Source organism: Moschus berezovskii, chromosome 1, assembly GCF_049115385.1.
Source record: "Moschus berezovskii isolate FMDL1 chromosome 1, NW_MosBer_1.0, whole genome shotgun sequence".
NCBI classification, from domain to species: Eukaryota; Metazoa; Chordata; class Mammalia; order Artiodactyla; family Moschidae; genus Moschus; species Moschus berezovskii.
Genome location: NC_142460.1, coordinates 66,888,741 through 67,032,919, shown reverse-complemented (window position 1 = coordinate 67,032,919; position 144,179 = coordinate 66,888,741). Strand labels below are relative to the sequence as shown.

Below are 144,179 nucleotides of genomic sequence, written 5' to 3'. Positions count from 1 at the left end.
TGAAGTGACTTAGCAGCAGCAGCAGCAGTATATGAGAGAGTTTGATTTATCATAGCAGCTTAAAATCTAATCTAACATTTTAAGATTACATTTTTTCAAAATGCAACTGATTTTATCTTTTTTCTGAATGTTAGGGTGATGCATTCTTGCCTGGAGAATCCAGTGGACAGGGAGGCCTGGCAGGCTACAGTTCATAGTGTCACAAAGAGTCGGACACGACTTAGCAACTACACAGATATTCATTTAAAACATTCATAAAATAAAGTATGAAGAGAAGAAAAAAAAAAAGAAATTTACCATGCAACTCTGCCAAAGTCTAATCTCTATGTTAAGATCAGCAAAGGAAATTATCCTTTTTCTACACATCCCCTAACTGCACTTGAGCTTAAAACCTTACTTTTAAAGCAAGTTGGAGAACGGTTGGAGTAACAACCACCACCACATGACTTGAGGGTTGTCCAGGCATCAGAAGGAACTGCTAGTACTGCCTGGGTGTTCTCTACCTTTGGAAAACACCCCCAGGGTAATAGCGGCGGGACCACTGTCACTAGAGTTGCCCAGAGCTATTCAGAGAAGGAAATGGCAAGCCACTCCAGTGTTCTTCCCTGGAGAATCCCAGGGACGGGGGAGCCTGATGGGCTGCCGTCTATGGGGTCACACAGAGTCAGACACGACTGAAGTGACTTAGCAGCAGCAGCAATTTAAATATTGCCACATCCTGACTGTGTGACCTGGCTGTTTCTAAGCATCTATTTCCTCTATAAAATGAGATATCACTGGACTTTTGTGAGAATGAGGTAAAATAACAAATGAATGGCATTTGACAATGCTGAGCACACAGTAGGTATTCAAGAAAAGGTTACTTCCTGCCCCACTCCTACCTGCATCTTTCCTGAGAGAGCTAAACTAAAAGTTAACTTCTGTGGCAACTACCCACGAGGTTTAAGAGAACAATTACTGACTCAAGACCTCTCCTCCTAAATAATTTTTTCCACTGGTCCCTTTCCATCCATCCTTTGTCCTGAAATCTGACAGATGATTGGTTCTAGTGCATAACAGAAACTCCTGAGGGTAGAGGGAGTGAAACAGAGTCTAGTCTGATTACAAAGCTACTGTACTGGTATCACCTGAAGCACCTCTCATCTTTCTAAGGGTGGGGATGAATCTAAGGGATATAGGGAAACAATTAGAACCAGACATCATTTATCTTTAGCCAGTGTGAGAACACATTATAATGTAACTCAGGGCCACAGAATCAGAGAATACTATGTTAGCAGTTAACCAGAGTTATTCATTTAAGAGAATATAAAGTCAGAGTCTCATGTTAAGCATTAACAATCAGTAATGCCTGAGGCTACAAAATTTGCAATTCATAAGAAAGAACTAAGAGACTAGAAATTTGACTATTTTAGTGAGAGTCCTAGGGAAAAATGTGTTGGCTTAGGTGAAAACTGGTCTTCCTAGGTGGAGCTAGTGGTAAAGAACCCCCCTGGCAATGCAGGAGACAAAAGAGACAGGGGTCAAACCCCTGGGTCAGGAATATCCCCTGGAGGAGGGCACAGCAATCCACTCCAGTATTCTTGCCTGGAAAATCCACGGACAGAGGAGCCTGGCAGGCTAAAGTCCATGGGGTCACAGTCGGATACACATGAAGCAACTTAGCCCATACAGATGAAAAATATCAACAGCAAAGGGGTTAAAGGAAAAAAAAATCATGGAAAGAAGAGAGAATTATTCAGTTCAGTTCAGTTCAGTCACTCAGTCATGTCCGACTCGTTGTGACCCCATGAATCACAGCACGCCGGGCCTCCCTGTCCATCACCAACTCCCAGAGTTCACTCAAACTCATGTCCATCGAGTCGGTGATGCCATCCAGCCATCTCATTCTCGGTCGTCCCCGTCTCCTCCCATCCCCAATCCCTCCTAGCATCAGACTCTTTTCCAGTGAGTTAACTCGTCATATGAGGTGGCCAAAGTATTGGAGTTTCAGCTTTAGCATCAGTCCTTCCAATGAACACCCAGGATTGATCTCCTATAGAATGGACTGGTAGGATCTACTTGCAGTACAAGGGACTCTCAAGAGTCTTCTCCAACACCACAGTTCAATAGCGTCAATTCTTCGGCGATCAGCTTTCTTCACAGTCCAACTCTCACATCCATACATGACCACGGGAAAAACCATAGCCTTGACTAGACGGACCTTGGTTGGCAAAGTAATGTCTCTGCTTTTTAATATGCTATCTAGGTTGGTCATAACTTTCCTTCCAAGGAGTAAACGTCTTTTAATTTCCTGGCTGCAATCAGCATCTGCAGTGATTTTGGAGCCCCCAAAAATAAAGTCTGACACTGTTTCCACTGTTTCCCCATCTATTTCCCATGAAGTGATGGGACCAGATGCCATGATCTTAGTTTTCTGAATGTTGAGCTTCAAGCCAAACTGAAAAACAAGAGATCTTTTCAAGAAAATTAGAGATATCAAGGGAACATTTCATGCAAAGATGGGCTCGATAAAGGACAGAAATGGTGTGGACCTAACAGATATTAAGCAAAAGATATTAAGAAGAGGTGGCAAGAATACACAGAAGAACTGTACAAAAAAAATCTTCACGACCAAGATAATCACGATGGTGTGATCACTCACCTGGAGCCAGACATCTTGGAATGTGAAGTCAGTGGACCTTAGAAAGCATCACTACAAACAAAGCTAGTGGAGGTGATGGAATTCCAGTTGAGCTATTTCAAATCCTGAAAGATGATGCTGTGAAAGTGCTGCACTCAGTATGCCAGCAAATTTGGAAAACTCAGCAGTGGCCACAGGACTGGAAAAGGTCAGTCTTCATTCCAATCCCAAAGAAAGGCAATGCCAAAGAATGCTCAAAGTACCGCACAGTTGCACTCATCTCACACGCTAGTAAAGTCATGCTCAAAATTCTCCAAGCCAGGCTTCAGCAATATGTGAACCGTGAACTTCCAGATGTTCAAGCTGGTTTTAGAAAAGGCAGAGGAACTAGAGATCAAATTGCCAACATCCGCTGGATCATGGAGATAGCAAGAGAGTTCCAGAAAAACATCTATTTCTGCTTCATTGACTATGCCAAAGCCTTTGACTGTGTGGATCACAACAAACTGTGAAACATTCTGAAAGAGATGGGAATACCAGACCACCTGACCTGCCTCTTGAGAAACCTGTATGCAGGTCAGGAAGCAACAGTCAGAACTGTACATGGAACAACAGACTGGTTCCAAATAGGAAAAGGAGTACGCCAAGGTTGTATATTGTCACCCTGCTTATTTATCTTCTATGCAGAGTACATCATGAGGAACGCTGAGCTGGAAGAAGCACAAGCTGGAATCAAGATTGCCGGGAGAAATATCAATAATCTCAGATATGCAGATGACACCACCCTTATGGCAGAAAGTGAAGAGGAACTAAAAAGCCTCTTGATGAAAGTGAAAGAGGAGAGTGAAAGAGAGAATTATTAAGAAAGGGTTATCCCTGTGGGACAGCCCTCCTGGTGCCCCAGGCCTAAGCAGAGAACCCTGGACCCTGTGGGAACAAGAGAACAGGAGAGCTATGGAGATAAACTATGGGCAAGACACCCCTTTCTTCCCCCTACCCACAGTCTCGTAGAAAATTACCTAAACTCTCCAGTAAAAAACCATGTGAGCTTTCACAAGGGCTTGGTGTGGTTTCAGTTGAGGGCAAGTGAGTCACTAACTCCCTCATCATGACCATGTGAGGGCATTAGCAACCCCTCACTGTGGACTGCTTGGCAGTGAGGAAAATCCATTCAGGCCCTTGCTTTCACAGTCCATTTCTTATTTGTCTCTACCTGGCAACCATTTTAGAGCTCTTTGACCAGTTCCTTGCCCTGGCCTAATAGATTAATTCCCCAAACATTGCATTTTTTCCTGCAAATTAATTTATCAACTAATCTAAATATAAGCTCCTTGAAGGTGGAGTGTTTGATCTGTCTTGTTCACTGCTGTACCCTGAGCATCTGGAATAGTGCCTGGCACCTAATAAGATATTAGCAAATATTTTCTGGGTTAATTAATAAATTTCATTAGAAATTAAACCTTTCTTCCCACAAATTCTCCCCTAGTGTCAGCAGCCATCCTTCAGCCAGAAGGTCCCCACCTCCTTGCTATGGTAAATCCAGAGCCACCTCAAGAACTCAAAGGTCATATTTATATTTTTAAAGAGAATCAACCCTAAGATGAGCAATTTTGTTTTCTTATATATTTTTAAATACCTAAAACTTCATATTTACATACCTTACAAACATATAATATCAGCTTCCTTTATTTAATCTTTTGGGGAGTTTCTTAGTCTCCAAATTTTGGGGGATAGAAAGGAATGTTTTGAGAGGGAAAAAAAAAAAAACATTCTTAGCTATCTGTGTAAACTCATAGAGCATGCTCCAGTGTATTTGATGGCACATATTTTGAAAGGTATCAAACAAGTCAATTCCAAAGGAAATCAACCCTGAATATTCAGTGGAATGATTGATAGTAAAACTGACGTTTCAACACTTTGGCCACCTAATGCAAAGAGCTGACTCATTGGAGATGATCCTGAACAACTACTAACGAAAAAAATCAGAAGGCTAACAGAAAAGATCTTCTATCACTAAAGAAGGAACCACAATGAAATGGTAGGAGGAACAGCCATGGTATAGTCAACACCTATAGACTCAGGTGGGGAACCCACAAGCAGGAGGATAATTATAATTGCAGAGGTTCTCCTCAAGAAGAGACTTAAGACTCACCTCAGACTTCCCAGCCCAGGGGTCCTGCATCAGGAAAATGAGGCCCCAAAACATCTGGCTTTGAAGGCCAGCAGGGCTTACTTTCAGGAAAACTAGAAGGCTCTTGTGGTAGAGGACTTGATATTGGTAGATGTGATTTTGGAATCCTTCTTCCAGCTTATTAGCACTGGGACCTGGCCCTGCCCCTCAGCCTTTCAGCACCAGTACTGAAAGGCCAAGCAACTAGCCAGGCAGAGGCACAGCCCCATCTACCAGCAGGCCTGCTGCCTTGGGACTCCACTGAGTCTACCGCCATCCTAAGTCCCAGTCCTGTCCACCAGAGGGCCCAGGACACAGCCCCACTCACCAGTGTGCAGCACTAGCCCTGGGCCACCCAGAGCCCTGCAGTCAGAGACCCTGGGAACTGTTTCTACCCACCAGTGGGCTAGCACTAGCCTTGGGACCAATCTCACTCCCCAGTGGGTAGCACCAGGACCCCCAGGGCACTGGCCCAGTCCACTAACAGGCCAAAACAACAATCTAAGACCCCAGGGCCCAGTATTCAAAGAATTTGGGACCCATATCTGTCCACCAGTGAGACATCCCCAGCCCTAGGACCCACTGGACCCCAGCCTCACCTGCCAGTGGGCAGGAACCAGCCCTGGGCTCCCCTGTGGCCCAGCCCTGACCAGCAACAGGTCAGCACAAGACTGGAGACTCCCTGGGCCCTGATCTTGCCCCCCAACAAAGCAACCCCAGCTCGAGGACACCCCAGGCCCTTCATCCATCTGACACAGGATCTAGCCCCACTCACCCACATGCCAACATCCATTTTGAGATACCCAAGACCCCATAGCTGGCCATGTGAGGAACTTACTTTGCCCATCAGCAGGCTGATACTAGACCTAAGTGACTGCACAGCTCTGCAAACACCCACTCCAAAACCCAGCTCTGCCCACCAATGGGCCAGCACTAGTCCTGGGACACACATCTCAGGGCCCTATAACCAGCAGACTCATGACTGAGCCCTGCCTATCAGAAGACAGCAGCCTTCACACAAGGCAGGGCCCAACAACCAACCAGACCAGGGGCCAGTCATGCCTACCAGACTGCCCAAAATAGTCAGCTCTCCACAACAGAATAACCCATGCAACCCAAATGGAGCAGACCACTAGAGCACAGAGCTCTGATGACCAGAAGACCACTGCTGGGATGCACAGCATATCTCCTACAAAGAGCCACGTCTCCAAGGTCAGGAAACATAACCAACCTACTGGATACATAGAAATAAAAAGGAAAAACTAGGCAAAATGAGGCAATAGAGTAGGTCCAAAACAAAGGAACAAGATAAAACACCAAAAGAATAACTAAATGAAGTGGGATAGGCAATCTACCCAAAAAAGTGTTCAAGGTAATGATCCGTAAAGATGCTCAGAGAACTCAGGAGAAGATTGGATGAACACAATGAGAAATTACGAGTTTTAAACAAAGAGAAAACATAAAGAAGAACCAAACAGAAATGAAGAATATCATAACTGAAATGAAAAATACACTAGAAGGATTTAATAGTGTGACAGAAATGATACAGAAATGATGATACAGAGAAACTGTCAGCTGGAAGACAGAGTTGGGGAAATCACTCAAGCCAAACGAAAAACAAATTTTTTTAATAAGAAGAAATGAGGACAGTATAAGAGACTTCCAGGACAACATCAAGCATATTAACATTCACACTATAAGAGTGCCCAGAAGGAGAAGAGAAAGAAAGGGGCAGGTAGCCTTTCTGAAGACGTAATAGCTGACAGTTTTCCTAACCTGGGAAAGGAAATAGGCATCCAAGTCCAGGAAGCAGAGAGAGTCACAAACAAGATCAGCCCAAAGAGGATCACACCAAGACATACTGTAATTAACACAGCAAAAATTAACAATAGAGAATATTAAGAGCAACAAGGGGAAAGCAGCAAGTTACATAGAGGGGAACTCCCATAAGGCTATCAGCTGACTTTTCAGCAGAAACTGTGCAGGCCAGAAGGGAGTGGCATGACATACTTGAAGTATGAAAGGGAAAAACCTACAATCAAGAATATTCTACCTGGAAAGACTTTCATTCAGATTTTACGGAGAGATCAAAAGTTTTACAGACAAGCAAAAGCTAAACCCCAGTTTTGCTTGCTATCTCCTTATCTTGAAATGATAAAGGGATTTCTCTAGTCAAAAAATAAAAGGCCACAACTAGAAACATGAAAATTATGAAAAGTCTCATTGGTAAAGGCAAATCTACAATAAACGTAGTAAATCAGTCATGTATATAGCTAAGGCAAAGGTAAAAAGACAAAAGAAGCAAAATCTATATCTGCAATAAGTAGTTAAGGGATATACAAAAGAACATAAAATATTATATCAGAAACAGTAAACTTGGGATGGGGAGTAAAAATGCAGACTTGTTAAAATGTGTTTGAACCTAACAGATCAGCAACTTTAAAATATCACATATATATACAGATTAACTATAACATCTTTGTACAGTGTAATATAAGTAATGGGACTTACCACAGTGACCATTTTTGAATGGACAGAAATATCAAATCACTATGTTGTACAACAGAAACTAACATAATGCTATAGTTCAATTATACTTTTAAAACAAACTCATAGAAAGAGAGATCAGATTTATGGTTACAAGAAGCAGGGAGTAGAAGGAGGAGAAATTAGGTGAAGGTTGTCAAAAGAGACAAGCTTACAGATATAAGATAAAGAAGTACCGGGGATAAAAATTAAAAAAAAAAAAGAAGTACCAGGGATGGATGAAATGTTCAGCATTGCTGTATATTATATATGAGAGTTGTTAGAGTAAATCTTAATTTTATTTCTATAATTTTGTATCTATGTGAGATAATGGTTGTTCACTAAACTCATTATGATAATCATTTCATGATGTATGTAAGTCAAGTCATTATGCTGTACACCTAAAGTTACAGTGTTATATGCCAATTATATCTCAATAAAACTGGAAGAAGGAAAAATCTGAAGTTCTAAATAAATAGTTTTTGCTGCTGTCATTCCACATTCTAGGTTTTAACAGTGACACAGAAATACATTGGCTTTGGAGCCCACAGTGGAGCCCACTGAGCTTAGTCACTAGGTGCTTGACCTTGAACACATCCTGGCAGGCTCCTGACCCCAGGGTACCAGAATGCAAAATGATGGCAACAATATGCACCTTACAAAGTGACTTGTGTGAAGATAAAAGATAATATATATGAAGCAGAGAGATGTCTGTTGTTAAAAAAAGAGTGGGGAGAACAAAAAGGTGGAGGAGTAGATAGACATGGAGTACCTCTCTCCACAGATACATCAGGAATACACCTTCAGACACAGAAGGGCATGCAAAACACCAGCTGAGAGCAGACAGGAGGACCTGACCAGTAGAAAAGACTATGTAGGACCACGCAAAACTCGGTAGGACAAAGGAACTAGGGGAAAAACAGGAGTATTAGTAGGACTGGACCTACCCTCAGTGGGTAGGAAGACTGAAGCAGAGGTCTGATCCCCACAGCGGGGCAATTGTCTGAGTCAGAGGAGAAACATTTAAGGCTGAGAGTGAAACAGCTGATCTGTGGCCGCCCGAATAGAATGAGAATCAGACAGTCCTTGCCACAGCCATACATATGCTGGGCAGGAACTCAGGTCTCCCAGAACAGGCAGAAGCTGGGAGCTGGAGTTCAGGGACTGTGGAGCAATCCCAGTGTGAGGGCTGCAGTTGACTGTAGAGAGATAGATCAAGGAGATGTGAGGAAGGAGATCATGGTGGGAAATGCCTGTGGAAGAAAGCCAGGCAGCCATGAAAGCAAGGCGATACCGCTGAGTCATGCGTATGGGCTGAAGCTATCACCATAGCCTCTCTGTCCCCACACACCAGTGTCAGCAGCTGAACAAAAGAGAGGCTGCCCCATCAAACGCCTGATGCACTGATCTACAGAGTAGGACCCCAGTCAGGGGGCTCCTCTATGTGACTAATATGTGCCAAACAACAGAGAAGGACCTCAGGCAAGGGAGCCCTCTAAGTGTTTGGATGGGCAGAGCTACAGAGAAAGACTGAACAAAGACGCCTCCTGATCCCCAGCTACAAGAGACTTGAAAAAAGACTCTGATAGGGCCATAACTCCTGCTGTGGAGGCAGTTTGTGTCCCTGAACACTTGGCACCACCAGGGACCCTTCAAGTCAAGCAGCTGCACCACCTTCATGCTCAATTCTCACTGGGGCAGAGCTGCCACAGCCAAAAAAATAAAAAACTGTCTTGTGTTTATACACGCAGGGTCGCTTCAGTCCTGTCCAACTCTTTGCAACCCTGTAGATTGTGGCCTGCCAGGCTTCTCTGTCAGAGAAGGGGTTCTCCAGGCAAGAATACTGGAGCATATTGGCCAGTACTGCCTGCCATACCCTTCTAGAGTACTGTATTTCCTGCTGCCCTAGCTGCCAACCACTCTGAGTACCTGGTGCTGCCAGAATTCCTGTGACCCAAGCAGCTGCACCACTTCCACACCTGGCCCTCACAGGGGCAAACCCAAGCCCTCCAGGGAAGGCTCAGGAGCTAAACCCCAGTGGATGATCCACGTATAGACGTGGAAATAAAACCACAACTGAAACACATGGGCAGTGTGGCTAAGGAAGAAGACCCAAAACCTTTCCACCAGCTGTACAAGTTGCAGATTAAATCCACATGATGAACTAAGCAGACTGTGTCTATGGAATATATAAAAGGCCATTGAGAGCTCCCACAAAAGAAAACGCACTAGCTCTGATAGCTGTGGACATTGGAGGCAAGAACACACAGGAGCAGGACCAGATTAGAATCTGAACTGCCCCCACAGCAGGCCCAGAGATCAGCACAGTGTTGGAGGGCATCCTAGGGAGGTAAGGTGGGCTGCGATTGCCAGCGCAGGAAAGGACTCTGACAGCAGAGACTCAAGAAAAATATTTATTATTCTTATTTTTTGACTTGTTCTGTAGATTTTTTTGGATTTTTTTCTTTTTTCTTTTTTCTCCTTCCCCCCCTCCCCGTTATAGTTGTTAATTTTATTAGCAGTAAGAAATCCAATTAAGCTTTTGAGTTTTTTGTTTTTTTCTTTTTCCTCAGTCACATTTTTTATTGTTGTCATAAATCTCTGCCTCTACACTGGGCTTTTGCAGTTCTGTGGAGTTTTCCTTTTTCCTTTCTTTTCTCTTTTTTGAATTTTAATTTTTAATTTTTTAAACCTATTATTATTTTTTCTACATTTATTCCTTTTTTTGCTTTCCTACTGTTCTTTTTCCCTTGCAGTTAATCTTTAATGTATATAAATCTTCTTTATCTACCTTTGTTTAACTTTGCATATCTATTCTTTCTTTTCTTTCTCTCCTTTCCTCTCAACATATTTGTTAGTTTTATTTTCATTGCTTTATTCCCCAATTGGCACCTTGCTTTAGTTTGGTTTTCCAGTTTGTGCTTTAATTAGTTTTGTTCTGGTAGATATAATTTTTGGTTTCCTTTGTTTGCCAGGTCAATCTATTGTACTTAATTTTTGTTGGACTGTTTTGATTTTGCTTATGGGTGTATATGTGTATATTCAGTCACACTTTCTATTGTTATAAACCTCTGCCTCTACATTGGGCTTTTGTAGTTCTGTGGAGTTTTTCTCTTTTTTCCCTTTTTTCTTTCTTCTTGCATTTTTTTCTCTTTTCTTCTTTTTTATATTTTTAATTTTTTAAACCTATTATATTTTTTCTACATTTATTCCTTTGTTTGCCTTTCCTGCTGTTGTTTTTTCCTTGCAGTTAATCTTTAATGTATATAAATCTTCTTCATATACCTCTATTTCACTTTGCATATCTATTCTTTCTTTCTTTTCTTTCTTTCCTTTCCTCTCAACATATTTGTTAGTTTTGTTTTCATTGCTTTATTCCTCACTTGGCACCTTGCTTTACTTTGGTTTTCCAGTTTGTGCTTGTTAGTTTTGTTCTTAACTGGTAAATATAATTTTTTATTTCCTTTGTTTGCTGGATCAATCTACTGTACTTAAATTTTGTTGGACTGTTTTGATTTTGCTCATGTGCATATATGTGTATATTCCATTATTTTAATTATTATTTGCCTGATCTTGTAACTGCCATTTGTCTGGGGTTCATCTTTGGTTTCTCATTTTTGGATATTTGTTTTACTCTCCTTTAATGCCATAGCAAAACCACTTGTGTAATTTTTGTTCCTGACCAGAGATCAAACCCTGAACCTTTGGTGTGGGACCACTGACTCCAAAACCCTAGACTACCAGAGAACTAACCCTAGGGAGTATCAAATAGTGAGAACTCACACAAAGGAAACCATTTGAATACAAGACCCAGCATCACCCAACAACCAGTAGTACCCTGTGCAGGATGCTTCATCTAAACAACAAACAAAACAAAAATACAAACCCAATCATGAGCAGACAGGAGTACCAGCTCACTCAGCCTTGCCCATCAGACAAAAAACAAACAAAAACTCAGCACATCTCACCCTACAGGAAGTTTATATAAACCACTGGACCAACCTTAGGCGGGCAGAAACCAAAAGGAAGAAAGAATTCAACCTTTTTCAAGGAAAGAATTCAACTTTCCTTGAAGCCTGGGAAAGGGAGACCTCAAACACAGTAACTTAAAGAAAAAAATAAATGAAAGGCAGAGAAATACTGCACAAATGAAGAAACAACTAAAAACACAGAAGTCCAAATAAATGAAATTGGAAAATTACCTGGAAAAGAATTCAGAATAATGATAGTAAAGATGATCAAAAACCTTGAAAACAAAATGAAGAAAAATGCAAGAATCAATTAACAAAGACCTACGGGAATTAAAGAATAAGCATAAAGAGACAAACAACACAATTACTGAAATCAAAAATACTCTGGAAGGAATCAATAGCAGAATATCTGAAGCAGAAGAACGAATCAGTGAGCTGGAAGATAAAATGGTGGAAATAACTTCTGAAGAGCAGAATAAAGTAAAAAGAATGAAAAGAGCTGAGGACAGTCTCAGACACCTCTGGGACCATATCAAACACACCAACATTTGAATTATAGAGGTCCCAGAAGAAGAGAAAAAGAAAGGATATGAGAAAATTTTTGAAGAGATTAGAGTTGAAAATTTCCCCAACATGGAAAAGGAAATAGCCAATCAAGTCCAAGAGACACAAAGAGTCCCAAGGAGAAACATGCCAAGACATATACTAATCAAACTAACAAAGACAAAACACAAAGAAAATAATATTAAAAGCAGCAAGGGAGAAAAAACAAGTAACATAAAAGGGAAACCCCATACACTTAACAGCTGATCTTTCAGCAGAAGCTGTGCAGGCCAAAAGGGAATGGCAGGATATATTTAAAGTACTGAAAGGGAAAAATCTACAACCAAGATTACTGTACCCAGCAAGGATCTCATTCAAAATTGATGGAGAAATAAAAAGCTTTTCAGGCAAGCAAAAGTTAAGAGAATTCAGTACCACCAAACCAGCTTTACAACAAATGTTAAAAGGACTTGTATAGTCAAGAAATAAAACAGAAGAAAAAATATCTACAAAATCAAACCTTAAAACAATTAGAAAATGGCAATATGAACATATATATCAATAATTACTTTAAATGTAAATGGATTAAATGCTCCAACCAAAAGACACAGACTGGCTGAAAAGATCCAAAAACAAGACCCATATATATGCTGTCAGCCACTGTTTCCCCATCTATCTGCCATGAAGTGATGAGACTGGATGCCATGATCTTAGTTTTCTGAATGTTGAGCTTTAAGCCAACTTTTTCACTCTCCTCTTTCACTTTCATCAAGAGACTCTTTAGTTCTTCTTCACTTTCTACCATAAGAATGGTGTCATCTGCATATCTGAGGTTATGGATATTTCTCCCAGCAATCTTGATTCCAGCTTGTGCTCCATCCAGCCCAGAATTTCTCATGATGTACTCTGCACATAAGTTAAATAAGCAGGGTGACAATATACAGCCTTGACGTACTCCTTTTCCTATTTGGAACCAGTCTGTTGTTCCATGTCCAGTTCTAATTGTTGCTACCTGACTTGCATACAAGTTTCTCAAGAGGCAGGTTAAGTGGTCTGGTATTCACATCTCTTTCAGAATTTTCCACAGTGTATTGTGATCCACACAGTCAAAGGCTTTGGCATAGTCAATAAAGCAGAAATAGATGTTTTTCTGGAATGCTCTTGCTTTTATGATGATCCAACGGATGTTGGCAATTTGATCTCTGGTTCCTCTGCCTTTTCTAAAACCAACTTGAGCATCTGGAAGTTCACGGTTCATGTATTGCTGAAGTCTAGTTGGAGAATTTTGAGCATGACTTTACTAGCATGTGAGATGAGTGCAACTGTGTGGTAGTTTGAGCATTCTTTGGCATTGCCTTTCTTTGGGATTGGAATGAAAACTGACCTTTTCCAGTTCTGTGGCCACTGCTGACTTTTCCAAATTTGCTGACATATTGAGTGCAACACTTTCACAGCATCATCTTTCAGGATTTGAAATAGCTGAACTGGAATTCCATCACCTCCACTAGCTTTGTTCATAGTGATGCTTCTTAAGCCTGCAGGAATAGATTTTTTTCTAGCTCAATGTCTATCACATAATAATCCATCAAGAAACACTTGATAACTGATTAGTGACTCACCAATTAAAATCTTCCTTTTATTAACAGCTATGTGGATCCCATTGGACATCACTGTAAAAAAATATGAAATGCTTTGAACAGTTTGATTTTTTTGTTTGTTTATGTTCTCCATGGTTTACTATTTTATTGAAAAACCTATCAAATAACTGTATCTGGTCCCTGTACTTATGCCAAATCATATGTACTATGAATTCCTCAGTTTATAGGTATTTCTCATACCACATATTCTTTTAGTAGTTCTAAATTTCAAGATATTTTATCAGGTGACATGGACTTTATAACCTAATAAAAAAGGTATACAGTTTAAAAATGCTCATATTTTACAATTCATTCAAACCAAAATTCTAAATGTTCTTTAAACAGAAAAGGGCAATACATTTACAAACTCCCAACCTTTGTTATCTCTTGCACATAATTTCTCTATTCTTGTTCCTAGGTTACATAGCACTGCTGGAAAAATTTTTATAAACCCATACTCAAAAGTATCCTGAAGTAAGAAAATAAAGGACAAATATAAAGAGGATGTTAACCTGCAATTCAAACAATGATGGCTCATACATGCTTAAATGTAAAGCACAAGGTAAAAATGAACAGTTTGAAAATTCTGTTTCCTTACTTTGTTATAGCTAGCTTTCAACTCTTATGATTAAAGGCAATGATTTCCCTTGAACATTAAAGACAGCAGACACACACTATAAAGTGTATAAGAAAAATCTTGTTTTCTGTTTATTGACAAAATTGCGTAGATACCTCAAAAGGAGAAATAAAGACAAAGTGTGAGAGTTCCAGACTCATCTATGCTTGTCACCAACTTGAGGTGTGTTTTGGGTTCCTTATTGAAATCACCAGTGTCCCTCGTTATTATCTTTTACTTTCCTACATTCAACACTATCCCTTTTATTCTGGCCAACTCATTTAACCTGTCTGGTGAAGTCTTTCTTGTCACTCATCATAACAATGTAATGAAAATTTGGGAAACTTTAAAGACTTGAATATTAAATGAAAAGGGTGTTTAATGGTGATATAGTGGAGGTACTGTAAAGATAGAGATTGGAAATAGATATGGATACAAGACTCCCTGTAGACATTCAGATATGTAAGACAATGCTCAACATTGTGCTCTGTGAAAATGAATTGATTGTGAACTAGCTCACCTACATCCTCAGACTTTTCTTGGATTATTCCTCCCACGACCCTGACCAACGTCAAAACTCCCCAGCAGTGTCTCCATCCACCACTCCTCAGAATTACATTAATTTAGGAAGCAATATAACCTGACCTCCTCCAGCCACTGCCACACCATCCCTCTACCACCAGCTCTCAGCAATGCCTCCCCTGTTGATTCCTTGTTCCCTCCTTGCTGCTGCTTTCCACCAACCTCTAGACCCACCAGTAACTCTCTTGATAGTTCAGCCTTTGGCTTGCAGTTTTCTCAACTGATTCATGGCAATACCTTGTTCATCTCAATGCCCATATGAATGGTGCGTTCCACACATCAGCCTCAGAGTTTTTAAACCACCTCTGCACCTTCACTCAAGCACCCACCCACATTTACCTTTGGATCTGTTTTTCAGCTTACAAGATTTTAAGTCGAGATTTCCCGTCTTTGATTGTTATGTATCCTTCCTCTCTTTCCATATCTACTGAAATTGCTGCTCAATCACTCTCATCACAGCTTTCAACCTGCTCATTCCTCCCTTACCTCAGTTCTTTCTTTATTTGCCTTTGAGCCATCTGTGGCTCTTATAATGAACAAGTTAACATAATCCCCATTAGTACTCCAGAATCCTTTGTTTCCTTTTTCCATAACACTGACCTTGGCAAATTCCAGTTCTGAGCAAACTGTCATCCACTTTCTCTACACTCCTATCAGTGAATATTACTGAAGAATTACTCCTGCTGAATATTACTGAAGAAAATTTCAAATTTGAGTCACTTCTTTTCATTCCCAAATCTGGCCTCGACTGGGACTGCACTTCTATTCACAATTTTGGAATTTATCTCTGAATAAGCCAACTTGATGGAGGTGAGTTTGAGTGAACTCCAGGAGTTGGTGATGGACAGGGAGGCCTGGCGTGCTGTGATTCATGGGGTTGCAAAGAGTTGGACACGACTGAGCGACTGAACTGAACTGAACTGAAGCCTCTATTACTTACTTTGAATCAAATTGTTATCAGTAATCTCAAAGTCTACCTACCTCATCATCTTCTATTTTCCTAATAACACTCTATATGATGTAAATGTAATAGCTTTCTCTTCTCCATACTTCAAAATTTCAGCTTGTATAATCCATCCTATTCTTTTTTAGAGGAAGGCATTTTTGTATTGCTGTTTCCATTACATGTGTCCATTCCTTTCCCAACTCCTCCATGAATGTATTCTATTCATCGTCACACCCACCTCTGGCATCCTTTCTCAGCAAACAAGTACATCCAGGTCTCAAACACTCATGCAAAGTTCCCTCAACCATCCTATTTCCATGAGGTACCATTCTTCCTGTGTCTTCTTGCAACCATCAAGTGGGAAAGTACCTATGCTTGATGCCTCCAACTTCAACTTCCATTTATTCCTCATGTATGTGCATCCAACCTCACCAAGGTCAACAGTGACCAGCTTAGTAACATAATCTTTTTTATTAATAATCATTTTATCAAAGAACATTCAAAGACATGAGAAGATTCCAATGATAGAACGTTAAAAATTTTTAAGTAACAAAATTATAGAATATGGTCTCAGTCTGTGTTATTTAAAGTGTTGACATGGGTCAGGAAGATCTTCTGGAGCAGGAACTGGCAACCCACTCCAGTATTCTTGCCCGGAGAATTTCATGGACAGAGGAGCCTGGCGGGCTACAGTCCACGGGGTTGCAAAGAGTCAGACATGACTGAATGACTAACACTAACAAGCATGTTAATGTGTATGTCTGTTCAGAAAGTAAGTGGGAAAAACACTACCAAAGTGTTAGAAGTTATCAGATTAAAGGTTACTGATAAATAAGTCAAATTATAGATACTTTTTACATATTTTTATGCTTTTACAAATATGCTTTAATGAGTATTACTTTCAAAATCAAAGAGGCAAAAGAGGATTTAAATTTTTTTTCCCCTCATTCATCTTTCTCAATACCCTAATGTGTTTCACCATATTGATTCCAAGTCCCAAGAGCTTTTACCAGGACTGTCCTCTGAGACATGCAATCTGTGCAGTCACACAGTGTCCCATACTTAGAAAGACTCTGCGTGCAGTTTAGGACTCTTTTTTCTCTGTTTTTAAATTCTTAACACTTTTTAACAGGGGCCCCATATTTTCATTTTCCGCTAAGCCCTTCTAATTATGTAGCTTGTCTTGACTCTTCCTTTAGCTTCAGACACAACATTCTCTTTTTCCTACATCTCTAACCTGCCTTTTTTATTTCATTTTCCACTCACTAAATTCAGTTTTTTATAATCATCAACCTTACCCTCTCCTTTGTTATTCTCACTAATGGATTCAGCTTTCATTTCATCAACTGCCACCTAAACACGCTACCTGAATCTTGAGCTTCAGTCTGTGTTTCCACCCATAATCTGGATATTTTCACCAGGACCTTCAATCAGCACTTCACATTTAACCTGTCCAAAAAGGAATGCAGCCTCTACTTATGTGTTTTTCCATGACCTTCTTCTTGCCCTCAACTTTATGTTTTGGAGGTTTACTCATATTGATTCATGCGACTATGGTTCACTTATTTTCACTGCTGTGTAGTCTGCTGTTTGAACATGCTTCAATTTATTTCTCTATTTTTCTTAAGATGAATTTTTGGATTCTTTCAGTGGGGGAGTTTGTTATTTCTCATTACATCCTGGTACACACATGAAAAAAAATAGTTTCCCTGCATTAGGAAGCTAGGAATGATAGGCTATGTCACTGAGTACACACAAATTCAACTTTACTCAACAATACCAAGCTGTTTTTAAAGTGGTTCCTGCAAACTCCTAAATTATCCCTCTGCCCCCCAATAGCCCTTTACCATAAGTTTGTGTTCTATGTCTGTGGATCTATTTCAGTTTTGTATGTAAGTTCATTTGTATCTTTTTTTTTAGATTCTACATATTAACAATATCATATATTTATCTTACTCTGTCTGACTTCACTTAGTATGATACTCTCGAGGTCCACTTGCAGTTCAGTTCAGTTCAGTCGCTCAGTCGTGTTCGACTCTTTGCGACCCCATGAACCACAGCATGCCAGGCCTCCCTGTCCATCACCAACTCCCGGAGTTCACCCAAACTCATGTCCACAGAGTCGGTGATGCCATCCAGCCATCTCATTCTCTGTCGTCCCCGTCTCCTCCTACCTCCGATCCCTCCGAGCATCAGACTCTTTTCCAGTGAGTCAACTCTTCGCATGAGGTGGCCAAAGTATTGGAGTTTCAGCTTTAGCATCAGTCCTTCCAATGAACACCCAGGATTGATCTCCTTTAGAATGGACTGGTTGGATCTCCTTGCGGTGCAAGGAACTCTCAAGAGTCTTCTCCAGCACCACAGTTCAAAAGCATCAACTCTTCGGCGATCAGCTTTCTTCACAGTCCAACTCTCACATCCATACATGACCACGGGAAAAACCATAGCCTTGACTAGATGGACCTTTGTTGGCAAAGTAATGTCTCTGCTTTTTAATACGCTATCTAGACTGGTCATAACTTTCCTTCCAAGGAGTAAGCATCTTTTAATTTCATGGCTGCAATCAGCATCTGCAGTGATTTTGGAGCCCAAAAAAATAAAGTCTAACACTGTTTCCACTGTTTCCCCATCTATTTCCCATGAAGTGATGGAACCAGATGCCATGATCTTCGTTTTCTGAATGTTGAGCTTCAAGCCAAACTTTTCACTCTCCTCTTTCACTTTCATCAAGAGGCTTTTGAGTTCCTCTTCACTTTCTGCCATAAGGGTGGTGTCATCTGCATATCTGAGGTTATTGATATTCTCCCGGCAATCTTGATTCCAGCTTGTGCTTCTTCCAGCCCAGCGTTCCTCATGATGTACTCAGCATATAAGTTAAATAAGCAGGGTGACAATATACAACTTTGACGTACTCCTTTTCCTATTTGGAACCAGTCTGTTGTTCCATGTCCAGTTCTAACAGTTGCTTCCTGACCTGCATACAGGTTTCTCAAGAGATCCACTTAGGTTGCTGCAAATGGCTCTGTTTCATTCTCTTTTACTACTGAGCAATATTCCATTGTATATGTACCACATCTCCCTTATCCATTCACCTGTCAATTTTGCTTCTATGTCTTGGTTATTATAAATAGTGCTGCACTGAACATTGGGGTACACATATCTTTACACTACTATATATTTATTGTATATAGATACCAACAAGGAACTACTCTATAGCACAGGGAACTATACTCAATATTTTGTAATAACCTGTAAGAAAAAATTTGGAAAAAGAATATGCATATGTGTGTGTGTATATATCACATTGCTATACACCTGAAACTAACACAACATTGTAAATTAACTATGTTAGTTTAGTCACTCAGTCATTTCCAACTCTTAGCAACCCCATGGACTATAGTCCACCAGGCTCCTCTGTCTATGGAATTCTCCAGGCAAGAATACTGGAGTGGGGTGCCATTCTCTTCTCCAGAGGATCTTCCCAACCCAGGGATCAAACCTGGGTCTCCTGAATAGCAGACAGTTAGAAAAAGAGAGAGAGAGATTGCCATCAGTTTACATACACTCCTACCTGCAGGGTGTGAAAGTTCTTGCTGTTCTATACCCTCACTGACACTTGAAATTGTTGGATTGAAATTTGTAAATGCTATGGTATCTCACTGTGATTTTTACTTTAATTTCCCTGATTATTAATGATAATGGACATCTTTCATATGCTAATTATATGAAAAGTATCCTGTTCTTGTAGTACCTTTATAATCAGAAAATTGCCTTTTTTAAAAATTATACTCTATACCATAGCCAGCTGTTGTCAGTATAGAAAAGGTTTTCACTCAACCCTAAAAAAGACTAAAATCTAAATTCCTATCCTCACTTAGATGTTAAACTTGACCAGTGTCAAAAAGTCTTCTACTTTGGGACTTGACTAAGTAATATACTCTCATGACTAGGATGATTTATAAAAATAGTTCTGTATGGAATCTATACGTGTAACCAGCTCACTGCCATATTTAGACACAGATTAACTTCAGGGATAGACATAATATAGAAGAAAGAATTCTCTTGCCACCCAGAACTCAGCTCTTAACCCGCAAGAACTAGGGAAGAAAACACAAGGATCTATTTTTTGAAGAGTCTTCTCTACTCAGGAAAGGACATGTAGAAAACATAGGAAATGAAAGTACACTGTCAGCCCTGGCCCAGCCCGGCTCCACCTCTCCTAGACACTTCCCCTGACACTTTCTGGAGTTCCCCAGACATGCTCTCCTCTTAAGTCACTGCTTCCTGTCTATGTCACCTAAATATTTCACATCAGGGAAGACTAAGTACCCTGAGGCAAGGAATCCCCCAAATTGAGTTAAGGTTAATTAACTTACAAAGTACACATGGCCATGAATTTCAAGTTCCTGAATTACAGAGATGAGATGAAGATTAATTCAGTTCAATCTGACAGATATTTGTTAAGCAACTATAACCCTCATAAAACAAGACAATAGAACCCTTTGTCAGTTAGTAAGCAAAGTTTATAAGTCAAGAATAAGAAAGGATTCCACAGCTCTTACTTGAAAATAGAAAGACTGCTATCAAGCCACATCCTGATTTCATCATAATTTTGTGCAGGATATTTAATAAAATGCTATACTTAATAAGTAACAAATATGAGAAAGTCAGCCTTGATATTTATTTCAAAAGAGTCTTGTTAATTCACAATCAATTATTGCTCTACCATTCCATTCTCTAAAGTAAAAAAATAATAATGGCCAAAATTTATTGAGTTCTTACTAGGTGCCAGGAGTTACAGCAAGTGATATGCATAGCTTCTCATTTAAGCTTCACAACAACCCTCTGAGATGTATTTTTTTGATGCTGAGGCTGCTCTGATTTAGGTGTAATTCCCACGCAATAATGAGCTATATTTAAAGAACAATTTGATATGTTTTAATGATATATATTCTTCTGAAACTATCACCATAACCAAGGCAATGAAAATATCCATCGGTCCAAAATTTCCTCATGACCTTTTACAATCTCTCCCTTTCACTCCTCCCTGTTTTCTCCCTCCTTCCCATTCAAGCAAATACTGATTATTATATATGAGCTTGAGCTTTCCAGAATTTTTGAAAATGGCATCTTATCGTATGTACACTATTTTTCTGGCTTTTTTACTCATCATAATTATTCTGAGATTCATCCATTTGGGATATTTGTCAACAGTTGTTTGTTTGTTTGTTTTTATCTTTATTGCTTAGCTCCACATTCCATTATCTGGATATACCATGATCAGTTTGTTCATTCACCTTTGATATTTGACCTTTTTCCAGGTTTTGTCTATCATATATAAAGCAGTTTAAACACTCACATATAGGTTTTTGGATGAGCATGTGCTTTCATTTCTCTTGCATAAATATCTAGGGGAGGAAAGACTAGGTTACCTCTAGGTTAGATATATGCTTAACATTAAAGGATCTGCACATCTTATTGCTGCTGTAACAAATTACAAAAAAAAAGAAAATGAGTGGCTTAAAAACAACACAAATTTATCTCATAGCTCTAGAGGTCAAAATTTTGAAGTTAAAGTTTTAGCCAGACTGTTCCTTCTGGAAGATAGATTCAGGGGAAAATTTATTTGCCTTCCTTTGTTAATAGCTGGTCTGCCTGTATTCCCCAAGTTCTTGGCCTCTTTCTCAGGACACTAACTTCTACTTCTGTGATCACACATCCTACTACTGACTTATTCTCCTGCTTCTCTCTTATAAGGACACCTTTGTGATTATATTATACTCATGTGGATATGATAATCTCCTGGATCTCTAAGATCTTTCGTTTAGTCATATCTACAAAGTTTCTTTAAGATGAAATCTACTCACATGTTCTGGACATTACGATATGAACATCTCTGAGTAGCCATTATTCAACCTACCAATCTGTCTTCCAAAGAGGTTGTATCATTTTACATCCCCAACAGTGGGATAAGGGATTACAGCCCCTACACATCCTATCAACACTTGTTAGACATTTTAATGTTAACCATTCTAACAGGTTCACATTAAAATCTCATTGTTCTTTTAATTTGCACTTCTTAAATAATGGGCTTCCCTGGTGGTTCAGACAGTAAAGAATCTGCTTACAAAGCCGGAGACCTGGGTTGGATCCCTAGGTTGGAAAGATCCCCTGGAGCAGCACATGGCAACCCACTCCAGTATTCTTGCCTGGAGAATCCCATGGACAGAGGAGACTGGCGGGAACAGTCCATGGGGTCACCGGGTTGGACACAACTAAGCAACTAAGAACAAACACACATCTTGAATAACAGATGATGTTGAACATCTTTTCATGTATTTCTTTGCCATTAGTAAATTTTCTTAGATGAAGTGTTTTTTCAAGTTTTTTCCATTTTTTTAAATTGGGTTTGTGTTTTTATTGTTGGATTTTAAGAGTAGTTTATATATTCTGAATATGAAACTGTTATTAGATATGATTTGCAAATATTTTATGCCAGTCTGTGGCTTCTCTATTTGTTCTCTTAACAGAGTCTTTCAAAATGCTGAAGTTTTTCATTTTGATTAGGTTCAATTTATAGTTTTTTTCTTTTATAAACTGGGCCTTGGTGCCATGTCTAAAAAAATCTTTGCCTAATCTAAGGTCAAAAAGATTTTCTCTTTGTGTTTTCTTCTAGATATCTTATAGTTTTAGTTCTTAAATTTAAGTCTATGGTCCATTTTGAGTTAAGCTTTGTATCTAGTGTAAGATATTAAAGTCCTTTGTTTTGCATATAAATATCCAATTGTTCTAGCACCACTGGTTGAAAAGCCCAGCCTTTCTCCACTGAATTGCCTTGTGCCCTTAGTTGTCCATATATGTGTGAATCTATCTTCACAATATCTGGTCTATTTTATTTACCTATTTGTCCATCTGTGTACCATTACCACACTGTCTTGATTATATTAGTTTATAAGACTTGGAAGCAGATAATGTTAATCCTCCAATTTTATTCTTTTCTAACTTGTCTTGGTTATTTTGAGTCTTATTTTTTTCATTTGAATTTTATAATTATATTGCAATGTATATGTATAAGTCTGTGGGGATTTTGATTGGGATTATATTGAATTTCTAGCTTATTCTGAGGAGAAATGACATCATGGCAACATTGATTCTCCTGTCCTATGAACACTGTATATCTCTCCATTATTAAGATCTTCTCAATGATGTTTTGCAGATTTCAATGTATATAGGTCTTATCTTTTGTCAAATATAACTCTAAGTATTTTCATATTTTTGATGCTATTTTAATTTTTTTTTCAATTTCTGATTGTTCATTGCTAGCTTATACAATTTTTTCTATGTGCTAGGTCACTTCAGTCATGTCTGACTCTTTGTGACCCTATGGACTGTACTCCACCAGACTCCTCTGTCCTTGGGTTTCGCCAGGCAAGAATACTGGAGTGATTTGCCATTTCCTTTTCCAGAAGATCTTCCTGATCCAAAGTCAAACCCACATCTCTTATGTCTTCTGCCTTGGCAGACAAGTTCTTTATAATTAGCACCTCGTGGGAAGCATCTTGCAACCTTGCTAACTCATTTATTAGATCTAATAGCTTTTTTAAGACATTGAATTCTCTAAGTAGTTGTCTGCAAATAAAGACAGTTTTATTTCTTCTTTTCCAAGCTGAATGTCTTTTTTCTCCTTTGGTTTGTGCTGTAAATTTCGTTACAACTACTAATTTAGTAGCATCCAACAGATAGATTTTCATATGTTGTGATTTCATTTTCATCCGTTCACAGTACTTTCTAATTTCCCTTTTGATTTCTCCTTTGACTCATGAGTAATTTAGAAATGTGTCGTTTGGTTTCCAACTATGTGGTCATTTTCCAGAGATCCTTCTGTTACTGATTTCTAACTTAGTGGCCAGAGAACACACATTGGATGACTACTATCTTTTTAAAGATACTAAGACTTCCGGGGCCCAGAATATGATCTTTGTAAATATTCAACATGCACTTGAAAATAAATGTCTGCATCTGAAAATAAACTGCTAGAATTGATGAAGTATTCTATAAATGCCAGTTAGTTAAATGCTGGTTAATTGTTTTTCAAGTTACACACCTTAACTAATTTTCTATCTACTTGTTTTATCAACTATTGAGAGAATTATATTAAAATATCTGATTATAATTGTGGATTTGTCTACATCTCCTTTCAGTGCTGTTTTTGTTCCATGTATTTTGAAGCGAGGCTCTCTGCTCCTTTACTGAAAGCATGAGCCCTCAGGAATGTTATTTCTTCCTGATAAATTAACACCTCTATTATTATGTAATGACCTCCTTTATCCCAAGTAATTGTCTTTGCTCTGAAATCTGCTTTAAGTTATTAATATACCCTATAGCCACTTCACTTTTCTTTTGACTAATGTTAACATATTATTTTTCAACCTTTCATTTTTTATTTTCTTGTGTCTTTGTATTTAAAGTGCATTTCTTGTAGACAACATATAGTTAGAGCTTCCTTTTAATCAAATGCAATAATTTCTACCTTTTAATTGGGGTGTTTAGTCTATTTACAATTAATGTAACTATAGATATGGTTAGATTTAAGCCTATCATCTCACTTCTTTTTTCTGTCTCATGATATTTGTTTTTTTTTTATTTTCTGTCTTTCTAAATTAACTGAATATCTTTGATAATTGAAATTTATCTCCTTTGTTGACAATATTAACTAAAACTTCTGTTTCAACAGTATACATTCATTTGCCCATTTCAGTTTCTGTGTTTTGTCACATAGTTTATTTCTACATATGTATATTAGTTTCTACATATGTATATTGATTTTCTAGTTTTCTGCATAACAAATTACTATGATCTCCCAGGTGATGAGTGCGACTACTGGTAAAAAGCCTGCCTGCCAATACAGGAGATATAAGAGACACAGGTTTGATCCTTGGGTGGGGAAGATCCCCTGGAGGACAGCATGGCAAACCACTTCAGTATCCTTGCCTAGAAAATCCCAGGGACAGAGGAGCCTGGCAGGCTAGGGTCCATAGGGTCGCAAAGAGTCAAACACAACTGAAGTGACTTCACACACTAGAGGCTTAACACTATACCCATTTATTATCTCACAATTCTATAAGAAGTCTGGGATGACCTGGCTAGATTTTCAACTTGAGGTCTCACAGGCTGAAATCAAGATATAAGTCCAGTGCACTCTCATCTGTATGGGATCTCCTCCCAATCTCATTCCTCTCACTGACAATTCAATTCCTTGTGATTTTAGAGCTGAAGTCCTCCTTGTTGATGGTACACAAGGAGTCATTCTCAGCTGCTTGTGACTACTCTCCAATCTCTGTACAAAAACCCCTCCATCTACAAAACCAGCACCAGGACATCAAATCTTTCTTGTGCTTTCAATCTCTGCATCTTCCTCTCAAACACCAGATGGAGAAAAATATCTTGCTTTTAAAAGTACACTTATGATTACAATTGGAATCATAGGTACAATTGGAAAATCTCCCTAGCTCAAGGTCAACTATGCTGTAAAATATAACATTGGAATAACATTAGAATATAACACAACAATAATGATATTATAATATTCAAAGGTATCACAGATTAGTGCATGGTTCTTGGGGGACAATTTTTTAAAATTCTCCCTAATACAATATGTTATGAACCACACATCACATTGTTATTACCTTTGTAATATTTAATTTTCTTTCAAAATATTTAAATAAGAAAAATATCTGGAAAATTCTTAAAGAGATGGGAATACCAGACCACGTGACTTGCCTCTTGAAAAATCTGTATACAGGTCAGGAAGCAACAGTTAGAACTGGATACGGAATAACAGACTGGGTTCAAATCAAGAAAGGAGTACATCAAGGCTGTATATTGTCACCCTGCTTATTTAACTTATACGCAGAGTACATCATGAGAAACACTGGGCTGGAGGAAGCACAACTGGAATCAAGATTGTGGGAGAAATATCAATAACCTCACATATGCAGATGACTCCACCCTTATGGCAGAAAGTGAAGAGGAACTAAAGAGCCTCTTGATGAAATGGAAAGAGGAGAGTGAAAAAGCTGGCTTAAAACTCAACATTCAGAAAACTAAGACTATGGCATTTGGTCCCATCATTTCATGAAATAGATGGGGAAACAGTGGAAACTGACAGACTTTATTTTTGGGGGGCTCCAAAATCACTGCAGACGGTGACTGCAGCCATGAAATTAAAAGATACTTGCTCCTTGGAAGGAGAGTAATGACCAACCTAGACAGCATATTAAATGGCAGAGACATTACTTTGCCAACAAAGGTCAGTCTAGTCAAGACTATGATTATTCCAGTAGTCATATATGGATGTGAGAGTTGGAGTATAAAGAGAGCTGAGTGCTGAAGAATTGATGCTTTTGAACTGTGGTGTTGCAAAAGACTCTTGACAGTCCCTTGGACTGCAAGGAGATCCAACCAATCCATCCTAAAGGAGACCAGTCCTGAATATTCACTGGAAAGACTGATGTTGAAACTGAAACTCCAGTACTTTGGCCAACTGATGTGAAGAGCTGACTCATTTGAAAAGACCCTGATGCTGGAAAAGATTGAAGGCAGGGGGAGAAGGGAACAGCAGAGGATGAGATGGTTGGATGGCATCACTGACTCAATGGACATGAGTTTGAGTAAACTCCAGGAGTTGGTGATGGACAGGGAAGATTGGCATGCTGCAATCCATGGGTCACAAAGAGTCAGACATTACTGAGCAACTGAACGGAACTGATCTTGTATATTTACAAATGTAGTTAGTATGTCTAGTGCTCTTCATTTCTTTTTGAGCATCCATATTTCTGTCTGCTATCTTTTTCCTTCTGACCAAACAAGTTTTTTCAACATTTCTTGTTGTATGCCTCTGCTCATACCTTTGCATGTCTAAAAATTCCTATTTCACTTGTGTTTCTCAAATACATCTTTACAGGGTATGCAATTCTTGGTAACAGTTTTTTGGGTTTTTTTTGTATATACATCAAGATGTTGAGTCATTTTCTTCTCAGTTGCATTGTTTCCGATGGAAAAAATCTGTTACCATCATTATCTTTGTTCCTCTATACATACTATATCTTTTTTTTTACCATTTATGAGACTTTTCTCTATCATTTTCTAACAGTTTGATAATGATGTGCTTTGGTATTGTTTTCTTCAAGTTGCTTGTATTTACATTTCAATATAATTCTTTAATCTGTAGGTTTTTATTTTCACTAAATTTGGAAAACCCTCAACTATTATTTCTTCAAATAGTTTTCTGTATTTCCTTTTTCATCTATATTAAATATATGAAATATATTTCATTTATATTAATCTGCTTCAAGTTGTCTGAAAGATCACTGATGCTGTTCATTTTTAATTCCTTTTTTCAGGGTGTATTTCATTTTGGATTGCTTCTATTGCTGTGTCGTCAAATTTACTATTTTTTTTGGTGATGTCTAGTTCAGTCCAGTTCAGTCGCTCAGTTGTGTGTGACTCCTTGTGACCCAATGGACTGCAGCACGCCAGACCTCCCTGTCCATCACCAACTACCAGAATTTACCCAAACTCAGGTCCATTGAGACGGCAATGCCATCCAACCATCTCATCTTCTGCTGTCCCCTTCTCCTCCTCCCTTCAATATTTCCCAGCATCAGGGTCTTTTCAGATGAGTCAGCTCTTCACATAAGGTGGCCAAAGGATTGGAGTTTCAGCTTCAACATCAGTCCTTCCAATGAATATTCAGGACTGATCTGCTTTAGGGTGGACTGATTGGATCTCCTTGCAGTCCAAGGGATTCTCAAGAGTCTTCTCCAACACCACAGTTCAAAAGCATCCATTCTTCAGCACTCAGCTTTCTTCATAGTTCAACACTCACATCTATACATGACTACTGAAAAAACCATAGCCTTGACTAGATGGACTTTGTTGACAAAGTAATGTCTTTGCATTTTAATAACCTATCTAGGTTGGTCACAACTTTTCTTCCAAGGAGTAAGCGTCTTTTAATTTCATGGCTGTAATCACCATTTGCAGTGATTTTGGAGCCCCCAAAAATAGTCTGACACAGTTTCCACTGTTACCCCATCTATTTCCCATGAAGTGATGGGATCAGATGCCAGGATCTTAGTTTTCTAAATGTTGAGTTTCAAGCCAACTTTTTCACTCTCCTCTTTCACTTCCATCAAGAGGCTCTATAGTTATTCTTCACTTTCTGCCATAAGGGTGGTGTCATCTGCATATCTGAGGTTATTAATATTCTCCCCTAATCTTGATTCCAGCTTGTGCTCCCTCCAGCTCAGCGTTTCTCATGATGTACTCTGCATATAAGTTAAATAAGCAGGGTGACAATATACAGCCTTGATGTACTCCTTTTCCTATATGGAACCAGTCTGTTGTTCCATGTCCAGTTCTAACTGTTGCTTCCTGACCTTCACACAGATTTATCAAGAGGCAAGTCAGGTGGTCTGATATTCCCATCTCTTGAAGAATTTTCCAGTTTGTTGGATCCACACAGTCAAAGGCATTGGCATAGTCAATAAAGCAGAAATAGATGCTTTTCTGGAACTCTCTTGCTTTTTCCATGATCCAGAGGATGTTGGCATTTTGATCTCTGGTTCCTCTGCCTTTTCTAAAACTAGCTTGAACATCTGGAAGTTCACAGTTCATGTATTGTTGAAGCCTGGCTTGGAGAATTTTGAACTTTACTTTACTAGTGTGTGAGATGAATGCAATTGTGCAGTAGTTTGAGCATCTTTGGCATTACCTTTCTTTTGGATTGGAATGAAAACTGACCTTTTTCCAGTCCTATGGTCACTGCGGACATTTCCAAATTTGCTTTTAGGATTTGAAATAGGTCAACTGGAATTCCATCACCTCTACTAGAATTGTTCATAGTGATGCTTCCTAAGGCCCACTTGACTTCACATTCCAGGGTGTCTGGCTCTAGATGAGTGATCACACCATTGCGATTATCTGGGCCGTGAAGATATTTTTTGTACAGTTCTTTTGTGTATTTTTGCCACCTCTTCTTAACATCTTCTGCTTCTTTTAGGTTCATACCATTTCTGTCCTTTATTGAGCCCATCTTTGCATAAAATGTTCCCTTGATATTTCTAATTTTCTTGAAGAGATCTCTAATCTTTCCCATTCTATTGTTTTCCTCTATTTCTTTGCACTGATCACTGAGTAAGGTTTTCTTATCTCTCCTTGCTATTCTTTGGAACTCTGCATTCAAATAGGTATATCTTTCCTTTCTCCTTTGCTTTCACTTTTCTTCTTTTCACAGTTATTTGTAAGGCCTCCTCAGACAGCCATTTTGCTTTTTTGCATGTCTTTTTCTTGGAGATGATCTTGATCCCTGTCTCATATACAATGTCACGAACCTCCATCCATAGTTCATCAGGCACTCTATCAGATCTAGTCCCTTAAATCTATTTCTCACTTCCAGTGTATAATCATAAGGGATTTGATTTAGGTCATACCTGAATGGTTTAGTGGTTTTCCCTACTTTCTTCAATTTCAGTCTGAATTTGGCAATAAGGAGTTCTTGATCTGAACCACAGTCAGCTCCCAGTCCTGTTTTTGCTGACTATATAGAGCTTCTCCATCTTTGGCTGCAAAGAATATAATCAACCTGATTTCAGTGTTGACCATCTGGTGATGTCCATGTATAGAGTCTTCTCTTGTGTTGTTGGAAGAGGCTGTTTGCTATGACCGCTATGTTCTCTTGGCAAAACTCTATTAGCCTTTGCCCTGCTTTATTTTGTACTTCAAGGCCAAATTTGCCTGTTAGTCCAGGTGTTTCTGGACATCCTACTTTTGCAGTCCAGTCCCCTATAATGAAAATGGGAGCAGTGCTGAAGCAGCTGAGAGGAGATATCCCACATCCAAAGTAAGAGAAACCCCAGTAAGACGGTAGGTGCTAAGAGAGGGCATCAGAGGGCAGATAGACTGAAACCACAATCAAGGAAAATTAACCAATCTAATCACATGGACCACAGCCTTGTCTAACTCAATGAAACAGCTATGCTGTGTAGGGCCACCCAAGATGGACAGGTCATGGTAGAGAGTTCTGACAAAATGTTGTTCACTGGAGAATGGAATGGCAAACTGCTTCAGTATTCTTGCCTTGAGAACCCCATGAACAGTATGAAAAGGCAAAAAGATAGGACACTGAAAGAGGAACTTCCCAGGTCAGTAGATGCCCAATATGCTACTGGAGATCAGTGGAGAAACAACTCCAGAAAGAATGAAGAGATAGAGGCAAAAAAAACACCCAGTTGTAGATGTGACTGGTGATAGAAGCAAGGTCCGATGCTCTAAAGAGCAATATTGCATAAGAACCTGGAATGTTAGGTCCATGAATCAAGGTAAATTGGAAGTGGTCAAACAGGAGATGGCAAGAGTGAACATTGACATTTTAGGGATCAGTGAACTAAAATGAACTAGAATGGGTGAATTTAACTCAGTGACCATTATATCTACTACTGTGGGCAAGAATCCCTTATAAGAAATGGAGTAGCCATCATAGTCAACAAAAGAGTCCAAAATTCAGTACTTGGATGCAGTCTCAAAAATGACAAAATGATCTCTGTTCATTTCCAAGGCAAACCATTCAATATCACAGTAATCCAAGTCTATGCCCCAACCAGTAATGCCGAAGAAACTGTGATGTCTAATCTGTCATTAATTCTATCTATTACATTTATTGTTTCAGGCATAGTCATTTTAAACTCTAGAAGTTGATCTGGGACTTTATGTCTTCTATGTTCTCATTTTATTGAACATATATAATATAGTTATAATAACAGTTTAAATGCCCATCTGCTAATTCTAACATCTGTACCAGTTAGGGATTGGTTTTGATTGATTTTTCTCACATTGTGGGTCATATTTCTCTGCTCCTTTGCATGCCTGATGATTTTTGATGGGGTGCCAGACATTATGAATTTTGTCTTGTGGAATAATGAGTATTTTCCTATTCTAAAAATACTACTGAGCTTTGCTCTAGGATGCAGTTAAGTTTTTCTGGAACTTTTGATCATTTTAGGTCTTGCTCTTAAAATTTGTCAGGCAAGACCAGAGCTGTGTTTATTCTAGATCTAATTAGTTCTCACTAAAGAAGCAAGAATCTCTAAGTACCCCACCTGTGAATTATGACATTTTACAGTCTATTTCAGTTCAGTTCAGTCGCTGAGTCATGTCTGACTCTTTGTGACCCCATGAATCACAGCATGCCAGGCCTCCCTGTCCATCACCAACTCCCAGAGTTCACTCAAACTCATGTCCATCGAGTCGGTGATGCCATCCAGCCATCTCATTCTCTGTCATCCCCTTCTCCTCCCGCCCCCAATCCCTCCCAGCATCAGAGTCTTTTCCAGTGAGTCAACTTGTCGTATGAGGTGGCCAAAGTATTGGAGTTTCAGCTTTAGCATCAGTCCTTCCAATGAACACCCAGGACTGATCTCCTTTAGAATGGACTGGTTGGATCTCCTTGCAGTCCAAGGGACTCTCAAGAGTCTTCTCCAGCACCACAGTTCAAAAGCACCAATTCTTCGGCAATCAGCTTTCTTCACAGTCCAATTCTCACATCCATACATGACCATGAGAAAAATCATAGCCTTGACTAGACGGACCTTGGTTGGCAAAGTAATGTCTCTGCTCTTTAATATACTATCTAGGTTAGTCATAACTTTCCTTCCAAGGAGTAAGCGTCTTTTAATTTCATGGCTGCAATCAGCATCTGCAGTGATTTTGGAACCCAAAAAAATAAAGTCTGACACCGTTTCCACTGTTTCCCCTTCTATCTCCCATGAAGTGATGGGACCAGATGCTATGATCTTCGTTTACTGAATGTTGAGCTTCAAGCCAACCTTTTCACTCTCCTCTTTCACTTTCATCAAGAGGCCTTTGAGTTCCTCTTCACTTTCTGCCATAAGGGTGGTGTCATCTGCATATCTGAGGTTATTTATATTTCTCCCGGCAATCTTGACTTTAGCTTGTACTTCTTCCAGCCCAGTGCTCCTCGTGATGTACTCTGCATGTAAGTTAAAGCTACAGTCTAGTGGCAACACATTATTCCTAGCCCTGTGTGAGTACTGGGCGCTCTTCCCTCTACTCCTTTTCAGTGCTTTTTCCCCACAAACCTGAATAATTTTTCAAATGCAAGTGCTGGTCAGAACACAAATAAATACTTCATCAGGTCCTTCTGCAGCTCTGTAGGATTCAAGTATCTAAAAATACTTTCATTCTAAGGAACCCAAGAATTGTTTTGCCCCTGTCAAATATCTCAGCACTATACTGCCATAATTCTTAAGGCTCTTCTATCAGTGTATATGGTAGTTAAAATCACAGTACTTTCCCTAAGTAGGTGCTATATCACCTTTGATGGTCTAAAAAATGTTATAGAACATAAAGATTTTCATTTTTATCTCATACAGCATTTCTCATAATAAAATATTGACTATAGGTATAACATTAGTTTTCTGGAAAGTCATGTGCATTCAGAACTTCCTAGATGATGAGTCATCTCCTTGTCCATTCCTTGGCCATGTTCCAGCCCACCTAAGTGGTTCAAATGAGTTTTCTGATAGGACTTTCCCACAAGACAAAAAACAATTAAGGATCTCATTCAGGGACCCAGATTGTTGCTGTTGTTCAGTGGCTCAGTCATTTTTGACTCTTTGCAACCCCATGGACTGTAGCATACCAGGCTTCCCTGTCCTTCGCTATCTCCTAGAGTTTGCTCAAACTCATGTCCATTGACTCAGTGATGCCATCCACCCAACTCATCCTCTGTCATCCCCTTCTCCTGCCTTCAATCTTTCCTATCATCAGAGACCCAAGTACTTTATATTTAAGAGGACAGAATGGTAACTTAGCTTCCTTTTTGGTAAAGTTAAAAAAAAATTTAACTTTTTTAAATTAAATGTAAGAATGTAAGTATCTCTAAATAATAATGTCCTTAATGCTGAGCTGGAAAAAGCACAAGCTGGAATCAAGATTGCTGGGAGAAATATCAATAACCTCAGATATGCAGATAACACCACCCTTATGGCAGAAAGTGAAGAGGAACTCAAAAGCCTCTTGATGAAAGTGAAAAAGGAAAGTGAAAAGGTTGGCTTAAAGCTCAACATTCAGAAAACTACGATTATGCCACCTGGTCCCATCACTTCATGGGAAATAGATGGGGAAACAGTGGAAACAGTGTCAGACTTTATTTTGGGGGGCTCCAAAATCACTGCGGATGCTGATTGCAGCCAGGAAATTAAAAGACGGTTACTCCTCGGACGGAAAGTTATGCCCAACCTAGATAGCCTATTAAAAAGCAGAGGCATTACTTTGCCAACTAAGGTCCGTCTAGTCAAGGCTATGGTTTTTCCAGTGGTCATGTATGGATGTGAGAGTTGGACTGTGAAGAAAGCTGATCGCCGAAGAATTGATGCTTTTGAACTGTGGTGTTGGAGAAGACTCGAGAGTCCCTTGGACTGCAAGGAGATCCAACCAGTCCATTCTAAAGGAGATCAATCCTGGGTGTTCATTGCAAGGACTGATGCTAAAGTTGAAACTGCAATACTTTGGCCACCTCATGTGACGAGTTGACTCACTGGAAAAGACTCTGATTCTGGGAGGGATTGGGGGCAGAGGAGAAGGGGACAACAGAGAATGAGATGGCTGGATGGCATCATCAACTCGATGGACATGAGTTTGAGTGAACTCTGGGAGTTGGTGATGGACAGGGAGGCCTGGCGTGCTGTGATTCATGGGGTCGCAACGAGTCGGACACGACTGAGCGATTGAACTGAACTAAATAATGCTATTATTTCAATTTTTAATATTAATTTCTGGTGATACTTAATCAGCATTGGTTTAGAACACTATAGTTGTTAGTTTTTACTATTGTTGAGCATTTAATGACCTGTAAGAAATACTTGAGAAATTAGCACTTAAAACAACCTAACAATCCTTTTGTAATCCTTTTACAAGGTGAGTGATGTCACCTTCTAATTTCTCTTTTAACAAACAAGATGTTCCAGTCCTACTATTAAGCATTCTATTTCATAATGCAAAAGTCTTTCAGACTTTTGATGTCATGAGAGTTTGGTGATGGATAGTCATACAAATTTCCTCAATGAGGCAACCCTTGGTGAGCACTGTTCAAATGACTCTCCTCTCCTCCATCTTCATCTTCAGTTAAACCTGTCAATAGTTCTTTCGTTCTCAAAACAAAGCTACCACCACCACAACAATTAAAAAAAAAAAAAAAAAGAAGGAAATCTTCTTCCTTTCCTGAGATGCTATCCTGTGTCTCTCTTTCTCATCATTAAACTTTTCCAAATGCTTGCATCCTCTATTTCCTCATCCTCTACTCATTCCAAATTCCTTATAATCTGGCTTTTGCCCTGTATTAATTTACGTGCTATAGTATAGTCTGAAACTAGACTATCTCAGACATCATTATCTGATTATATAGTAACAAACCAAATCCTCTTTCACCTTTATAACTCTGCAACATTTAACATAATAAATCATCCTTTCCTAAAAGTCTCCTCCTCTACTGTCTTTATGACACAGCATTCTTTCAGTGTTCCTCCCACGTCTACAAAACAACCTCTCTACCTACTTCTCAGACTCCTTTTTCTGCCTCTGACCCCTAAGGTAAGGTAAGGTAAGGTAAGGAGAAGTCGCTCAGTCATGTCCGACTCTTTGCAACCCCATGGACTGTAACCTACCAGACTCTTCCATCCATGGGATTTTCCAGGCAAGAGCACTGGAGTGGGTTGCCATTTCCTTCTCCAGAGGATATTCCCAACCCAGGGATCGAACCCAGGTCTCCTGCATTGTAGACAGACTCTGTACCATCTGAGCCACCAGGAAAGTCTGGTAACCCCTAATGCTTAATAAATATGTAAGTAATCAATAAGTTTATAATGCTAAATTAATCAGTCAATTCATCAAACTTTAATGCCTTATAAAGGGAGAAAATGATTTGTGAAGTGGATAACTTGATCTCTCAAATAATTTTAGTGAAGGAATATGTGAATGATGGGTGTGGTTGAAGAGATAATGTGCTCTAAAGCAGTCTTGTTTAGACTAAGGATGACTGGTGGGGGAGGGGTGGGGGTGTCTTCTTGAAGTATTTTGTGTTTAAGATAAGACCTGAAAGAATAGGTAGGATTTCATAAGCAAAGATGCAGAATAGATTCCAAGTTCGGTGTGAACAAAGGCATAGAGAAGCAGGAGAGTATGAAGTGTTCAGAGAATGATTAGAAGAGTTTGACCAAAGGAGAGAATTCATATACAGGACGCTGAGAGATAAAGCTGGAAGGGCAAGTTAAAGTTAGATTATGTAATCTTTGTCCTACTGGTGGGTGGCAACTGCCCGGGATGGATGCTGGGCTTTGCCAGAATCAAAATTATCAGATGCTCACTTGACCATGATGACTATGTGAGCTTTCCCACGTCTCCACAGTTCCTATGGCAGCATGCTACCTTATAACAGTCAGTTCCAGATTTTCTTCTTGTTTATTCACCCATGTATTTATTCAAACATTCATTTAAAAACTTATTATATTCCAAACATTGTGCAAGATTCTAAGGATTCCAAGATAAATAGCCATGCTTCTGGTCCCAGAAGCTTTATATTTCAGTAAAATGCCAACCTTTAGTTTCTTCCTGGCTAAAAATGTTATGCAGATAACATGAAGTCTTATTTAGGGTACAACCTAAATAAGTTTGGGCTTCCTTCGTGGCTCAGCTGGTAAATAATCCGCCTACAGTGCACAAGACCTGGGTTCGATCCCTGGGTTGGGAAGATCCACTGAAAAAGGGAATGGCTACCCACTCCAGTATTCTGGCCTGGAGAATTCCATGGACTGTGTAGTCCATGGGTTTCCAAAGAGTTGGACACAACTGAGTGGCTTTCACTTTCACTTTTTTCACCAAATAAGTTTTGTGTTTCATCTGTTTTGGTTTTTTGCTTTGGTCACCTATTGGATTTGTCACTTAATATATAGTAGTTATTTAAAGGGCTTCCCAGGTGGCACTAGTGGTAAAGAGTCAGCCTGCCAATACAGGTGATGCAAGAGAAATGGGTTTCATCCCTGGGTCAGGAAGATCCCCTAGAGTAGGAAATGGCAACCCACTCCAATAGTCTTGCCTGGAAAATTCCATGGACAGAGAAAACTGGTGAGCTACAGTCCATGGGATCAGAAAGGAGGAGACTTCCCTAGTGGTCTAGTCAGTGAAGACTTAAAAAAAAATTAGTCCACATCCAAAAAAAATTTTTTAATAAATTAGAAAAATAAAAAGAGAAAGGAGCTAGTCATTTTTATTTTTACTTTAGCAAAAGTACATCAGAAAAAAGACTTTCCCCCTTGGAAAGAGTAGCAGATCTTTGTGATTTAGATATTAACTTACCATCTTCTCCAGGAAGGAAAATACCAGAATTATTTTCTTAGGTATATTTTAATTTGTGGGTAGAGTAAATCCCTGAAATAATGAGACTTTATTTAACTCAGAAATTCTAGCAGTTTCAGAGGCAGCAATACTGTTTAGAATTTTTTTCTGAACATGGTTACAGTAAATGATAACTGAGAGCCTGTACCCTACCCCAACCTTTAACCTAAGCCACAAAACTATGGCGTAATGCTCCCAAATTATTTTTTGTCCAGTTGGGGAAGAGGAAGAAGAATAGATAAGGGATTTTCTCTCTTGAATTCTTTGTGACTTCAGAAGCTTAAGACATTAATTATACTACTCTTGCATGAAACTGCTGACACCATTATTTGATGCCCATGAACTTCCTCTTTCCTGTAATCATTTCCTCTTTAGAAGCTGTTTTCTATTACTGTCAATACTCTCTTTTATATAACAGTTATATTTTTAAAAGACAGCAGATGAGCCTGCCCAAAAAAGCTGACATAGTTATCAAGTGGAAAATCAAATATATCATGTAGCAAGGGCAAGTTTCATAATCAATATCCTCTTTCCCCCTAAAGTAACAAATGAATACTTTCTTCATAGCAGCTTCATTGGTTTTACTGCTGCTGCTGCTGCTGCTGCTGCTAAGTCACTTCAGTCGTGTCCGACTCTGTGTGACCCCATAGACGGCAGCCCACAAGGCTCCCCCATCCCTGGGATTCTCCAGGCAAGAACACTGGAGTGGGTTGCCACTTCCTTCTCCAATGTGTGAAAGTGAAAAGTGAAAGTGAAGTCGCTCAGTCATGTCCGACTCATAGCGACCCCATGGACTGCAGCCCACCAGGCTCCTCCGTCCATGGGATTTTCCAGGCAAGAGTGCTGGAGTGGCTTGCCATTGCCTTCTCCAAATGACTGCTGAGAGGGAGCTATATAACAGAGGGATTATCCGAGGTCCAGAGGATGCCCATCTGAAGCCTACTAGATTGTTTACGTGGCACAACGTAATTCTTTGGGAAATAGAGTCAGCAAGCTGGATGGAGTATTAATCATCAGGGAAATGCAAGTCAAAAATGCAATGAGATAGTATCTCACACCTGTCAGAATGGGTATCATCAAGAAGACAAAAAAATAACAAGAGTTGGTGAGGATGTGGAGAAAAGGGAACATTCCTGCACTATTATTGGGACTACAAATTGGTCTAGCCACTGGAAAACAGTATGGAGGTTCCTCAAAAATCTAAAATAGACCTACCATATGATCCAGCAATCCCACGTCTAGGTATTTAGCTAAAGAAAATAGAAGTACTAGCTCAAAAAAATCCGCACCCTGTTATTCACTGCATACTCACTTAAGGGTCTATAGGTGGATGAATAGGTAAATAATATGATGTATAATAGAATATTATTGTCATTAAAAAAGGAAATTCTGCCACTTATGACAACATGGATGGACCTTGAGGGCATTATGCTAAGTGAAATGAGTCAGACAAAGAAAAGCAAATACTACCTGACCTCACTTATATCTGGAATCCAAAAACAAAACAAAACCTCACAGATACAGAGAAGTGATTCGTGGTTGCTAGAGGCAGGGTATAGATCTTTAAAGTTCTAATCACAAGGGGGAAAATTACAACCAAGGATGGTAATGACTATCAACTAGACATTATGATGATCATTTCACAGTGTATACATACATTGAAGCATTATGCTGTATATCTGAATCTAATGCTATGTGTCAATTACATCAACAAAATAAAAATAATAAACTTAAAATCTATAGATTTATAAGCCATGCCCTCTAGAAAATGTCACACAAACCAGGGTATTAAATGGAGGTGTATTTTAGACTAAATACTTCCACTCCAGGAGATAATGTCCCGATACGTCACTCAGAGATCTTGTCTACTCTGAACTAGACAGCATGTGTTTGATGTAGAAGGGGAAAACCTGACAGCCACCCTTAGCATCTCAGATCTCCTGCTGCTCTGTCTGAGACTCTTTATCATTTCTAACTGAAATCATTATTAAAATTTGATACTGGCTAATAATTTCTGATTCTTGTGAGCCTGTTTGACAATCTGAGTCTTTGTTTTAGCTCACACTCCTAGAAATGAACGGTCCTGTGTCCGCTGTCATCCCTGGCAGAGCAGAAGTAAAAGGAGGCTTCCTTTGACATGGGAGGAAAAAAAGCAGCTGAACTTTATTTAAATAAAGCTTTAATCTCTAAAATGCCCAGACACAAAGAGAATCTCCACCCATCTGCCAATATTTGTCCATAAGTCTTCTCTACGCATTCACAGGAAAGACTAGAATCAGACCAGAGGCACTGAGAAAGAATGCTGAGGCCTAGACAGAAGGGACATTGGTGTCTGAAGGAAAAGCAGAAGAACTAACAGAAATCCTCCAGGCATTCTCAGTTCAGTTCACTTCAGTTCAGTCGCTCAGTCGTGTCCGACTCTTTGCGACCCCATCAACAGTAGCACGCCAGGCCTCCCTGTCCATCACCAAATCTAGGCATTCATTAAGTATGAAGACAGGGTTGCCTGTAGCTGGAATGTGGCAAAAGACCCGAGGGAACCGCACCATGCAAGCATGTGAGGCCTGCCGTGAAGTGAGCATGTGAAGTCTGAGAATAGGAAAACTGAAAGAAATTTTCCTTACACTGAGTACAAGGCAATAAAAGTGTATCACTGAAAAATGGACAGAACAACTAAAAGAGGCTCCTCTGAGATTCAGATACAAGGGGTCTGATCAAGTTGGATGTCAGGGCTAAAGAACTGAGAAAAACACTGGCCATTTTGGGCCTCGGCAGCAGCGACCTGTCATTGGAAAAACAATATAAATGAGAGAGACTCCCTGACATGCAGGCATGTGGGGCTGCTAAATGCCAAGAACAAGGAAAGCTCCAGGCACACAGATCCCAAGCTTGCTACAGGAAAGAGCCTTATCTCACCATCAAATACTTTAAAGCCATTGTGAAGTGAATCCACCTAACATAACCACTAAATCCCAAACAAGATTAACTCAGTCTCCTGGTGGCCTGACAAAAGAAGAGATATGACTTTCCCAGGCAAAAATATTATTTACTTCAAGATCTAATACTCTGTCTGTGTGTTTTTAGTTGCTAAGTCATGTCTGATTCTTTGCAACTCCATGGACTGTAACCCACCAGTCTCCTCTGTCCATGGGATTTCCCAGGCAAGAATACTGGAGTGCGTTGCCATTCCCTTCTCCAGGGCATCTTCCCAACCCAGTGATTGAATCTGCATCTTCTGCATTGGCAGGAGGATTCTTTACCACTGACCCCCCAGGGAAGCCCAGTGTTCTTTACACTTAAGAGTTTAAAATTCAATCAAATTTTACTATACAGATAAAGAAGTTAGATCATATAACTTATCCCTAGGAAAGTGTTATGAATTGAATTGTGGCTCCTATTCCTCCCCCACCAAAAAAATAAAATAAAACTCATATATTGAAGCCCTAACCTAACGTAATTGTATTAATATTTGGAGAGAGAGCTTTTAAGAAGATAATTAAGGTTAAACAACTTCATAATGGTCAAGTTCTACTCTGATTAGATTGGTATCCTCATAAGGAGAGGGGAGACACCAGACACCTTACTTTCTCTCCATGCTTACAGAGGAAAGTCACCATGTGAGAACAACATGAGAGGTGGCCACCTGCAAGCAAGGAAAAGACTCACTGGAGACCAACTTTACCAGTACCTTGAACTTGGGCTTCCAGCCTGTAAAACTATGAGAAAGTGAATGTCTGTTATTTAAGTCACCCACTCTGTGGTTTGTGTTTGCAGCTGAGATGACTAATATAGGGAGAAAACACTCAATAAAATCAGATCCAGATATAAATCAGAGATTCGAATTATTATACAGGGATTTTGAAGTAACTATAATGAACATATTACAAGATCTAAAGAAAAAGAAAGGCAGCACACATGTACAGACAGGGAATTTCAGTAGAGATATGAAAATTATGTTAAAAACTATGATACAAATGAACTTATTTATAAAACAGAGTCACAGATGTAGAAAACAAACTAATGGTTACCAGGGGGAAAGTCGAGACAGGGAAGATAAATGGGGAGAGTTGGATTGACATATACACACTACTATATATAAAATAGATAACTAATAAAGACCTAATGTATAGCACAGGGAACTCTCAACACTCTATATAGACCTATTGGATACATGTGTATGTATAACTGATACACTTTTGACCTATACCTGAAACTAACACAACATTATAAATCAAATATACTTTAAAAACAATTTTTAAAAGCTAGTAGAAATGCTATAAATCAAAAATAAAATTAGAAAAATAAAGATATTTTTCAATAGGCTTATCAGCAGGATGGACACACCAGAAAAAAAAATCACTAAACTGAAAATAATTATCAATATTTAGGCTGCTGCTGCTACTGCTGCTGCTAAGTCACTTCAGTCGTGTCCGACTCTGTGTGACCCCATAGACGGAAGCCCACCAGGCTCCCCCGTCCCTGGGATTCTCCAGGCAAGAACACTGGAGTGGGTTGCCATTTCCTTCTCCAATGTGTGAAAGTGAAAAGTGAAAGTGAAGTCGCTCAGTCGTGTCCGACCCTTAGCGACCCCACGGACTGCAGCCAACCAGGCTCCTCCATCCATGGGATTTTCTAGGCAAGAGTACTGGAGTGGCTTGCCATTGCCTTCTCCTATATTTAGGCTAGGAGGGCAGATAATCAATAATGGTGATTTTCCACCCAAAATAATGGAATCCACAGGACAATGGAATTTTTTTAATGTTAAAAGAAATAATTTAGCATTCTATGACCAGAAAAACTGTTCATCAAAAGTGAAAGTGAAAGAAAGACAAAGACACTTTTTGACATGCAATACTTGAATGTTTCACCTGCACACCTAAATTACAAGATGCTAAAAGAAATTTCTTAGACTGAAAGGCAATGATTCCAAATAGAAATCCAGTTCAACAAGAACGAATGAGAAGCACCAAAAAATTAAAAACTTTGAAAAACATATGACTTTTTAAAAGATTATTCATACGGATATTTTTAAATCTCTTTAATAGGTGAAGGACTGATGCTAAAGCTGAAAGTCCAATACTTTGGCCACCTCATGCAACGAGTTGACTCACTGGAAAAGACTCTGATGCTGGGAAGGATTGGGGGCAGGAGGAGAAGGGGACGACAGAGAATGAGATGGCTGGATGGCATCACCGACTCGATGGACATGAGTTTGAGTGAACTCCGGGAGTTGGTGATGGACAGGGAGGCCTGGCGTGCTGTGATTCATGGGGTCGCAAAGAATCAGACACAACTGAGCGACTGAACTGAACTGAACTGAATAGGCTTAATTGTTAAAAATAATACACTATTGTAGCCTTTAGTGTCTATGTAAAAATAAAATATATAATACACAAGCAAAAAAAAGCAGGAGTGAAAACTATAAGGTTTTTAGAAAATTTGAGAATAGAAAAACATTTTTTGAAAGTCAGCAGTAATATATTAAAGTCAATAGCAGAGGAGAAATGGAATACTAAAGATATTCAATTTAGGAGATATAAAAAGGGAAAGAAGAAAATAGATCATAAAAGGAAACTAGAACACAAACACAAGTTAAAAGCATTAAGCCTAACAGATTTATAATGATATTCAGTTCAGTTCAGTTCAGTTGCTCGGTCGTGTCCGACTCTTTGATATTAACAGTAAATAAACTTAGAACCTTAATTCAGTTCAGTTCAGTCGCTCAGTTGTGTCCTACTCTTTGTGGCCCCATGGACTGCAGCACACCAGGCTTCCCTGCCATCACCAACTCCTGGAGCTTACTCAAACTCATGTCCATCGAGTTGGTGATGTCATCCAACCATCTCGACCTCTGTGGTCCTGCCTTCAATCTTTCCCAGCATCAGGGTCTTTTCAAATGAGTCAGTTCTTCACATCAGGTGGCCAAAGTTTTAGGGTTTCAGCATCAGTCCCTCCAATGAATATTCAGGACTGATTTCCTTTAGGATGTACTTGTTGGATCTCCTTGCAGTCCAAGGGACTCTCAAGAGCCTTCTCCAACACCACAGTTCAAAAGTATCAATTCTTCAATGCTCAGGTTTCTTTATAGTCCAACTCTCACATCAATATATGACTACTGGAAAAACCATAGCTTTGACTAGATAGACTTTGACTTTGACAACAAAGGTTGGCAAAGTAGTATCTCTGCTTTTTAATATGCTGTCTAGGTTGGTCATAACTTTTCTTCCAAGGAGCAAGTGTCTTTTAATTTCATGACTGCAGTCACCATCTGCAGTGATTTTGGAGCCCCCCTCAAAAAAAGTCTGTCATTGTTTCCACTGTTTCCCCCTCTATCTGCCATGAAGTAATGGGACAAGATGCCATGATCTTCGTTTTCTGAATATTGAGTTTTAAGCCAATTTTTTCACTGAACCTTAATTAAAAATGTGCTAGTTTCAGTACTATACAGAAAAGAAGGAAGGTATAAAAATCTATATCCACCTTAAGATGCTGTGCTGTGCTTAGTTGCTTTTTCATGCCTGACTCTGCGACCCCTATGGACTGTAGCCCACCAGGCTCCTCTGTCCATGGAGAGTCTCCTTGCAAGAACACTGGAGTGGGGGAGACGCCCGGCTCCGGCGGCGCAGGCGCAGGAGACGCCCGGCTCCGGCGAAACCGACCACGTGCAGAATCGTGGCTGAGATGAGCTACCCCGCACCCAGGGTTAGGGAGGTGGCCGAGAGGAGCTGTACCACGTTCAGGAGGCGGTGGCTGCTTGGGCACCAGAGGGCCAAGAGGAGCTGATCTACATTCAAAGCAGGAGGCGCGGCCTTGAGGAGATACCCCTCGTCCAAGGTAAGGTACAGCGGCTGCGCCTTGCTGGAGCAGCTGGGAAGAGATACTCCACGACCAAGTGGAATATAAGAATCCAGTGTTCTGGGGAGGAAGAAACAAGATGGCGGAGGGATAAGATGCCAAGACCACTTTCTCCCCCACAAATTCATCAAAAGAACATTTGAACGCGGAGTAAAGTCCACAGAACAACTTCTGAATTCTGGCAGAGGACATCAGGCTCCCAGAAAAGCAGCCCATTGTCTTCTAAAGGAGAGAGAAGAAATCCAGCTCCACCCACCAGAACACCGACACATGCTTCCCTAACCAGGGAACCCGGACAAGTCACCCGTCCAACCCCACACACAGCGAAGAAACTACGTAATAAAGAGAACTCCACAAACTGCAAGAAGAGGGAAAGGCCACCCCAAGCAAAGCAATATAAGCAAGATGAAGAGGCAGAGAAATACCCAGCAAGTAAAGGAACAAGATAATTGCCCACCAACACAAACAAAAGAAGAAGATATAGGGAATTTACCTGATAAAGAATTTCAAATTTTGATGGTGAAAATGATTCAAAATCTTGAAAGCAAAATGGAGTTACAGATAAATAACCTGGAGAAAAGGATTGAGAAGATGGAAGAAAGATTTAATAAGGACTTAAAAGAAATAAAAAAGAGTCAATATACAATGAATAATGCAATAGATGAGATCAGAAACACTCTGGAGGGAACAAACAGTAGAATAACAGAGGCAGAAGACAGGATACGCGAACTAGAAGATAGAATTGTAGAAATAAATGAAACAGAGAGGAAAAAAGAAAAGCGAATTAAAAGAAATGAGGACAATATTAGAGACCTCTGGGACAATGTTAAACGCTCCAACATTCAAATCATAGGAGTCCCAGAAGAAGACAAAAAGAAAGACCATGAGAGAATACTTGAGGAGATAATAGTTGAAAACTTCCCTAAAATGGGGAAAGAAATAATCACCCAAGTCCAAGAAACCCAGAGAGTCCCCAACAGGATAAACCCAAGGCGAAATACTCCAAGACACATATTAATCAAATTAACAAAGATCAAACACAAAGAACAAATATTAAAAGCAGCAAGGGAAAAGCAGCAAATAACACATAAGGGGATTCCCATAAGGATAACAGCTGATCTTTCAATAGAAACTCTTCAGGCCAGAAGGGAGTGGCAAGACATACTTAAAGTGATGAAAGAAAATACCCTACAGCCCAGATTACTATACCCAGCAAGGATCTCATTCAAATATGAAGGAGAAATCAAAAGCTTTACAGACAAGCAAAAGCTGAGGGGATTCAGCATCACCAAACCAGCTCTCCAACAAATGCTAAAGGATCTTCTATAGACAGGATACACAGAAAGAGTGTATAAACTTGAACCCAAAGCAATAAAGAAAATGGCTACGGGATCGTACTTATCAATAATTACCTTAAACGTAAATGGGTTGAAATTTTCAAAAAGGCTAGGAAACAATTCTCATAGCCATCAATAGTTCAGTGTTGAGTTCATGAATAGTTTTTAAAGTTTGGGACAAACTGTAGTATTTGCTATTTGAAGTACTATTTGTAATTGGCATATTACGATGTAACATTGGTCTTCATTTCCATCTTAAAACGCCTAAAAATGCCTAACAGGTTTTTAGATTTGTGAATTTTAGTTGAAATGTATTTTACGATGTTACTAAACCTGCAGAAATATTGAAATATTTCAGAGAACTTATTCACTGTACATTTAATTTATTTTATTTATAAAAGTTATGAATTGTAGAAAGTTTTACTTGTTGGGTCAAATGCTTGTTGCTTCAAATGCTTGTTGCATTTGAAGTGCTAGTTACAAGAAAATCAAATACCTTCACTGTATAAATGCTATTAAGTTTTTAAAGGACTCTGGAGTATAAGTAAGTTTGTTTAAAGAAATTTAGTCTGTTCAACTTGAAAAAAAAATAAATAAAATTGGAAAAAAAAAACAAACAAAAAAAGAAATTTAGTCTGTTCAACTTGAAAAAATAAATAAATAAAATTGGATTATTTGATTTAAAAAAAAAAAAGAAAACATGTGTTGATTTAGTTGTTCAAACTTTTTATATGTTAACAATATTTTGTCTCCTGGATATATAGTTTCTAATAGAAGCTTGTTAAAATCTCTCTATATGTTTCTGTATTGCTCATTTTTTTCTTTGTAATTCTGTTTCTGTGTTGTGTACTTGAGGTAATTTTGTTAGGTGCATGTAAATTCATTATTGCTTTATTTCCTTGGATTGTTTTGTTTAAACAATATGTAATAAATATATTAATAAAAAAAAAGTAAAAAAATAAAATAAAATAAAAAAATAGAAAAAAAAAAAAGAACACTGGAGTGGGTTTCCATGCCCTCCTCTAGGGGATCTTCCCAGCCCAGGGATCGAATCCTGGTCTTCTGAATTGCAGAATTCTTTACTGTCTGAGCCACCAGAGAAACCCAAAGATGCTAGTTTAAAAAAGGAGAGAGAAAAAAGAAAATTCAAAATAACTAGAAGAAAAGAAATAAAAAATAAAAGTAGGGGGGAAAAGGCAGAAAATGGCAAAACAATAGAAAAAATTAACAAGTCAAGATTAATAAAATCGATAAATCTCTAGCAAGAGAAATTAAGAAAAAGGAAGAAGATATAATGTCTAAATACTAGAAAAGAAATAAGGTATATTACTAAAGATCCCGTTGTTGCTGTTGTCGTTCAGTTGCCAAGTCATGTCCAACTCTCTGAGACCCTATGAACTCCACCACACCAGGCTTCCTCATCCTTTACTATCTCCCTGAGTTTGCTTAAACTCATGTCCATAAAGTTGGAGATGTCAACCAACCATCTTATCATCTGTCGCTCCCTTCTTTTCTTGCCCTCAGTCTTCCCCAGCATCAGGGTCTGGTGACCAAGGTATTGGAGCTTCAATTTTAGCATCAGTCCTTTCAATGAATATTTAGGGCTGATTTCCTATAGGATTGACTGGTTTAATCTGCTTACTGTTCAAGCAATTCTCAAGAGTCTTCTCCAGCACCACAGTTTGAAAGCATCAATTCTTTTGTGCTCAGTCTTCTTTATGGTCCAACTCTCACATCTGTACATGACTGCTGGAAAACCATACCATTGAGTATATGGACCTTGGTCAGCAAAGTGATGTCTCTGCTTTTAACCGCTGTCTAGGTTTGTCATAGTCTTTCTTCCAAGGAGCAAATGTCTTTTAATTTCATGGCTGCAGTCACCATTCACAGTGATTTTGGAACCCAAGAAAATAAAATCTGTCACTGTTTCCACTTTTTCCATCTATTGGCCATGAAGTGATAGGACCAGATGCCATGATCTTAGTTTCTTGAATGTTGAGTTTCAAGCCAGCTTTTTCACTCTCCTCTTTCACTTTCATCAAGAGGCTCTTCAGTTCTTCTTTGTTTTCTGCCTTTAAAGTGGTATCATCTGCATATCTGAGATTATTGATATTTCTCCTGCAATCTTGATTCCAGCTTGGGCTTTATCCAGCCTGGCACTTCACATGATGTACTCTGCATAGAAGTTAAATAATCAGGGTGACAATATACAGCCTTGACATACTCCTTTCCCAATTTTGAACCAATCTATTGTATCATGTCTGGCTCTAACTGTTGCTTCTTGACATGCATACATGTTTCTCAGGAGGTAGTTAAGGTAGTCAGGTATTCCCATCTCTTTAAGAATTTTCCACAGTTTGTTGTGATCCACACGATGAAGGGCCTTAGTGTAGTCAATGAAGCATAAGTAGATTTTTTTTTTAATTCCCTTGCTTTTTCTATGATCCAGTGGATGTTGACAATTTGATCCCTGGTTCCTCTACCTTTTCTAAATCCAGCTTGGACATGTGGAAGTTCTAGGTTTACATACTGCTGAAGCCTCACTTGAAGCATTTTGAGCAAAATTTTGCTAGCATGTGAAATGAGTGCAATTGTACGGTAATCTGAATATTATTTGGCATTGCCTTTCTTTGAGATTGGAATGAAAACTGACCTTTTCCAGCCTTTTGGCCACTGCTGACTTTTCCAGATTTGCTGGCATATTGAGTGCAGCACTTTTACAGCATCATCTTTTAGGATTTGAAATACCTTAGCTGGAATTCCATCCCCTCCACTAGCTTTGTTTGTAGTAATGCTTTCCTAGGCCCACTTGACTTCACATTCCAGGATGTCTGGCTCTAGGTGAATGACCACACCATCATGGCTATCCAGCAGGGACTTTTCCCAGGTCCCCCCTGCAGCATGTTGACCAACACCTAGCAGCTACTGAAGGTTTTACACACTCAACAGGACAAGCAGTGGGACAACCAGGGCACCGGACATGTCCTCTGGTTATGTGGAGCAGCTGAAGGGCATGTCCCTGCTAGTCAGGGCCTGACAAAACATGGTCCACTGGAGAAGGAAATGGCAAACCACTTCAGTATTCTTGCCTTGAGAACTCTATGAACAGTATAAAAGGCAAAAAAAAAGATGAGCCTCACATCATCACAGAAAGATGAGCCCCCCCAGGTTTGTAGGTGTCCAATAAGCTACTGGGGAAGAGCAAAGAAATAGCTCCAGAAAGAATGAAGAGGCTGAACTGAAGAGGAAAGGACACCCAGTTGTGGATGTGTCTGATGGTGAAAGTAAAGTCTGATACTGTAAAGAACAATATTGCATGCTGCTGCTGCTAAGTCACTTCAGTCGTGTTTGACTCTGTGTGACCCCATAGACGGAAGCCCACCAGGCTCCCCCTTCCCTGGGATTCTCCAGGCAAGAACACTGGGGTGGGTTGCCATTTCCTTCTCCATTGTGTGAAAGTGAAAAGTGAAAGTGAAGTCGCTCAGTCATGTCTGACTCGTAGCAACCCCATGGACTGCAGCCTACCAGGCTCCTCTGTCCATGGGACTTTCTAGGCAAGAGTACTGGAGTGGCTTGCCATTGCCTTCTCTGCAATATTGCATAGGAATCTGGAATATTAGGTCCATGAATCAAGGTGAACTGGAAGTGGTCACACAGGAAATGGCAAGAGTGAACATCGACATTTTAGGAATCAATGAACTAATCAGAGAAATATCAATAACCTCAGATAACCAGCAGAGAAGGCAATGGCAAGCCACTCCAGTACTATTGCCTAGAAATCCCATGGATGGAGGAGCCTGGTAGGCTGCAGTCCATGGGGTCGCTAAGGGTCGGACATGACTGAGCGACTTCACTTTCACTTTTCACTTTCACACATTGGAGAAGGAAATGGCAACCCACTCCAGTGTTCTTGCCTGGAGAATCCCAGGGATGGGGAAGCCTGGTGGGCTTCCGTCTATGGGGTCACACAGAGTTGGACACGACTGAAGTGACTTAGCAGCAGCAGCAGCAGATAACCAGATGACACCACCCTTATGGCAGAAAGTGAAGAAGAACTAAAGAGCCTCTTGATGAAAGTGAAAGAGGAGAGTGAAAAAGTTGGCTTAAAGCTCAACATTCAGAAAACTAAGATCATGGCATCCGGTTCCATCACTTCATGGGAAATAGATGGGGAAACAGCAGAAACAGTGGCTGACTTTATTTGGGGGGCTCCAGAATCACTGCAGATGGTGATTGCAGCCATGAAATTAAAAGACGCTTACTACTTGGAAGGAAAGTTATGACCAACCTAGACAGCATATTGAAAAGCAGAGACATTACTTTGTCAACAAAGGTCTGTCTAGTCAAGGCTATGGTTTTTCCAGTGGTCATGTATGGATGTGAGAGTTGGACTATAGGGAAAGGTGAACGCTGAAGAATTGATGCTTTTTAACTGTGGTGTTGGAGAAGACTCTTGAGAGTCCCTTAGACTGCAAGAGATCCAACCAGTCCATCCGAAAGGAAATCAGTCCTGAATGTTCATTGGAAGGACTGATGCTGAAGCTGAAACTCGAATACTTTGGCCACCTGATGCGAAGAGCTGACTTATTTGAAAAGACCCTGATGCTGGGAAAGATTGAGGGCGGGAGGAGAAGGGGACAGCAGAGGATGAGATGGTTGGATGGCATCACCGACTCAATGGACATGGTTTTGTGTGGACTCCGGGAGTTGGTGATGGACAGGGAGGCCTGGTGTGCTGCGGTTCATGGGGTCGCAAAGAGCTGGACATGACTGAGTGACTAAACTGACTGAACTGACTCAACTAAAATGGACAGGAACGGGCGAATTTAATTCAGATGACCATTATGTCTACCACTGAGGGCAAGAATCCCTTAGAAGGAATGAGGTAGTCCTCATAGTCAACAAAAGAGTCAGAAATGCAGTAGTTGCATGCAATCTCAAAAATGACAGAATGATCTCGGTTTGCTTCCAAGGCAAACCATTCAGCATCATAATAATCCAAGTCTATGCCTTAACCACTAATGTCGAAGAAGCTGAAGTTGAATGATCCTATGAAGACCTACAAGATTTTCTAGAACTAACACCAAAAAAGGTGTCCTTTTCATCATAGGGGCCTGAAATGCAAAAGTAGAAAGTCAAGAGATACCTGGAGTAACGGGCAAGTTTGGCCTTGGAGTATAAAATGAAGCAAGACAAAATCTAACAGAGTTTTGCCAAGAGAATACACTGGTCATAGCAAACACTCTCTTCCAACAACACAAGAAATGACTCCACACATGGACATCACAAAATGGTCAATACTGAAATCAGATTGATTATAATCTTTGTAGCTAAAGATGGAGAAGCTCTATACAGTCAGCAAAAACAAGACCTGGAGCTGGCTGTGACTCAGATCTTCAGCTCCTTGTTGCAAAATTCAGGCTCAAATTGAAGAAAGTAGGGAAAAGCAAGGGGCCATTCAGGTATGACCCAAGTCAAATTCCTCATGATTACACAGTGGAGGTGACGAATAGATTCAAAGGATTAGATCTAGTAGACAGAATACCTGAAGAACTATGGATGGAGGTTTGTAACATTGTATAGGAGATGGTGACCAAAACCATCCCCAGGAAAAAGAAATGCAAGAAGGCAAAGTGGTTGTCTAAGGAGGCCTTACAAATAGCTGAGAAAAGAAGAGATGTGAAAAGCAAAGAAGAAAGGGAAAGATATACCCAAATAAGTGCAGAGTTACAGAGACTAGCAAGGAGAGAGATAAGAAAGAAAGAGATAAGATAAGAAAGCCTTCCTCAGTGATTAATGCAAAGAAATAGAGGAAAACAATAGAATGGGAAAGGCTAGAGATTAGAGATACCAAGGGAACATTTCATGCAAAGATGGGCACAAAGGACAGAAACACAGGAACCTAACAGAAGCAGATTGAGGAGGTGACATTAATATACAGAACTGTACAGAAAAGTTCTTAATGACCTGGATAAAAGATCCTATAGATATTAAAAGTAATAAAAAAGTGCTTTTTTGAACAACTTTTTGCCAGTAAATAGCATAACTTACATGAAATATACAAATATCTTGAAAAACATGTGAACAGGCCTGACATTAAGTTTTAATTACAATGTAAGTGCCTGACATTGTGCTTTTGATTGCTGAGGCATCCATTTCAAAGATATCCATCTCAAATAAACGTACTGCCAGCTGTATGACAGAACAAAACAACTAGATAAGGAACTAGTCCACTCCTACTCATGAAATACTCCTTTTATAAAGCCCTGGGTAACCTAGATAACTGACCACTTTAGTAACTCATGCATTTATTGAATTCCCACACTTATGCTTTAAATTCACCAATCAACAGTGAACTCACAATGCCCTAGACATCTTACTCTTGGACCCTAGTAAAGGCAGAGCTCCAGGTTTTCTCTCTCTCTGTCTCTAAGACCTTGCTGTGTGGCTTTCAGGCATGCTGTGTACTCTCTAGGACCTGTGAGTAATAAATCTTGTTCTTAAAAGTTCTTTGCTGAAGTGCATCCAGCATTCATAATAAAACCACAAGGGCCAGGCCAGTGACAATATTAGTAAGGATAGGGGAGGATTCTGTAAGGTTGTAGGGCTGGCGAGTGCCTTAGGGACTCCCAGCCAAGAACATCACCATCAGTAGGTTGGAAGAACACAACAACATAACTTATCAAAACTGACAAAACAAGTGAATTCACCAGTGGTCCAGTGATTAGTACTCTGCTCTTCCACAGGAGCACAGATTGGATCCTCAGTTAGGGAATTAAGATTTCATGCGCTGTGAGGTATGGCAAAAAAAGAAAAAGAAAAAAAAAACTTTTTAAGGAAAAAGCTTTTAAAAAACTAACAAAACAAATAGAAAATCTGAATATCTTATATTTGGGGTTTTTTTTAAATCAAATTTTAATTTAAAACTGCTAGGACATATGGGCTTCCCTGGTGGTTCAGATGGTGAAGAATCTGTCTGCAATACAGGAGACCTGAGTTTGATCCTTGGGTTGGGAAGATCCCCTAGAGAATGGAATGGCTACCCATTCCAGTGTTCTTGCCTGTAGAATTCCATGTACAGGATAGCCTGGCTGGCTACTGTCCATGGTGTCACAGAGTTGGACATCCCAATCCAACTCATGCATATATGAACTAACATTTTTAATAAGTAGTAAAATTAAGGAATATTCCACAAATGTTGTTGGGACAATTGATCTGGCAAATGCATTACTTTCCAATCTTACCCCAAAAAATTAAAAAAACAATTCACATTCACTTAGAAATGGACAACAGTAGTTGTTAACCGTATGTATTTGCCTGGACCACCTGGGCATCTCTCAGAACAGAAGAAAGTGGGAGATAAATTCTACAAATATTCAGGGGACTGACATATCAATTAAATTTTTAGAGGCTTGGTGGTCTAGAGCATGTTGGACATTTCCTCCAAAGTAAAGTATCGATTATTTTACTTTGTATCTCTTATCAAAAAGTACAACATATAAGGGCTTCTTCAAGTTCTGAAGGGACTATACTCCATACCTGGGATATTACCAGGCTTCCCTGGTGGTTCAGATGGTAAAGAATCCACCTGCAATGCAGGAGACCCCAGTTCAATTCCTGGTTCAGGAAGGTCCCTTGGAGAAGGGATAGGCTACCCACTTCAGAATTCTTGGGCTCTGTCGGCCCAAAGCAGGAAAGAGAAAGCTAGCAGACCCAGCCTGTGGTACAAGTGGTCCTGATTCTTGAATCATATGACCACAGCCCCTGCAGTGGAAAATCATGTATCTGATGACAACAAATTCTGCTGTTCTACTGAACCATAGTAGAGATAGAGAGCTAGTTCCTGGAACATCAGGTGAACCACCAGCTAGAACCGCTGATCATAAAGCTGTCAGACCTACAAAATCACAATAAGGTCTGAAGGCCCAGCAACAGGCCATCATGAGATGCAACTGGAACATCTGAGATTGAGCATGAAAAGGACTGGAGGGTTCAAGCAAGCTCCATGAGCAGGTAGCTAGATCAGCATTGACATCAACCACCATTGCAGGAGTTCAAACATATGGCCACATAGCAATTACTTTAAGACCAGCTTACCATGATGGTTAGTTTATGTGGCAATTTGAGTGGACCATAGGGTGTCCAGATATTTGATCAACCATTATTTGATTGTTTCTGTGAGGGTAGTTTTAGATGAGATTAACATTTAAACTGGTAGACTGAGTAAAGCAGATTGCCAACCAGAATGTGGGTGGGCCTCATGCAACCAACTAAGACCAGAATAGAACAAAAGGTTGATCCTCCCTTGCATATGGGAACGCTCCTGCCTGTTGGCGTTCAAGCTAAGGCATCCACTCTTCCTGGTTCTACAGCAACTTCTGGCCTAAATACACACATATATCACCTATTGGTTCTGTTTCTCTGGAGAACATTGACTATATATGTGAAGGCAAAATGATTAAGCTTGGTCCATGGATTGGCCAGCTCAGTATGTGGGTGTAAGCCTAAGAAGACAGTGCTTGAATTATATTCCTATTCAGTGGTGACTGTGAAAGAGAATCAGTTCAGTTCAGTTCAGTCGCTCAGTCGTGTCCGACTCTCTGCAACCCCATGAATCACAGCATGCCAGGCCTCCCTGTCCATCACCAACTCCTGGACTTCACTCAAACTCATGTCCACAGAGCCAGTGATGCCATCCAGCCATCTCATTCTCGGTCGTCCCTGTCTCCTCCTGCCCCCAATCCCTCCCAGCATCAGAGTCTTTTCGAGTGAATCAACTCGTCGCATGAGGTGACCAAAGTATTGGAGTTTCAGTTTTAGCATCAATCCTTCCAATGAACACCCAGGATTGATCTCCTCTAGAATGGACTGATTGACAAAGTTATTTGACAGTTGACATACGTTAGCTTGCACTGGCCATTCCTTGCATTGAACACATGGACAAAGTAGCCATGGTGGCAGAAATGGAGGCCTTGTATGAGCTGAAAAGCACGGGCTCCCACTTATCAAAGTTGATCCAGCTACTACTACTGCTAGATCTCCTACCTGTCAACCCTAAATCGCTGTTACAGGACTCTTAATGAGACTGTGGTAGTTTGTCTCCAGTATGGCCACCATCAATTCCTCTCTTCCCTGTATGCACATGCCATCCCCCCATCCATTGGTAGAATCCATTCCTCCTTTATCTCAGATCCAGGCTGAGCTTTAATGACTCACCAGTAGAAATACAGACATTCTGTAACTTCCAAAGCTAAGGGCAAGAAGCCTTGCAACTGTTATTGGACCTTTCAGAATGCTCTTTCCTAGAACCTTTTTTTTTTTTTTTGAGAGAAACCATCTGCCCAACAAGCAGCTTGAGATATCCACCTTGAGACAACCACTCTATGAGAAGACCAAGCTATCTACAGAGACCTGAATAACGAGACACCATGTACAAAGAGAGAGAGACAGGCAAAGGTACATGGAGACATCAGACTTCTGAGGAAAAAGCCACCTTAGAATTGAATACTCTAGCCTCAGATACTCCTGCTGAAGCCACAGGTATCAGAAACATACTAGCCAGGTGAGTCCTTCCTGACTTCTTAAACCAGGATATCAAGAGCAAAATAGAATTATTTTAAGTCACTAATTTATGGGGTGGTTTATTAAACAATAATAAAGACCAACTAGCCAACTGGTGGCAAGTTGACTGCATTAGACCCCTTCTACCTTGGAAAAGATAACAATTCATTCTGAAACTAATATGCAACTATTCAAGGTAAGGATTAGTTTCTGTTTTCAGGCCTGAAAGCTTAGAAGGTATTTGACTCACTGTCCCAGCGTCCTACATTCAGTTCAGTTCAGTTCAGTCCCTCAGTCGTGTCCGACTCTCCGCGATCCCATGAATCACAGCACGCCAGGCCTCCCTGTCCATCACCAACTCCTGGAGTTCACTCAAACTCATGTCCACAGAGTCGATGATGCCATCCAGCCATCTCATTCTCCGTCGTCCCCTTCTCCTCCCGCCCCCAACCTTTCCTAGCATCAGAGTCTTTTCCAGTGAGTCAACTCGTCGCATGAGGTGGCCAAAGTATTGGAGTTTCAGCTTTAGCATCAGTCCTTCCAATGAACAATGAACACCCAGGATTGATCTCCTTTAGAATGGACTGGTTGGATCTCCTTGCAGTCCAAGGGACTCTCAAGAGTCTTCTCCAACACCACAGTTCAAAAGCATCAATTCTTCGGCGATCAGCTTTCTTCACAGTCCAACTCTCACATCCATACATGACCACGGGAAAAACCATAGCCTTGACTAGATGGACCTTGGTTGGCAAAGTAATGTCTCTGCTTTTTAATATACTATCAAGGTTGGTCATAACTTTCCTTCCAAGGAGTAAGCGTCTTTTAATTTCCTGGCTGCAATCAGTATCTGCAGTGATTTTGGAGCCCAAAAAAATAAAGTCTGACACTGTTTCCACTGTTTTTCCATCTATTTCCCATGAAGTGATGGGACCAGATGCCATGATCTTTGTTTTCTGAATGTTGAGCTTCAAGCCAGCCTTTTCACTCTCCTCTTTCACTTTCATCAAGAGGCTTTTGAGTTCCTCTTCACTTTCTGCCATAGGGTAGTGTCATCTGCATATCTGAGGTTATTGATATTTCTCCCAGCAATCTTGATTCCAGCTTGTGCTTCTTCCAGCCCAGCGTTCCTCATGATGTACTCTGCATAGAAGTTAAATAAGCAGGGTGACAATATACAGCCTTGACGTACTCCTTTTCCTATTTGGAACCAGTCTGTTGTTCAATGTCCAGTTCTGACTGTTGCTTCCTGACCTGCATACAGATTTCTCAAGAGGCAGGTCAGGTGGTCTGGTATTCCCATCTCTTTCAGAATGTTCCACAGCTTATTGTGATCCACACAGTCAAAGGCTTTGGCATAGTCAATGAAACAGAAATAGATGCTCTTCTGGAACTCTCTTGCTTTCTCCATGATCCAGCGGATGTTGGCAATTTGATCTCTGGTGCCTCTGCCTTTTCTAAAACCTGCTTGAACATCTGGGAGTTCACGGTTCACATATTGCTGAAGCCTGACTTGGAGAATTTGGAGCATGACTTTACTAGCGTGTGAGATGAGTGCAACTGTGCGGTAGTTTGAGCATTCTTTGGCATTGCCTTTCTTTGGGATTGGAATGAAGACTGACCTTTTCCAGTCCTGTGGCCACTGCTGAGTTTTCCAAATTTGCTGGCATATTGAGTGCAGCACTTTCACAGCATCATCTTTTAGGATCTGAGATAGCTCAACTGGAATTCCATCATCTCCATTCGCTTTGTTCATAGTGATGCTTTCTAAGGCCCACTTGACTTCACATTCCAAGATGTCTGGCTCTAGGTCAGTGATCACGTTATCGTGACTATCTTGGTCGTGAAGATGTTTTTGTACAGTTCTTCTGTGTATTCTTGCCACCTCTTCTTAATATCTTCTGCTTCTGTTAGGTCCATACCATTTCTGTCCTTTATCGAGCCCAGCTTTGCATGAAATGTTCCCTTGGAATCTCTAATTTTCTTGAAGAGATCTCTTGTTTTTCCTTTTCTGTTGTTTTCCTCTATTTCTTTGCATTGATCGCTGAGGAAGGCTTTCTTATCTCTCCTTGCTATTCTTTGGAACTCTGCATTCAGATGCTTATATCTTTCCTTTTCTCCTTTGCTTTTCGCTTCTCTTCTTTTCACAGCTATTTGTAAGGCCTCCTCAGACAGCCATTTTGCTTTTTTGCATTTCTTTTCCATGGGGATGGTCTTGGTCCCTGTCTCCTGTACAATGTCACGAACCTCCGTCCAGAGTTCATCAGGCACTCTATCTATCAGCACCTCATATCAAGAGAACAACAGCAAAGGAAATACAGGAGTTGGCACATGGTTGCAAAATCTCTTAGCTCATACTGAACCAAGGAGAACTCACTAAAATGACAGATCAGAGGCAATACCTTGCAAGGATAGAATCCCATCCTTTAGAATATTGTACTTCAAAAATCATTGACCTTTATACAATTTCTAATAGATCACTAATAGGTTGAATACATGAACCCAGGAACTAAGCAGTGGAAGTAGACATGGCCCCACTTACCATCACTCCTGGTGACCCACTTGGGGAGTTTCCCCAAGTTTTTGGAGAAGCTTCCTGTTGTAACTCAAGGCTCTTTAGAGTTAGAGGTCTCAGTTCCTCAAGGAGGAACATCTCCACCAGCAGACACAGGTAAAGCCCCATTAATCTCCATAGTGCCTCTACCTCCTGAGCCCTTTAGCTTCACAATCCATGATATTGGCAGTCAATAAGAGCAGCCATTTGATGTGGGCCACCCCAGGAAGAGGATGTGACTTTGGGCAAGGTGGTTGTGTATAGTGATCTTGAGGACGACTGGCACGTAAGGGCTGAATGCTGACAGCATTCCCAGCTGTTAAATAAAATTTTCTGTCCCATAGGGGAAACTGAGCAATGCCTCATACTCTTCTTATCTACCTCATATTGTATTTGGCGAAGGTAATGGGTGGACCTTGTATTTCATATGTAGATATTCACACTTGACCTCAATAAAATTCCTGGTAGTTGTAAAAGCAAACCCAAGAGATCTTATTTAAGCCTTCATTGTACAGACTGAAAATGGTGGTGAAAAAATACAGGTTTTCAACTGACCAGTGGAGTTGGGAGATTTAAGGGTCCAGAAGCAGATCCAGACATATAAGATCAGCTAATTGACAAAGGTGACACTGCAATTTAGTAAAGAGAAAAAGGATAGTCATTTTATAAGCAATACTGGGTAAATTGGATTGCCATTTGAAAACTAATGCATTTTGATCCTTACCTCATGTTGCAAGTTAACTACACAGACTATTGATCTCAGTGTAAAGGATAAGCTTTTAGAGGAAAATAAGAAAATAAGTTGTTAAACATTTCCCAGCACGTTGATATCCTCCTCTCCTGCCTGGTCACTTTTCACCCTGCACCTCCTGGAAACTCCTTCCTCAGCTGATGAACACTGAGAAAATTGACACTGTAAGGGGGAAGACTCATAACATCTGTCGATCAATAAAATTACCTGAATTTATTCTCATACTTTCCATTTTCTCTCTCATTAAAATAAAAGCTCTACCTCTGTCCTCTCAAAAGAAAAACAAGCAAGTAAAAATGAAAACGACTTTTATTCCAAGTTCTCTCTTATGCTTCACTTTCCTGACTTGTGACTAGTAATAGATCTGGCTTCATCATAGGAGTTCAGTTCAGTTCAGCTGCTCAGTCGTGTCTGACTCTTTGAGACCCTGTGGACTGAAGCACGCCAAGCTTCCCTGTCCATCACCAACTCCCAGAGCTTGCTCAAACTCATGTCCATTGTGTCGGTGATGCCATCCAACCATCTCAGCCTCTGTCGTCCCCTTCTCCTCCTGCCTTCAATCTTTCCCAGCATCAGGGTCTTTTCCAGTGAGTCGGTTCTTTGCATCAGGTGGCCAAAGTACTGGAGTTTCAGCTTCAACATCAGTCCTTCCAATGAACATTCAGGACTGATTTCCTTCAGGATGGACTAGTTGGATCTCCTTGCAGTCCAAGAGACTCTCAAGAGTCTTCTCCAACACCACAGTTCAAAAGCATCAATTCTTTGGCACTCAGCTTTCTTTATAATCCAACTCTCACATCCATACATGACTACAGGAAAAACCATAGCTTTGACTAGATGGACCTTTGTTGGTAAAGTAATGTCTCTGCATTTTAATATGCTGTCTGGGTTGGTCATAGCTTTTCTTCCAAGGAACAAGCATCTTTTAATCTCATGGCTGCAGTCACCATCTGCAGTGATTTGGGAGCCCAAAAAAATTGAGTCTGTCACTGTTTCCACCATTTCCCCATCTATTTGCCATGAAACGATGGAGCCAGATGCCATGGTCTTAGTTTTCTGAATGTTGAATTTTAAGCCAACTTTTTCACTCTCCTCTTTCACTTTCATCAAGAGGCTCTTTAGTTCTTCACTTTCTGCCTTATGGGTGGTATCATCTGCATATCTGTGGTTATTGATATTTCTCCCATCAATCTTGATTCCAGCTTGTGTTTCATCCAGCCCAGGATTTTACATGAATTACTCTAAATGGCAACCCACTCCAGTGTTCTTGCCTGGAGAATCCCAGGGAGGGGGACCCTGGTGGGCTTCTGTCTATGGGGTCACACAGAGTCGGACACGACTGAAGTGACGCAGCAGCAGCAGCAGCAGCAGCACTCTGCATATAAGTTAAATAAGCAGGGTGACAATCTACAGCTTTGATGTACTCCTTTCCCAATTTGAAACCAGTCTGTTGTTCTATATCCAGTTCTAACTGTTGCTTCCTGACCTGCACACAGATTTGTTAAGGGGCAGGTCAGGTAGTCTGGTATTCCCATCTCTGTAAGAATTTTCCACAGTTTGTTGTGATCCACACAGTCAAAGGCTTTGGCATAGTCAATAAATCAGAAGTAGATGTTTTTCTGTAATTCTCTTGCTTTTTCGATGATCCAACAGATGTTGGCAATCTGATCTCTGGTTCCTCTGCCTTGTCTAAATCCAGCTTGAACATTTGGAAGTTCACAGTTCACATATTGCTGAAGCCCGGCTTAGAGAATTTTGAGCATTACACTTTTCTAGCACGTGAGATGAGTGCAATTGTGCGGTAGTTTGAGCATTCTTTGGCATTTCCTTTCTTTTGGATTGGAATGAAAACTGACCTTTTCCAGTCCTGTGGCTACTGCTGAGTTTTCCAGATTTGCTGGCATATTGAGTGCAGCACTTTCACAGCATCATCTTTTAGGATCTGAGATAGCTCAACTGGAATTCCATCACCTCCACTAGCTTTGTACATCATAGGAGTAGGTAGTATTAAATTAGTGATGATAAAAGTAGTTAAAATATTGACCGGGTCATGACAAGCACTAAATAAATGTTAGTCACTACTCTACCCAGCAGGATATCTTGAAGAAGTTGACTTTACTTATAGTCTTCACTTTCTCACCTCTCATTCACTCTTAAAATCAATAGCATTGCACCCATGTAAAAACTTCTCTAAAGTCTTCCCATTGTTATGTGTGATAAACTTTCAGTCCCCTACCATGTAATCTAGTAGACTTTTCCTTTGTGATCTGGCCCCTGGTCATCTCATGTTTTCTCTTAATACTTCCCTTCTGTTAAATCACTATGTGCTGTGCTGTGCTCAGTCTCTTAGTTGTGTCCGACTTTGTGACCCCATGGAGCCCGCCAGGCTCATCTGTCCATGGCATTCTCCAGGCAAGAAAACTGGAGTGGGTTGCCATTGCCCTCCTCCAGGGGATCTTCCCAACCCAGGGATCAAACGCAGGCCTCTCACATAGCAGGTAGATTCTTTGCCATCTGAACCAGCAGGGAAGCCCAAGAATACTGGAGTGGGTAGCCTATCCCTTCTCCAGGGAATCTTCCTGATCCAGGAACTGAACCGGGGTCTCCTGCATTGCAGGCAGACTCTTTACCAGCTGAGCTACCAAGGAAGCCTATTCAATCACTATGCCTCAGATGAAATGATCTTTTTTCTCTTCCTCCAATATCCCAAGGTCATTCCTGCCTTTGCAATTGTTGCTTTATTTTTTATTTGCCTCCCTCCATAAGTTACCATGAAAGTAGACATCAGGTCTGTTTTTTCATCCATCGATTCTCAAACACCCAGTGAATAATTTCTGTTACATAGTAAGTCCTCAAAAAAATGTGTGTCGACATCAAGAATTAGTTAATGAAAAACCCATTCTAACCTGACTTCCTTCTTTTTCATGTTTCCAAATCCAGGAGACACATCTTTTCACACTTTAATGCTATTTTCCCCGTGAGTCCACAGTTCACTCCATGAAACTCTCTTCCTTGGTTTTTATGAGACCACTGTTTTCATGATTTTTGGTTGACTCTATTGTTTTTGCCTGTTAAATATTCTATGCAGGCTCCTTATCCCCTCTATATATCTAAATTTTGAGTGTGTCAGGCATGGCTGAATCATGGGAATAATTTCTCCCTAGGTGACCCAGGTCATCTGCACCAAACCTGATACATTGCCTTGGTATAAAAATTGCTGTGAACAAATCTGTTAGAGGGTGGGGAAGAATTCTGGCATTTTTCCCTCCCAAATGGAATTTTTGGTTAGACACCTGAATCTACAGAATAGGTAAGATGATTTCTTCATGTGTAAAATGGAAGACAGAGAAATCCCTTATCAATTCACAGCCTTGACTTTGAAGCTTTGTGATATTCTCAGGCTCTGGTTATCTGCCTCTTGTAGTCGCAAACAGATAGACACAACTGAGTGACTAAGCACAGCACAGCCTGAATGTTGCTTCTTGTCTCTGCCCAGGCTTGTCACCTGCTCTTCCCTCAATCTGTCACATGCCCACTCCCAGCACCTTTGTTCTCACACCACACCCTCTCTGTACCTCCAATTTGTAGCAGCTGTCATTTGCTCTCTGCAGGCACATACAGACGGGATTGGACGACAAGGCAACCATGTGTGAGAAGAGGAAGCGCAATGAACCTCTGTGCATTTTATCACACAGTCACAGATCACCTCCCTGAAAGGATTTAACTCAACGTAGTTTCTCTCATTTGTCTGCCACTTCTGCACACTCCCTTTCAGAGTCACTGTACCCTTCCTGCAGAGGCCAGAGACTAGACTTGCCACAGAAGTACAATGTCTGAAATGTGAATAAAGGACCAACAGAAACAAATAAGAACATCTATTTATTATTTTCTTTTTCTGGCCAATTCGAACACTATTTAATCTGCATGAATCAGGGCCATGTTTTTAAAAGGGCATCACCTTAAAACACAGAAAGGGGATTAAAGACCATCCTTTCAGATGAAAATATCTGACTAGATGTTAACAGGCAGAGAACTCTACAGCTGCTAAGTCTTCCAAACATTTTTGCTTAGTAATAGATGTATCATTCCCTTTGCCTGATATCCTCCCTTTGTTGGTAGAGTCAACAAAAGGAGGGGCACGGGAGTCAAGAAGGAAAACTAACCGAGTTATTCTTGATCCAGGTACTTGACTGGGTAGATGTATCTGTCAGAATTCGGGAGCTGATCACCAGTGGCTTGATATGCCTTCACCAGAAGAACCTGCCAACACCTTTAGGACTTCTAATTTTAGAAAATAATTGGTAGCAACAAACAACTATGACCTGAATTATTTTACTCATAAAATAACTCCCACTCATCATTTGTTCCAACTTATTCTGAACCAGCTCAGCAGAAAGAAATGCTAAATTATTTGCAAGTTCTGTGTGTACCTCGCTCACCTCCTGAAATTGAGGCTGTAGCCTTATTTGTTTTTTACTTTTTATTCTCCTACTTCAGCACTAGTGCAAGGAGGGATTGTTTTATGGTTTATTTTTCCAGAGGGATAATGCAAGGTCATGCTGCACCAGTTCCTAACGGAAAAATCAAGGCCAATAATATACACAAGATATAAGCCTCATAACCCCCTAAAAACTGATAAAAATAACTAGAGAAATGGCAATAAACCTGATTTAAACAAATTTGCCGAAGATGAAAATTGGGTAAAGGAGGGGTGACTAGTTTAACTTAGTAAAGGAAAGAACTCTAAATTCCCATAGTGAGGACAACAAAGAAAAGCAAGTTTATCCACTCTACACATTAGAATTTCTGGTTTGATAGTCAGTCTTCCCCAACAAATCCATAAACTCCTACTCAAGAGCAGGATAGAGTCTATCTTCATTCAGATTTTACTCCCAGAACCTAATAAAATGCTTGGCTGATAATTAGGGCTCAAAAAGTATTTATGAGTAAAAAAGAGTGACTATATTACCTTGTTAAAGTATCTACTGGAAGACCTATTTACCTAATTCAGCTTTTAAAATCATATTCTATGGTCAAAATTCTCCTTAGGGAGCTAGCTTAACACAGCGCTTTATAATTTAGACAGAATCCATGAAATGAACTAGCAAGAGACAACAAAGAGATGGTTTTCTTTCACTGCTATAATAAATTACTGTAAACTCAGTGCCTTAAAACAACATAATTTATTATCGTACCGTTCTAGAGGTCAACCATGTTTCTTTCTGGAAGCTCATTTCCTTGGACATTCCAGTCTCTAAAGGCTGCCCACATTCCCTGGCTGGCAGCCCTCTCCCTCCACTTCCAAAGCCAGCAACAGTGGATGGGTCCTTCTCACAGTATATCACTCTGATCCTTGTTCTATCATCACATCTCTCTCTGACCCAACTATGAAAGTTTCTCAGCTTTTAAAGGCATGTGTGATTAGGTTGGACCTCCTGGATAATCAAGCTTAATCTCTCATGTCAAGTGATACAGTCATATATATATATATATGAATTAACAAAAGCAGTTCCCATCTTTTGGCATTATTTTGAGAGAGGGATAACTTAGGTATGGCATTGGGTTTTTTTTTTTTCCTAGAAAAAAATTTTTAAAAAAAGATCCTTACCTTAATCATATAAGCAATGGGTAAAGTAATATAATCCACAGTTTTCAGATAAGGCTATCTTTGGGGAGATTTTTTTGCCCACCACAAATGTCTTCAAGTACCACTGGACTATATTGGGCCTATGCCCTCAGCACCTCTTAGAAGGGTCCTGTTTCCCTGAAACAAGACCAGTGTTAGCCATACTCAGCTGGGAAGGAAAATCCCTCCATAAATTGTATCAATAAAATACCACCTCAAGGCAAGCTCCCAAATGTCCCCTCTTCTAATGAGACTTAATCTGGCTTTAGTCATGTCTCTCACAGGGATCACCTGACTGATGGCTTACATCAAGCTACATCAAGCTGATCCATTTTTCTTTTTCAGAGAGACAAATGTACTAACCATGCAAAAAGAAAAATGTAAATTAGCCCTCAAAAGAAATCCTTTCAGTTCATGTTTCAACAGAATAGTATCTTTCCACAGCTAAAGGTCATTCATCAATCTAGTTTTTGTTAGATGGTTTTGGGGTTTTTTTTGTCAATTTGGTAATGGGGTTTTTTCCCCCTCACTTCCCCACTTTGCTTTTCTCTTCTCCCATCACTGGAATGGGTGAATGACCTTTCTTTTTCATCTTGTATTTGTCCAAATCCAACTACTCCTGACAGTAAATTCATCCTCCTTCACAACCCAGTCTTCCTCGCCTTCTGTATTTCACAGCACCTGTTCTCAGGAGACTGTTCAGACAAGCACTGATTGGCTGAGTTATTATTACCATTCATTCCAAGACCATTGGACACCCATAGTCGAGAGAGGGTCCAAGGCATATATTAGCATGAACCTCTGAAGAAAGGACAGCAGAATGTTTTTCAAACAGCTATAGACTTCATTTGAGATTTGATTATTTATTACAAATGAAGAGGTTCTTATTTTGATTCTCTGAGACTTGAGTGTAGGAGCACACATTAGATTTCTTCAAAATGCATCATTCCTATACTATGCTGTAGCTATGCTGTAGCTCAACCTTCTCTGAAACTAACACCTCAAGTAACCATATGATTAAACTGATATTTTCAGGGGAAGGGGAGTGTGTGATTCAAGAATGAAACCTATACTTGCTATACTAATTTCCCCAGGTTATCAGAATTATGAAATGCTGCCAGTTGGAAACTTCCATTTCCCAGCACTTGAGAAACGTTTGAAATATGGGACAAATCCTCCTACCAGGAACTTTTGCTAAGGTGTTATTTAAAATTCCAAACTATCACGGAAATGAGACATTAAGTCTGATTCCCCAACACCTTCCACATTTGTGTTTGCCACATCTTCACTGGTAGCTGGCCCACTCTTTCCATAAATACCCTCCTGCATGGCATACACTCAGCCTTGAAGGTGGTCGGAGAATCCTCCCTAAGCCTCATAGCTATACCACCATCTCTTCTCTCTGCTATCACTGACGTTGACTGCCATTGCTCAGTTCAGTTCAGTTCAGTCGTTCAGTCATGTCCAACTCTCCGCAACCCCATGAATCAGGCACGCCAGGCCTCCCTGTCCATCACCAACTCCCGGAGCTCACTCAAACTCATGTCCACAGGGTCGGTGATGCCATCCAGCCATCTCATTCTCTGTCGTCCCCTTCTCCTCCCGCCCCCAACCTTTCCTAGCATCAGAGTCTTTTCCAGTGAGTCAACTCGTCGCATGAGGTGGCCAAAGTATTGCAGCTTCAGCTTTAGCATCAGTCCTTCCAATGAACACACAGGATTGATCTCCTTTAGAATGGACTGGTTGGATCTCCTTGCAGTTTAAGGGACTCTCAAGAGTCTTCTCCAACACCACAGTTCAAAAGCATCAATTCTACGGCGATCAGCTTTCTTCACAGTCCAACTCTCACATCCATACATGACCACGGGAAAAACCATAGCCTTGACTAGACGGACCTTGGTTGGCAAAGTAATGTCTCTGCTTTTCAATATATTATCAAGGTTGATCATAACTTTCCTTCCAAGGAATAAGCGTCTTTTAATTTCAGGGCTGCAATCAGTATCTGCAGTGATTTTGGAGCCCAAAAAAATAAAGTCTGACACTGTTTCCACTGTTTTTCCATCTATTTCCCATGAAGTGATGAGACCAGATGCCATGATCTTTGTTTTCTGAATGTTGAGCTTCAAGCCAACCTTTTCACTCTCCTCTTTCACTTTCATCAAGAGGCTTTTGAGGTCCTCTTCACTTTCTGCCATAAGGGTAGTGTCATCAGCATATCTGAGATTATTGATATTTCTCCCAGCAATCTTGATTCCGGCTTGTGCTTCTTCCAGCCCAGCATTCCTCATGATATACTCTGCATATAAGTTAAATAAGCAAGGTGACAATATACAGCTTTGACGCACTCCTTTTCCTATTTGGAACCAGTCTGTTGTTCCATGTCCAGTTCTGACTGTTTCATACAGGTTTCTCAAGAGGCAGGTCAGGTGGTCTGGTATTCCCATCTCTTTCAGAATGTTCCACAGCTTATTGTGATCCACACAGTCAAAGGCTTTGGCATAGTCAATGAAGCAGAAATAGATGCTCTTCTGGAACTCTCTTGCTTTCTCCATGATCCAGCGATGTTGGCAATTTGATCTCCGGTGCCTCTGCCTTTTCTAAAACCTGCTTGAACATCTGGAAGTTCATGGTTCACATATTGCTGAAGCCTGGCTTGGAGAATTTGGAGCATGACTTTACTAGCGTGTGAGATGAGTGCAATTGTGCGGTATTTTGAGCATTCTTTGGCATTGCCTTTCTTTGGGATTGGAATGAAGACTGACCTTTCCCAGTCCTGTGGCCACTGCTGAGTTTTCCAAATTTGCTGGCATATTGAGTGCAGCACTTTCACAGCATCATCTTTCAGGATTTGAAATAGCTCAACTGGAATTCCATCACCTCCATTGCTCAGGTTTTCACTTTTTTTTCCTTCTCAGGAGGGAGACAAGTCACCTACTAACCCTTCCTTGCCATTCTTCCTTTCCACTGGAAGCCCTCATCACCTGTATTTCTTTCACTGTGACCATGAAAAGGGTAATTTATTCATGAGTCCTTTAAATGATAATTACAATTTTGTTTCTCTTCCATCCTCCCACCTAAGGATGTGTACTTCTTGCTTTTATCAATTTCTTTCTGTGTTATTTCAACACTGCTTTTTTGATTCATGGTCTCCTTTTCCCTTCACATTTCTTAAATCCATGCCTGTGAGTTTATGCAGGTATTACTGTAGCATTACACCATAAATAGTAATAGGCATAAAATTCATACTGACAAATACAAGGATTCATTTTCTGTAACTGTTATACAGATAACACAGAGAAAACAGAACAAAAAAGGCTAGTACTTTGACTTCTGAGCAACAACTAGGGCACCTCTGGAGTCAGTCAGGAGCCTATCTTACTCATAATTGGCTTGCAATATTTTAAATAATGAATATGGTAGTGCCTTTATGAGTTCAATGCAATGCAGATCTAAAAAGCTATAAATCATCACAAATATCTCCACCTTCTTTATTCATTTGGGGATTCTTGGTTTGAAACCTTTAGCATGAGTCATAAAACCAAAACAAATTTTAGAATAAAAGCAAAATTTTTTTTAAAAAAAGCAAATTGTTTACTGTTATAAAATTTCTAGGAACTAAGTGTTTGATAATCTACAGTGCTTACCACTGTGCCTATCACATAATGAGCTCTCAGTGGATGACTCTTGAATGGACAGATATACTAATGAATTCACAGTGTGGAAAGAAAAGGAGAGAGGCTAACTTCAAAAAAATGTACCTGAAAGTTCATCCATTACTTCAATGTCAAGACATGTATGCTATTTCACAAATGAGTGACACGCATTTTGAAAAGATGTTGATAACTGAGTGTGCTGCTGCTGCTGCTAAGTCACTTCAGTCGTGTCCGACTCTGTGTGACCCCACAGACGGAAGCCCACCAGGCTCCCCCGTCCCTGGGATTCTCCAGGCAAGAACACTGGAGTGGGTTGCCATTTCCTTCTCCAAGGTGTGAAAGTGAAAAGTGAAAGTGAAGTCACTCAGTCGTGTCCGACCTTTAGCGACCCCATGGACTGCAGCCTACCAGGCTCCTCCATCCATGGGATTTTCTAGGCAAGAGTACTGGAGTGGCTTGCCATTGCCTTCTCCGTAACTGAGTGTAGATCAAGGTAAAACCCAGTAGTGAGTAAGAGTGACACACCTCCATGCTGTTTGGCTTCATTTTTCTTCTGCCAGTCACAGCTCCCAACCTTCCTGTCAGAATTCATTTTGCTTCCTTATTGAAACCAATATTCATAGTCGAGGTAACTGCAAGGAAAAACATGAACAGAGAAAGCTAATACTTTGTATTCATTCCTCTTGAAGACAGCTCACAAGTTAGTTCTTTTCCTTTTACCTCCACAACTCTACATCCTTCATTCGCCCAGTTTCTTTCTCATCCTGCCTTCAGAAAATTTTTCCCACCCTGCCTTGGAGAAATATATAACCCTTTGATGAATGGAATACTAATGAGGCAAGGTAAGAACAACTTCAATTCTTTATAGGATAACATAATTCTTTTTTCAGATTCATAAATTCTCTCAACCACATAGAACCAGCAAAGCCAAAGAGACTCAAGATTCTGCATTAACTGAGAGACTAGCCCTCCTCTAGAGTGGCAAGTCCAAATTTTGGTCAATTCTGGGTCATTTCCATTCTTGGTAAAGCAAACGAATTTGTTTGGCACAGCTGTCCAGGGACTGCTCTGTGGAAAACATAGTGGGTATAGTTTGACCTAGGATTCCAGATTCAAGCAATTGAATCCGACTTTTTTTAATTGGAGTATAGTTGCTTTACAATGTTGTGTTAGTTTCTGCTCTACAGCAAAGTGAATCCACCACACATATACACATATCCCGTCTTCCTTGGATTCCCTTCTCATCTAGGTCACCACAGAGCAATGAGCAGTTCTTATGCTATATAGTAGGTTCTTATTAGTTATCTGTTTTATACATAGCACTGTATACATGCAAATCCCCATCTCCCAATCCATCCCACTCTTCTTCCTCCCTTGGTATCCATACAGTTGTTCTCTATATCTATGTCTCTATTTCTGCTTTGCAAATAAGTTCATCTATATCATTTTTACATATATACAATGGAATATTCAGTTCAGTTCAGTTCAGTCACTCAGTTGTGTCCGACTCCTTGCGACCCCATGAATCACAGCACGCCAGTCCTCCCTGTCCATCACCAACTCCTGGAGGTCACACAAACTCATGTCCATCGAGTTGGTGATGCCATCCAGCCATCTCATCCTCTGTCGTCCCCTTCTCCTCCTGCCCCCAATCCCTCCCAGCATCAGACTCTTTTCCAATGAGTCAACTTGTCGCATGAGGTGGCCAAAGTATTGGAGTTTCAGTTTCAGCATCAGTCCTTCCAATGAACACCCAGGACTGATCTACTTTAGAATGGATCTTCTTGCAATCCAAGGTTGGCTCTCCTTGTAATCCAAGGGACTCTCAAGAGTCTTCTCCAATACCACAGTTCAAAAGCACCAATTATCCAGCCATAAAAAGGAATGACATTGTGTCATTTGAAGAGATGTGAATGAATCTAGAGACTATCATACAGAGTGAAGTCAGAAAGAAAAAAAAAAAAATGTATTAACTCATTTAAGTGAATCCTGCTTTTGGATTTAAAATAATCTCTGTTCACAACCAAAAGGAATGGTTGGGGGTTGGGGGTGAGTAAGAATACAACATTATTATCTTTGCTTCAAATTGTGCCTGGGTTAGACCCAGATCCATATAAGACACTCAGAATATGTTACAGTATCCCAGTTTTTATCATATCAATTTCACAACATTTATTGCTTCATCATATACCATAAGGATAAAAATATGAGAGGAAATCAACTGCTGGCTTATTCCTTAGTCAAAAAACTATGCATTACTGTAGACCCCATCTTGCCCTCTCATTAAACTACTTACTTTAATAATGTAGGAATGATAAATGGACATTTTTTAAATGTCAATTGGGATGAAGATAGATTATTTCAGTTTATAGTTTATCAATTCCAACTTATCCAAGAACTAGAAACTAGAATACGTATATAGACTTTGAGCATCAGCAAATCGACCTCACAGATTGTTAATGGCAGTTTTATATAGTCTAGTTGAATACTTAAAACATTATAGTAAGAGAAAGTAATTGTCCCTGTAATCAAAGTGAAATCACTAGTATTTGATTTGGAAGAGAAAGGTTCAAAGGTAGCTACTGATCCCATGCTGAGAGTTAAGATGTTCAGTGTGTGAAGCACCTGCTTTTCCTCATCTCACATCACTCATGTACCCAGAATTCTTGACCTCTTTGGCCATGAGAGTCATCTACCCAACTTCTACCAGCTTCTCTTTGTCTGGAAAGAAAGCTACCCACAGAGCCTCTCTCATAGTCTACTTCAAAGATAAAAGGATGAAATTTGTCCCAGGAGGCCAGTCTTTATTCTAGGCCAGGAATACCCACATATAATTTGGTTTCCAAATCAGCACTTTGCCCCAGTGTCTACATGCCCGTTGATTGTTCCTGACTTCTATTCTTCAGATCTGATGCAGCCTCATGTGCCCTTAGGTGGTGGATTATTCTACCTTTGCTACAGCTGGAATCTTTCAGAACGTTAAGCCAAACCTGGCCTACTGGGTTATTGTTCATGGAAAGCAAACATTACATCTCTGAAGGCAAAAGTTATAAGCCATTTTCTAAAAGCTGAATAAAGGGAGGAAGAAGATCAACCTATACTAGATCACTGTGAGACTGATCTCCTCAGATTTTGGGAAATGCTCCACGTCTGTGTGGAAGTCAGTCTTTATTTGTCACACCTAATGCAATTATCATGAGAAAGAAGTAAAAGTGATAACACATTCCTCTCGTTTTCAAAGTAGATGCCCCAGAATTCTCTTTCACATGCTACTCCCAACTCTCTGTGGTCAGCTAAAAAATTTTTAGGTCTACTCTTAAATAGAAAGCATATAGTTCTCCACAATACTTTAGGTATGAATTTATATTTGCAAATATATTTAGTCCTTCATTGGTTTACTGCACATACAATCCTCATCAGAAAAGTTCTACTAGAGTTAAATGCATTCAAATATTTACTGTAACTTTTCTCTTCTTTGTCTAACTCAAATCCAGCCTGCTATACCATAATCCCATTTCCATTTTCTGCCTTCTCATTTCATTTAGCATCAGCACAAGAGAGATCAAGTATTTATCTGAAATTTGCATGAGGCTGCTTCACCCAGGTATTTAATTCATTTCTTATGCCCAACATTGATAGGACAGTGAGCCAACTCAATATGGAATTTGAGAAACCTGTACTGGTGACCTGACAGCTGCTTTTATAACATGTTCCATCTCCTCCTTATCAAGTCCACCTCGTTGCGAGCCTACCCAGAATTCAGATTCTCCCAAACCTAGTAGGAAGAGTTAAAGTTAAGTATGTTGATTACATTAGAGCAGACTCAACTAGGAGTTCTTGCTTTGCACTGTAGGCTATGGAGGGCAACAGTTTCACAGTGAAGATGATGTTTGAAGAGGATACATCGAGCAGTAGGAAGATTAGTCGAGACTATTATTTAAGAACATGAGACTCGGAGGGTGGCAATGAAAATTAAAGAGAAAGAAAACAAAGGAAAGAACTATATAAAATAAGGTTTGCTAGAACAAGGTATTAAATGTATATAGAGACTAAAAGATAATCTATCAATTCCAGACTTAGAAATATAAAATTAGGAGCAAATTGAGAAAACTTTTGTAATTGACATATAGTTGATTGGCAATACTGTGTTAGGTTCAGAGCTAAGCAAAGTGATTTAGTTATATACATTTTTCAGATTATTTTCTATATAGGTAATTACAAAATATTGAGTATAGTTCTTTTTGCTATATATATATTAGGTTGCTGCAAACATAACAGTTTTGAACTCTAAATTTTAAATCATTATCAGTTCAGTTCAGTCGCTCAGTGGGCATTTGCCTTGGGAATCCAGGCAGCTTGCTTTGGGGTCCCTGCAATTACTCTCCAGACATGAGAATCTTTGGGGATTTGGGGGGATGGGCTGATTAATTAGTTTGTTGGTCAAGTTCTGTTTTACTTTGGTTTTTTTTTGTTTTTGTTTTTTTCCACAGAAAGAGAATTTTCTTAACAGGCCAGTTAGAGCAATAAATACTGGACATCTGTGTCCTGAGGAATGGACAGCTCATATATAGGAAACATCAAACCTATGAACAAGACACATGATGCCAACAGACATATATTGCAGGTGACATTGTGTGAGGCTAATAGGTCAGAACCACAATAAACAGACCAAAGCAAAATGTCACCGAGCCCAGACAAGGGAAGACAGTCAAGCACATCTGGGGACCGAGGTAAGTTCATGTGTAGAAAGACTGGAAATGATTTGACAGAAAGTAAGCCAAGAGAGTTTCCATGATCTCGTAGCAATGTTTGAAGCAGTGCTCAAATCTTCTGGTATAAGGATCTTGGTGGTTAATAGAGCTAACTCATAGCACCCCTAAGGATAACAGTTGGTTTTTTGTTTTTTTTTTAAGTCTGTGTCTTCTTCAGCTTTCCTCCATGTGTTCCTTGTACTAACACTTGCTTGTCGAGATGGTTTGGTTCTTTTTGCCCCTCCCCCATCACTTCAAAATGTGACACTCCCTCCACTTTTTAAATTCCCCCCCATTTCTGAAACTTCCTCAGCACTATTCAGCCTTCTACCTATGACACTGGTCAGATTCCCATAAGCCCTTGGTTGATTTCTAAATGCTGTTTCTGGCTCACATCTTCCTGTGATGAAACTGAAACCAGTTGGTTACTGACGACAAGCAGCTGACTCTACCAATAAACTCAGACAAAAAAGCAGCTGAGACACTCACCTCTGGATCAGGCTTGATCTCTGCAAGATAGATTTTGTGTGCTCAAAGGAAATGAGATCCTATCATAAGCATGATGATCACCACTTTAACATAAAGACAAATAGGGCACCTCTACTGGAATACCACCCCTTGAAAAAGGATGTGCTTTGGTACCTGTGCCACCACGGAAAGACAGACTAACTGAGTCAAAAGCAGACTCCTGAGTCACCAGCCAGACAACACTTCAAGTCCCTGGAAACCATAATATCATGCACAACAAATCAAAAACTTCATGTTTTCAGGTTTTTTTGTTTAACTTAAAGATTCTTCGCTAGCCTTACCTCAGAGTCTGGGTAGCTATATTATCTCCCTTGGTTTATAGTTGACCTCTGCCTGCCTGCCTCAGCATATAAACTGTACTCAAGAAATGCTTTGCAATATTAATTATTCTCTCTTCCAGGCAAACAAACTATCCTGGACACAGGAACTTCATTACAAACTCAAGTGTTCAATTACTGGCCAATTTATAAAGTAGGTGACAATTCAAAAAGTATTCAGAAGTCTTTTTAAATGTAGCTGAGGATTACACAAAATTAATAAAATGGAGCTTACGCATTTGCAATTCAGATCCAGAATGAATACATGGCTTGCTCCACCCACTTCTGACTTCTCATGAACTGCAAGATCTAGACAAAAGTCATGACTACATGAGTGCTGTGTGGTTACTCTGGCTTTACAAGAAGAGCCAACTGATATACAACCACAGGGTTCATCTCTTTGTTCTTTAAAAAGTACTGTAAAGAACAATTTCCATAGTAGTAATTTTAATTAGCAAAATTTTAACATATTAACCTGTTAACAAATTAATTTACAAAATTAACAAAACATAGTTAACAAGATATATACTGAATAGACAATGTAAGTATCTCATCAGTACTCTGGCAATTTCTTTTTTTTTTTTTAATTAATTTTTTATTGGAGGCAAATTATTTTACAATATTATATTGGTTGGTTTTGCCATACATTGACATGAATTCGCCCCGGGTTTACATAAGTTCCCCCTCCTGAACCCCCCTCCCACCTCCCTCCTCCCTTTATCCTCCCTCTGGGTCATCCCCACATGCCAGCCCCGAGCATCCTACAACATGCATTGACCCTGAACTAGTGATTCATTTCACATATGACAACATACGTGTTTCAATGCCATTCTCCCAAATCATCCCACCCTCACCCTCTCCCACAGAGTCCCAAAGACTGATCTATACATCTGTGTCTCTTTTGCTGTCTCGTATACAGGGTTATCATTTGCATCTTTCTAAATTCCATATATATGCATTAGTATGCTGTGTTGGTGTTTTTCTTTCTGGCTTACTTCACTCTGTATAATAGGCTCCAGTTTCATCCACCTCATTAGAACTGATTCAAATGTATTCTTTTTAATGGCTGAATAATACTCCATTGCGTATATGTACCAAAGCTTTCTTATCCATTCATCTGCAGATGGACATCTAGGTTGCTTCCATGTCCTGGCTATTATAAACAGTGCTGCATTGAATATTGGAGTACATGTGTCTCTTTCAATTCTGGTTTCCTCGGTGTGTATGCCCAGGAGTGCAATTGCTGGATCATATGGCAGTTCTATTTCCAGTTTTTTGAGGAATCTCCACACTGTTCTCCATAGTGGCTGTACTAGTTTGCATTCCCACCAGCAGTGTAAGAGGGTTCCTTTCTCTCCACATCCTCTCCAGCATTTATTGCATGTAGACTTTTGGATAGCAGCCATTCTGACTGGTGTGAAATGGTATCTCATTGTGGTTTTGATTTGCATCTCTCTGATTATGAGGGATGTTGAGCATTTTTTCATGTGTTTGTTAGCCATGTTTATGTCTTCTTTGGAGAAATGTCTGTTTACTTCTTTGGCCCATTTTTTGATTGGGTCATTTATTTTTCTGGAATTGAGCTGCAGGAGCTGCTTGTATATTTTGGAGATTAATCCTTTATCAGTTGCTTCATTTGCTATTATTTTCTCCCATTCTGAAGGCTGTCTTTTCACCTTGCTTATAGTTTCCTTTGCTGTGCAGAAGCTTTTGATTTTAATTAGGTCCCATTTGTTTATTAAGCAAGAATGGGGTTTATTTCTAGCTCGAGCTAGGGCTCCTGCCCCTCCCAGCGCAGTGGAATGCGGACAAGAGCCTGGCAATTTCTTTTTATAGTAGACAAACTCATCATGAAATGAGAATTCCCACATGGGCCCTAGAAGCATATTGGTAGAGAGCAGGAAGAACTACAGCCACATAGCCAGGCTCAGCATAAAGCATTATGACCCAGACTGAACCACGGCTGCTCAGTAGCATGACCTCAGGAGTGTCACACTCACTGGCATTCCCCACTCCTTTAATCTTCTCATTGTACCTTCCTCTTACTCATGTCTAGTGAATGACTTCCTATTTTACTAAGATAGCTTAAAAAGCCTTCCTAAGGTTCCTCATCCACCATTTAATTTCTACAGCGTGGTCCTATATTCATCCTCACATTTAAATCATAAATCGTCTTCTTCTCCCCACCTCCACCACCCCAGTTTTTATTTCAACCTGATCTACCTTCATGGTTTTTTCCAGTAGTGCCCCATCACTCGTATGGATGTGAGAGCTGAACTATGAAGAAAGCTGAGCGCCAAAGAATTGATGCCTTTGAAGCGTTCTGTTGGAGAAGACTCTTGAGAGTCCCTTGGACTGCAAGGAGATCCAACCAGTCCATCCTCAAGGAGATCAGTCCTCAATATTCATTGGAAGGACTGATCCTGAAGCTGAAACTCCAATACTTTGGCCACCTGATATGAAGAACTGACCCATTGGAGAAGACCTTGATGCTGGGAAAGATTGAAGGTGGGAGGAGAAGGGGACGACAGACGATGAGATGGTTGGATAACATCACTGACTCAATGGACATGAGTCTGAGTAAACTCCAGGAGTTGGTGATGGACAGGGAGGCCTGGCATGCTGCAGTCCATGGGGTCGCAAAGAGTCGGACACAACTGAGTGACTGAATTGAACTGATCTACCTTCCTATACCCCAGCTTCCACTATGGCACTCCTCTGTTCAAAAGCTTTCCAAGAATCTCTATGTCTCTCATCATGGCCCTCTAAAATTTGACCATGGCTATTCCCAACATAAATGTTCTCAATCCAGATCATTCCTTTGTATATCCTATACTCTACAAGATTTTCATCTCTTCTGTCTTACTCCAAAACTTCTAGAAAACAGAAACTGTGGCAAAAATTATGGGATATTTCTTTAGGGAAATGCAATTGTGGGACAAGAGTGAAGGAAAAAGAAAGGGACACAGGGAATGATGACATGCAATAAAAGATAACATAACAGCAATGGCCTCTACTTCACTATGAGCTTGAAGAATCTCAGTCACTTAGCAGGTCACCTACTCAGCTACCCAGAATGTCTCCAACTGTCCTGGATGAATTCATTGAAGGATGTAAAGGAAAGAGTACTTACCTGCCCAAATTCTTTCCAGCTCTTATTGCTCTTTGCCCAAGACAGCTCTCTTCTAGGCTGTGTCTTCTGGACCCCTGAAGAGCTGGTTAGGCAGATAGAGCCCATGCTTAGTAGTATGATGTATCATGCAACTCTCAAAGTGTGGAAGGAACCAGAGAGTCCAGGCATGCAACTGGCCAGTCTTGGGTGGTAGAATGTCAAAGACCACAGGCTTTGTCAGGCTCCCCGCTGAGGCAGAGCAGATGGATGGAAAAGGTCAAAGCCTTTGAACCAGAGAAGACTAAGAGAATCTGCAGAGGTATATAGGTTCAATATGACATCTCCCCATCTAACCAAAGTCAGCCTTTCCATAAAGTTTCCCCACTGATCTTCACCCCTGAAATCTTTATTTGAGTGATTGCTCACATGCTGCTAGATTTGTGAAGGTTGTTTAAAGATGGTATGTGTGGGTTTAGTCTCCTTCTTTAAATTTTAAGTTCATTAATGCAGATGTCACGCGTGCATTTCCATGGATGTCCATCTCATCCAGCCCAGGAACAGCACATAAATGGAATCCCATCAGCAGCTGTTTAATAAGTAAAAGAGCAGACCCACCTGGAGGGTAGCAGATTTGGCGATCGCTTTGGACCCGGTGAACACGAGGAAAGCCTTTTTTCTTTTGGCTTCATAGAAATAGCCTGAGCTTTGGAAGAAACCCTAATGGACAGTTAAATCATTCCCTCATTGCACCCTATTCTCTCAAGTCATTTCTTGCACAGTGAAAAAATGATGTAGGTTCTAAAATGACTTAGAAGCAAACGACTCTTTTTTTTTTTTTTTGGCTCTTATTTTAAAAAAGAAAATGAACTCTTTTCCTCTCCAACAGGAAATTGGTTAAAATTAGATCCTGTGTTCATCATTCAAATATTTTTCTTTTTTGTAAACAACTACCAATTCAAAATCAAGACCAGGCAATGTGGTAAAATTGTTAAGACCATAGACTCTGGAGCCAGAGTCACTGGTTCAAATCTCAGCTCTGCCACTTACTAGCTATATGACTTTGGGAGAGTTATTTAACATCCATGCCCGCAGTTTTCTTATAGATAAAATGAGAATAGTAACAGCCCCTACCCCATAGGGTTTTTATGAACATGAAATGTGCAGTCATCTGTAATGCCTGGAAAACTACCTGAAACATGGCACAACACACATGAGAGTTTGCTTAATAAATAAACAAGGTTGTGGGGTTTGGAAAGCAAAGATGAGAACAAGCAGAATTATATACTGCTCTGGTTGGTTGAATATATGGCTGTAAACTTTTTAAGATCAGACTCTATCCTACTAAACAATATATTTCTGATGGTGTATAAATGTGAAGTGTTTTATTGAATAAATGGGGGAGGGGAAATTATGAGCAGGAGTGAGAAAGTCAAGCTTGCAGTTAAAACTTGACTAACTAGATAACACCTAGTCTCCACTCCAAGAAAAGCATCTGTATAGTTGATTGAAAAGTATGTGGGTCCCACCCAACAGGCTGTTTTCTTATTTCCTCATTCTCCTGTCATCTCAGCAGGTGTGGCTTGTCTTTCCAGACTCATCTTGCCTGTCCTATTTGCTCTATTAGCTCTGTTTTTCATTCCCTCCGTCTCTCAGACACCTTACTGGGTCCTTACCATCTGTTCAGCTTCCTAGCTTCAAGACCACTCTGGAGAGAGAATATAACAGCCCAGGGCAAATGCCAAACCAAACACATCCCAGCTTCAGAGAAACTAACTCTGCTGCTCCTCCCCAGGGACACAAAGGTTTTACTTCCGAAGTAGGAGATATACCTTGGGGTCACATCCTTGACTCATCACTACTCTCCAGAGTTCTTCCTCCTATATGCCTCTCTACCACAGTCCCTACACAGTAGCCATTTACAGATCCAAACAAAATTATAAATGTAATCTGAGGATGTTCCAGTGTGCCAGTTTTATTAGAGATCATTTGCTCAATTCAGTTTGAGTTAACTTAATATTTGTAGCTATCAGACCAACTAACCCCAGAAAAAGGTCATTGGCCCAAGTTTCATACAGTGTGGCATTTTATTTCCAGCCTCCTCCAAGTTTTTCCTGTGACTGAAACTCTATCAAAGTCTATATCTTCCCCCACAGCGATGAATTTCAACACTCTTATTGTTTGGGAATCTGTACAGTGAATTTCTTCCCTCAGTATGGCATTTGCCACATCAAAGGAGGCCAATAAGAAAGTGCCTTCCAGAGAAGGCTTTCCTTGTGGCTCAGATGGTAAAGAATCCACCTGCAATGTGGGAGACCCAGGTTTGATCCCTGGGTTGGAAAGATCACCTGGAGAAGGGAACAGTTATCCACTCCAGTATTCTGACCTGGAGAATTCCACGGACTGTATAGTCCATGGGGTCACAAAGAGTCACTACTGAGCAATTTTCACTTCACTTCCAGAGAAGGGCTTTGAACTAGCTCTCTGAGGTATGTCATGAATTTGTGGAAGAAAATAAGGAATCATCTTCCCAAAAAAAGTACACATACTATTAGGGAGCATTGTGGGGAAGGTGAGTTTTTAATCTCTTATTCACTGTACCCTACAATCATAGGATTTCCTTCTAAAGAACTTCTGATACTGTTAGCGTTAGCCACTCACTCCTGTCCAGTTCTTTGCGATCCCATGGACCATAGCCTACCAGGCTCCTCTGTCCATGGGATTTCCCGGGCAGGAATAGTGGAGTGAACTGCCATTCCCTTCTCCAGATCTTCCCAACCCAGGGATCAAACCATGTCTCCCACATTGCAGGCAGATTCTTTACTGTGTAACTTGACCCCAACCTACAGGTCAGGCTCTCTGGCGATTAGGTCTTTTGAATATAAAGAATAATAAAATGTTAGGGTAAGAAGAGAGCTTAAAATAGCATAGTCTAATTCCCTTACTTCTCCTAAGGAAACAGCCCAGAAGGGTGAAAGGATATAGTCAAAAAACTCATTAAAAAACTAATTAAAATCAGAACTAGGATTAGAATTCAGACCTAATTATACTGATAGTGGGCTCTAGTGCTGGGATATAATGTAACAATAAAAGTAACCTGAAATCTGTAACATTGTATAAACTCTCAACAAAATGACTCAACTAAATATCAGGAATGTTTATTAATTTATTTAAAATTATTTCTTCTTTAACTATCATGTGTTCGACTCTCTTTGGTAATCAGAAAAGCTTAGGAGAAAGGTTAAAGAGGATCGCTGGGCTGGAAGAAGCACAGGCTGGAATCAAGATTGCCGGGAGAAATATCAATAACCTCAGATATGCAGATGACACCACCCTTATGGCAGAAAGTGAAGAGGAACTCAAAAGTCTTTTGATGAAAGTGAAAGAGGAGAGTGAAAAGGTTGGATTGAAGCTCAACATTCAGAAAACAAAGATCATGGCATCTGGTCCCATCACTTCATGGGAAATAGATGGAGAAACAGTGTCAGACTTTATTTTTTGGGGCTCCAAAATCACTGCGGATGCTGATTGCAAGCCATGAAATTAAAAGACGCTTACTCCTGGGAAGGAAAGTTATGACCAATCTAGAAAGTATATTAAAAAGCAGAGACATTACTTTGCCAACCAAGGTCCGTCTAGTCAAGGCTATGGTTTTTCCCGTGGTCATGTATGGATATGAGAGTTGGACTGTGAAGAAAGCTGAGCGACGAAGAATTGATGCTTTTGAACTGCGGTACTGGAGAAGACTCTTGAGAGTCCCTTGGACTGCAAGGAGATCCAACCAGTCCATTCTAAAGGAGATCAGTCCTGGGTGTTCATTGGAAGGACTGATGCTAAAGCTGAAACTCCAATACTTTGGCCACCTCATGTGAAGAGTTGACTTACTGGAAAAGACTCTGATGCTGGGAGGGATTGGGGACAGGAGGAGAAGGGGACGACAGAGGATGAGATGGCTGGATGGCATCACCGACTCTGTGGACATGAGTTTGAGTGAACTCCGGGAGTTGGTGATGGACAGGGAGGCCTGGCGTGCTGTAATTCATGGGGTCACAAAGAGTCGAACATGACTGAGTGACTGAACTGAACTGAACTGAAGGTTAAAGAAATGTGAACAGTATAAATAAAGAAAAGTAAAGCACATTTAAAAAGGAACTGAAAAGATGAGAGGAGTCACCACATAACTGAATAGCAGGACATATACTGTCTAAATACACATTCTCTCCAGTGAAATTAAATTAATTAGGAGAATCACATAAATTATGGTAGAAGCACCTTGCAAGTATTAGCCCATGAAACTCTCCTAACAGCCCTGTGAGGCAGAGAGAGTTAAGTAATCTGCCCTTGGTTGGCTCCTCACAAAGAGTCATCAAATGAGAACACTGGGGACACATCCAGACAATCTCATTCCAGGACTTTGCTCTTAATGACTACTCCTTTCAGGCAGTAAGTATGTGAAGATACAGTATCAGAAAAAATAAACATTCAAAGGCTGTTTTCATTTTCATCTGTCAGAGTGGCAAAAATTACACGTGCATAGCGACTTAGCAGCAGCAGCAGCCTTTGAAGCAGGGTTTCCATTTGTAGGTATTTCCTAGAAGGAGATTCAGAAACTGACACATGAAATGTTCAAGGATAGATTGTTTGTAATACTGAAAATCTGGAAATAAAATAAATGTCGACCAATAAGAGATTACCTAAACTATGGGGCAGCCATTCTGTGGGGGACCAAGAAGGTGTGACAAAGAATGTAGCAAATTTCTATGTATTGTCATAGGAAAGCAAGTTGCATCTCATGTATTGCTAGAGGGATGGAAATTGACACAACCCTGAGGTGGTGCAGTTGTCAAGAATCCACCTGCCAGTGCAGGAGATTAAAGAGACACAGGTTTGATCTCTGGGTCAGGAAGAACCCCTGGAGTAGGAAATGGCAACCCACTCTAGTATTCTTGCCTGGAAAATTCCATGAACAGAGAAGTCTGGCAGACTACAGTCTATGGGGTAGCAAAGAGTTGGACACAACTGAGCACACACACACATGAGTTAAGCGTTCAGTCCCTGGAATGAGACACTCCTGAGTTCAAATTCTGGCTCACTACTTTCTACTCTCTGACCTTGGGCAAAATTACTTCTTTACTTCTCTGAGCTTTTGTTTTCTCACCTGTAAAAAATACTGGTGCCTGCTTTATATCATTAGTGTAAGAATTAAATAATATAGTGCTTGTAACAGGCACAAAGTACAACACACAATAAATGCTCAAAAAATATTAACAAATGTTACTGATTTAACCTTAAGAGCCATATCTATCTGTTTTCTGGCTGTAGGGACAGCAGTGCTTGTCGTTAGCTTCATCAATAATGGTGTGCTACTCCAAAATTGAAGAAGACACGGGTACCCCCATGTTGCAGCACTATTTACAATAGCTAGAACATGGAAGCAACCTAGATGTCCATTGACAGATGAATGGATAAAAAGCTGTGGTCCATATACACAATGGAATATTACTCAGCCAACTAAAGAACGCATTTGAGTCAGTTCTAGTGAGGTGGACGAACCTAGAGCCTATTATACAGAGTGAAGCCAGTCAGAAAGAGAAAGGTAAATATCGTACACTAACACATATATATGGAAACTAGAAAGATGATACTGATGAATTTATTTGCAATGCAGCAATGGAGAGACATAGAGAATAGACTTATGGACGTGGGGAGAGGGGAGGAGAGGGTGAGATGCATGGAGAGAGTGACATGGAAACTTACATTACCATATGTAAAATAGATAGTCAATGGGAATTTGCTGTATGTCTAAGGGAACTCAGACAGGTGCTTTGTATCAACCTAGAGGGGTGGGATGGGGAGGGAGATGGGAGGGAGGTTAAAGAGAGAGGGGACATGGCTGATTCATGTTGATGTTTGACAGAAAACAACAAAATTATGTAAAGCAATTACCCTTCAATTAAAAAATAAATAAAAATTTAAAAAATAATGGTGTGTTACTTAAACAGTATCTGAGCCAAGTCCTAAACTTTCCCAGTGAGTTGTTCTGCAAGCAGCCTAAGTTCCAACTTGTACCAGTCTGGATGTTATCTTTTGGAAGCATTTGCAATATAATTTTTGTTATGCTAAACAAGGTAGTACCTAAGTAGAAGCATGAATTAAAAAGCAAGTCAGTAACAAATACCATATGATATCACTAATACACGGAAACTAAAAAATAGTACAAATAAACTTATTTATGAAACAGAATCAGACTCACAGGCACAGAAAACAAACTTGGTTACCAAAGGGGAAGCAGGGATAAATTATGAGTATGGGATTAACAGATACACATTACCATATATAAAATAGGTAGATAACAAAGAGTTACTATTTAGCATAGGGAAATATATTCAATATCTCATAACAACCTAAAATGGAAAAGTATTTTTTTCATTCTTAATCAAGTTTTTTCTTCAATTTCTTAAAAACTTTTTATTTTATATTGGAGTATAGTTGAGTAACAATGTTATGAAAGTTTCAAATATACAGCAAAGTGATTTAAATTTTTTTTAATTTTTAAAATTTGAAAAAAGAATTTTTAAAATTATATATATATATATATATATATATATATATAACCAAATCACTTTGCTGTACACTTGAAATTAGCACAATCAGTTCAGTTCAGTTCAGTTCAGTCGCTCAGTCGTGTCCGACTCTCCGCGACCCCATGAATCACAGCACGCCAGGCCTCCCTGTCCATCACCAATACTGTATATCAATTATATTTCAATTTTTAAAAAGTTAGTTAATTTTTCAATTCCAATTGCTGCTTTTATTCAAATTCCAACTTAGTTTCCATCTCCTTGCCTTCCAAGATCCATTCCCTGCAGTTACTCAGTCAGCACATTTTCTCTAAATACTTTAGGTAGATTTCTATTACAGCAACTATCATTCTGTGTTATATTTATGCTTGTTTGCTCTTCTAGACTGTACATGCTTCCAGGTCAGATGCTAGGTCTTATTCATCTTTTACCCACCAAATACCTCCATAATGCTGAAAATATACTCAAAAATGTGAAATAGATTGCAGTTAAAATAAGCTGAATTCTGAGGTTCTACCTCAGAAATATTTGAAAACTTATCCCCAAAATGGCTAAAATATAGCCTAAAGAGAAAGATAGAGGAAGGAAACACAAAGACCAGTTTGGAAAGTTGCTGCATATATAATAGAGCAAAGCATAAGATTCTGAGTTCATAAATCAACCCATGCTCTATTTATTTTGGCTTCCACTTTTCTGAACACAGTTACTTAGGAGAGGTCAAAGCAAGACAGGAAGAATCCTAGACTGGGAGTCTAGAGACCTGGATTCAGTCCCAGCTGTGCCATGAACTATCATTTACTGTCTCTAAATCTGTGTGGGACATAATGATTCATAAGGTTCTTTCAAACTCTTCCCATATCAGCGCAACACCTGATCTACTCTCATTAATCTCACTCTACAGCTAGAAAAATTGAGATAAAAACTCCTTCAGAGCCCTACAACAACTGGTTGCCATAGTTAAAAGTGGAACATGGAAGGAAAAGCTCCCCACCTGGAACCCATCCCTGCAGAGGCACCCTGCACTTAGTGGCAGGAGGGACTTGTAGGGAAAATCAAAGCTTCTCTGTCCTCTGCCAAGAACATGAAGTTCCCACACCCATGGGAGCCAAATGAGTGTATAGTGTTGGCAGTCAGCACAATCTCCTGGGTTCCAAATAGACTTGCAAGGATGTCTTAATCAATGTTCCTGCCAGGCACCTGGGACAGAAATTGCTCAAGATCCACCTATGAAAACAGGAGTCTCGCCTGGGTAATCTTGTTTGTCATAGTCACTGAGACATCATCTGAGGCTGACAACTAGATCCAGGACCAAACCCAGAGTCGAGAATTTGACTGACCATTTGGTTCAGACACCCACATCCAAATAGAGAACATTGAAATCTTGAAAAGAAGTCTAAAAGCATGGATTGTATGCACACATTTTAGACTAAAGTCCATTCAGCTTCTCAGAAGACAAGATAAGGATCAAGAATCAGGAGGCAGGATCAAGACAGCAGAACAGGAAGACCCTGAGTTCATCTCCTCCACAGACACCAAAACTTTTACATTTAGACAATTACTTTGACAGAATTACTGTCAATTAATTACTTCTAGAAAACAATTGCTTCTAGAAAAACTCTCTCTCTGAAAAAGACGTGAAGACTAGCAGAACAGCTCATCTACAGTTAAGGATACAAAGAAAAACAATGGGTTTTTCTTTATCACCATAGGTAGAAAGGGAAGACCCGTAATCTAGTCAGGACCCAAACCCCAGCACAGTGACCCACAAGCAGAAGGAGATGTCACAAATGCAAAGATACTCCCTAAGGAGCAAAGGGTTCAAGTCCCACATTGGGTACCTCAGCTCTGGGGACAAGCACTGGGAAGATGAGCCCATAAAACTGACTTTGAAAAACAATAGGGCTTAAGTCTGGGAGGGTCAGAGAGCTGAAGGAAATCTAGACTCTGCTTTTAAAGGTCTCACACTCATTCTCTGTGAGCTCTAGCTCAGGTTGGAGTTTGTAAAGTCTGGCACTCTAGCTAGTTCACCAAAGCCACCACCCCAACATGCTCCTGCCCTACACCCATTCCAATGCCAGCTGACCCTCCAAGGCAGCAGCCCAGGCGTATACTGTGCAGCTCCAGCCATCCCACCAGGACAGTAGTTTTGACCTGCCTTAGGAAAGTTCTAACCTGAACCTGCTCCATTTTTAGCCATTCAACCAAGGTAACCCTGATCCAACCCAGTGCACCCTGCAACTCTCCCCCTCACCCATGCTTGCTTTAGCCCCAGTTGGCCTGCCAAAGTGACCCCAGCACATACAATCTACATAGGGAATGCTCCAACCCAACACTACATCTTCAAGACCAAAGGAGGTAACTATTTCACCTAATTCATAGAAGCAACCACAGAAAATCAAACAAAATGAGGAACTAGAGGAGTTTATTCTAAAAGAAAAGACAAAAACACCCAGCGGAAAAAAGCCTAATGAAACAGAGATAAGTCATTTACATGATAAAGACTTCAAAGCCACAGTCATAAAGATCTACAGAACTTGGGGAAAAAAATGAAAGTGCACGGTGAAAACTTCAACAAAGAATTAGAAAATAGAGAAAAGAATCAACCAGATCTGAAGAATACAGAAATGTAATTTTTAAAAAAATACACTAGAGGGAATTGACAGGAGATCATATGCTACATAAGAATGTATAAGTAACCTGGAAGATAGAATGGGAATCATCCAATAAAAACAATAAAAAGAAAAAGATTTTAAAAGAAAATACTTTCAGAAACTCATGACAACATCAAGTATGCTAATATTTGTATTATAGGAGTCCCAGGAAGAGAAGAGAGAAAGGGCCAGAAAATTATTTGAAGAAATAGTGGCTGATGAGAATTCCCTGGTAGTCCAGTGATTAGGACTTAGCACTTTCACTTTTATGTGGCCCAGGTTCAATCCCTGGTAGGGGAACTAAGATCACACAAGTCATGTGGTGCAGCTCCAAAAAAGTGGCTGAAAACTTCCCTAAACTGAAGAAGGAAACAAAATATCCAGGTCCAGAAATCATAGAGAATACCAAGCGAAATGAACCCAAAGAAACCCACACCAAGGCATTTCAGAATTAAAATGGAAAATTTTAAAGAGAAAATTTGAAAGGCAGCAAGAGAAGAAAAGTGAATCACATACAAGGGAAGCTTTGTAAGGCTATTAGCTGCTTTTAAAGTAGAAATTGCATGCCATAAGGGAATAGCATAATGTATCTAAAGTGCTGAAATGAAAAAAAGTTACAACAGAGTAAGGCTATCATTCCAATTGAGGGAGAAAGAGTTTCCGAAACAAAAATGATAAAACTGCATTACTGGTCTTACAAGGATGTTAAAGGGAAAAGAAAAGGTCATAACTAGAAATGAAAAAATGTATGAAAGAAAAAAATCTCACTGGTAAAGATAAATATATGGTAAATGCAGTGGATCAACCAATTAAAAAGCCAACGTGAAGATTAAAAGACAAAATCATAAATCAACTTTACAGTAAGTAGTTAATGGATACACAAAGTAAAAAGATGTAAAACATAACATCCAAAGTAAGAAACCTAGGGCTTGAGGAGGGAAAATGAAGTCCTTCTAAAATATATTTGAACCTCAGCTTAAACAAGCACTAGAAGGAATATATAGAGTCATAGATAGATAGATAGATGTGAATCCCACGTTAACCACAAACCAAAAACCTATAATAAGTACTCCCCAAAAAAGATAAAGAAATGTAAATATAATACTTAAGAAAATCTTAAACTATAGGGAAGAGACTTAAAGAAGAAAGGAAAACAGAAGAACTAGAAAAGCAGCCAGAAGTAAGAAAATGGCAAACGAACAAACCTATCAATAATTACTTTAAATGTAATGGACCTAATGCCCCAATGAAAAGATATAGAGTGGCTGAACGGATGCAAAAAAACCAAGACCTATATATATGCAGCCTATAAGATCTAAAAGACACACAGAGACTGAAAGTAAGCAGATAGAAAAATTACTCCATGCAATTGGAAAGAAAGAGAAAGCTAGAGTAGTAATTCTCATGTCAGACAAAACAGAATTTAAAGACTATAACAAGAGATAAAGGACATAACGATTCAGAGATCAATCCAAGAAGAGGATGAAACACTCAAGAATACATATTTAGCCAACATACTGCTGCTGCTAAGTCACTTCAGCCGTGTCCGACTCTGTGCGACCCCATAGACGGCAGCCCACCAGGCTCTCCCATCCCTGGGATTCTCCAGGCAAGAACACTGGAGTTGGTTGCCATTTCCTTCTCCAATGTGTGAAAGTGAAAAGTGAAAGTGAAGTTGCTCAGTCTTGTCCGACTAGTAGCGACCCCATGGACTGTAGCCCAACAAGGCTCCTCTGTCCATGGGATTTTCTAGGCAAGAGTACTGAAGTGGCTTGCCATTGCCTTCTCCATTTAGCCAACATAGGAGAGTCTAATTACATAAAGCAAACATTAACAGACATAAAGGGAGAAATTGACAATAACAACACTAGTGAGGATTTTAATAGCCCACTTACATCAATGGACAGAAAACCAACAAGGAAATATTAACCTTAAACAATACCTTAGACTCAAGAACTCTAATAGATATGTAGAGAACATTCCATCCAAAAGCAGAAGTATGTTCATTCTTTTCAAGTTCACATGGAACATTCCATGGGATAGACCACATGCTAGCCATAAAACAACTCTCAGTAATCTTAAGAAGACTGAAATCATATCAAACATTGAAGTCAACAAGAAAAAACTGGAAAACACTCAAACACATGGAGGCTAAACAATATACTGAACAAGCAGTGATCAGTGAAGAAATCCAAAAAATGTGTGCATGGATGCTAACTCACTTCAGTCATGTCTGACTCTTTGTGACCCTATGGACCGTAGCTTGCCAGGCTCCTTTGTCCATGGGATTCTCCAGGCAAGAATACTAGAGTGGGTTGCCATGCCCTTCTCTAGGGGATCTATCCGACCAAGGTATCAAAACTGCAGCTCCTGCACTGCAGGCTGATTCTTTACCACTGAGCCACTGGGGAAGCCCTACATCAAAAAATACTTGGAGCTAAATGAAAATGAAAACACAGTGTTTTGAAATCTCTTGGATGCAGCAAAGCAGTTCTAAAAGGAAAGCTCATAGTGATATAGGCCTACCTCAAAAAATAAGAATATTTTCAAATAAATAACCTAAAAATTTATACCTAAAGAAACTAGAAAAAGAACAAGAAAAGCCCAATGTTGGTAAAAGGAAAGAAATAATAAAGATCAGAGCATAAATAAATGAAATAGAGACTGAAAACAATATAAAAGATCAAAGAAACAAAGAGCTGGTTCTTTAAAGAGATAAACAAAGCTGACAAACATTTAGTCATCAAGAAAAGAGAGGTCCCAAATCAGTAAAATAAAAAATGAGAAGAGAGACATTTCAACCAATACCACAGAAATGCAAAGAATCTTAAGAGACCACTATAAACAATTATTTGCCAACAAATTGAACAACCTAGAAGAAATGGATAGATACATACACTCCTAGAAACATACAATCTTCCAAGACTGAATCAGAAAGAAATCGAAAATCTGAACAGATTGATGACAAGTAATGAAAAAAAATTTTCCAACAAACAAAAGTACAAGACTAGACAGCTTCACAGGAGAATTCTGCTACACATTTAAAGTTGAGTTAATACCTTTCCTTCTTAAACTGCTCCAAAAAATTGGAGTGGAAGGAACACTTCCAAACTCATTCTAAAAGCCAGTATCACCCTGATATCAAAACCAGACAAAGACACTATTAAAAAAAAAGGAGATTACATTCTACATACTTGATAAACAGAAAATATTATCAAACCAACATCAACAGTACATAATATATAATGATCATATGGAACATATTCCAAGAAATAAAGATGGTTCAATATCTGCAAAATCAATGTGACATACCATATTGAAGATATGAAGGATATCTGAAGGATATGGTTTACCCAATATGAAGAATAAAAATCACATGATCATTTCAATGGATTAAGAAAAAGCACTTGACAAAATCCAACATCCATTCACTATTAAAATCCTTAAGTGAAGTGGATATAGAGGAAATGTAGCTCAACATAATAAAGGCCGTATGTGACAAGTCCACAGCTAACATCATACTCAGTGGCGAAAAATTTTTCCTCTAAGACCAGGAAAAATACAAGGATACTATCACCACTGTTATTCAAAAATGCATTAGAAGTCTTAGCTACAGCAATCAGACAAGAAATACAATATTCAAACTATTGCATAATTGCACTCATTTTACATGCTAGCAAAGTAAGGCTCAAAACTCTCCAAGCTAGGCTTCAACAGTACGTGAACCGAGAACTTCCAGATGTTCAAGTTGGATTTAGAAAAGGCAGAGGAACCAGAGATTAAATTGCCAACAACCGTTAGATATAGAAAAAGCAAGAGAATTCCAGAAAAGCATCTACTTCTGCTTCATTGACTATGCTAACGCCTTTGACCGTGTGACTCACAACAAACTGTGGCAAATTCTTAAAGAGATGGGTACACCAGACCACCTTACCTGCCTCCTGGTGAAACCTGTATGCAGGTCAATAAGCAACAGCTAGAACCAGACATGGAATAAAGGACTGGTTCCAAATCAGGAAAGGAATATGTCAAGGCTGTATATTGTCACCCTGCTTACTTAAGTTATATGCAGAGTACATCATATGCAAAATGCCAAGCTGGAAGAAGCACAGACTAGAATCAAGATTTCCAGGAGAAATATCAATAACCTCAGATATGCACCCTTATGGCAAAAAGTGAAGAGGAACTAAAGAGGCTCTTGATGAAGATGAAAAAGGAGAGTGAAAAAGCTGGCTTAAAACTCAACATTGAAAAAACTAAGATTGTGGCATCCGGTCCCATCACCTCATGGCGAGTAGATAGGGAAACAATGGAAACGGTGATTTTCTTTTCTTGGGCTCCAGAATCACTGTGAATGGTGACTGTAGCCATGAAATTAAAAGATGCTTGCTCCTTGGAAGAAAAGCTAAGACAAACCTACAGAGCATGTTAAAAAGCAGAGACATTACTTTGCTGACAAAGGTCCATCTAGGCAAATCTACACTTTTCCCAGTAGTTATGTATGAATGTGAGAGTTAGACCATAAAGAAGACTGAGCGCCGAAGAACTGATGCTTTTGAATTGTGGTGTTCGAGAAGATTCTTGAAAGTCCCTTGGACTGCAAGGAGATCAAACCAGTCAATCCAAAAGGAAATCAGTCCTGAATATTCATTGGAAGGACTAATGCTGAAGCTCCAATATTTTGGCCACCTGATGGAAAGAGCTGACTCATTAGAAAAGACCTGATGCTGGGAAAGACTGAAGGCAGGAGAAGAAGGGGACGACAGAGGACAAGATTGTTGGATGGCATCACCAACTCAATGGATATGAGTTTGAGCAAGATCTGGGAGCTGGTGATGAACAGGGAAACCTGGCATGCCGCAGTCCATTGGGTCTCAAAGAATCGGACTTGACTGAGCAACTGAACACCACCAACAACATTGGAAGGGAAGAAAATTATTATTTGCAGCTGACATGATACTACATATAGCTAACTCTAAAGATTCCATCAAAAAACTATTAGAATAAATGAGTTCAGTGAAGTAAGATATAAGATCATTAAACATAAATGTTGCATTTCTATACACTAATAACAAAGTGTTATTCACTATCAGAAAGAGAAATTAAGAAAAAAAATTCATAATGTGAGAAGCTTCATCTAACTCAACAGTTATGAGTTTTTGAAGAGTCTGAGAGTCTTCTGTGTGTATGTATAATTTTTTAGAGATATTTCATATCATAAAAATTTTCCCTTTTAAATTATATATATAATTCGATGGTTTTTAATATATTCAAAGGGTTGTACAACTATCACTACCATCTAATTTCAGAACATTTCATGACCCAAAAAAGAAACTCCAGCTCCTTAGCAGTCACTTCCTAGTCTCCCTTCAGCTCCTGACAACCACTGATCTATTATGACTGTAGATTTTCCTATCCTGGACATTTTTATACAGATGAAGTCATATAACATGAGCTTTTGTGTCTGGCTTCTTTCTGTCTGGCTACTCTCTTGCTCCACGACTCTAGATCACAAATATAATAAGAAAGGAGAAAGACATCTTAAATTTTTTCTAATTCCTTTAAAATACCACACTAAATGTTTAGAATAAATAACTCATAGACCAAGACTCTAGTCTAACCTATCTCTAGACCATAGGAAGGAATATTGCTCAAACTTACCAGGTTGATTTAGGTCTGGCCTAAGTTTAAAGATCACCCCTCGGACTAAGAAGGATATCATGAGAAACCTAAGGGCTTCAGAGGACCCTGACTCCAAACCCTGGCAAGGTCATTTACTAGCTCCAGGTTGACCTTGAACCATATATCCAACTACTATATTTTCATTTCTTCTCATGTGCAAAATGAGCATGACAACAATATATTCTTTGTGAGGTTGTTATGAGGACTAAAAATAATTATATGAAGCACCTAATGCCTGGCATAAAGGGAACCTTCAAATTACTATTATTATTGCTACTTCTTCTATTATTTTTCTCCTGTTAAATGCTTTTTTTAATCACCCGTGTCATGTGTCCTGTAAACTGAACACAGAATTATATTTGTCATCATCCTTGCCCTCAAGGAAATGACATACTATGCGAAACATACATTTTTTTAAATCTAAGATTGTATGTCCCTATTGTACTTTAATCCTACCACTTAGTGTTGGAGAGGAATGGAATGATGATATTCTGCATTACTTGTGCACACATTTCATCTACATTACTTGATGGGATTTTGTGTTGGCTTGATTCTTCCAAGAAGCAGGGTGTCAAGATGAAATGAGTCATGCAGGATATTTCTTGGGAGAAATGCCTGTGAAGAATTAAGAGAAGAGGCAGCAGTCTTGATGGGGAGAGTCTTCAGATGCAGACCATGATGCAGGTCTGACTCTTGGGAAAAAAGAGACAAGAAAAAAAGACAGGATAATAGGAAGGTCAGACTAAAGAACAGCTTTGAGAAAGTCTAAGTCAGGCCAACTGGGAGTCCTTAGGCAAAGATTACCCATGGCAGGGTGGTTCTATGTTGGGCAGAAATGGCCACACTCAGTCACTAGCTGCGAAGAGCCCAGGAGGAGTGGGGTCTGGCAGTGTGAGAGTAGGGGATAGTCCCAAAGAGGCTGAAGCTGGAGACAATGAACAAACCACACTCCTAACAGGAGGTTCTCATGAAGGTTGATTTGAGCAGCACACCTCCACAGTCTCTACAGAACTCCCAAAGTCAAAAATTATTGGTATCATTAACCATACTTAGTAAATTCTCCATAATTGTTTATTGAAAACTGAGTAAGTGCTGAGTAAGTGCTGATTTTCAGCCATTAGATAAAAGAGCAAACCAGGTGGATTTGAATTCATAATTCCTGAAGAGGGGAAATGTATTCTACCATTTGAACTAAATGCCAAGGCCCAGAAAATGTTCCCATGGCATAGAAAATCCCAGCCCATAAATAAAAAAATTGGGGTGGGGTGCTGAACTGAGCAACAGAAGTGTCAGGCAAAGTGGCTTTGAGGCTGAGTTAAACCCATTGTTAATTTGATTATCCACTTAATTTCTCTTATACAGACACAGCCACAAGATGAAGCAATCAGCAGAGGGTGTGCCCTCAAAGCTAGAAATAAGATGGCAGATAAAGTGCTTCTGAAACAGACAACAGAGTAGAGAAAGCCTCAGGAACCCAGGCTGGTGGGAAGATTTTAATTATGGAGGTACACTTGGCTAAGGGAATTCCCTGGTAGCTCAGTTAGTAAAGAATCTGCCTGAAATGACCAGGGTTCAATCCCTGGGTGGGGAAGATCCCGTGGAGAAGGAAATGGCAACCCACTCCAGAATTCTTGCCTGGAAAATCCCATGGATGGAGGAGCCTGGCGGGCTACGGTTCACATTGTCACAAGAGTCAGAGATGATTTATCGACTAAACCACCCCCACCACACTTGCCTAAAGCACACAGCAACTGGAAAGCAGGTCACCACAGCACCCACTGGAGTCGTGAAAAGGATAAATTTAGTTTTCAAAGAATCAAAACCACTAGGGGTGAGGCTAGCTCTTTTGAGTCACAAATCTGGAAGTAAAATGAGATCTCTAAGCTAATGACAACAAATAAAGGAAGGCAGAAAGAAGAATAGTGTTCCTATTGGGTTCATTTTTCACTTTCATAAAGGGCAGCAATCTACTTCAATTTAAAGGTTATTTAGTGAGCACCTGCTATACACAGAAAGAAGCAAGGTTTCAAGGACATTGACATGTCCAACAAACATTGCTGGGCACCAGCTCCCATGAGCCAGATACCTGCTAGACTTTGGGTAAACATGGAAAAACTTTCCCAATTGCTTCCCTCAATTCTGCCAAAGAAACAAACCCACAAAACAAAGTAAAATACACATGATGTATTGTAGATCATGCAATGATACAGGGAGGTCCAAGTACTATGAAAATATTCTAAGCTGGTGACCATATAACTCATGATCCAAGTCGGAGTACTATGAATGAATATCAATAATTACATTGGTACAACAGGCATAAACTGGGACTGTTACTGGCCAAAGCAGATGAATATCCACAAGGAATAAAAATGGGAAAAAGAGAATTAGGAAGAGAATGAAAGGGGAAGAGCACAAAACACTGGAATGAAGAGGCTAATTTGTCAAAAAGAAAAGATGAGAGAGAAATGGGTCAGGCAAGGAATGATGAAGAAACAATTTAAAGGAGCTATCATAACTTTGAAGCTGGAAAAATTTTGAAAATAACCTCATAATTTTACCATGGAGAAACTAAGGAATGTGGGTAGAAAACCAGCATTTGTTAAACACCACAATGTGCTAAGCGCTATGCCAAGCACTTAAAAAGTGTGATCTTATTTAGTCCAACCTAAAACATAGGTATAATTATCCTTGGTTTACAGATGGAAACACTGAGGCTCAGTGAGTTTAAGTGACAACTGAGATTTGAACCTCTGCCTGTGAATTCTAAAGTCTCCACCCATAAAATTAGTAGCACAGGCAGAATTAGTACCTAGGACTATTCCAATTTTTAGGCCAGTGCTACTTTTACTATACAATAGGGTAAGTTTTTCCTGGGTTGAATGGTGTTCCTACAAAATTTACATCTCTCTGGAACCTCAGAGTGACTTTTATTTGGTAATACGGTCTTTACAAAAGTAAGCAAGTTAAGATGAGGTCATACTGGATTAGGGTGGGCCCTAAACCAATAACTGGTATCTGGAAAAGAAGAAGGAGATTTTGAGCATTCACAAAGGGGAGACTGCCATGTGAAACTACAGAGTAAAACATATAAACATGTAGGCAAAGATTGGAGTGATATTTCTGCAGGCCAAGAAATGCCAAGGATTGCTGGCAACCACAAGAAGCTAGAATGAGACAAGGAAGGATTCTTCCCTAGAACCTTCTGAAGAAGCATGGCCCTACCAACACCTTGATTTCAGACTTCTGGCTTCCAAACCAGTGAGACAATAAAATTGTTTTTAAATCACCAAGTTTATGGTACTTTGTAACAGTAGATTTAGTAAACTAATACAGAGTTAGAGAAAGGAACAGGAGGAGAAAGCAGGAAGGATAGAGTTGGAAGGACGGTTATGGGGAGATTAGTGGCAAAGACGGAGAAGGCAATGGCACTCCACTCCAGTACTCTTGCCTGGAAAATCCCATGGATGGAGGAGCCTGGTAGGCTACAGTCCATGGGGTCGCTAAGAGTCGGACACGACTAAGCGACTTCACTTTCACTTTCATGCATTGGAGAAGGAAATGGCAACCCACTCCAGAGTTCTTGCCTGGAGAATCCCAGGGACAGGGGAGCCTGGTGGCTGCCGTCTATGGGGTCGCACAGAGTCAGACACGACTGAAGCGACTTAGCAGCAGCAGCAGCAGTGGCAAAGAATCAGAAGCTGAAAAATTCTAAAGGAAACGTTAACTGGAGCAAAGGAAAAGGTGATGTCATTAAAACCCTCAAAATCAAAAATAGTTTCTTTGGTTCCATGATGATACCTCCCCTGATCTCTAACCTCACCATTCTCACCATTACTCCCTCCTGCTTTTAAGCTCTCTGTAAGATTATTGGTCAGCTCTGCCCAAGTAAAAAGAAAAGAGTAATGAAAGCTAGGAAAGAATTGACATAAGATACTGATAGCAATAAAACCACACAACTATGAATGTCAGCTGTGAACAATGAGTCACAGCTTCAACTAGCAAAGTTGATATTCGTAAGTTGAGGATAGATATGGTGATTTCTAATCAATAGTAGTAAAGTGAAAGAAAGTGAAAGTCGCGTCCAACTCTTTGTGACCCCATGGACTATATAGTCCATGGAATTCTCCAGGCCAAAATACTAGAGAGGGTAGCTTTTCCCTCCTCCAGAAGCTCTTCCCAACCCAGGGATTGAACCCAGGTCTCCCGCACTACAGACAGATTCTTTACCAGCTGAGCCACAAGGGAAGCCCAAATATATTGGAGTGGGTAGCCTATCCCTTCTCCAGGGGATCTTCCAGACCCAGGAATCAAACTGGGGTCTCCTGCATTGCAGGCAGATTCTTTACCAACTGAGCTATCGGGGGGGTGCAAATATCAAGCTAACACAGACCAAAATAGAATAATGAAAAACATTAAATCAATCTAAAACAAGTGAAGAAGAGGCAAAAAGCTTAAAAGGGGAAATAGAAAGCAAAGGTTAAAATTTCAACCCAAATACATCTGTCATTACATTAAATGGAAATTAAATAATTCAATTAAAACACAAATGACTGTATTATTAAATAAAGAAAAGACTATGTACTGCTTCCTTGAAATATATATACAATGTGCTGTGCTTAGTCACTCAGTCATGTCCGACTCTCAGGCTCCTCTGTTCATGGGGATTCTGCAGACAAGAATACTGGAGTGGGTTGCCATGCCCTCCTCCAGATACATACAATAAAAGGATACAAAAAGACTGGAAATCAAAAGAGATACATCATCCAAACACTAAATCACTTAAAACTGTCTTTTGTTGAGTTCTTTCTGAAACAGATCTAAGACAAATATTTGAAAACACATAGTTTATTTGGGAAGTGATTCCAGGAAGCTCCAGAAGAAGAACTGGGAAGAATGACAAGTGATAAAAGAAAGAAAGGAAACAATACTGGATGTATTAGTGTTGAGATTACCTTATAGGAAACTGGGACTCAACCCCACCAACGATCTCTGAGAGATGTAGAATACTCCTCAGAGTTGCCCTACTCAATGAATGACGAAGCTAAGGTATTTATCCTCCAGTTCCCATCTAACCTAAGATAAGGACTGCTACTGGGGCATCAACTTCCCAGAACTAATGGCCTATTTGCCCTGCACACAAGCCTAGTTTACCAGAGAAAGCCCTCAGATGGAGAGCCACAGATGATCACAATAAGCACCACTGTGCACAAAAATGGCAAGAGTCAAGAAAAAAGGAGAGTACTGACAGGATCTGATACATATTTAAAATAGACTTAAGCAAAAAGCACTGCTAGAGGTAAAGAAGGACACTTTATAAAAGTTTTAACCCACGAAGAAATATATAGCAAATTCATATACCCCTAACAACACAGCATTGGAATATAAGGCAAAAAAAATTACAAAACTAAAAAGGAAACAGACAAACCCACAATCTTAGCAGGACAGAAAAATACTTCAATGGTATTCCAGCCAGAAATATATATCTTTAATTGAATCATAGAGATGAAATTTAACAAATCCAAATTGAGGGCACTTTTACAAAACAAATGGTCTGTGCCTTTAAAAATAAAGGGTCAAGGTCATAAAAGACAAAGCAAAACTAACAAGCAATTTCAGATTAAAGGAGACAAAAAAGGCACAACAATTAAATGCAACCTGTTATTCTGAATCGGATCCTGGACCAGGAAAAACCTCTTTTGCTTCTTTTACTATAAATGGCATTAGTAAAACATTTGGAAAAATCTGAATAAGGTCTGTTGTTTATAAAATAGTTTTGTATCAATAATTAAATAAATGATTCTGTATAAAATCCCATTGATTTTAATAATTATACAGTATTTACATAAGATAAAGTTCTTTTTAGGAAATATTCACTGAAATATTTGTGGTAAAATAGATATTAAGTCTGCCACTTTCAATTGGTTCAGAAAATAATATTATGTACAGGTAGGATGTGTGTGTACACAGATCCACCTTGATCAATTATCCTGTGCTTAGTCACTCAGTCATGTCCAACTCTTTTCAACTCTAGCCCGCCAGGCTCCTCTGTCCATGAGGATTCTCCAGGCAAGAATACTGCAGTGGGTTGCCATGCCCTCCTCCAGGGGATCTTCCCAACCCAGGGATAGAACCCAGGTCTCCCGCATTGCCAGGCAGATTCTTCACCATCTGAGCCACCAGGGAAGCCCTGATCGATTATAGAGTGAACTAAGTTATCCTGAACATAGGAAAAGATAAATTGGTTTCAATGTCAGGAAATGTATTGACTCCTTTTAAAGGAAAAGATTCTCATGGATCCCAAAAGGTATGTTCAGAGACTGGTTTCAGAAGAAACCAGTCTTTGTATTAGGAAAACAATGTGGTCAAAATAAAATCTCTTTCTATTCAGGTGAATATCGTTATCTCCACTTTAAGATGGGGGAAAAATATATTCTTCCATGTACCTTTCTATGACCCAAAGTAAATAATCTTTAAAACTTATTTCATATGCTCAGCAACACTCTGGAGAAATGGGAGGGTATAGAAAAAAAAGCATAAAATATTCTTGGACTGAAAGAACATATAATATAAGGAAGACTTAAGAACAATATCCAAGAAAAAAGAATCAAGTATTGAGGTAAATAGTAAAGTATATCTGTCTGAGCAAACTCCAGGGGTTGGTGATGGACAGGGAGGCCTGGTGTGCTGTGATTCATGGGATCACAAAGAGTCGGACACGACTGAGCGACTGAACTGAACTGAAAGTATATCTTAGAGATTACCAGTGCAACACAAGTTCAGATTTTTCCAAATTCTTAGGCACTAATAAAGTGATTCTAGGTGGTAGGTGAGAAGTGACTGTGCTCCTTTTATGGCAGTTTCTAAGTCCACTCACAAAGTTTTCTCATTGTTCTTTCATCTAAGAAGTCAACACTGAAAAGCAAAAATTTAGAGAAAAGGCAGACTGGGAGTCTGACACACAGCTAGATGCCTTATGTGCCCATCCACCTCACCTCAAGTTACCTTTCAAAGAGAAAAGCGTCTCCCATACATGGCCATTGGTTCCAGGTGGCCTGCGACCAATTTCAGACTTGGCCACTTATCAGCTATTTTCACCATGGGGAAAGTCATATCCTCTCTGAGCCTCAGTTTCTTTTCCAGCACAACAGAGGTGCTGATAACTACTTCATAGAGACATTTGTGAAGACTGAATGATTTTACATAAAAACCTTTTAACCCAGTAGAGGGACCATTACACACTTCCTAAATGTTTATTTATGAGGAAGCCTCTTCCAGGTTTATTAGGAAAGCTGTTACATAAAAAAAAAGCTCAGAGGCCCCCAAGTTCTGCATTCAGAGACTTCTCTGGGATGAGAAATCTCAAAAGATATTGTCTTCAGCCTTTAGGTTTGGTGCCCCTTATACCCCTGATTCAGAGATCAGGCTGCTGTGGCTATACTGTGACTCGGAAGAAAACATGGACTGGCCAGTGCCCTGCTCTCAATAAGACCCAAGGCAATGCCATCTACAGCACATAAACACACCCCAAGTCTGCGCAAACATTGGCAAACATTGATGTAAAGTAACTTTTGTTGCCAAGCAATGTTTCCTTCCTTCCTCCCTTCCCCACATCTCCTACAGCCTCAAGGCCTTTTATAAGAATTCTCTTGTTTTCCTCTGCCCTTACTTGATTTCATCTGGTGAAACAGGGTAGAGAGAATAAAGGGCCCTCGAGTATTATTTATGCCATTTGTTCCCTCGATCATTATATATGTGGGAACAGAATCTCAGAAAAGTGACTTGGCCATAAACTTGGCAGGGTGGAATCAAGAATTCAGTTCCCAGGTCATTACCCTTCCCTCTACTAAACGTTGCCTCTCCAGAAGCTCTGGTCTCTGAATTATTTCATCTTCTACAGAGAATGGAATTCTTTCTTAGTCGATACCTTTGAACTATAGTATATTAGATTCCTGTGGCTTCTGTAACAAATTACTGTCCACTTAGTTCCTTAAAACAACACAAATGTATTCTCTTATCATTCTGGAGGCCAGAAACTTGAAATCAGTTTCACTAGGACAGAATCAAGGTGCCTGGAGGGTCATGCCCCTTCCCTAAAGTTTCTAAGAAGAATTCTTTTCCTTTTCTTGTCTCTAATAACCTGAATTCCTTGTCCTGTGACCTCTTCCTCCAAAGTCAGTGGTATAGTGTCTTCTCTACAGTTCTCTTTCCTTCTACTTCCATCACATGGTCTTTCAACCTGTGTCAAATCTCCCTCTGCCTCTTTCTTAAAAGGACACTTGTGATTATATTTATTGCCCACCTGTTGATCCAGGATGCTCTCCCCATGGAGAGAACCTTAATTTAATCACATGTGCAAAGATTCTTTTGCAGTAGAAGGTAACATTCACAGTTTCCTGAGATTAGGACCCGTTTTATTACCAGATAGCATATTAAGAAGCTGAGACATTACTTTACCAACAAAGGTCTGTCTAGTCAAGGCTATGGTTTTCCCACTGGTCATGTATGGATGTGAGAGTTGGACTGTAAAGAAAGCTGAGCACCAAATAATTGATGCTTTTGAACTGTGGTGCTGGAGAAGACTCTTGAGAGTCCCTTGGACTTCAAGGAGATCCAACCAGTCCATCCTAAAGGAGATCAGTCCTGGGTGTTCATTGGAAGGACTGATGTTGAAGCTGAAACTCCAATCCTTTGGCTACCTGATGTGAAGAGCTGACTCATTGGAAAAGACCCTGATGCTGGGAAAGATTGAGGGCAGGAGGAGAAGGGGATGACAGAGGATGAGATGTTTGGATGGCATCACCGACTCAATGAGCATGAGTTTGGGTGAACTCCGGGAGTTGGTGATGGACAGGGAGGCCTGGTATGCTGTGGTTCATGGGGTCACAAAGAGTCAGACACAACTGAGCGACTGAACTGAACTGAACTGATTACCAGGGGTCATTATTCAGCCTAAAACACATAGTAACTATTTTAATGAAATGAATTTGAATGGCTTCCAAAATTGTAGTTTACCCAAATGCAAACTGAAAAGGCTAGGATTAAGGAAATTGTTAGGTGGGGGAAAAGCCTAATATCTGGGGCACAACAGAATGTTTATAAAATATATTTGATCATATTTGGATCTTAGTTCAGCAAACCATCTATAGAAAGATATTTTTAGACAATCAGGGACATTTGAATGTAGGCTGTATATTAGAGAATACCAAGGAATTCTTCTTAATATCATTCAATAGGATGATGGAATTGTAGTTACATAATAAAATGTTTATATTTTTACAAGGTGCCCACAGAAGCATGTAGGCATGAAATGACATGAGGTCTGGAATTAGCTTTAAGATAATTTGGCAAAAAATATGTTTAGTAATAAAGCAAATATGGCAAAATATTCCTAATTACTGAACACGGATGATGGAAATGTATGGGAGAAATCATAACATCCTCTCTCTTGTTGTATATATTTGAAATTTTTCAAGGGGAAATTACAAATATAGAGCTTTCATTTCAGAATATAAATTGCATGTCCCAATTGCCAAGGTTCAGCATCTGAGCAGTTGCTCTACAGAGAATTTAAGCAAACTGCAAGTGAAGAAATCTGCCAGCTTACAAAAAAGGAAGGTGAAAGCTCAGTGCTAGTGAGCCTGCTTGACGGGCTGGCTGCCTGGTAAACATTACAAAAGACATCTCAGGATTTTGACAGCAGAAACCCATAGGAACATGTTTGTGTTTGGGTGTTGGTTGTATTTCTGTTTTGAAAACCCCTTTCTCCCTCTTTCAGCATGGGATTATGATACCCAATATAAGGATCCTTTCCCCAGTGAGGTTGTGATATGAAAGGAAAAGGGAAGAATTAAAACCATCAGCCCCATCCTACCTGCTTTGAGTCCCTTTTCCATAATGCTGTCAGAGCGAGCCTTCCTACAAACCTATATAATCCTGTCTCCTCAATGGCTGCCCAGTCCATGCCAGATAAAATGCATACATCTGGTCTACTCTAGACACACAGGACCCTGCATGATCTGGCCCCAAAGTTGGGGATCAACTAGTTCTAAGAAGAAAATTCAGCCCCCAAGAAATAAAGGAATAGGATAAAGGAATGGTGTGTTTGAATACCAGTCCAACAAAAAATTATATAACAAACAGAAATTGAGAGTTAGCCTTGAACTATTAGAGCGCAATAAAATTCAGTTTGGAATTTTTAACAGACCCATACAATCTTAAGGAACTACTCAGTATTTTATTGCAAATTCATACTGTGATGTGAAAGGTATTTGATAGGATGATTGGCATGACATTAAAAAATATTAACCATACAAATGGAAATTTTCAGTGACAAGTGAAGGATCTCCCAGATTGGATCGCAAAATTAGATTTACTTGCTTACAAAAATTGCTTAACCATTTACTCCCATGCACCATCGGTCTACCACCTCAAAACAAGCTTTCTCCTGTTCCTGAAGGTTAATTTGGATTAGGGAGATAAAAGCATATGTAATCAATAAATATAAACAAAGTACTATACAAATCCAAATTATTTCTTTGAAATGATTATCCAACAATCACTTACTCCAAGTGTTTGTCTTCATCCTAGAGCTCCCTTTTGATTGGGCAAACACTGCATCTTCTGTTTTTCCAATTTGTCTCTTCTTGCTAGAAGTAAATTAATGTAAAATTAAGATTCTTTCAGGAACTTGGATTGTTCTCTCCTTTTCTGAACAACTATATACTTAGTTTTTACCCTCTTCAATTAGAAATGATTATCCATTGGTCTAGTTCCATTAAGACTTTTCTTTACAAAAAAAAAAAAAAAGCATGTTTCTTAATAAGGAAAAATCTTTATATAGGAATTACAATGATTTCTTTAAATAACACAGAAAACACAATACAGATAAATTGAACTGCATCATAATTAAAAACTTTTGTGCACCAAAGCACACTATCAAGAGAGTGAAAAGACAACTCATAGAATGGGAGAAAATATTTGCAAGTCAGGTATCTGGTAAGAGATTAATTTCCAGAATATTTAAAGAACTTTTACAACTTAACATGAAAATATAAGCAACCCAATTCAAAAATGGAAAAGGGACTTGAAAAGGAATTTCTCCAAAAATGATATACAGATGGTCAATAAGCACATGAAAAAATGTCAACACCTCTAGTCATTAGAAAAAATGTAAAGCAACACCACAAAAAGATAATCTTTCACTCATTAGGATGGCTGTTATTTCTTAAAAGTGGAAAATAACAGTATGATGAGAATATGGAGAAATTGGAACTCTTGTGCATTGCTGGTAGGAACGTAAAATGGCACAGCCACTACATAAAACAATTTGGCATTTCCTCAAAAAATTAAAAATAGAGTTACCATTTGATCCGGCAATTCCATTCTAGATATATACCCAAAAAAACTGAAAGTAGGCACCCAAACATACATTTGTACCTCTCAGTTCATAGTAGCATTGTTCACTATAGCCAAATGTCCATCAACAGATGAATGAATCAACAAAATGGGCTATATAAATACAATGATATGTTGCTGCTGCTGCTGCTGCTGCTAAGTCACTTCAGTCGTGTCCGACTCTGTGTGACCCCATAGACGGAAGCCCACCAGGCTCCCCCGTCCCTGGGATTCTCCAGGCAAGAACACTGGAGTGGGTTGCCATTTCCTTCTCCAATGTGTGAAAGTGGAAAGTGAAAAGTGAAAGTGAAGTCGCTCAGTCGTGTCCGACCCTTAGCGACCCCACGGACTGCAGCCTACCAGGCTCCTTATTCAACCCTAAAAATGAAGGAAATTCGGATACATGCTACAACATGGATGAACCTTAAGGACATTATGCTAAGTGAAATAGGTGAGTCACAAAAAGACAACTACTGCATAATTGTACATATTTGAGATACCAGAAGAGTCAAACTTATAAAAACAGAAAGTAAAATGAATAGTGATTACCAGAGGCTAGGGGAGGAAGAAATGGGGTATAATTATTTAATGGATACAAAGTTTCAGCTTGAGAAAATAAGAAAGTTCAGAAGACAGGGGTGATTATTGCACAACATTATGAATATATTAAATGCCACGGAACTATACACTTGTTTTGATTAAAATTTTTGTTAAAGTAATTTTAAAATAGTCGTTTTTATGTGATATACATTTTAAAACATTAAAAATAATTAATAATAACATTTTTAAGGATTTGGCCATTATGTAACATCTCTGGTGTCCTACACAAATCCTGTAACACCAAACACACAGTAAGGTACCTAAAAATGATTTGCTTAGTAATTAATCGACTGGTATGTTTGTCAGTTTACATGATCATTGTTTTTACATTCACAGGGAAAGGAAGGGAAGACAAAGGAGAAAAACATGTACTTGGCACCTACTATGTCCCAAACACTGATAAAGGTTTAATTACCATAATTCACTTAATCCCAAAAGACTTGTAAAATTCAAAAAGAACTTCCCATCATAATCAGAACTTCAATTGGGGTCCAGTTTGTTCAGTTTCTGTTTGTATTTTTACATATTGTATCATCTCCATAATTATCACTGAGCCAACATGTAATGTGATTTTGAGTCAGTTTCCCTATAGGTGAATTTATAGTATAAGCCTAGACCCTCAGGCAACCACAACCACAAGATATAACTTGAGGCCCTGGAAAATAGCTCTGTAACACTGGACTTCTCAGGACTATCTTCAGAGCTGCCCCCCAGCCCAAGACAGATGAACAGGTAGAGAGGCTCTTCATGAGCAAATTCCGGCAGCTGACTCACGTCCACTAGTAGATTCAGGGGTTTCCATTTAATGGCCACAAATCAATGGAAATGGCAAATCCACAGTTTTTTCAGGCTCGTTAGTCTGCTTTAGGTACAAATATATCCTGAGAAGTATGTAAGGAACCTAGAAAAAAAGCATTTGGGGGAGATTTTCAAAGATTATAATTTAGCTGACAGATTGCCGTTAAATCCCCTGCTCTGTTCAGGAATGGAACATCCCTCAGTACAGCATTAACTCAGAACTGGTTCCAACTCAGATTATTGAATCCTTATGTCGAAATGATAATTTCAAGTCTATATTTAAAGGAAAAGAGGTTAGACTATAATTCACTTCCATTGACATAATTTTTACTCATGACAGACTCCACCTTCACAGGATCTTTTGTTTCCAACAAAAATGCAGACAAAACCACTTGTTAACAGAATAGAAGCAATTAGAGTTAATGAGGCAGGAAGAGGTAGGAGAATCCAGGACTAGAAGCAAATGATTCATCAACAAAAGTAGATACACAAGCCTTTGTTAAATTTTCTCATGATTTATCCCATACAGAGTTACAAGGAACCAGTGAAAACACTTTCGGCAAAACTTGAAAAATTAAGTTACTGAGAAGGTCACTTGATCTTATGGCTGGATTATGAAAAGAATGAAATGGGAGTTTGAAGTCAGATAAAGGTTAGCTGACCTGAGTTCACTGGGAAAATCAGTTAACCCTGCACTGACTTATATTGGGCCATCAAGAATTAACAAAGTATCAGAAAGTCAAGAGTTCCTAAAAAGGCAGTTAACTGATTTAAAACACTGAGTTGACTAAGATCTTATCCTTGATCACATTGAGCCCTTCTGCAATGCCCTCTTAATATCACATTTTTCAGATGGCTGCTCTGATTACCCCAGATAAGACTGATTAATACCTTACTAATCAGAAGTCATAACACTTCCTTAGAAACACTAATGTTACCATTCTCTTCCTCTATTTTATAGTTTTTTGTTTGTTTGGTTTTGGTTTTTTCCTGAGAGCAGGAACCATGTCTTATTTTTTTAATTTTTCAAAATGTCTTTTGTTTAGTGGGCACCTGAAACTGAAGCAATGGCTTCAATTTTCTGGTCATGTGTCATCATGTGGAAAGATCTTTAACCATCTTAATGCAGAGGAAGGACTGGCAAGAATCCAGACTTCTGTTAAATTTTATTTCTAATGGACATGCCTTCGGCTCAATATTGTGAAAATGACTATATTACCCAAGGCAATCTATGGATTCAGTGCAATTCCTATCAAAATACCAATGGTATTTTTCACTGAACCAGAACAAATAACTTTAAAATCTGTATAGAAAAACACTAAAGACCCTGCATAGCCAAAACAAAAAGAAGAATAGAGCTAAAGGAACTATGCTCCCTGACTTCAAGCTATGCTACAGAACTAACGTAATCAGTATGGGATGGGCATAAAACAGACACATGGAACAATGGAACAGAACAGAGAGCCCAGAAACAAATCCATGCATTTATGGCCAATTAATCTATGACAAAGGAGGCAAGAATATTCCACTGAGAAAAGAGTCTCTTTAATAAGTGGTGCTGGGAAAACTGGACAGCTGTAAAAGAATGAAATTAAAGCCATTCTCTGACACCATATACAAAAATAATGAAAGTGGATTAAAGACCTAAATGTATGACCTGAAACTGTAAAACTCCTAGAGGAAAACATAGGCAGAACATTCTTTAATAAAAAGCATGGTAGTATTTTTGGATCTTCTTTTAAAGTGAAGGAAATGATAGCAAAAATAAACAAATGAGACCTAGTTAAACTTAAAAGCTTTGGCACAGCAAAGAAAACCACTGACGAAAAGATAACCTACTGAATGATAGAAAATATGTACAAATGATACTGATGGATTAACATACAAAATATATAAACAGCTCATACAACTTAACATCAAAAAACAACCAAACAGATTAAAAAATAGGCAGAAGAATTAAATAGACATTTTTCCAGAGAGGAAATGCAGAGTCCAACAGGCGCATGAAAAAATACTCAACATTGCTAATAATCAGGGAAATGCAAATCAAAACCACAATGAGATATCACCACATACCTCTCAGAATAGCCATCATCAAAAAGTCTACAAATTACAAATGTTGGTGAAGATGTGAGGAAAGGGAACCCTAAAATACTGTTAGTGGGAGTGTAAGCTGCTACAGAAAACAATATGGAGGGTTTTTTTAAATTTATTTATTTTAATTGGAGGCTAATTACCTTACAATATTGTAGTAGCTTTCGCCATACATCGACATGAATCAACCACGGGTGTGCACGTGTCCCCCACCCTGAACCACCCTCCCACCTCCCTCCCATCCCATCCCTCAGGGTCGTCCCAGTGCACCAGCCCTGAGCACCCTGTCTCATGCATCGTACCTGGACTGGCGATCTATTTCACTTAGAGTAATATACAAGTTTCAGTGCTATTCTTTCAAATCATCCCACTCTCATCTTCTCCCACAGAGTCCAAAATCCTGTTCTTTATCTTTGTCTCTTTTGCTGTCTTGCATGTAGGGTCACCATTACCATCTTTCTACATTCCATATATATGTGTTAATATACTGTATTGGTGTTTTTCTTTCTGATTCAATTCACTCTGTATAATAGGCTCCAGTTTCATCCACCTCATTAGAACTGATTCAAATGCATTCTATTTAATGGCTGAGTAATATCCCATTGTGTATATGTACCACAGCTTTCTTATCCATTCGTCTGCCGATGGATATCTAGGTTGCTTCCATATCATGGCTATTATAAACAGTGCTGTGATGAACATTGGGGTACACATGTCTTTTTTTTTTTTCATGAATTCAACTTTTTTTATTCAGAACATGTATCTTTAAGACTGGTATAAACAAAAATTAAATACAAACAACTTGTTATTGACATAATAGCTGCAGTTATTAACTGCGAGAATACAGTAAAAAGGAGCCTTACTAAATGTTAATGTTCTTGCAACAGAATTATCCCAGTCATTTTATGGTAGTAAATTCTGGCAAGAAATGATAAATTCATTTGTTATTAAAGATTACTTAAAGAGTTTCCAAGTCAATCAGTTGTGCCGCAAATAAAATAGCAATTTATTCAAGAGAGCCCCTACCTTTCTCTTATTCTCCTAAAAGGTCTGCCATTCATAGGTAACTAGTATTTCCAGATCAGTTGTTCAAACCCAGGTTCTTCCTATAAATTCACATCTTAGCTTTAAATACAGTACACTTACACTCATTTTCCCTTTCCAGCGTTATAGCTAGTCTTGAAGTTAAAACACTTTCACAAAAAAAGAATAAAATCCTTCACATAAATCTTGGTTCTTACTTTTCTTCTACACCTCATTTTCATTTTCTTGTATTATTTGTTCTTCCTCCTCATCACGAAAAGTCTGTTCCTGCATGGTGGTAAAGGAGAGAGATCTATCAGCCACTTCGGCAGCAAGGCCAGCAGTGAAAGTGAAATCAGGGGACAGCTGTAGCTGTGCCAGCCTCTGCTTGATGGAGGGCTGTGATGAGACCCTGGGGGCTGGGTGGGTAGGAGCCAGGCCATCTACATCTGCCTGCGGAGACTCATCTTCACTCTCACATTGGTAATGTGCTCTTTTTTCAGCTCCTTGGAAGAAGACTTCATTTGCAGAATTGTCTTTATTTTTACCATCTAGAGGGTATTCACATAAATACTCAGTCCTACTACTTATTTCATTGTCAGCTGTAGAGGTTTTATTATTTTCCTCTTCAGTATCATTTTTACCAACTTTCCCCATATCTGAATCCACTGACGGTTCTGAATTACTTATGGGTTCCACTGGGTCTACAGGAGACAAGGATTTCAACACAGCATGATCACTAAACAGAAGCTGCTTCCATTTCTGCCTTTCTGCCTCTGATGCTTTAAATTCCAGCACAGACTTCAGTTCTTGGAGCACCCTCTTGGATTCTTCATGTTCACGCTTCTGTCTCTCTCTGTCTTCTTGAGACAAGTAATAAAAATCATCCTTTCTGAAATCAGTGTCCATATCAGTATCATCTACATAAGCTTCTAACTCCTGCTCCTCAGGGATTGGATCTTTGTCTGCAATGTGTAGAGGAGGCTGCATCAAAGGTACCACAGTACAGCGTGGGTTCTCACACGCCATTTCAGGTTTACCCTTTTTATCTGTATTTCTTCGTAGCAATTTGTCCACTTGAGAAATGGCCTCTTCCCAGCAATTGTTGCTTGCTTGAACATGGGGCTGAATTAACTTTAATTTCTGTTCTAGAATTTGATAAGCTTCTGACACTAGTTCTTGTGTTTCTTTAGTACAGACAAGCTTTTCAAGTTCATCCTCAAGAATTATTACCTCATTCAGTAATGCTGTCAGATGCAGCTGCAAGCTGCGTACTGCTGTGTGAACATTACTCAGTTCTCTTGACTTTTGCTGAGTTATGGATAAACACTGGGGTACCGACTGGTGCTGAGTTTCAAAGTACTGGTAGAACTCATAGCTGTGCTTAAGCTCTTCCAAACAGGCAGAAGAGCATGAGGTAGACCTTGAGTCACATCAGATAAGATACGATGAGGCCACTTCCCTAGATCTGGGAATGAGCCTTCCCAGCACCTCGGGACACAATGGCCATGAAATGGTGTCACATGGTCAGATATGTGGCTATGAAGGAACCCTGCTGACTGGAAGTTGGTCCTTGCCAGCTGCCCCTACAAAGATTACATCATGACCATTGCAAGCTGCTGACTTTCAACACCCCCTGAGAGAAGTTCAGGGTGAAAATCAGGAATGAGGCACTCTGTGCTCTGAAAATAAAAAAAAAACTGACAGAACAGGCCTTCAGATAGAAATCTTTTCAGAAAAAGGTTTTATGCGTTCCAATTCTTGCATCTTCTCATACCTAGAAAAACACTGACGTCATTAATGGTGAAATCTGCTTTGGCTATTAAAAAAAAATTTTTTTTTTTTTACAATTAAAAGTCAAAATAGAGTAGCTATGGTTCAGACATCCTGGGAAATAACTATTTCCCAGATATCCTGAAAAATTATATTATGGGTGTGATTTCAGATTAGACGCTGTGACCTAATGTAGAACTTAATGCTCCTGTAACGCATTTTTGCTTCTGTACTTTGCTTGCTGCTCGTAAAACCAAAGTTACTCCATTTTAAGATAAGGTTGTTTTTATGTAAAGATTCCTAAAATTGTTTTTGAAAAAATTAAAAAATTTTAAAAAAAAGATACGATGAGGCAAAAGTGCTGGAGTAAGTAAGGGCCCAGGAGGTGAATTTGTTGTAGAAAGTAACAGGGCTAGCCGCCTAAAGAACTCTGAACTCTGTGCCACCCAGAGCTGAAACAGAACCTTCAACGCAGGCAGGCTGAAGCCATCTGCAAGGTTATGTGCCTCCTCTTCTGAAATCTGCTCTTCACTAAGTCCAAGGCCCAGCTCCTTAAAAGGTACCACACAGATGTAGTTGGTTACATTGTCACTCTCAGAGTTCAGGGGGTAGTTTTTCAGCCTATATAGGGTAGCTAGCCTTGCTGCTTGAAAGTTGGCTCTGACAGTTCTGTAGACAGCTTTCCGAAGACCGATGAGATGCTGACTGGGATGCTGTCCAGCTTTATTAAATGGGCAAGCAGCACTGACCAGTGTAAATCCTCTGGAAATGACTTCAGTTTCTTGAATGAGACATAAAGCTTTTCTCACAAGGTTTGTAAAACCTCAGCTATTTGTGGCTATATCTTCCAAATAGACACTGTATTTTTTTAGAGTTACTTGTAGTTTTGCTGTCCTCCATAATCGCAAAGCTCTTATGATCAGATAAACAAATAGAATCACTCCTCATACCAGACAGGAAGATAAAATCCACCAAGTGGGAAGCATAACAAGCAAACTAATGAAGGCAAATATCACTGAGACATCCCAAATATTAGGGGTTGCCAGGGAGCAAAGTGTTGGAAGGTGTCCATTTTCCTGTTGTTGAGGTTGCCCTGCAGACAGGATACTGGGATCAAGCAGCTCAATCAGCTCCACATCCTCTTGTAACAGGACTTCCTGTTGCAGTATAGTATGGAGTGAATCGAGTCGGAATCCAATATCCCTCAACAAGTCTCAGTGTCAAGACTTAGTGCCTGGTTTATATCCTGGTCCCACAACTTAAGCAAGTTAATTTTTCTGTTCAGTTTCCTCATCTGCAAAGAGGATAATAACAGGATCCACTTAATAGGGTTGCTTACCACAGTCCTAGTATCACTGAAGAATGAAGATGGCTCCACCAACTTGTGAAGTAAGTCATCATTCTTACTGGACTGAGCCAAAATCCAACTCTTGATGGTTTCAGCCGCTTTTAACAGGATGCCTTGCTTATTAGTTCATTTCCTGAGCAGGCCAGTAAATGGAGTTTACATTCACTGAGTGACTATAATATTCCAGGTATTTTGGCAGGACTCTTGCAGGAGGCTTTTGCTGTCCCTCTGTCACTGTGCTTTTTTCTGCTTTTGGTGACAGAGAAGAACATACTTCAAAGTCTGTGTGTCCCAGATCCTGTAAGTACTGGTAAAGTGGAGAATTCTCAAAAACCACCTCTTCGTCAAAATCCGGTGTCATCCTTCTCCGCCATGCCACCCGCCTCAGCACGATGGGAAATCCACATGTCTCTTTCAATTCTGGTTTCCTCGGTGTGAATGCCCAGCAGTGGGATTGCTGGGTCGTATGGCAGTTCTATTTCCAGTTTTTGAAGGAATCTCCACACTGTTCTCCATAGTGTTTGTACTAGTTCGCATTCCCACCAACAGTGTAAGAGGGTTCCCTTTTCTCCACACCCTCAGCATGGAAGCTTTTTAGAAAAAACTAAAAATAGAACTACCATATGACTCAGCAATTTCACTTCTGGGTAAAAAAAAAAAAACACTAATTTGAAAAGATACATGCACCCCAATGTTCATAGTAGCATTGTTTACAAGTTCACAACTTTTAAAGTTATATTTCATTTATAGTTATTATAAAATACTGCTATATTCCCCATATTATACAATATATATCTGTAGCTTATTTCATACATAATAGCTTGTACCCTGTATTCCCCTACCCTTGCATTGCCCCTCCCCACTTCTCTCTAGCGATCACTAGTTTGTTCTCTATGTCTGTGAGTCTGCTTCTTTTCTGTTATAGTCAATAGTTCCAAAATAACTATGAGTTTGTTGTATTTTTAGGTTCAACATATGAGTGACATTAAACAGTTTTTGTCTCTTTGTCTGACTTATTTCACTTAGCTTCCCCCACCAAATTAGCCCATATAGTCTATAACAGACTATAGACATCAACATAAGTGATCACTAATTAGGAGAGACAAATCATTCCACAACGTACACATATATCAAATCACGATGTACATTTTAAGTGTCTTACAATTTTATTTGTTAATTATACCTCAATAAAGCTGAAAATTGAAGGGGATATAAAGTCTTTATAGACAAACAAAAATTGACAGTGTTCATGACCACCCAGCCTCTCTTATTACACAAGAAATGCTTGAGTTCTTCAAATTGAAACATACCAAACAGCAACATGAAAACATAAATCTCACTGACAAAAGTAAAGCTATGACAAATATAGAATAACTTGACATTATAATATTAGTTGTAATTATGGTGCCTAAAATAGTTTCTACCCTAACAGTAAAAAGATAAAACTTATTAATGGACTGTTTAGACAGTAAGTTTTATTTGACTCTTCTGTGACCCCATGAACTGTAGCCAGCCAGTCTCCTCTGCCCATGGGATTTCCCAGGAAAGGATACTGGAATGGATTGCCATTTCACAGAATAATTTAACATTGTAACACTAACTGTAATGGTGGTGTCTAAATTAATTTTAACCCTGAAAGTGAAGTCACTCAGTCATGCCCGACTCTTTGCAACCCCATGGACTGTAGCCTACCAGGCTCCTCTATCCATGGAATTTTCCAGGCAAGAGTACTGGAGTGGGTTGCTCATTTTAACCCTAATATAACAGTAAAAGATAAAAATTTTTAATGGATACACAGTAGAAAAAGAAGCAAACTCTGACTATAAGAACACAAAATGTGTAGGAAAAGGGAGTAAAAATATAGAGTTTTTATTTGTGATTGAAGTTATCAACATGTAAGAGATGCTTATAATTGCAATAAATTTTATGTTAGCTCAAGATAACCATAAAGAAAAAACCCTATAATAGATAAAGAAAAGAGTCAAAAGAATCACTACAAAAATCATCAAATAACAAAAGAAGACAAGTGGAAAAGAAAAAGCAAGAACAACTGCAAAACTGACATAATAATTAATAAAATGGAAATAATAAGTCTTTACCCATCAATAATTACTTTAAATGTAAATGGATGTAGTTCCCCAATCAAAAGGCATTAAGTGCCTGAATGGATTAAAAACAAAGTCTAGTGATACACTGTCTATAAGAAACTCACTTTAGGCTTAATACAGTCTATTTCAGACACATATCTTCAAGTGAGGGCATGAAGAAAGATACTTATGCAAATAGTAATAAAAAGAAAGCAGAAGTGGCTATTATATCAGAGAAAATAAAATTTAAGTCAAAAACTGTCTCTAGAGACAAAGGTCATTATAAATGATAAAGTCTCAATTCAGTAGGAAGATATAGCTATTATAAATACGTAAGCATGAAACATTGGAGCAGTTAAATACATAAAGCAAATACTGACAAATCTAAAAGGAGAAATTAACAGCAATACAGGAATAGTATAGGATTTGAACAACTCACTTAAAATAATGGATAGAACACACAGACAGAAGATCAATAAAAAAATAGCTAACTTGAACAACATTGCAGACCAAATGAACCTGACAGACATATAAAGAACTTTCCAACCCAACAACAAAATACATATACTTCTCAAACAAACACAGAACATTAGTCAGAATAAATAGATCATAAATAAATCATAATAAATTAGATCAAAAAGAAAGTTTTAACAAATTAAAGATCAAAATCATTTCAAGTACCTTTACTGACCATAAGAGGATGAAACTATAAATCAATACCATCTTGACAAAAAAATTTTACAAATGTGTGAAAACTAAACAACACACTATAGAATTACAAGTGTGTCAAAGAATAAAGCAAAAGAGAATTTTAGAAATATCTTGAGACAATGAAAATTAAAACATATCAAAGCTTTTGTGATATTGCAACAGCAAAAATAAAAGGGAAGGAATTGATAAAGATTATAGAAGAATTAAACCAGATAAATAATAGAAACCAACAGAAAAAAACCAACAAAACTGAAAGCTGACATTTTGAAAAGATACAGATATCAGCAAACCCTTAGTTATACTAAGAAAAAAGAGAAAAGACTCAGCTAAATAAAATCAGAAATGAAAAGAGGAGACATTGCAATAGATGCCTTAGAAATGAAAAGGATAATAAGGAAATAATATGAACAATTATACACTAATAACCTAAAAGAAATGAACAAGCTCCTAGAAATATACAACCTACCAAAACTGAATCAAGAAGAAATAGAAAGCTTGAACAGACCAATAGCAAATAAAGAGGCTGAATCAGTAATCAAAAATCTTCCAACAAAGAAAAGTCCAGGACCAGATGGTTTTATAGGTGAGTCCTACAAAACATTCAAAGAATTAATACTGAATGTTTTAAAACTCCTCCAAAAATACAAAAAGATTGCCAAGCTCATTTTATGAGACCAGCATCACCCTGATTCCAAAACCAAACAAAGATACCACAAGAAAACTATGAGGCAATACCCCTGACAAACATATATGCAAAAAACCCTCATAAGATACTAGCAAACTGAATTAAACAGCACACTTAAAACTAGGAAGCAAGGATGGTTTGACATTTGCAAATCAATTGTCCATTGATGGATGAATAATAACACATTAACAAATTGAAAGAAAAAAAGCACATGATCATTTCTCAGAAAAAGCATTTAACTATAAATTAAACACACTTTCATGATTAAAACTCTCAACAAAATAGTTATAAAAGGAACTTGCTGTGCTGTACTTAGTTGTTCAGTCATGTCCGACTTTTTGTGAACCCATGGACTCTAGCCCACCAGGCTCCTCTGTCCCTGGGGATTCTCCAGGCAAGAATACTGGAGTGGGTTGCCATGCCCTCCTCCAGGGGCTTTTCCCAACCCAGGGATCAAACCCAGGTCTCCTGCAGTGTAGGCAAATTCTATACCATCTGAGTCACCAGGGAAGCCCAAGAATACTGGAGTGGGTAGCCTATCCCTTATCCAAGGGAACTTCCCGACCCAGGAATCAAATCCAGGTCTCCTGCATTGCAGGCAGATTCTTTACCAGCTGAGCCTCCAGGGAAGCCCAATAAAGAGGATAGAACTAATAAATTGAGTAAAATTGTGGGATGTAAAATCAACACACAAAAATCAGTCACATTTCCATACACAAACAATGAACAATCCAAAAAGAAAATTGATAAAATAATCCCATTTATAACAGTAACAAAAATAAAAAAATACTTAGGATTGGACTTAATTGAAGAAGTGAAAGATTTGTACACTCAAAATCATAAGATATTGATGAAGGAAATTTTAAAAGACATAGATAAATTAAGACATTGCATGCACACAAATTTGAATAATTAACATTGTTAAAATATTCATACTATCCACTACAGATTTAATGCCATCCCTATCAAAATATCAACGTCATTCTTTACAGAAATATAAAAATAATTATAAAATTCATATGGAACCACAAAGGACTTCAAGCGGCCAAAGCCAACTTGAGCAAGAAGAACAAAACTGTAGACATACACTTCCTGATTTCCAAATATACTACAAAGCTACAGTAATCAAAACAGTATCGTTTGGTCATAAAAACAGATATATAGACCAATAGAACAGAATAGAGAGCAGGAAATAAAGTCACTTCTGTAGAGTCAATAAATCTTCAACAAGCGTGTCAAGAATATACAATGGGAAAATGTTAGTCATTTCAAAAATGGTGTTGGGAAAACTGAATATTCACACGCAGAACAATGAAATTGGACCCCTATTTCACTCCATACACAAAAGCAAACTTAAAATGGAATAAAAACTTAAGCATAAGACCTGAAACCATAAAACTGTTAGAAGAAGAAAAGCTTCTTGGCATTGTACCTTGGCAATGATATTTAGGATATGATACAAAAATCATAGGTAACAAAACCAAAAAAAAACATGCATCAAAACTGAAAGGCTTCTAAACACCAGAGGAAACCATCAACAAAATGAAAACACAACTTATTTAATGGGAGAAAATATTTACGATAAGGGATTAAAATCCAAACATGTAAGGAATTCATACAACTCAATAGCAAAAAAAAAAAAAATTAATGGGTAAAGAACCTGAAAAGACATTTCTCAAAAGAAGACACACCAATGGCCAAGAGGTACATGAAAAAGTGTTCTGTATCTCTAATCATCAGAGAAATACAAATCAAAACCACAATGTTTTTATTTATTTACAGTGAAAACAAGTGAGAGTTTTCATACTTGTTAGAATGGCCATTAATCAAAAGACAAGAGATAACAAATGTTGGCAAGAATATACAGAAAGGAGACTACACCTTGTACACTACTGAGGAGAATGTAAATTGGTATAGCCATTTTGGAAAACAGTACGGATATTTCCCAAAAAATTAAAAATAGAACTATGGAAATGAAATCAGTATCTCAAATTAATATATGTTCTCCCATGTTCATTGTAGCATTATTCACAATAACCAAGATATGGGAAGAACCTATATGTCCATTTGTGAGTGAATGAATAAAGCAAGTGGAAAAGAAATGTGGAATTTGTACTATACACAATGGAACATTATTCAGCCTTAAAGGGGAAGGAAATCCTGACATTTAAACAACGTGCATGAACCTGGAGAACGTTATGTCAAGTGATGTAAACCAAAGAAAGAAAGACAAATATTCCATTATCTCATATGTGTGTGAAATCTAAAACTGTCACATTCATAGATGAAGAGAGTAGAATGATGGTTGTCAGGGCTCAGGAGAGGGGGAAAAGAGGAGATGCTGGTTAAAGGGTACAAGATTTCAGTTACGCAAGATGAAGTTCTAAAAGCCTAACGTATAGCAAGGTGAACATGGTTACCAGTGTCACATTGTATACTTGAAGTTTGCTAAGAAAAGTAGATCTTAAGTATTCCCTCCCTAAAAAGGAAGGGAAGGATGGAGATAGGAAGATAGGGAGGGAGGAAGCAGGGAAGAAAGGAAAGGAATGGTAACTAAAAGAAGTGATGGATATATTAATTTACTTGATTGCAGCAATTATTTAAAAATGTATACCTATATCAAAACATTAAGTCATATACCTTAAATATACACAATTTTTATCAATTATGCCTCAGTAAAGATGAGGGTGAAAAGATCATGGTGCTATTACATTGAATTACATGTAGAATATAGTTTAGCAAAAGGCATCCTATATTCATATATTTAAGGAATCAGTAAATGCCAAATAGTATATTTGAAGATACTATAAGCTTGAAGAACTATGTTCAACCTTCAGTGAAATATGTGCTATGGAAAAGATCCAGGAAAACCACCTTTCGAAAGGTTATAAAATATCCCAAAGCCTCCTGATACGGTGAATCTTTGGTCTGCCTCGATTGTCCCAGTGCAAACACTCTTGTATTACAGCTATATACCTTTTAGCTCACAATTCATCCAAAAGAGCTTCTAAAACTATTCACCTTATCACATATTTTACTTTTAATTATAGGTTTTAAAATTTTATTTCTCATCATTAGAAAAGAGAAATGTATACATTTCTTGAAATAAAATAAATGAGGTCTGACTAATTAGAATAAATATTTCATAATGTGATTTGATTAGCTAGGTTTTAACTCATTAAATGAAGTACAACTGGTTTGTAAACACATCTCTAAACAGCCATTTCTTATGCAATAATTAAAGTTGATTTTTGGCTCTATAAGACTGAGTTGGAAATTTAGTACAACACATTTAATAGTTTATTATACTTTTCAAATAAATCTCTGTACTCATATATTTCCCGGTGGGCTTTATCTCTGAACTATTGTTTGGTGGGAGACACTATTCTGGAATCTTGGTGGCCTTTATAAAAACATCAAAAGGAACGTGACTGAAATTAAGCTGTCCTGAAACGGACTCTCCCATTTCTCAAGATTTTCCCATATATTTTGATTTTCTGTGTTTAACTGAGCCTATCACTGAGAGTCTTCTTCTTTCAGTGAACTTCTTTCAATTTGGGGGAAATGAAAAGATGATAATTTCCCATATGGTCAATGACCAGAAAGCATTATCTGTGTGTTTATAGCCTGTTTGAAAAATAATTTTTAAAAAAGAAGGGATGGAGACTTTTTTTAAAGTGCTATAGCTGCTCCATAAGATCACTAATTTCTTGGGCTATAGAGGAAATTTTGACAGACTACGAAACTTAATTGATTGTTATCAAAAGATTATACAGATAACTTTGAAACTGTTAGGTAACCTTCACACCCACCAATTCTCCTAACCCGATATCCTGGAAAGAGCTGAAATTTACCTTTAAGTTATCATGAAGTAAAGGTCACAGAATTCTTGAGAAGCATTCTGAAAACAATTAATTCACTACTTTATTTTCAGGTGCCAAGAAAATGTGAAACTATGAGAAGCATTTTTAACATATCTTTTAAATACTTTATCAATGCATTGTTACAAAGAAATGAAAACAAATGCTATATAGTACAGCAAGTAAATAGGAAATAAAAGAATTTCTTCTGATGCACTCTTCCTGCTGAGGCAAATATTAAGGGCATTTTTTTTCCACAGCCAGGTTGCAAAGTGCTGGTATAGCAGAAACTTTTTTGCTTAAAAAAAAGCTCGATACAGTATTTACCTTAAAAGGTTAACTGTGATGTGTTGGAATCTTGTCCAATTAGATGAAATTATTAAAATACTATGGACTTTATGAGTACTTTAACTGTTTAGAGCTTAACACTACTAATGGAGGGACATTCTAAATGATAGAATCATAAAGTAGTAGGGTTCAAAAGGACCTTTGATATGAGCCTTCAACTGACATGTCACAAAGCTTAGAATAAGAAAAGTTAAACAATTTGTCCAAGGTGAGTGGCAATGCTTGAAATACAACTTATGATCATTCTGAGTGTCATGTTTTTCAATCTTAAATAAATATAATTTATCTATATGTTACATGGCCTATTTAGGTCACTGGTTGGTTGTAAAGTTTAAAGTGAAGTAATATAGGGAATTCCCTGGTGGTCCAGTGGTTAGGACTCTGCACTTTCACTGCTGAGATCCCAGGTTTGATCCCTAGTGCAGGAACTAGGACCCCACAATCTGTGCAGTACGGCCAAGAAACAAATGAAGTAATATAGATGAATGCACTGTTTTAAAGTTTCCATCTATGGGGTCACACAGAGTCGGACACGACTGCAGTGACTTAGCAGCAGCAGCAGCAGCAAACACTGCAATGAAATGCAAGGCAGTATTATTCGAGAAGTAGCATGGTATCCTGTAAGAAAAACCCGAAGTTAAGACCCAGTTTAACCATTTATGGGCTTCCTAGGTGGTGCTAGTGATAGAAAAAAAACAAAAAACTCTCCTGCCAAAGCAGGAGATGGAGAGATGCAGTTTAGATCCCTGGGTCAGGAAGATCCCCTGGAGGAGGGCATGGCAACTCACTCCAGTATTCTTGCCTGGAGAATCCCATGGACAGAGGAGCCTGGTGGGCTACAGTCCATGGGGCCGCAAAGAGTCGGACACGACTGAGCGACTGGGCACATATACCATTTACAGGATCCACTTCCTCTCTGAGCCTGAACTTCTTTATCTTCAAAAAAGAGGAGATAATGATCTACTCTGCCACCTTATATAGTTGCAAGGATTAAATGAGGTCAATAACATATGGTAAACATCATACTAAACTATAAAATGCTGTAACAGCAAAACCCAAATATAGCTAATATAGTTCAATGTGACCCAGGAGTATGCAGAGTATTATGAAGAAACAGCAGTCCAGCAAAAAGTGCACACACGCATGTTCACACATACACACTTATACACATGTGCACATACACTTGTCATTGCCTGGGTGTTTTTTATTCTAATTTAGCCATCCTATTGGATAATAAGTGGTATCTCATTGTGGTTTTGATTTTCATTTCCCTAACTACTAATGATCTTGAGCATCTTTTCATGTGCTTATTGACCATTTATATGTTGTTTGGAGAAATGTTTATCCAATTCCTTTTCTCATTTATAAGTGGATAATTTGTCATTTTGTTGGAAGTACTATTTATATACTGAACACAAATTCTTTAGGAGAGAGATGATTTGCTGTGTTAACCATACTAGATCTTGGCTGTACATAAGAGACAGATCAAAACTGTGAACCATGCAAATTCATTGATGTCTATGCTCTCCCACCATCCCACCCTTCCACTCCCACTCTACTCCACCTTTCAGTTCAGTTCAGTCACTCAGTCATGTCCGACTCTTTGCGACCCCATGAATCACAGCATGCCAGGCCTCCCTGTCCATCACCAACTCCCAGAGCTCACTCAAACTCATGTCCATCGAATCAGTGATGCCATCCAGCCATCTCATTCTCTGTTGTCCCCTTCTCCTCCTGCCCCCAATCCCTCCCCCAATCCTCTGAGCCTGAACTTCTTTATCTTCAAAAAAGAGGAGATAATGATCTACTCTGCCACCTTATATAGTTGCAAGGATTAAATGAGGTCAATAACATATGGTAAACATCATACTTTTTCCAGAGTCTTTTCCAGTGAGTCAACTCGTCGCATGAGGTGGCCAAAGTATTGCAGTTTCAGCTTTAGCATCAGTCCTTCCAATGAACACCCAGGATTGATCTTTAGAAAGGACTGGTTGGATCTCCTTGCAGTCCAAGGGACTCTCAAGAGTCTTCTCCAACACCACAGTTCAAAACCATCGATTCTTCGGCGATCAGCTTTCTTCACAGTCCAACTCTCACATCCACACATGACCACTAGAAAAACCATAGCCTTGACTAGACGGACCTTTGCTGGCAAAGTAATGTCTCTGCTTTTTAATATGCTATCTAGGTTGTTCATAACTTTCCTTCCAAAGAGTAAGCATCTTTTAATTTCCTGGCTGCAATCAGCATCCACAGTGATTTTGGAGCCCAAAAAATAAAGCCTGACACTGTTTCCACTGTTTCTCCATCTATTTCCCATGAAGTGATGGGACCAGATGCCATGATCTTTGTTTTCTGAATGTTGAGCTTCAAGCCAACCTTTTCACTCTCCTCTTCCACCTTTAGTTTTTGCCAAAGTTCCTTTTGGAAGAGTCCAACATTATCACGGCTGAACCAAAAGGAAAAAGGCTACAACTCTGCCAAGATATGCTGGGAAATCAGTATGTTCTCAATGATCAGATGTCTTTTTGGTACATCTTCAACTAAAAAGTTCAGAAGGACCAGTATAGAAAATATGGACCCAGAAGGGGCAGAATTGGATAACAGCATAACTATTTTTCTCTTCTTGCATAGGCAACAAAACTGCAAAAAGAAATGACAACTAAAAGCCTGAGAGAAGAATCAGAAAAGTATAAAAAGTAAATATAAGAACTCAAAAATACACAGCGGTCTCTGCTCATTTTTCAAAGGAGCCAATTGCTCTGCATAACTCAGGATATCATTGGGTACTATCAGCCAGTACCTCTTTTCCAAAGTAGCTGCAGGTTAGCATTACATCTACCTAAAGAGAGATTGGAGTCATCTTAGAATTCTGACCACAAGAAAATGAAACTAGATTAAACTGGAAAGTTTTTGTCCCAACTCCCTTATTATAGAAAAGAGTCTTGGATTGGTCCAGGCTAGTCAAATTACCACCTCTGCTCCAATCAAAGTGGCTAACTTCATGTAACACAAATATGGCTCCTCCAGTAAGGAAAGCTGAAAACATGTCTTAGATGAGATCATACTTACGGCAGTTTCACTATCTAATGAGAAGAACAGTGGTAATCTATCAGGTTACATAATCTCTGGGCAAGTTCAGTCTTTACAGTTGATATATTTTTTAATGCGTTTGTCCTGTTTAGAATCAGTGGGGCTTTTCTAACTTCTGCATACACACACTTACACACACACTTCCCATAGACCAGTTAAATTACCACTACAATTATGACATTTAAATACTTTTTTTTATAAATATATATCCATGTTTAGGTCTTTTTCCAAACAGTGAATTCTCCCATAACACAAAATAACCCCAAATTCTGAGGGGTTTTTTTTGTGTTGTAAAGTTATACTTAACTTTTTCAAGTGAATAGTTTCAAATTACAGTTTCAACTGGGAGCATGGATCAGTGGTTAAAAACAGGAAGTTTGATGAGCAAACTTGAAACCAGTGAAAATACAAAAGATAATGAGGGAAATTCAGAGAAACCTGAAATTGTCCACAGATGTGAAGTGACAGTTATGGAGCCATTCCTAAGATTTCCCACACGAACCTGGTAGTGGAAAGCATGATTGCAATATCCTGTCAAACTAGTAGTAAATCAGCAGAAAGCAATCATAGGCTGTTCTCACATGTGAATTTAAAGTGTCTTCCTTAGAATTTTGGAAATTTAATGAAGTTTTGCTTATCTTTATTCAAGAAGTCCTGGAATAATCACTGCCTGAGACCATCATGTTAGCAGAATTCCTTAAGAACCAATCTTCAAATTTTAAGGACAAGCACCAGAATTCAATGAAAAAAGTACAATCAAAAAAGCTAACTTGAAGTTTCCCTCAAAGGCAGTTTTAGAACACCCTGAGAAAGGGAAGCTTTCATACTAGTAGAAACTGGAGAGGAAGAGAGGAAGGCCAGTGAAAAATCATCATGTCAAATAACTCATTTCTGTGGCTCAAAAAGCATAAACGACTGTTTTGGGAAACTGAAGTCAATCTTTTTTTTTAACCTTGCATTAGAATTAAAAACCCCCAATATTAATAATATGACCCTTTCCTTGGTCTTTTCTTGCTATATTTATAATGGTGTATTTGATGGTAAAATGATGAGTAAATAAATTTTCACTAAGTTACTGGCATATCTAAGACTGGCAAACCTAAGACCCATAAATGAAGGGGTGACTATAATGGCCTGAGACATCGAAAACTCTGAATGCTCAAGCAATCTCTACAAAGTTCACCAAAAACACACTTCCTCAGAGACTTGTGCTGATTTTCCAAGTGTATCCAAGGGGACAATTAATATTCCAAATTAGGCTTAAAAATATGTTTTAAATATTCTATTTGAAAAATTCTCGATGAAGTGGAAGTTTATCAACCGCTCAGACGTAAACTCTGTTAGCTAGAAGAAAAGCCTTGCCAGGGAAAAACTAATTCTCATCTTAACTTTTAAAATCATCCTAAATTTGGCTCCCCAAAGACCTTCTTGAAATTCATCAAGTTCTCACCTATGATTTAAGCTTGTAAAACAAGAGAACATATGACTTTTATCACATCTTAGCCAAGACAGTCCTACTTGTCCTGATGTTACTGACTGATGTGGCAAACCCCAGCATTTTCTGAGCCGCGTACCTTACTCTTGGATCAGATCCCAGAGTTCTGTCACCCTAAGATGACTGAGAAGTTCTGTCACAAACTGTGGTACATCAATTAACAGGCTTTTATTGAATATCATTTGTATCCGTTCCATTCCGTTCTGTCGCTCAGTCGTGTCCGACTCTTTGCGACCCCGTGGACTGTAGCCTACCAGGCTTCTCCATCCATGGGATTCTCCAGGCAAGAATACTGGAGTGGGTTACCATTTCCTTCTCAGCCCCAAAATCTTATATACTGTATACTTACAGTCCCAAAATTTTAGACCACCTCCGTGTACCTAGGTTGTTTCATCTCTGTTTATGTCAAAGTGAGTGCCTTTACACAGTGACAAGAGGGACACTAGGATCCCCTCAGGCTACTCAACAAATGCCGAGATTTGGGGTGCTCCTGCGATGACTAAGAGCTAGACTTTTTACAATGTTGTCATTTCCTCTTTTTACCATATCTCATTCTTTCCAGGGCATTTCCTTTATTTTCAGATACAGGGCAATTTGCCAGCCTGTCATCTGTCAGGGATGTTAATCATTATGCTATGCCAAGAATTAGAATGGGATTAGAATGGAGACTGCTTTCAAAACTCCCTTGCTCTGTCAGCATAATCCTAGTTTTGTGACTTTTGAGGGGACTTATATTTCTTTGCATTTCATACTTTTCTGACCCAATCAGAAAATGACAGCTTTGTTTCCCCCAAATGAACTGCCTTTCTTTTTTCTTTTTCTCTTTCTTATTATTATCCCTCTTCTCTCTCTACTTCTCATTCTCCTCTCATAAACAGTGGCTCTGTTGTCTAAAAGACTTTCACAAGTGGGTCTGTATATCAAAGGTTTATTATTCTCATTAAGCCAAAACATATTGAGAGTCCACTAGACCAGCTACTTCAAAACATAGATACAGTAACTGGCTACAGTCTTAGAGCTATGGTCTCCGGGAGGGAGAACTTGGAAAGTGTAAATGAATAAATAACCACTAAAATGGGAATAAGTTGAGGATGAGAAGTGCAAAGTCTTTGTGGAGTCAAAGGAGAGAGAAGTTCCAAGTGTTTGGGTGATGAGGGAAAGTGTTTGGGTGATGAGGGAAAGTGTTTGGGTGATCATAGTGGAAGCACATGTGGTAGACAGAGTCTGGTTTGATGTCATTCCAGACCTTGGAGGGAAGGCAACAGAATAGAAAAGTAAGGACATGTTACAGGCATGCAGACCACGTATAAAAAAATTGTGACATATAGCTATGTGAAAATAACTTGGACCTTGTGTTTTCCTATTTCATTTTCTGGAAAATAATGAAGCAGCAAAGGTTCCTGAGCAGGGGAGTGGCCTCATCTGAGGAAGCCTGAGGAAGGTCAACCTACCAGCAGTGGGTGGGGGCGGGGAGGGTGAGTCCAAAGGTCCAGCAGGAGCCAGGGTCACAGAGGAGCCCCACCAATTGTTCAGACAAGTAACGATGCAGGTCTGAATGGAGGAAGTACAGCAGAAGGGAGGAAAGGGAATAAAACAACATGTGATGAACCCCTACTTGTCAGGAACCTCTTGAAGTACTTCTACAAGTGTGATTGCATTTAGCGGAAATGAAAAGTGGGTATGAGAGAACCAAGGCCAGGGAAAAGAATTAAATTACTATGTATTAAGAAGTAGAAAATGTGCAGCTATTTTCAAACGCTCTCAACTGGCCATGGAGGCAATGTTATTTTCCCCATTTTACAAATAAGGATACCAAGATTCCATGAGCTTAAGTAATTTGCTCAAGGCCAAAAGGGTATTAAGTAGTAAAACCATGACATGAACCCAGACTTATGTAACTCCAAAATAGATGCTTCTCCCTACCCTCTGTACCACAAAACCTATGGGATCTCCAATACACAATAATGTATTAGGCATGCAGGATGATAAATGAGAAAGAAAGAGAAAGGAAGAAAGGGAGAGAAGGATGGGAGAGGGAAGGAGAGGAGAGAGAGAGAAGAGTTTTGAAAGATCAGACATTAATAGTGGTGTCATTAGTTGCCATATAACATAGGGAGCCCAGCCTGGCACTCTGTGATGACCTAGAGGGGTGGGGTGGAGGGACGGGAGAGAGGCTTAAGAGGGAAGGAGTATATATATCTATATATATAATTATGACTGATTCATGTTGTTGTACATCAGAAACCAGCACAACATTGTAAAGCAATTTCCCATCAATTAAAAAATAAATAAATAAAATAGTAGTGTCGTTAATAAAAACAAAATAAAGACAATCTGAGTTTGGAGTTTAATGAATATAAGTAAATAACTTTAGTTTTAAATATGCTGAATTTGAAACCTGGCTGATTGTCTGAGTAAGGGAATCCTAACAACAGTTTGAAATTGCTGATTTCGAAATCATCAGGAGGGAGATTTTGAGATGAAGGGGAAAGAGGTCGAAGAGATTCAGTATGTAAAGCACAGTGAGAGGCTGAGGAGTTACCTGTGGAGAAGAGAATATCTTCATTATGGAGCAGAAGTAGGAAGAAAAAGCAGCTGGTGAAGGAGGCCGAAGAAAGGTTCTCAGAAGTTTAAAGAACCAGCAGACTGCAGTATCACAGAGGCCATAGGAGGGGAATGTTCCAAGGAGGGAAATTTCTGCAGAGAAGACAAGGAGAAAGAGGACTAAGAAATGTTTATTATGTTGCATATGAAAGATCGATCGAGTGACCTTCCAGAAGGCAGTTTCACAGAGGGCTAGAGGTGAAAACCATATTGCAAAGGGTTAAGAAGTGAATGCATGAGTAAGAAGTGAAAGCAGAATTTAAACTCTCAGAAGTTTGGTGGTGAGCGGAAGAGAGATAAGTAGTAGCTTGCTCAAGTAGCAGAGTCGGAGGAGGGTTATTTTAGGATAGGAAGGGCCCTCACCCTACTTGTAGGCAGAGGAATAAAGATTAAAGATGGAAGAAAGATGGCACCTAAAGGATGGAGCCAAACTGAGTAGAGGGGAGCAGTAACAGAATCAAAAGCAGTGTTCTTGGCAAGAAAAAGAACAAGATACCTCCTTCTAAGGTAGAAAAAAGGAGCAGAGACTACCCTCCAGGAGATAATGAGAGATTTCATATGGAATGGCCTCATTCTCAATAAAACCTAAGACTGCTAAACAGGAAAAAAGGCTCTCCCCCACAAGTTGGGAGTCCCACATTTTAAAAGAAAGAGAAATGTTTTCATAAGTCAAAAAATGGAAATTCAGTTTTGAAACGTTACCAGGCTTCAACAATTTCTTCAGCTACTCTCTATAGCATTTATTCTATTTTTTCCAGAATCTAAACTGCCATTCTCCAAAAGGGCATATATTTTCCTTGGACTGCCTGGTTATAATTTGGACAATGAAGACAGCCTTTTTGGTTGTCAGAAATGAAGCCGTTCGTACTCTCATCTGCGTTCTTTAGAGGAGAAGTTTCGAGATAAATTTACTTCAGTAGATCTGGGGAAAGCAAGTGCTGATATCAATGTTTATTTTCAAAGGCTATTAAGTATATGATTGTATTAAGTATTACGTACTTTGATTGGTCTACCTGTAATAAATGCCATCTCATAACAAAATGCTGGATCTTACAGAAACTTTAAAATAAACTCAGTTACTAGAGTATCTTCCTAGCCCTTTCCATTCTGCTGTTTTATCACTAAGTGCTCACATTGATTGATCTGGGAATCCAAGCTGGGTGTATGATATACATAAATGTATCATTTAATCCTCATAACAACCTTATAGTATATTTTTATTATTATTCCCATTTTGCAAAAAAAAGGTAACTGAGCATTAGACTCAGTTAACTTCTTAACTTCTTTAAGTTCTCAGAGCTAATAACAGTAGAACCAGCTTTAATCCTGGTCTGACTTAAGAGCTCGTACATCTAAAATTAAATTGTACCACCTCACAATTCAGTCTCACTTTCTTACAGATATTCTTCTTTTCTAACTCCTTTGGTTATCTAAGTCATTTCCTTTCTGCCTCCCTCCTCATCACAAGAGTTTGTTACTATTGGAAGAGAGTCCAGAATACTGTACCTCATCAGACTATGTGGAAGTAAGTTGAAATAAGTTAAATCAACTTTAAAATAATTAAGCTTATTTGTTTTTCATCACATTTGCTTTGTTTCCTCTGCACTTCCTACATTCACCACCCCTTTTCCCATATTGGTTTCAAGAGAATATCCAAGTGTGGGAATGTGAATATTATTGTGAAAATAACCCTGTAAAACAGTTTCTCTAAACAAGACTGTGCATAAGTCAAGTGTGTGAATACACAGAGGATACAGAGAGAGCCTTCTCATCATCAATGACCCGGAAAGATTTGAGCTCAGGTTTTCACTCCCTTAGAGCTGATGCTCACTTGTTCACTCAACAGCTTCATTGCTTAAGCTGGTTCCTGCCCTTTAGGAGTTCTCAGAGAAGAGAAGAAGACATCAGGTATTTTATAATTGCAGAACAGCCTGGTAATGCCAGAATGGAATCGGGGAGGATGGCTGAACAACAGTTTGACACTTTTTTTATCATTAATTATATGTATTTCAAGCTAACTTCCCAATACCGGCTCATTTCCTTTTTGCATCAACATGAAGCCTCAAATGAAACCACACAGTGTCTTTCATTTCAAAATGAAACTCATGACACAGCTAAGCAGTGAGTCATCTTCAGAAACCATAAAATTTCAATCCCAGTGTTTTAAAAACTGGCTGGGTCTTTTCCATCATTAAGCTGCATTGTGTATTTCTCCACCAGAACTTCATCACCCGTTTTAATTTAGAAGATGATTGTCAAAACAGTTCATCTTTGTGCCAGCAATAAAATCTGCAATTCCCCACATGAATAAAAGTGACTTTGAAACAGAAGAAATAAAGTGAGACAACTATTTTCCTTACAGACCTAGATAATGGAGGAAATTAGGGATTTGATCTCATAATTTTCCCACAAAGACCACCCTCAAGCCTAAACTTGTGCTATTATTTTCATTTCATTGGGTGCCCTTCAGAGGTTAACAAAAGGCTGTATCTTTTCACTTCAGAAAGTGATTCCATGAAAACAAACAAGCAAACAAAACCAGCTAGGACCTCGTACAGTAAAAGTCAAAAAGAGCAGGCCCAGATCAATAACACAGTTCTGTATGACTGAGGAAGCTTCCTAAACCCTGGTGACATCACAGTTGCTTATCTATTTCCCATTCTCCTCTTGGAAAAAGAAAAAACACATCAATTTCTCAGGGTTATAACACAGGTCAATGTGAACCAACCACCAAGACAAAAGGAAAGGGAGATGAAAGTATATGTCAGTAATGCAGATCTCAACTTCCAGCTGATTTTCAAAAAGTGTTCTTGTGTATCCCAGAGTATACCAAAGCTTACAAGTAACTGTGCATCATCTAGGCCTCTGGACTCCTCTTCACCCTTATCGTCACTACCCCCACTGTGGTGTACATGCAGTCCTACCTCAGCCCGGCCATGTAAGGTTCTGTGAAGAATGCACAGGAAATCTAGTGGAATTGTAAAACCCTCACAGAGGTCAGTCTTAAGGCTACTGATCACAGGCAAAGCATGTAATGGTTTCCAATGTCTTTGACGTGCACCAAGACAAGAAGTTTCATTAATTTAATGTAATGCTCACTGGAAAATCCTAATGAATCATCAACTATGTTACAAACAAGGAAACTGTCAGCCCATATCCAACCTTGCTACTCTGTGTCATGGGGAGGTGACAATAAACTAGAAAAAAGTACTTGGATTTCACAACTCCTAATAGTTTGAGTTTGGTCAAAATCAAGGCCCTTCCTAAATACTTATCAGCTGCTACTGCTGCTGCTAAGTCGCTTCAGTCATGTCCAGCTCTGTGCGACCCCATAGACGGCAGCCCACCAGGCTCTGCCGTCCCTGGGATTCTCCAGGCAAGAACACTGGAATGGGTTGCCATTTCCTTCTCCAATGCAAGAAAGTGAAAAGTGAAAGTGAAGTTGCTCAGTCACTGCAGCCTTCCAGGCTCCTCTGTCATGGGATTTTTTAGGCAAGAGTACTGGAGTGGCTTTCCATTGCGTTCTCCGAAATACTTATCAGCTAGAAAGATAGATACATAGAACCACTTCCATTGTGACACATCCTCCACTTTCAGCCTTTACCAATTTTAGTGCACCCCCAGATCAGATCCTGGTCTTTCCTTCTCTCTTCACAACAGAGTCACATTTTGCTCCAGGGTTAGGCAGCTCAGCCCATAAAATGAAAATCTCGTGTAATTCAAATTACCCTTGAAAGAGCCTTAAGTGCCCTACAGCATTCAGTGTCCTCAGGAGGTGATATTATCAGTTCTCTAATGTTTCTCTGGGGTTTTTGATTAATTTTTCAATTCCTACATTGAGCACGTCAATAAATCTTCACTATCCACTTAAGTTCCTTGAAAATCTGTTTTACGTCTTTATTATTGGTCAGTGAAACCCTTAAAATTATTCAGTACAATCTTGCCATGAATTCCTACCAAAGGTATTGACTGTTAATATTTCAGGCTTGACTGAATCTGTTGCCTGAGCAGAGAACCACACCGCCACTCATCCCAACCTTTACCACACCTTTTTGTCTTCCACCTCTATCCTGTCCTTTCTCTCCTTTCCTGTTGTAGCCACACGTTCCAGGAAACAAACTCACTCAGAAGGACAATGCAGATAGTGAAGTGCCATTTATTACACCAGTGGGCCCAAGGCAGCGTCTCCTCTTAGCCAAGGACCCTGACCAGCATTTGTGAAAATCTTTTATACCCCATGCGTACGTGTCTGAGCCCACCACTCCAAACCCCTTGAGACTTACACAAACCAAGGAAAATACAATCCCAATAACCCCATCATTCACGTGCTATGTGCTCATGTGCTATGTGCTCAAACAGTCAAACAGTTAGCCAATAATCAATAAGCCCGAGGTTACACTCCAATAGATACAGAAAAATTTACGGCCTGTCTGGTGGAAGGGGTGATTAGTGTATGTTTTCTCTTAGGCAATGAGTAACCTAGATACGATCTTCAAGGTTCCCCTGTCTGGGGGGTGAGGGGGGTCTTATCCTTCTGTTGTCATTTTCAAAAGGTACTAAGCACAGAGTTCAGAGTCCATTGGAAAGGTGGCTGAGCATGATCAGCATGAACAGGCATAAGATGGAGTCCAGGCCCTATGAATTCCTTCTTCACTCTCTCCTCTTATCTCCACAAAGTTCAGCTCAGATAAATCAATTGCTCCTATCAGGAAAATCTACTATAATGAGGAAATGGTCTCAAATATTTATAAACCCATTTGCCTTTCTTCCACCAAACAACCTATTACTTCGTATTGCTCTCAAATACTTATTAACTCATCCATTCCGCAAATATTCACTATGCACCAGCTACATACCAAACATTATTCCAAGCACAGGGATTTCATCAGTGTTCACAACAGGCAAAGTCTCTGCTCTCAAGGAACTCACTTTCCAGTGGGGTAGAGAGCAAGTAAGCATATCCCTAAGACACTATCAGGAAGGACTGAGTGCTAAATATGGGGGACCAGGTAGTCAGACAAGGCTTCTAAAAAAGTGGCATTTGAGCAAAGACCTAAGTAAGCAAGGAAACAAGCCAAGTGGATATCTGGGGGAACCATGTTAACAACAGAGAAAGCAGCAAGTGTAGAGGCCTTGAAAAGAGCATGGCACTGGAGTTTTCCAGAAACAACGAGGAAACTTCCAGGATGGGTGAAGCCAAAAGCTCAAAGAGAAGAGTGTTATGAGATAAATTTTCAATTTGGCCTGAATCCAGGACTTTGGCCTTTATCTGTGGGTGTTATGCAAAGCCCTAATCCACAGATCTTTTTGTCAGGAGGTAGCATGACCTGGCGGAGAAGGCAACGGCAAGCCACTCCAGTACTCTTGCCTAGAAAATCCCATGGACAGAGGAGCCTGGTAGGCTGCAGTCCATGGGGTCGTGAAGAGTCAGACACAACTGAGCGACTTCACTTTCACTTTTCACTTTCACACATTGGAGAAGGAAATGGCAACCCACTCCAGTATTCTTGCCTGGAGAATCCCAGGGATGGGGGAGCCTGGTGGGCTGCCGTCTATGGAGTCACACAGAGTTGGACACGACTGAAGTGACTTAGCAGCAGTAGCAGCAGCAGCATGACCTGGGGGCTTCCCTGGTAGCTCGTCTGGTAAAAAATCTGTCTGCAGTGCAGGAGACCCCAGTTCTATTCCTGGGTTGGGAAGATCCACTGGAGAAGGGACAGGCTATCTACTCCAGTATCCCTGGTGGCTCAGACAGTAAAGAATCCTCCTGAAATACTGGAGACATGGGTTCGATCCCTGGGTTGGGAAGATTCTCTGGAAAGAGGAACAGCTACCCACTCCAGTACTCTAGCCTGGAGAATTCCCATAGACAGAGGAGCCTGGCGGGGTACAGTCCATGGGGTCATGAAGAGTTAGACATAACTGAGTGACTAAGCACAGCACTGCATGACCTGACTGAGGCATTTTTCAGAAGGATTTCTCCATGTTCTGTGGAGAGTTGTGGGGAGGGGTCTGTAGAGGGAGAAAGACAGAAGCCTGGGAGGCCCTCCTAACCCCTTAGCACTGCCTAGTATCTCAAACTAGTGTTTCTCAGTATTTGCCTTTCCTGTCAGGAAAAGCAAGTGAGAAAAGATTTCTAGTTAAGTGGTTTCTGGTTTTTTACCAAACTGTGCAACTTTCACACAGCCCTTGTCTCCTGCTCTCTAGGTCTGACTCCCTGTCAAGTCTGCTTCGAACCTGCCATGAGAGCAAAGCTCCCTGGTGCACAGGTCCCTTCAGGGCCTGGAAGCCACAGAGAGACACTGAATACCACCCTCTTACTAATACAGGATTCTACCTTTTCACTGTCTTTTTTACACAGAGATTCTGGCAGCTTTATCAAAAATCATAATAGCTTGAAACAACAACAAAAAAAAGTGTTTCTACTAATAAAGCAATGTGCATTTTAATACAGGCAGTAAATTTGCTTCTGAAGCTCTTAATATGTGTACAATAGTTTTTAGTGCCATGAAAAAATCTGTAAATGTAGCAGATTGAGTTTTAAACCTGTAAGAAGTATTTAATTTTTTAACTTTACCTTAGACTTATTTAGAGGTGAATAGTATGTTTTTTAATTAAAAATGAAAAGAGGCACCTGATTTAGTGCAAAACACAATGTAGAAAGCAAATTATTATCCCTGAACTCTCCATTTCTCATTTATATACGTATATGTGTATGTACGTATATATATATATACACATATGTGTATATATAGACACACATATACATATAGGTACACATTTATGTAAATTTTTATCACTTTTTCCTGGGATATTTGTATTTAAATCTTCTGGCAATCCAACATTTAGCTCCTCTCACTGCCATCACACCCCTGTTCTGATCACTGAGTGGCACTCAGATGCCTGAGTCTATCTATTGGCTGCTGGTGTCAGTCAGTCAGTCAGTCAGTTCAGTCACTCAGTCGTGTCCGACTCTCCGCGACCCCATGAATCACAGCACGCCAGGCCTCCCTGTCCATCACCAACTCCCGGAGTTCACTCAAACTCATGTCCACAGAGTCGGTGATGCCATCCAGCCATCTCATTCTCCGTCGTCCCCTTCTCCTCCCGCCCCCAACCTTTCCCAGCATCAGAGTCTTTTCCAGTGAGTCAACTCGTCGCATGAGGTGGCCAAAGTATTGGAGTTTCAGCTTTAGCTGGTGTCAATGCCAAGGAAAGAAGACTTGATTTTTTAAGCCATGTGGGTCCACTGCATATTTCACAGAATAGAAGTAATATAATTTTTCAATATTTATTCCAACATTTGTTGTACACCAACCATGAAATAGGCACTGTGCTAGGCAATGCATGGACAACCACAAATAAGATGTAGCCTGTGTCCCTCCAGGATGGACTGTTGCTGAAGCTGAAGCTCCAATACTTGGGCCACCTGATGTGAAGAACTGACTCACTAGAAAAGAACTTGATACTGGGAAAGATTGAAGGCAGGAGGAAAAGGGGACGATAGAGGATGAGATGGTTGGATGACATCACCGTCTCAATGGACCTGAGTTTGAATAAGCTCCAGGAGTTGGTGACGGACAGGGAAACCTGGTGTGCTGCAGTCCATGGGGTCACAAAGAGTTGGATACAACTGAGTGACTGAACTCACTGATTGACTGACTGCACCCCTCCAGTGTAACTGTCACATGGAAAGTAGCCGGTAGGGAGCCAAGGTTAAGAACAAAAAGTCAGCAGCAGCCTTCTATAACAGTCTAAGAAGAAAACAGTGAAGCTGAAAGAAACTCAAGAGATATGTCCGACATAGAGTCAACTGGATTCTCTCGGCCATTTCACTGTCCAGTTTTCTTATCCACTCTTAGTTAATAAACTCCAAAATTTTCCCTGTGTTTATAATACTCCCAAACTCTGTGTGTGATCCAAGTTCAGAGAGCTGTGCCAGAGTACCTTCCTTTATTTGCTTATACATAAGTAGAATAAATATTGCCAATGAGTTTAGTCAAGGATTTGCCTCCCTGGGTTTTATGGTAATAAAGAACAGGAAACTCATCCATAAAAAGTATGAAAACTAAAGGTCTGCTTTAGAAAGCAATGAGGATAAAATAAAAGTACTAAAGTCCTTATTAAATAGACCCCATCCATCACTCTCAATGAAGTATTACAATACTTTCCAGTACTTCAATGAAAAAAGAAAATGCTAAAGTTTTGGCACCATCTGAAATCTGGCAGGTATAATGTTTAGCTAATCTATAAAGCTGTCTTTCTCCTGGGATGTCCTCAAAAGACAGTGCAGACTGCCTCAGAGACACATTTTAAAACAAATAGTACATGTCAGAGGGAAGAAGCCTTAAAGTGCTATTTTGTTTGCTCTTCAGAATAAAATCAGGATTAGGCTAGAGACACCAAATTTCCTCAGATTATCATCTGAGACATTTAACCACAAGTAGAGGAAATCTATTTGTGACGAATGAGCCCTTTTGTTTTTCAGTCACTCAGTCGTGTCCGACTCTTTGTGACCCCATGAACTGCAGCACGCCAGGCTTCCCTGCCCATTGATGGAGAGAAATAACCTCCTTCCAAGTGTTTCAAGTGAAAAGCCTTGATACATTTTATTCCTTAAAATAGTTGATTTTGCTCAGTTTGGCAACTAATTTACAAAGATCTTAAGCCAAGCACCAAAGTGTAGGCAGTTGTTACTATGTACACATTTCTATATCCAACCGTATAATCCTGATTTTCTGATCTTTGCAAATAAGTAACTATTAAATAGAGAAATAATGATAGACTGAGAAAACTGAGCTCCCAACTGCCTGTTTGTTGGCATTATTGTTTCAGTTATCTATCAGTATAACAAACCACTCTGAAATATGTGTTTAGCTGCTCATTTGTGTCCAACTCTTTGAGACCCCATGGACTATAGCCCACCAAGCTCCTCTGTCCATGGGGATTCTCCAGGCAAGAATACTAGAGTGGGTTGCCATGCCCTATTCCAGGGGATCTTCCCAACCCAGGGGTCGAACCCAGGTCTCTTGCATTGCAGGCGGGTTCTTTACCATCTGAGCCACCGGGGAAGCCCTGTGACTCTGAAATACAGTGAGCTGCGTAAAGCAACAAACATGCTATTATGCTGTCCCATTCTGGCGTCAGGAACTTTAACAGAACACGGAGGGATGACTCATTTCTGCTCAGTGATGGTTGGGGCCTCAGCTATGATGACTCCAAAGGCTGTGAGGTGACTCAAAAAGTACGACTGGAATAGAGGGACAGGAGAATCCACTTTCAATATGGTTTCTTTAATCAAATGTCTGGCATTTGTCCTGGGATTGGTGAAGGACAAGCTCTGCTGGGACTGTCAATCAGAGTGCCTACATGTGTCCTCTCAAGCTTGACGGTCTCAGGGCAATCTGAATTATGACATGAGGGTTCAGGGCTCAAAGGACAAGCATTCCAATGAGCAAGGAGGAAGTGGCATGGCCTTTTTGATCCAGCCTCAGAGGTCAGTCAGTGTGCTCTATTGGTCAAAGCCAGCCAGATTTTAGCAAAGGAGACACAGACCCCACCTCCTGCTGGGAGGAATGTCAAAAGATTGCAACCTTGTTAAACTGTGCAGGTTACCTTCCACATAAGATGTCACTATCAACAGAGAGGCAGATTGTATTTAGGAGCACAGGGGAGAGTGGGGAATAGGGAAAGGAACCCATGGGTGTATATGAGCTAAATGAGAGGACAGTCCTTACAAGTGTAATCTTCCCACTGGAGCACTTGCAGGAAAACTCCAGATCTAATTTCCATGTAGTAGCTTTGCTACTTGGAACTAAGCTTCTTAATGTGCTTTCTTCAAGACCTTCCTTAGGGCTCCATGGCCCTTGGAGTAACAACGCTTCATATGTGACTCCATTGTCAACACCATGGGGCTACCATGATTCAGTCCTTACACATCACCACAGAAATAAGGAACCAGAAAATCACCAGAGCTGAATAGTCATCCCTGGGGTGAATTTATGAGGCAATTTTGCCCCTGTCCTGGATACCTATTCTGACTCCTCTGGGTGGGGAAGGATGGCTGGGGGAGGGGAAGGCAAGCAAGGATTCCTGTTACCATTTGCCCCCAAAGTCACACCCGGTGCGACCAGGGAGCAGCAGAGAAGGGAGAAGGAGGTGAGCAGTGTATAGGGCCGGGCATGGATCAGCAAACTATATAGATTAATTATATAACTATGCGACTATATTAATGTCAAATGAAATAAACTCTAAGGCATAAAACTTTACTAGAGATAGAGTATCACTTCATAATGGCAAAACGTGCATTTCATGTCACAAAAAAAATTTTATGCAACTTTTGACATAGCCTCAGAATATTGAAGGAAAAGTTAGCAGAAAAAATAGATAAATGCAATATCATACAGTGATAGTGTAACAAATATTTCTATATCTGATAGACCAAGAACATAAAAAAACAGACAAAACTATGATTCTAAAAGACACATGCACCCCTATGTTCATAGAGCACTATCTACAATAGCCAAGACATGGAAACAGCCTAAATGTCCATTGACAGATAAATGGATAGAGAAAATCTGGTGGGGGGGGTGTATACATATATAAAATGAAATATTACTCAGCTATTAAAAAGAATGAAATGGTGCCATTTGCAACAACATGGATGAACCTAGAGATTGTTTGACTAACCAAAGTAAGTCAGAAAGAGAAAGACAAATACTATATGATATCACTTATAACACAAATGAACACATCTACAAGACAGAAACAGATTCAGAGACATAGAGAATATATACTTGTGGTTGCCAGGAAGGAAGGATTGGGAGTTTGAGATTAGGAGATGTAAACTATTATATATAGGATGGATGAACAACAAGGCCCTACTGTGTAGCGCAGGGAACTATATTCAATATCTATAATAAGTCATAATGGAAAAGAATATGAAAAAGAATAAATATATATATATATATCTCATTAGAAAAGACCCTGGTGCTGGGAAAGATTGAAGGCAGAAGGAGAAGGGGACAACAGAGGATGAGATGGTCAGAAGACATCAATGACTCAATGGGACATGAGTTTGAGTAAGACCCGGGAGATGGTGAAGGACAGGGAAGCCTGCCGTGCTGCAATCCATGGGGTCACAAAGAGTCAGAGACAACTGAGCGATTGAACAACATCACTCCTGTGTTGGCTCCTAAACTGGCCCCGATACACAGACAGCAAAGAGAGCCTTAGGAAAGAAGCGGACCACTTGAGATTGGAAAGTGGCCGGTGTAGTAAACGAAGGAACTTACACATGAGGCTAGTTGTGGGCGGCCACAGGACAAGTAGATCTCTGCACCCACCAGGCAGAGTCTTACGGTTTATACACAGGCCTTAGCTGGGTTCAGTGATGTACACTGTCCAAATGTGTCTCAGCCACATCTTGCTTTCTCAACCCTGCATTCCTCAAGGCTGTGGGAACAGTGGGTGGAGGATACATTCCAAGGACCTGGAGGTGGGAAGGAGCCCCCGATGGCCAGGGTCAGCTCTTGGGTCAACTGGTGGTCACATCCTCTCCATGACCTCCTCCAAAAACCTGTCAGAGTAGCTGTCACCAAGATGACAAGAGATGTGTTGGAGAGAATGTGAAAAAAAAAAAAGAGAACTCCTGTGTACTGTGGGTGAGACTGTAAATTGATTTGGCCACTACAGAAAACAGTATGGTGGCTGCTAAAAATTTTGTAAATAATATAATCCAGGAATCCCACTCCTCAGTATATATCCAAAGAAAATGAAAACAGAATATGGAAAAGATACCTGCACCCTCATGTTTATTGCAGTATTATTCATAACAGCCAAGATATGGGAACAACTTAAGTGTCTGTCAGTGGATAAATGGATGAAGACACTGTGGTGGACATATGCATACAATAGAACGTTATTCCTCCATGAAAAAAAAGAAATCCTGCCACTTGCAACAACATGTTTGAAGCTTGATGGTATTATGCTAAGTGAGATAAGCTAGACAGAGAAAGACCAATATTGTCTATCACTTATATGTAGAATCTTGAAAAATCAAAGTCATAGAAATGGATGGCAAAATGATGGTTAGGAGGGACTGGGAGGTGGAAGGATTGGGAAGATGTTTAAGATACAAACTTGCAACTAGATGATGAATAAATTCTGCAGATCTGATGCACAGCATGGTGATTATAGTCAACAATACCGTTTTACGGGGCTTCACAGGTGGCACTAGTGATAAAGAGGCCACCTGCCAATGCAGGAGACATAAGAGATGCAGGTTCAATCCCTGGATCAGGAAGATCCCCCAGAGGAGGGCATGGCAACCCACTCCAATATTCTTGCCTGGAGAATCCCATGGACAGAGGAGCCTAGCATGCTACAGTCTATAGGGTCACTCAGAGTCGGACAAAACTGAAGCAACTTGGCATGCACACATAGCAGGCACACATACAAAATTGCTAACAGATCAAGTTTTAAAAGTTCTCATCACAAAAAAGAAATGGTAATTATGTGACATGATAGGGTGTTATAAAGCCACAGTGGGAATCATATTGCAATATATAAATGTATCAAATAAATACATTATATACCTTAAACTTACACAATGTTATATATCAATTATATCCCCAAGAGGATACTTTAAAAGGATATTTGAAAACTTTGGTGAAATAGAAAAATCTCAGAAATATATCAACTTACAAAATCTGATTAAAGAATTGGGAAAATTTAATAGTTTTTTTTTATCATTAAAGATACTGAATCATGCTACTATATTTAAGAGATAACTAGTAAGAACCTGCTGTATAGCACAGGATTCTATTTGGTGCTCTGTAACTCAGCATTAACCACAGGACTGGAAAACGTTAGTTTTCATTCCAATCCCAAAGAAAGGCAATGCCAAAGAATGCTCAAACTGCTATACAATTGCTTTCATCTCCCACGCTAGCAAAGTAATGCTCAACATTCTCCAAATCAGGCTTCAACAGTACATGATCCATGAACTTCCAGATGTTCAAGCTGGATTTAGAAAAGGCAGAGGAATTAGAGATCAGATTGCCAACAACCACTGGATCATCAAAAAAGCAAGAGAATTCCAGAAAAACATCTATTTCTGATTTACTGACTAGGCCAAAGCCTTTGACTCTGTGGATCACAATAAACTGTGGAAAATTCTGAAAGATGGGAATACCAGACCACCTGACTTGCCTCTTGAGAGGTCTGTATGAAGGTAAGGGAGCAACAGTTAGAACTGGACATGGAACAAGAGACTGGTTCCAAACAGGGAAAGGAGTACGTCAAGGCTGTATATTGTCACCCTGCTTATTTAACTTATATGCAGAATATATCATGAGAAATGCCAGGATGGATGAAGCCCAAGCTGGAATCAAGATTGTCAGGAAAAATATCAATAACCTCAGATATGACAGCACTCTTATGGCAGAAAGAGAAGAAGAACTAAAGAGCCTCTTGATGAAAGTGAAAGAGGAGAGTGAAAAAGTTGGCTTAAAACTCAACATCCAAAAAACTAAGATCATGGCATCCAGTCCCATCACTTCATGGCAAATAGGTGGGGAAAAAATGGAAACAGTGACAGACTTTATTTTGAGGAGCTCCAAAATCATTGCAGATGATGACTGCAGCCATGAAATTAAAAGACGCTTGTTTCTTGGAAGAAAGCTATGACCAACCTAGACAGCATATTAAAAAGCAGAGACATTACTTTGCCAACAAAGGTCTGTCTAGTCAAAGCTATGGTTTTTCCAGTAGTCATGTATGAATTTGAGAGTTGGACTATAAAGAAAGCTGAGCACCAAAGAATTGATGCTTTTGAACTGTGGTGTTGGAGAAAACTCTTGAGAGTCCCTTGGATGGCAAGGTGATCAAACCAGTCCATCCTAAAGGAAACCAGTCCTGAGTGTTCATTGGAAGGACTGATGTTGAAGCTGAAACTCCAATACTTTGGCCACCTGATGTGAAGAGCTGACTCATTTGAAAAGACCCTGATGCTGGGAAAGATTGAAGGCAGGAGGAGAAGGGGACGACAGAGGATGAGATGGTTGGATAGCATCACCGACTCAATGGACATGAGTTTGAGCAAGCTCCAGGAGTCAGTGATGGACAGGGAAGCCTGGCATGCTGCAGTCCATAGAGTCTCAAAGAGTCGGACACTACTGAGTGGCTGAACTGAATGATCTATACAGGAATGGAGTTTGGAAGACAGTGGATGTACGTATATGTATATGTGTGGCAATTCACTTTGCCATACTACAGAAAACACAAATGTAAATCAGGTGTACACCAATAAAATATTAATTTTTTAAAAAGATACTGAATCAATTTTAGTCACTTATTTTGGCTTCTATGACATATTTTTCTTCATATAGGGCAGGAATATTTGGCTGTTGAATGCATACAAATTTGTACTTAAATATAATTGAATTCTAATTTAACACAAACTATTCCAGAATATAAAAGAGAAAAAATACTAAGCTCTGTTTATGAGCATAACCTTGATTCCAAAAGCCAACAAAGGCAACACACACAAAAGAAAATTACAGGCCAGTTTCAGTCATGAACATAGATGGCAAAACGCAAGCAAAATAAAAGCTAGCCAAACCACCCCAAGGATGTTCCAATGTGCTAGAAAGTTATATTCCATGACCTGACTGGTGAGTACCTGGGTTTTTTAAAACATTATCCTTTAAACTGAACAAATACATATTTGGTTAAGTACATTTTGTACACTCTTCTTTTTATTGGCTATATTTCATTATAAAAACAAAAACAATTGCCGGGAGAACCTGACACACTGACTCGTTCCCATTGAACTTATCTGTTGCTTATCTGAACCTCTCAAAATTCTGTTCTTGGAGCCACAAAAAGTGTGACTCACATGGGAACTTGTTAAATATGAAAATTCTGAGTCTCTCACTGAACTAGACTCTCTGGAGGTAGGACTCATGAATTTGTGTTTTAATAAGTCCTCCAGGTTATTCGAAGGCTCACTCAAGTCTGAAAACAGTTTTTAGTAACAGCAGCAAGTAACAGAGGGGTTGCAAGCAAGGTATGGGACTTAAACCTAAGGAAATTGAGCCAGAGGCAATTTGGTGCTCAAAATACACCCACTGCCTTACCTGAGCACATTGCACCACATTGGGTTTTCCTTTGAGGGACTAGCCTCACCTGGACCGGTCTCATTTCACGGTAAAAATGACGATCATTTTCCAGTGACTCATACCTAAACATCTGTGTCAATTATAGAGCCATGGTTCTTTAATTACATTACAGGATTCCTTTTCTGCACTGGTCACCATGTAAGCCTCCCAGAGTAAACTTGCTGCTCTCGCTCTGGGTGAAGGGGAAGTGTGTTCATCCTGAATTATCCAGGGATGAAGACTCTCCTTAATTCATAGACTAATCATGCAATTTGTGGGAATATTCAACTTTTCCTTCTTCCTGCTTCCTCTCTTTTGTCCTCTCTACAGTTTCCCAGTATCTTTGCATACACAGGAGAAATGATTGAAGGTGCTTTCAAGTAAGATTCTCAGGATATCAGCAAAAGATTCACTAGGAATAGACACTGTTGTAGCCACACATTCCGGGAAACAAACTCACTCAGAAGGACAATGCAGATAGTGAAGTGCAGTTTATTACAAGGCAGAGTCTCCTCTTAGCCAAGGACCCCGACCAGCATTTGTGAAAACCTTATATATCCTAAGTGTACGTGCCCAAACCCACCTCCCCAGATTCCCTGAAACTAGTCTGAACAAAGGAAGAGAAAGATACAATCAAAGTTAACCCGTGATTCATATGCCTTAAGCTTAGCTAGTTTACAGTGGACAATTATCAATAGGCCTGTGGTCATACCCCAATAAGCATAATAGAATTTATGATTCTATTTGGTTACACAAATAATCAGGGTATTCTTTGAGGTAATGGAGAGTCTAGGTATGAGCCCTGGGGCTCTTCCATCCGGGGGGGTCTGGTTTTCCAGTTGGTGTGTCGTTTCCATAGATACTGGGCATATAACTCAAAGTCCACAGTCCAGCCCAAAATGGAGTCCTGCTTTCAAGAAGGAGCCTGTTCTGTCTGTTTCCTCCTTCAACACAAGAACAACTGACCAAAATAATACACATTTTAATCATGGACTGTGCATGCTCACTCATATGTGCCAGACTCTTTGTGACTCCATGGACTGTAGCCCACCAGGCTCCTCTGTCCATGGGATTCTCCAGGCAAAATTACTGGAACAGGTTGCCATTTCCTTTCTCCAGGGGATCTTCCTAACCCAGAGATCAAACCTGCATCTCTGGCATCTCCTGCATTGGCAGGTGGATTCTTTACTGCTAAACCACCTGGGGAGCCCTAATTATAGATTAAAATGTATATTACATATATATGTATTTATATATTTGCATTTGTGTGTGTGTGTTAGTCGCTTAGCTGTGTCTGACTCTTTGCGACCCTATGGGCTGTGTCCCATCAGGCTAGTCTGTCCATGGGGTTCTCCAGGCAAGAATACTAGAATAGGTTGATATGCCCTCCTTCAAGAGATCTTCCCAACCCAGGGATCAAATCCAAGTCTCCCACATTGCACGCAAATTCTTTAGCATCTGAGCCACCAGGGAAGCCCAATAGATGTATGCAAAATAAACCTCAAGAAAGTTAAACAACTATCAGTGGTAAAATTAGAATAAAATTCATTCTAACAGTTCTAGACATTAATGCCTGTTGTCTCTATATCCGACGCCCAGCTCTCTCTTCATTCATTCTGAAGAGTCCTTTGCAATCTCTACTATTAAATCTCCTGTTTCTTATTTCCTATGTTTTTCTCTTTCTTAGTTTACTCTCTCATTTTAATAGATCATATCTCTGAGAAAAAGCTGATCGGAGATTAAATTTTTCAGAGCATGAGTCTGAAAAATCTCAATGTTTTTATTCCATCCTCACATTTGTTTATGAATTTCACTGAGTGTAGAATTCTAGGAATCACTTTTCCTCAAAAATTTGGAGGCAATGTTTCGTCATATTCTAGCCTCTGTTGTTGTTGACAATTCCTTGGTAATCTGATTTTTATCTTTTGTGTGTGACTTTTTTCTGGAAATTTGTAGAACTTGAGAAAATACAAAATTATGTGTCATGGAGTGAGTCTTTTTTAATTATTTTTAACTCTGCTAGGAAATGTATGGATTCTTTCAACCTGGAAACTCTAACCTTTATTTCTAGAAATAATAGTCCAACTAGATCAACAAGTACAGTGAAGCTTGTAGTAATCCTCAACCACAGGCTCAGAACTTCCAGTCAATTCTTTCAGGGCCACAGTCTTAAATGTGATAGGCAAGCAAGGTCAGAGATAAATGTGGTAAGACTTTGCCATGAAACATAGAAGTCAAACAAACAGGAAAAAAGCAATGTTGAATAAATTTTTCTCGGATATTTGAGTAATGATTTCCTCCTTTCTCTTTTCCCTCTTTCGTTTTTCTCCCTTTGAACTTTAAAGGTATTGAACCTCATGATCTGGTCCTTTAATTTTTTTATATTTTATATTTTCCATATCTTTCCCTGTTTCTTCAAATTTCTTAGAGATTTCCATTGTTCTGTTGAGCTTTTCATTTCTGTTATCATATTTTCAATTTCTAACTGTCCTTTTTAAAAAATAACCTGTTCTTATTTCATGAATGCTAAACTTTTACAGCTAAGAGAAAACTAATGATGACTTTTTAAGTAGTCTTTCTTCTGAATTTAATCAACATTTTAAAAAATCACAGAAAAAAAAAACAATTAACTGATATAATCTCTTTTAAAAATTGGTGATGTCTACCAGAACTGAAATAGGCACTCCCCTGCTGGTCCAATGGTTAAGAATCCACCTTGCAATGCAGGGGACACAGGTTCAATCCCTAGCTGCAAAACTAAGATCCCAAATGCTGTGGAACGACTAAGCCCCCACCATGCAACAAAAGACCCCTCATGATGCAATGAAGATCCTGTGTGCTACAACTAAGGCCCAATGCAACCAAATAAATTAATTAAAAGAAAGAAGAACAGATATACTACAAATCAGAAATGTTGCATTTCTAATATACTAATACATCCAATAGAAGTATGTACATATGTTCACCAAAAATTATGTACAAAAATATCCATAGCAGCACTATTCATATTAGCCTAAAACAGGAATCAACTCTAATGCCCATCAACAGTGAAATATATGACAAATTTTGGTATATTTGTGGAACAAACACAATACACACAATGATACACACAATGGAATACTATAAAATGAAAATGAGTAAATTATTGCTGTCTTCAAGAACACAAATATAATACAGAGTGAAAGAAGCAAACACTGAATAGTATCTATTATAAAATATTACTTCTATCAAGTTCAAACTCTTCTGTGGTGGTAGAAGTCATAATAGCACCCACCTCTAAAGGAGAGGATCATGAATGGAAGGAAGTGGGAGGCACATTTCTGGTGAACTGGTAATTCCTTGATCTGAGAGATGGTTCTGTATGCTTCTCTGCATCAATTAATTAACTATATACTTATGATTTGGCCATTCCTTTATACTTCAATTTTATTTTATTTTTTTGCTGTAAAATATACTTTTTTTTAATTGGAGGCAAATTACCTTACATTAATATATTGGTTGGTTTTGCCATACATTGACACGATACTTCAATTGATACTTCAATTTTAAAAGTTCCTTCAAAAAAATTTTCTGTTACTAAAAACAAACTCAGTTCACTAAATAGGTTCATTTTGTACTGAACTCAGATTTAGGTAGATTCTTAGCCTCCAATGCCAACTTCGCCACTTAATAGAATGTGACTTTGGTTAAAGCATTATTTAAATTCCTCTATAAAATCAAGATTCAGCCATTCATCCATCCAATAAAAATGTACTGTGTTCCTACTGTTACAGGCACTTGGGATATAGCAATGAGCAACATATCCAAATCCTCACCCTCATAGAGCCAATATTCTGATGAAGAAGGGGAAAAAATGCTTGCTCTACCTACCTCCCAGAATTTCTGTGACTCTCAAAAGAGATCATGGTAAGAACTTGCTACTCAAAATACATTAATATTAGTACCACCTGTAAATTTGTTAGAGTGGTAAATTCAGGCCCCACCCTGGACCTGCTAGGAATCAATATCCTCATTTAGCAAAATCTTCAAGTATTTATAGCAGTACTATAGCACTATATAGTACTATATAGCACTGCTATAGTACTTTGTGAATCATAAAATGCTGTCAAATGTAGGCTATTATTACTAGTCATGGCTACCAGGAAATTGCCATTGCCCTGCTTTGTCGATGCATTCCTATTCCAGCAAATAAGGAATAGGAGGGTGAGAAAGCACACATTTACTCCCATCTTAAAAGCTCCTCAACTGACAGGATGTGTTGTTTTGGAGTATTTTCTTTCTCTTTGGTCTTTAAGCCAGACTCAGTTCTCCAGGTCTATAGACCACTGCATCAAAATCTCCATTGATGAAAATGGTATTGATAAACTTCATAAATCGGTTTATCAACTGGTTCAACACCATTTACTGGTCATTCAACACTCAACATTCAACAGGAAAAGCACTTTGATAAAGTAATAAAATGCTGCACAACAAAGACTTCAAATTTGTGGAATTTTATTGTCATGTTGGTATGTCCCAGGTTCATTCTGTGTCTTTCACCTCCTGGCTGGGAGAGCTAGCAAAACTTTTTCCTGCAGGCTGTTTGGTGGATCTCTTATTAGACTCGTTCCAACACTGCTTTTGTGGAAGTGAGAACCCAGGAAGCAGCTCATCATCTGGGTGGAGAAGATGTTGTTCTGGGAATAAGGACTAATCAGGCTTTAAATGACTGTCTTGTTAGAGAAAAAAATATATTGAATACTTTGTTAAGTTGTTCCTATAGTAATCTTACTCAAAATTTAATGTGCATACAAATCACCCAGGAATCATATTATCCCCTAGTTGGGATTCACTAGGTCTGGGGTAAAGCTGAAAATTCTTCATTTCTAATATGCTCCCAGTTGATGCTGATACTTTGGCCTCCCTTATGGCAGAAAGTGAAGAGGAACTAAAAAGCCTCTTGATGAAAGTGAAAGAGGAGAGTGAAAATGTTGGCTTGAAGCTCAACATTCAGAAAACGAAGATTATGGCATCTGGTCCCATCACTTCATGGGAAATAGATGGGGAAACAGTGGAAACAGTGTCAGACTTTA

General features: G+C 39.4%; 1 long non-coding RNA gene and 1 pseudogene across 1 annotated transcript; both read right to left on the bottom strand.

Annotated features, from left to right (window-relative positions):
- Positions 1 to 51,013: 51,013 nt before the first annotated feature.
- Positions 51,014 to 100,669, bottom strand: LOC148778744 (uncharacterized). Its single transcript, XR_016038198.1, has 3 exons — positions 100,597 to 100,669; positions 66,940 to 67,046; positions 51,014 to 51,062 (listed from the first exon to the last, which is right to left on the bottom strand). It is a non-coding gene; the product is annotated as an uncharacterized LOC148778744 (long non-coding RNA).
- A 1,904-nt stretch (positions 100,670 to 102,573) lies between these two features.
- LOC129551374 (vezatin-like) lies at positions 102,574 to 109,458 on the bottom strand (annotated as a pseudogene).
- Between the last annotated feature and the right edge of the window lie 34,721 nt (positions 109,459 to 144,179).